Consider the following 109255-nt stretch of genomic DNA (forward strand, 5'->3'; position numbering starts at 1 on the left):
TTGTTCCGCCGCACAAAAATGGATCTAAGATCTCACTTCATACTTGAGGGGCACTTGATTTGGCTTCGGGTGCTACGAGGATCCCACTTGCTGAGAGATGTTGCATCGCATGGTAATGACGTTGGAAGACTGTCCGTTCGCATCAGTTTGTACTTAACAAATGTTCGAGCCGGTAATCATTTCCACCATTAGAGTTCATGATATGCTCCATGGGCGCTGGCAGCGGGAAGCGCGAGTCCTCCGTCTAAGCGTCGCTCTCAGCCTTCGCCTCACGCTCATCGTCAGCAACCGAGCCCTCCATCGTCGTCGGATCCCGCATCGCTTCCAGCACACGACGCGCACCACGTCGAGCGCGGGGCACGTAGCGCATGTACATGAGAGACACGGGGGGAATCGGTCCGGGCACGAAAGGCGGGCGCTCCTCGTCCATCCAGGAGAACTCCAGCGGCAGCCTCAGGTTCAGCTCCATCGTCTCTGTCGAATCCGTCGAATCAGGCCTCGGCGCAGCAGCGTCAGCGCGTGGCGTCGGCGAGATTGGGGGGGGGGGGGGGGGGCGAGAGTCCTCCGGGCGGTTGGCAGGGGCAGCGGGGCGGCGGTCCATCTTGCACTCATTCTTGACTTGACCACAGCTGCTACTCGATCTCCCATCGAGTTGATTCCACGCTTCCAATGCGCTCGACAACTTGGCGGCTCACGTGGAAGTACATTGCAACCCGGACGATCTCCCCACGTGTAAGCACGCCTCCTACGCTGCGAAGCAGTAGGGTTTTCCAGACGGCCTGGCGTTCACTATCCGTAATCTCCCCCATCCGCCAACTTTCGAAATGAATCCAGAAGCCAGTGTGCGGGGGCCAGCAGTGTGTGGTGGCCAGTGAGCGGGGAAAGCGCGGGAGATTCAGAATTCAAACTCGATTGGTTTAGAAGGGGAATTATGTTGGAGAGGCTGAAATATGATTGGAAATGGTCATCTATTTCCGAACGGAGGTAGTAGTAAGTCCGATGTAAATTCAACTCTGATTTATTATTAGACCGGGGCGCGAGCCCTTAGGACTCATGTGAACCACTCAAATAAAGGTCGACAGCTGATTGGCTGAAAGTGGGGTCTGGCTTCCCCACCTTTCAGCCAATCAGAGGATGACGAGTCAGCACACGCTAGTCGTGTGCCGACCATGCCTACTTATGCAATATCAGAAAGATGTCTAGCTACTTATGTAAATGGAGGGCCCATTACAGATGGTTTCCGACATCCATTTCTCTCGCTGGACACGAACAACTTTTGTGAAGCGCCCGAGCTGGTGGTTATGTCCATTTGCTTGTGCAGACTCCTGAACCGCTAGGAGTCAACCCGAACTGCCGGCCAGAAGAAGAATCGACACGCGCATTTGACCGCTGTCAGTTGAAAGTTATAGATCACGATATCGTCGTTCAGCAATATCGGAAAGATGTCTAGCTACTTATGTAAATGTAGGGCTCATTACATCACCCTCCTCTCAAGGCAGCACTCACGAGGCGTGAGTCCAAGCGAGGGAATTCTTGGAAATTGAGACGTCAGTTGGCGCGGCGTTAACTGCGAGATCACGATGCGTGCGGACCACAGCTCCTGCGCACCGCAGGAGCACAACCAGACTCGCGCGGCGAGGGGCAGGACGCGGCGAAGTGCGAGTGAGACAGTGGAAAGATCGGGGATGACGCCTGCGGAGACGGCGATGACAACGGAGACGACACCAGACACGCGGACGAGCGCCGCGAGGACGACAGCGACGACACAAGCTTCGACAGCGGTGATCAGCGCGGGCACGCCCGCGCTGCGGGCTCCATCATCGTTGCGCGTGATAGATCGAGAGCTGAAACCGTGGTACTTGTATAACTTGTCCGGCGCGGAGTCGTCAGAGTCGCTGGCGACGATGCAAGATTACTTCCGTCGATTTCGAGCGCTGCGTGGGAAAGGTATTGATGACGTCGCGCATGATTCGTTCCAGCGCTCGTGGTGTGCCATGATCGTCCGATGGAATCGGATGCTTCGGGAGGGCGACAACTTCGTGGCGTGGCTCGCGGGTCGCGAGGAAGTGGTTGGTGAACATTCGCTGCGGGAGCTTCGTACGCGCGTGTGTACCAACGCGTGGACTTAGGATCGGGTCTGTTACGTGCAAGTCCGCGAGGGTTGTGCCGCCTGCGGCAGCTCGGAACATTACTCCGAGGCGGACTGGACGTGCGAGGTCGCCGAGCGGCCGCTCGGTGAAGCGGAGCAGTCGTGGATCGCCAAGTATCGGAGCGCGCTCAATGCGGTCTCGGTGGCTTCTATTCGCGGCGGAGGCCGCCGCGCTCGTTCTCGGTGGAGTGCATCCCCGTCGACGCGTGGTCGTTCGTGGTCTTGGTCACCGCAGGGTCGGCGTCGATGGCGTTCTCGGTCGCGATCTTGGTCGCCGCGTGGTCGGCGATAGCGGCGCTCTCGTTCGCGATCTCGCTCTCGTACTCGAGGACCACGTCCGGGACATCCTTGAGGAGAGATGAACGTGGTTCCCATGTATCCTCGTCAGGCGGATAACCAAGCCAGCGGACTCGATAGCACCGCGCGGGGGGAATCACGCGGGTGGATGTTCTACTCGTACGAGCGCGGGAACGAGGTGTCACACGAGGAGGGTCCTCGTGCGCCACAAGGTGATCCACGATCCAGCACTTCTGGCCAGCCGAGTCAACAATCGGCGGAGGGGGTTCGCGGCGATAGGGCGTACGCCTGGGTGTTCCAGGGGGATGTGGAGGCTGCAGCGAATCGTGCTCTGGACGCTCAGGCGGAGGCTGAGGAGGCGACCGCGCAGATCGCGAAGGCAGGGAGGGAGCTTGAAGGCGCGCCGGTCGAACCGGGAGTTACTGGCGCGGACTCGAGATGCACGTCTTTGGAGCGCCACGGACGGGGGCACAGCCGCGGCAGTCGGCGGCGCGGACGGCGCACCGAGAGGGGCGTTCGCTCTACGCTCCGGCGCCGGAGGATCCAGCGTCGACGGGATAGCTGCGGGGTGGTGCTTCGTGAGCCGCCCGACGTAGAACGTCGGGTGTAATCGTAATGACGTAGGAATATCCAACGTGCAGACTTCACCGTTAACCTTCACGACTCTGAGGGGTCCAATAAAACGAGGCGCGAGTTTGCTCGCGCCGAGATTGGTAACTGCAGAAGAGCGAATACCGTCGGTTGACAGGAGGACTTGCTCTCCTATCCGGAAGGTAGCCAGATTCTTCCGTCCGCGCTTGTCCGCGTTCTCTTTTTGTTTATCCACTGCTTCTTGAAGTGCATCGCGCACAAAACGGGCGATTAACGCGCGTCGCTGGACGAACGCCGAAACGGCGGCGTTATCGACTTGGCGCGCCGGGGACATCGGCGCATAGTTGGCCGCGACTTGAGTACCGGTATTACCGGGGTCAATCAGGGTTCGCGCAGTCCATTCCGCGAGAGGAGACGCCGCGGAGCCCGGCGTCGCGAGAGCCTGTTTCGGCTTGGAGCGGGTGACCGCGTTCAGTGACTCGGGGTCGTGAGCCCCACTCGTCACAACATATTCATCATTGCTACCGTCTTTATCCCCACCCAGAGTGGAGGCACCAGACACCCTGGGATGGCCCACGGCGAGGAGAGCTGGGACGCGCGGGTGCCGAGCGTTGTTCGCGAAGAACGGGGTCAGCCCCGTCGAGGCGTGCTCAGCGTTGTTGAGTACAAACTCGGCAAGGGGTAAGAACTTGCTCCAACTCGCGAAAGAAGTTGCGTAACTCCGAAGAACATCTTCGAGGACCCTGTTGACCCGCTCTGTCTGGCCATCCGTCTCCGGATGGGCCGCCGTCGATATCGACAGCTTCGTCCCCAGAAGCTGGAAGAGGGCGGTCCAGAACGCGGGCGTGAACCGCGGGTCATGACCGGAGATGATCGGCTCCGTAAACCGTGGTGGCGAAATACGCAATCGACGAAATGCGCCGCGGTCTCAACCGCGGTGACCCGTATCACTCACGGTGGTGAGATGCACCATCTTCGTGAATCGATCCACGAAAACCAAGACGCCGTTACGACCGTCGGCATCGGGAGGGAGCCGGAAGACAAAGTCCATGGAAACTGAGCACCAGGCCTCAGTTGCGATCGGCAGTGGGTGCAGGGGCGCTTGTGACGACTTGGACGGCTTCACTCGTTGGCAGGTCTCACAAGTGCGGACCCACTTACGCACCCATTTGTACATGCGGGGCCAGTAAAAGTCGCTAGATACTGCCGCGAAGGTCTTCTCGCGGCCCAAGTGTGCGCCCACGGGGCTATCATGGAACTCGTGAATGATGCGAGCTCGCAGATCGTCGTCGTTGGGCACGACGACTCGCGGAGCATCGAAACGATCGATGTTGTAGTACAGCATATCACGGTCAAGATGGTAGCGGTCGATCTGGTTGCGCGTATTGCGCGAGAGGGCTCCCAGTGTCTCGTCACTGGGAGAGCGGAGGTACGCCAAGATGTTGGCGTAGACCGCATCGTCTGTATACGCCGCGACGATCTCATCGCGCAAATCCATCTCGGGGGACACAGACGTCAGGTTGATACCTGGCGCTGCGCACACTGCGCAGTGATCACCTTCATCCTCGTCGTCAATCACTTGACGACCCAACACGACACGACGATCGTAATCGGGTCGCCGTGACAGCGCGTCGGCGAGGATATTGTTCTTGCCCGGCTTGTAGTGCACGACGAAGTTGTACTCGGCGAAGAACGACAACCAGCGCGCCATACGCTGGGATAGATGAGGAGACTTCATCGCTGTCCGCAGCGATGCATGATCTGTGTACACGGCGAATGCCCGCGCGCCCAGCAGATACACTCTGAATTTTATTAGAGCATACCGCATCGCAAGGAGTTCCTTGTCATGTACGGAGTAGTTGCGCTCAGCCAGCTTCATCTGTCGTGACTGGTAACTCACGACTCGCTCATGATCTTCATTGTCGAACTTCATGAGCGCGCACCCAATAGCGATTTCGCTAGCGTCGCACACAACGTGAAAAGGCTTCGAACCGTCCGGGAGCATCAGTATTGGCGCAGACGCCAAGCTCTTCTTCACCGAGTCGAATGCGGCTTGGTGCTCGGGACGCCAAGACCACGTGGCGTCTTCCTTCAACAGGGACGATAGAGGCTGGATCAGTCCGGCGTAGGCTTTCGTGTATTTGTGCAGATAGTTCGCGAGACCCAGCCACAGACGGAGCTCAGTGGGACTTGTGGGCGTAGGCCATGAGCAAATGGACGAAACCTTCGCCGGGTCAGCTCGTACTCCCTTCTTGCTCACGTAACAGCCGCGCACCGGATTTTCCGGTGCACAAAATACACACTTCTTGAGGTTGGCGTACAGTTTGTTCTCTCTCATCACTTGAAAGACTTGCCTCCAGTGCCGGATATGGACTTCGACCACGCTGAGACCGTCCTCAGCGCTACTGTGGACGAAGATATCGTCGAAGTAACTCGGCGCGAAGTCGCCGAGTGGGCGAAGCACATGGGAAACCATGCAATTGAACGTGACGGGCGCGTTCTTCACACCTTGGGGCATGACGAGCCACTCCCAGAGCATTCTGCTGAGGGTACGGACGGCCGTGAGGGGGATGTCACTCTCGCGCATCAGTATCTGATAAAAGCCATCGGTCATGTCGATGGCACTGAAGATGACGTTGCCCGACATGGAGTCCAGTACCATGTCCTTGCGGGGGATCGGGGTCTGTGCCGAGATGGTGGCTCGTTGAGCTTGTTGAAAGCGTGGACGATGTGCCAACCACCCGTGGTCTCCTTCACACAAAAGGTCGGACTCGAACGTGGGGAGGTGCTCTCGAGGACGTGACCGGCTTGCCGGCGACCTTCGAAGAAGTCGTCGATGGCCTTGACTTGATCGCGCGGCAGTGGCCACTGCCGTGTCACGCAATACTTCACGCCGGATGCGAAGTCTATCTCGTGGTGAACCCCACGACCCGTTGGCAGAGCCGCAGGGACCTTGTCTGGGAAAACGTCGGCAAACTCGCAGGCTGTCTCCTATACCGGGTTACCAGACGCCTTCAGTGTTTACCAAGACTGCGCGGCGAAGCGCTCCTCGCGCGCCGACTTTGGCTCAGCGCTCTTTGGTCTTGACGACGCGTCGTCGAGCTCAACAGAGTTAATCTCGTGAGGCACTGAGTCAGCGTCGGTGATCAGACAGACTTGCTCGATGTCCCCGGCCTTAAGGTCTCGGAGGAACTTCTTCCTGGAGAGGCCTGGGAGGCCGGTGATTGACTTGGCCTCGTGAGGTGGGCTCGCGACTTCGATGACGCGCGTCTGGTTAGGAGCGCCGTCCACATACTCGATTGTGCAGATCGATTCAGACGGTCCTGGAGGTGGGTCAGCTAAACTCCGGCGAGGCTTCAATGGTCACCGCGACCTGCGGGAGGTCTTTGTGCGTCTCGAGCCCCTTCTCGAGACTGAGGTGTCACTCCAGCTGGACGGTTGTGCACCCTCCTCTAGGCGCGAGAGCTCGTCCTCGACTGCGCCGGTCGCGCGCGGTGGTAACTGCGGACCAACCGCGGCATCGTCGTGCGGGAGCTGCTGCTCGACCGCCTCAGTAGCATGCGGGAGCCGCTGCTCAACCGCCACGTTCTTCATCCGCGAGAAGCGCGGATGCTCGCTTGATTGTCTCTCACGCGCGCCCTCCCGCGTGTGTTCTTTTTCGTCTTCGCCAGTCAACAGCACTGCGCAGGTCGTACAGAAAGGACCATCGCTCGCTCTGTGTACAATGTGCGTCGTGGACGCCCCGTCCACGACTGTGACGTGGGGTTAGTCTCTTGGTGCAACCACGAGATGTGTGAATACCTCGCTCACGTCGAAGTCTTGGGGACGCTTGACTGAACGAGCCAGCCAGTCGATCTGGGGCTGATACCGGGCCAACCACGGGATGACCAGGATACAGTCAAACGCGTAATCATCTCGATCACGAGAAAGTCATCATTGCTGTGAAAGCCGTCGAACGTGTAAGGAAACGAGACCTTGCGCCACGCAACGCGGCGAGCCTTGCCGTCAGCAAACTTGATTTCCACCTCGCCCGGACCATTCCGAACGCGAACACTATCGGGGAGTACCGACAGGCACGACGCGCGGAAGAAGTTGTTCGTCGCACCTAAATCCAGGAATGCGCGGAGAGGTCGCCGGGCGCCGGCGACAAGCAGACTGACGATGATGCGCGGCACACCGCCGCGCGATGTCCAGGCTTCCGGCACCGGAAGCAAACCATCGGGCGGTCGTCTCGGCTGCTTCGACCTCGCCTCGAGGACGGCCATTGCTGACGCTGCGACGCGTCAACGGCGGCGATCTCCATTGGTTCAGGATCCGGCTGTCTCTGTAGGGGTTGTCCTTGCATACGACGATGTCACCACGTAGTCCTCGCGTAACGCGAGTGCGAAAGCTTCTTCCAGGGTCGCGGGTTCAGCCCGCGTAAGACAGTATCGCGTCATACCTTCGCGCATCCCGCATACGAAGACATGGACTTGGGATGCCATGTCGATCGGCTTCGTGATGATGCACGAAGCGAGATGGCGCGTCTTCTGGACATAGTCGCGCATTGACAACCTTGCCTTGCTCGAGGGCGAAGAACGTCGTCCGAACACGTGACTCGTCTTGTGGTGGTTCAAATGCGAGTCCGAGGTCACTCTGGAGTGTCTCCAGAGTCGGGAACGCGTGTTGGTCGACGACGAGCTTGCAGAGGGTCCATTCCTTAGAGGCGGGATAGTAGGAAGTTCAATTTGGCCGAGGACGCCTCGATTAACCTCGAGGCGATCGCGATATCAATCACTCGGAACCAGCGGTTCACAGGAAGACAATCTGGGCCCGTCCCAGAATATGAAGAGGTCTCCATCTTTACGCGTCGTTCCTTGAGGGTTGCGAGGGAGTTGGTGCTCGCCGCTTTGCTTCGGCGAGCTCGCGGACCTTGAACTCTTGGATGGCTTGGCGCTGCTGGTCGGGGGTCGCTGAGCTCAGCAGCGACGTGACGGCCACTTCTCCTGACACCGCCGCAAGGCGGTGGAGCGTCTTCCACCCGATCGACGTGAGATGGGTGAAGGCTGCATGCTCCAGCGTCATGGCTGGAGGTCCCGCGGGCTGATTCTCACTCATCTCGAACTTGGTCATGGGAAGGACTACAAAGTGCTACCAGGTGTGACGGGCCTGGTGTATGCCCGTCACTGGCTTACACCTAGCTGTCGAGGAAGCATCTTGTTCTCAGGAAGACTGAGAACTAAGTAGTAAGTCCGATGTAAATTCAACTCTGATTTATTATTAGACCGGGGCGCGAGCCCTTAGGACTCATGTGAACCACTCAAATAAAGGTCGACAGCTGATTGGCTGAAAGTGGGGTCTGGCTTCCCCACCTTTCAGCCAATCAGAGGATGACGAGTCAGCACACGCTAGTCGTGTGCCGACCATGCCTACTTATGCAATATCAGAAAGATGTCTAGCTACTTATGTAAATGGAGGGCCCATTACAGATGGTTTCCGACATCCATTTCTCTCGCTGGACACGAACAACTTTTGTGAAGCGCCCGAGCTGGTGGTTATGTCCATTTGCTTGTGCAGACTCCTGAACCGCTAGGAGTCAACCCGAACTGCCGGCCAGAAGAAGAATCGACACGCGCATTTGACCGCTGTCAGTTGAAAGTTATAGATCACGATATCGTCGTTCAGCAACAACTCGGTATGCATTTTCCCACTGCCAAGGCAGAAACTGTTGTTGCCGGGGCTTGAAGAGGCAGATTATTGGCTAATTGTGTCAAGCTCTCGACGGTAGTGACAAACAGCGGCGGTTCAGGAGTGCATAGGCCAATGGCCGTGGCGGCGAGATGCCTCTGACCAGTGGGGACTTCGCAAGTGTGCACTCTAAAGGTCATTCGCCTCGAGGCACGCAGCCCACGTTCGCAGTGGGCGCTGGCATGCGCCCACAACTACATGAAGGACACTACGACAGAAGAGTGAGCAGAGAACTTTGGGAGTAGTTTGTATCGTTTCAATTTGTCTCATTAATCAACTTACCTCTTCGGAAACACCCCGGGTTTCGCGACAAGCTAGCTTTGCGCTCGTATAAGCGTTGAGTGCATTGATCCCGGACATCACTGGTCTGATTCTTCGTCGGCTTGGTGCTCGTGTTGACCGAAGTCGTCGTTGGGTTCAAGACAATACCGAGTCACGTCGACTAAGTACGACCTCGGCTAAGTTCATATTAAGTTCGGTTGAAGTGCTCTCGTTGCAGCATACCGACGCGCTACGCAGCGGACTCCGATGGGGACGTCGAAATGTCGATTCCCCAGCGCATCTTCGAGGTCGTCCGTCCACCTGAGCTATCAAGCTGGGAGCACGCTGCCCTGATCGAATGGCATCGTGAATGGGAGCGCTACGTGGAGAAGATTCGCCACCGCTGTACGACAACTGGTGAAACGTTTGAGAACGTTGTGGCCACCGTCAAGGGCTCGGTGAAGCCTAAGACGCTGCATCATGGCTACATATGTGCTCAAGAAGCCGGTGGCCTCGGTGACTGACGCGGACATCATGGAGGCCGTGCAGGCGCGCTGCCGCACGCTCAAGAACGAGTTTGTGCCTGATGTCACGTCTCTGTTTCGTCAAAAACTTAAGATGGACCTCTCTATTGATGACTGTGATGCGCGGATCTTCCGCTACTATGAGAACTTCAACGGAATTGTAGAAGACAACGGTCTCCAAGGGCTGATCGGTACTGGTAACGAAACTGAGAATGGCTACAAGAGCAGGATGAAGGCACGCTGGCCGACAACCTGCAGCCCTAGTGCTCAAGGCTCAAATCAGCCGACTTATCTATTTAGGGAGGCGAGACTGCAAATCTGATGATGTCGCCCTCTTTGACCTGATACTGGAGCATCCAAAGGTCCAACAACAATTTCATCGAATGTCGCAGGATTATGCTGCAAGAGGGGATTCCAAACTGGCAAAGCCAGAACAAAAACCCCAGCGGGCCGACACCAGCAAGGGTGGGCCGACGCGCTCAACGCCACCTGCTGCCTCGACGCCGCCAGCATCTCCGCGATCCCCGCAGCCTCCGCGAGCTGCCAGCTCCCCGCCGCACGACGGCTGTCTGGTATGCAAGGGGCCGCACTGGCCTAGGGACTGCCCTGTTACCATAGAGCAGCAGCGTGAGGTGGCGCGGAGGAAGTTCCTTGAAGCCAAGGAACAGCGCTCGAGTACCCTCTGTTCCAAGGTTGCGCGGTATGTAACGCCTACATGGTCTGTTCGGATTAATGGTCTCCTCGAGGTGCCCTACACACCGGACACTGGCGCTGCCAAAAGTGTTGCCCCCGAAGGAATTGTGAAATCACTGCTTGCTGTACAACCTACGCTAGTGGCTACTCCGTTAAGAACGGCTGTGGAGGCGGAAATGGCTGACGGACGGCGCGTGGTGTGCGACATGGAGTTGCTTCTGGACTTGGAGTTATCTACAATTGCTGGGCTAGTCTCTATGCGATCGGTACCTTACTTGATTCTACCAGGTGAGGGCGACGAGTTCTTGCTGGGTCGCGACGCTCTGAAGGCACTAGAGATCGATATCGAGAACCAGTTAACTCAACTTGTTGGCCAACCATTTCTTGCTGCCGAAGAAGATGAGTTCCCGGTGGGCGATGACATTCCAGATGGCCAGCGCGCGCCTGGCACCGATGGTGGTGTCGAGCAGTTAGTGGCGCGCGCGGTAGCCAATGGGATCCCTGCAGAATATGTGAATGTCGTGCGTGAAATGTTGTCTGGCGCGAGACCATTGGATCCGACCCTCCTGCGCGCGTAGAGCCCCTCCACGTGACCCTGCAGAGCGGCGCGGTGCCACACCGATGACCCCCGCCCAAGTATGCCCCACTGCAGGCACAGTTTATCCGAGAGTACGTCAGGGCTTTGGTTGACAACGGCCTGGTCAAGAAAAATAACTCTTCCCGCTGGGCAAGCTGTAACGGGGTTACACGTACAAGTGGCTGCAAGCCACTTGTGAATTTAACAGATAGGTTATCTGTTAAACGTTTTGGATACTTCCTCACATTGGTGTAAGACACACCGATGGATACATTGAAGTGGACCACCACAGTGAGTGGTCCACACATACCCAAAAGATCCTATTGGTAGAAAGCAGCATCTTTCTACCAATCAGAGACATGCATATTAGCGGGGCTCTGACAGCCAGCCGCTGCCAACCCTTTCACAGATGATAAACAGTTTTTAGCAGCTTTTAGAGGAAGATCAATTTACAAACAATACAGTTCTCATTTTACCTAATCTAAGTCACTTGGAATCCTTTTGTTACTTAACTTATATTTGTGTATTCAAATATAATTAACCTAAATAATTACTAAGTACTTACGCTTCCTCATACACGTTGCGCAACGTGTAAGCTAAAGTAGTGAGTCAAGTTAGACCCACTACACCTGGTAGCACTTTGTAGTCCGTCCAACGACCGACTACGTGACGTTCGTACGCGGTGTACGAACGCGGAGCCGAGAACCACATGAGCACGGAGGTGCCCATGGAGAGCTCCAACACGCCTGCAACGCATGTTGCACGTGTAACGGGGTTACACGTACAAGTGGCTGCAAGCCACTTGTGAATTTAACAGATAGGTTATCTGTTAAAGGTTTTAGATACTTCCTCACATTGGTGTAAGACACACCAATGGATACATTGAAGTGGACCACCACAGTGAGTGGTCCACACATACCCAAAGATCCTATTGGTAGAAAGCAGCATCTTTCTACCAATCAGAGACATGCATATTAGCGGGGCTCTGACAGCCAGCCGCTGCCAACCCTTTCATAGATGATAAACAGTTTTTAGCAGATTTTAGAGGAAGATCAATTTACAAACAATACAGTTCTCATTTTACCTTAAACTAGCTACTTGGAGTCTTGTCTAAAGTTAACTTATATTTGTGTACTCAAATATAATTAACCTAAGTAATTACTAAGTACTTACGCTTCCTCATACACGTTGCGCAACGTGTAAGCTAAAGTAGTGAGTCAAGTTAGACCCACTATACCTGGTAGCACTTTGTAGTCCGTCCAACGACCGACTGCTTGACGTTCGTACGCGGTGTACGAACGCGGAGCCGAGAACCACATGAGCACGGAGGTGCCCATGGAGAGCTCCAACACGCCTGCAACGCATGTTGCACGCGCTGACTGCCCCACCTGTCTGACCCAGAGTGGAGGCCCTCCAACGACTGTCAACAGTCATTGGAGAAGCGGCGATAGCTACAATGCTGCGTACGCTATCGCCGACGGAGCAACATGGTGTTGCTCTGGGATTCATCATGAAGGAGCAGCGTGACGCTGCTTCCTCAGTGACGGCGTCGTCAGGGACGACACCGCGTGCTCAACCATTAAAGTTGAGCGTAAGCAATTACGTGGGAAGAGAGGGCGAGCCTCTCCTCCGATGGCTTGTCGAACTCGACACAGCCATAGCGGCTCGACGCATCGTCGACCCGCTGTCGAAGGTCGCGTTCGCCATGTCCTGCCTTGGCGGACGCGCAAGGAGTTGGGCGTATGGACGCCGACTCTCCGATCCTACGTGCTTCAGCACGTACGAAGTATTAAGGAGGAGCTCAAACAAGCGTTTGAGCCCCCGCAAACGAGTTCCGGTCGAGGGCGGAGTTCCTCGACCTTCAGCAGGGTAAGCATGACGTCCATGCTTACGCGCAGCGCGCACGATATTTGGTATCAAATATCGTGACTAACCCGATTGACGAAGCGACCAAGGTCGTCACGTTCATGAAAGGACTTAGAGATGGGCCTGTGAAGACCTATCTCTTCCGAGAGTACCCGAGTACTCTCGAAGCTGCGATCACTCTTGCCATGCAAGAGGAGTTTAGCCTGCGGCAGGCTAAACTGCATGTGAACGTTCCGAGGCCGCAACCACGCCCGGTAGCGAGGACGGGAGGTCCGGAACCAATGGACCTCTCGAGCGCAACAACTGCTGGTTATCAGCAGCAGGGAGGTAACGTGCGATGCTTCCGTTGCGGAAGGATCGGTCACTTTGCACGGGAGTGCACAGCTCCCATGCCCCCTGGAGGTGGCCGTCGTGGCGATGCTAGGCATCGCCGCGGACCAACAAAAAACGCGAACATCCAGTAGGCGCGGGGCGCCCTACTGGTAATGCAGTCGCGCGTGCCGACATCGGGCACGCGACACTAAGGACTGCAGCCCCAGTGAGACCAGCTCTCACTGCAAGAAACAAGATGACAGGCCGAACCTAGTCATCTTGAGGTTTACTCGAAGAGAGCGAGTGACTCTCTTCGAGCTTTGGTAGACTCAGGCGCGTCGAACAACTTTGTTCGACTACGAAGCCTGTCGAGACTTGACTTCGAGGAGGTAGATACACCTCGAAGTCTTCTGGAGGTACGACTGGCAACAGGTGCCATCGTGAAGACCGAGAAGCGCGTCGTGAACGTGCGCTTCTCGTACAAACAACGAGTGTTTGTCGAACACTTTATCGTCCTGGACCTGGACGATAAGTTCGACGTAGTAATGGGCATGCCGTGGCTTGCACGGCATGATCCGGTGATAGACTGGAAGAAGCGCACGCTCGTGCGCTTCGGACGCGATAGCGGAACAGAGAGCGATGGCCCTGTTACCGCAGCGCGCGCACCAGCAGGTGCGCGCGGCTCACCAGTCGAGACAGCGCTTCATGCTGCTGTCCCGGAGTGCCAGGAAGTGCGCGAGGGCGCGCACAAGTAGACCCACGTCGGCAATGCTGCCGACGTCGGAAGAAAAAGATGTGTTGGTTCCGGGAACCAACACCCACGTTCAAGCGTGTAAGGGACAGTCCCTGACCCGAAGCGGTCAGGTCGACAACGACGCGTCAGCTCCGGGAGCCGACGCACCCTCGGTCATGAGGGGCTCCGCCAATGATTGGCGTCGAGGTGACGAAGGCGTGTCAACTCCGGGAGTTGACGCTGCAAACAGTGCGGACGGTTGCAAACGTACCGCACTGACGCAATTTGCATGCTGTCGTGCAGCCGGGCTGCACGACGAAGCGCCATGCGATCAAGCCGGGCTTGATATCGCGCGCCCGCAGACAGGGTCTGCCGGCGAAGGGACACTTTACCGTGCAGCCGGGCTGCACGAAGGAACATGCGGTCAAGCCGGGCTTGATACCGCGCGCCCGCGGACAGGGTCCGCCGGCGAACAACTGTCCACGACCGGGCCTGGACCAGAAGAACAACTGTGCGGAGCCGGGCTCCGCACAACAAGAAGACGGCGGAAGCGGAAAACGCTACGCAAGTCTCGGTCCGGGACCGAGACGCAACAAGAGCAGTCTGCTGGGCAGACTGCGGCGGTGACGCCGAATGTCAAGACGCTAAGCGTCTTGACGCGCACCGATACTGGATTCCAGTATCGTGAAATGGAATTCGCTAACCTTCCGACGACGGCGTCGGAGTTGACTTCGCTTCCAGCTCATGGCTGGAAGCGCTTCACGCGCGACTTGCACGATGGACGCATCGAGCAAGTCTGCGTTCTTTCGGACAGCGAAAGAACGGCGAGCGAGAGCGAAGAGCTGAGGCAGCTCTTCATGGGAAGTACCACTGAGAGTGAAGACACTCTCAGTGCGAAGACGAAGCGAGAGCGCTTCGAGGAACAAGGTTGGGACTCGCTGAAGTCGAGTCCCTATTACGAATTGTTGAGGGAGTACAAAGACGTACTCCCGGAAGACATTCCTGCGGAGCTTCCGCAGGATAAGGGCATTCAGCACGAGATTGATCTCGTGCCGGGCACGAAGTACTGTGTCACGCGGCAGTGGCCACTGCCGCGAGAGCAAGTGAAAGCGATCGACGACTTCTTTGAAAGTCGTCGTAAAGCAGGACAAGTGCGGGAATCAAAGTCCCCGCACAGTGCTCCGACGTTCTGTGTCAAGAAGCCACAGGGCGGATGGCGCATCGTTCATGCCTACAACAAGCTGAACGATGCGACGGTACCGGCGCAGACGCCGATACCACGAAAAGATGTTATCATCGATTCGATGGCCGGGAGCACCGTTTACAGTGCTCTCGACTTGCGAGATGGATTTTATCAAATCCTAATGCGTGAGAGCGATATCCCTCTCACGGCCGTGAGCACGCCAAGCGGCATGCTCTGGGAATGGCTAGTAATGCCACAGGGGCTTAAAAATGCCCCTGCGACTTTCAACAGGTGCGTGACGCACTTGTTGCGCTCGGTGCGCGACTTCGCACCGAGCTACTTCGATGATGTATTCATCCACAGCCGGGCTGTGGACGGGAAGACCGACGTAGAGATGCACAGGGTGCATCTCCGACAGCTACTTGAGCTTATGCGAAAGCATAAGCTCTACGCGAACCTGAAGAAGTGTATCTTCGGGGCGAGCGAGATACCCGTCCTCGGGTGTCTCGTAGGAAGAATGGTGTCCGCCCTGACCCAGAAAAGGTCAGAGTGATTAACGAATGGCCAACGCCTTCAAGTGTCAAGGAACTGAGGCAGTTCCTTGGCCACGTACTTGTGCAAGTACGTGGAGGACTATGCGGGCAAGATCCGCCCGCTGTCACAGCTTCTTAAGAAAGAAGCTGTGTGGAATTGACACCCGATTGCCAAAGGCATTCGATACAGTCAAGCGGGGCTTGACTGAGGCGCCGATCTTGGCAGTGGCTGACCAAGATCGCCCATTTCACGTAGTGTGTGACGCATCCGATTTCGCGATCGGATGCGCGTTGATGCAGCACGATCACGAGGGCCGTGATCGTGTCGTCTACCAATCGCGTCAGCTGAAGCCAGCTGAGCGCAACTATCCGGTGCATGACAAGGAACTCCTTGCCATGAAGTACGCACTCGCAAAGTTCCGAGTGTACTTGCTTGGGAGTAGACCATTTGTGGTCTACACCGACCATGCTTCACTGCGCACCGCAGTGAAGTCACATTTCACAAAGAATGGCGAGATGGCTCTCATTCTTTGCGGAGTATAACTTCCGGGTCGAATACAAACCCGGAAGATTGAACGTGGTGGCCGACGCGTTATCACGTCGGCCGGACTATGCAGAAGCTGTTGACGTCAATGCCATTGACGCCATGCGATCGAGCAAAGCCACATCATCTCTGTTGGATGATGTGAAGGCCGCGTACGCGCACGACGCGGACGCGAAGCTCTTGCTGGCCTATGGCACAGCTCCTTCTGACAAGTCCCGTCAGAAGCTGCCCAAGCACCTTCGAGCGCGTGCACACCGCTTTCGTGTGCACGACGGACTGCTACTCTACAACGCAGTCGACGACAACGCGGATCGCGTTGTCGTGCCAAATGACCATGACCTGCGACTCAGGATCATGTACGAGTATCATGATGCCCCGACTGCGGGACATCTCGGACGTGAGAAGACATACGTCCTTCTCACGCGCGACTTCTACTGGCACCACCAGTATAGTGGGTGCGCAAGTACATCCGTGCTTGCGAGGTATGCTAACGCGTGAAGCCTGCGCCGTTTGCGCAGGCTCCATTAATCACTACCGACTCCGTCGGAGTGTTGGAAGTCCATGTCTTTGGACTTCATCTTTGGTCTTCCCCGGATAGCGGAGGGAACACCGGTGTTGTGGTCTTTGTAGACCGTTTCAGCAAGATGGTACATCTTGCTGCGGTGCCAGCAGAGGTGACCGCGAAGCAGACAGCCCGTCTGCTCGTCGACATGGTGTTCAAACACCATGGCATGCCGTCCGACATCGTGTCGGACAGAGACCCGCGCTTCACAGCGCATCTGTGGCAAGAAGTGTTTACACTTCTTGGGAGCCAGCTTTCCATGTCGACTGCGGATCATCCGCAGACGGACGGTCAAACCGAGCGCGTGAATCGCGTGCTCGTCGATATGTTGAAGAGCTACGCTCACTCGTTCCAATACTGGAGCGAGTGCTTATCGATGGCAGAGTTTGCCATCAATAACTCAGTGCATGCCTCGACCGGGCATACACCGTTCTACGTGAATGCCATGCGGCATCCACGTCTACCGAGTTTACTCGAGTGATGGCTCCCACTTTAAGTGGGGAGGATCTACGACTGCGATACAGCAGCCGCAGAAAACCGCTGACACTTGCACAGTGTCAGCTGCAACAATGGACAAACCACATGAGTCTGCGCAGGGCGCAGACTCCCCAACAACAAGGACAAGGCCACGGGTCTGCGCAGGGCGCAGACACCGCAAAGAACCACGCAGAGGCCGGGCCTCTAGCGGAGAGCGAGCTGAATGACTTCAGCTCGGATGCAATCAGTTTCATCACCAAAAGACAAGCCGTGATTCGGTTTGTCCAAGACATATAGCAGCTTCTGTTGATCAACAGAAGCTGAACGCAGACAATGCGGGCAGAGGCAACACAAATGAATTTAAAGTTGGTTCATTAGTTTTGTTAGCTACACAAAACCTGCCTAGACATGCAGTTTCGGATTTCGGAGCAAGCAAGCTTGCTCCGCGCTTCATCGGGCCGTTCACTGTGTTGACACGGCACGGCAACGCATACACGCTAGACATACCGTCTAGCATGCGCCTCCATCCGACCTTTTACGTCGGACGGCTGAAGCCATACCGGCAGCACGAGCCATCTAGCTCGGCTGACCCGAAGCCTCGGCAGGAGCCGAGGCAGAAGCGGAGGACTTGGCCTCGGCGACGAGCAACCTCTCCTCCAGCGCGCGGACGCGCTGGAGCAACACCTTCATCTGGGTCCCCAGCTCGACCTGGATATTCGAGGCGGTCTGCGAGACCGCCGCGACTTGGGCCTTCTGGTTCGCCAGCTCCTGTTTTAGGGCGGCGAACTCAGCACCCTGCAGACGCTCCACGACGGTCACCCGGTCGTGGAGAGGCGCATACTGATCAGCCCGGGGCTGATCATAGCCGGGCGTGTTCCCACCCCCCGCCCCCGCCGATCCGTGACGCCCACGGCTCAACCCGCTGGATTGTTGAGCGGATTGTTGACCATAGTATCCCGAAAACGAACCCTCAAGGGGCTCGTTTTCGTATTCGTTGGAGAGGATTTCCTCCCCATCGAGATACATAGAGCCGCGGAACGTCTTGCTGGAGGACGTTCCGGAAATGGTGAGGGCGTACGAGGAGCAGTACGCACTGGCACAGCGGAAGTAGAGCGAGCGCTGCGATCATCGCCAGCGCCCGAACCCTCACGTGCTAAGAACTTAGCACGGAGCTCTTTGAGACTTTCGGGCACACGGAACGACGTGTACCCGTTCAGGTCGCGGTCGCTCAAGCGGACCGCACCTGGGAAGCACTTCGTGCACTGAAAGCCCTCGGGCACAGCGCACGGCACATTTGCCTCCTCAGCAGCAACATGAAGTTGCTCCAGCTTTCCACGCTTCGAGTACGTCTCGAAGCGATCACGCGCTTGCTTAATCCGATCACGGTAAGCACTCGGCCTCTTGTTGAAGTTCTCAACAAAGGCGTTCCAGCCTTGACAAAGTGCCTGCCATTCGGGCACTTTGCTGCGAGAAGAGGTCTTCTTGCTTTGAAACCATCGGAGCTCATGAAAGAGTCCGATGTAGTAATCGCGCCTTTGATGCGTATCCGCATCAAAGTGCAGCTCGGCAGCCACAGCGTCATCTTTGATGGCGCTGCATACAGCGGTACCTCATTCGGAGGTACCGAGTTCCCAAATCGGTCCGCAATCTCGGATGCGGACGGCATCCACGGATCGCGCGCTGCAGGCGCAGCGCGCGGAGAGCCTTGAGCTTTGACATCACGCGTTGCAGCAGCAGCGCGCGGAGTACTGAGAGCCCCAGCTGAAGCGAGTGGGGTATCACTCTCAGTACGCGAACGCTTCGAGCTCGAAGCGTCCGATTCGTCCCCCTTCACGCGGGCGAACGTTCTTGGCGTGAGGGTCGAGCGATTCGCTCGACACTGAGTCTTTACGCTTTGAGGGCGAGTCCTCCTCGCCCTCCATGTCTTCATCGTCGTCGTCGAAGTCGACGACGTCACCGTACTTCGCCTTCTGGCGTTCGAGTAGTCGTCGATGGAGAGATGACTCCCCATCGACTTTGCGGACTTCTTCTGAGGCGCGCTCATCGTTGAATGAGCGCGGATTTCTTCTCCAAACGCGGAGAATTGACGAATGGTCAATTCCAAAGATTGACGTGCGGGGACCCCGCGCGTCTAACCTTAAGGGGGGATGGTGTAACGGGGTTACACGTACAAGTGGCTGCGAGCCACTTGTGAATTTAACAGATACATATCTGTTAAAGGTTTTAGATACTTCCTCACATTGGTGTAAGACACACCAATGGATACATTGAAGTGGACCACCACAGTGAGTGGTCCACACATACCCAAAGATCCTATTGGTAGAAAGCAGCATCTTTCTACCAATCAGAGACATGCATATTAGCGGGGCTCTGACAGCCAGCCGCTGCCAACCCTTTCATAGATGATAAACAGTTTTTAGCAGATTTTAGAGGAAGATCAATTTACAAACAATACAGTTCTCATTTTACCTTAAACTAGCTACTTGGAGTCTTGTCTAAAGTTAACTTATATTTGTGTACTCAAATATAATTAACCTAAGTAATTACTAAGTACTTACGCTTCCTCATACACGTTGCGCAACGTGTAAGCTAAAGTAGTGAGTCAAGTTAGACCCACTACACGCCTGCAACGCATGTTGCACGCGCTGACTGCCCCCACCTGTCTGACCCAGAGTGGGAGGCCCTCCAACGACTGTCAACAGTCATTGGAGAAGCGGCGATAGCTACAATGCTGCGTACGCTATCGCCGACGGAGCAACATGGTGTTGCTCTGGGCTTCATCATGAAGGAGCAGCGTGATGCTGCTTCCTCAGTGACGGCGTCGTCAGGGACGACACCGCGCGCTCAACCATTAAAGTTGAGCGTAAGCAATTATGTGGGAAGAGAGGGCGAGCCTCTCCTCCGATGGCTTGTCGAACTCGACACAGCCATAGCGGCTCGACGCATCGTCGACCCGCTGTCGAAGGTCGCGTTCGCCATGTCCTGCCTTGGCGGACGCGCAAGGAGTTGGGCGTATGGACGCCGACTCTCCGATCCTACGTGCTTCAGCACGTACGAAGTATTCAAGGAGGAGCTCAAACAAGCGTTTGAGCCCCCGCAAAACGAGTTCCGGTCGAGGGCGGAGTTCCTCGACCTTCAGCAGGATAAGCATGACGTCCATGCTTACGCGCAGCGCGCACGATATTTGGTATCAAATATCGTGACTAACCCGATTGACGAGGCGACCAAGGTCGTCACGTTCATGAAGGGGCTTAGAGATGGGCCTGTGAAGACCTATCTCTTCCGAGAGTACCCGAGTACTCTCGAAGCTGCAATCACTCTTGCCATGCAAGAAGAGTTTAGCCTGCGGCAGGCTAAACTCCATGTAAATGTACCGAGGCCGCAACCGCGCCCGGTAGCGAGGACGGGAGGTCCGGAGCCAATGGACCTCTCGAGCGCAACAACTGCTGGTTACCAGCAGCAGGGAGGTAACGTGCGATGCTTCCGCTGCGGAAGGATCGGTCACTTTGCACGGGAGTGTACAGCTCCCATGCCCCTGGAGGTGGCCGTCGTGGCGATGCTAGGCATCGCCGCCGACCAACAAAAACGCGAACATCCAGTAGGCGCGGGGCGCCCTACTGGTAATGCAGTCGCGCGTGCCGACATCGGGCACGCGACACTAAGGACTGCAGCCCCAGTGAGACCAGCTCTCACTGCAAGAAACAAGATGACAGGCCGAACCTAGTCATCTTGAGGTTTACTCGAAGAGAGCGAGTGACTCTCTTCGAGCTTTGGTAGACTCAGGCGCGTCGAACAACTTTGTTCGACTACGAAGCCTGTCGAGACTTGACTTCGAGGAGGTAGATACACCTCGAAGTCTTCTGGAGGTACGACTGGCAACAGGTGCCATCGTGAAGACCGAGAAGCGCGTCGTGAACGTGCGCTTCTCGTACAAACAACGAGTGTTTGTCGAACACTTTATCGTCCTGGACCTGGACGATAAGTTCGACGTGGTAATGGGCATGCCGTGGCTTGCACGGCATGATCCGGTGATAGACTGGAAGAAGCGCACGCTCGTGCGCTTCGGACGCGATAGCGGAACAGAGAGCGATGGCCCTGTTACCGCAGCGCGCGCACCAGCAGGTGTGCGCGGCTCACCAGTCGAGACAGCGCTTCATGCTGCTGTCCCGGAGTGCCCAGGAAGTGCGCGAGGGCGCGCACAAGTGAGACCCACGTCGGCAATGCTGCCGACGTCGGAAGAAAAAGATGTGTTGGTTCCGGGAACCAACACCCACGTTCAAGTGTGTAAGGGACAGTCCCTGACCCGAAGCGGTCAGGTCGACAACGACGTGTCGGCTCCGGGAGCCGACGCACCCTCGGTCATGAGGGGCTCCGCCAATGATTGGCGTCGAGGTGACGAAGGCGTGTCAACTCCGGGAGTTGACGCTGCAAACAGTGCGGACGGTTGCAAACGTACCGCACTGACGCAATTTACATGCTGTCGTGCAGCCGGGCTGCACGACGAAGCGTCATGCGATCAAGCCGGGCTTGATATCGCGCGCCCGCAGACAGGGTCTGCCGGCGAAGGACACATTACCGTGCAGCCGGGCTGCACGAAGGAAAATGCGGTCAAGCCGGGCTTGATACCGCGCGCCCGCGGACAGGGTCCGCCGGCGAACGACTGTCCACGGCCGGGCCTGGACAAGAAGAACAACTGTGCGGAGCCGGGCTCCGCACAACAGGAAAGACGGCGCAAGCGAAAACGCTGCGCAAGTCTCGGTCCGGGACCGAGACGCAACAAGAACAGTCTGCTGGGCAGACTGCGGCGGTGACGCCGAATGTCAAGACGCTAAGCGTCTTGACGCGCACCGATACTGGATTCCAGTATCGTGACATGGAACTCGCTAGTCCTCCGACGACGGCGTCGGAGTTGACTTCGCTTCCAGCCATGAGCTGGAAGCGCTTCACGCGCGACTTGCACGATGGACGCATCGAGCAAGTCTGCGTTCTTTCGGACAGCGAAAGAACGGCGAGCGAGAGCGAAGAGCTGAGGCAGCTCTTCATGGGAAGTACCACTGAGAGTGAAGACACTCTCAGTGCGAAGACGAAGCGAGAGCGCTTCGAGGAACAAGGTTGGGACTCGCTGAAGTCGAGTCCCTATTGCAAATTGTTGAGGGAGTACAAAGACGTACTCCCGGAAGAGATTCCTGCGGAGCTTCCGCAGGATAAGGGCATTCAGCACGAGATTGATCTCGTGCCGGGCACGAAGTACTGTGTCACGCGGCAGTGGCCACTGCCGCGAGAGCAAGTGAAAGCGATCGACGACTTCTTTGAAAGTCGTCGTAAAGCAGGACAAGTGCGGGAATCAAAGTCCCCGCACAGTGCTCCGACGTTCTGTGTCAAGAAGCCACAGGGCGGATGGCGCATCGTTCATGCTTACAACAAGCTGAACGATGCGACGGTACCGGCGCAGACGCCGATACCGCGAAAAGATGTTATCATCGATTCGATGGCCGGGAGCACCGTTTACAGTGCTCTCGACTTGCGAGATGGATCTTATCAAATCCTAATGCGTGAGAGCGATACCCCTCTCACGGCAGTGAGCACGCCAAGCGGCATGCTCTGGGAATGGCTAGTAATGCCGCAGGGGCTTAAGAATGCCCCTGCGACTTTCAACAGGTGCGTGACGCACTTGTTGCGCTCGGTGCGCGACTTCGCACCGAGCTACTTCGATGATGTATTCATCCACAGCCGAGCTGTGGACGGGAAGACCGACGTAGAGATGCACAGGGTGCATCTCCGGAGGCTACTTGAGCTTATGCGAAAGCATAAGCTCTACGCGAACCTGAAGAAGTGTATCTTCGGGGCGAGCGAGATACCCGTCCTCGGGTGTCTCGTAGGGAAGAATGGTGTCCGCCCTGACCCAGAAAAGGTCAGAGTGATTAACGAATGGCCAACGCCTTCAAGTGTCAAGGAACTGAGGCAGTTCCTTGGCCACGTACTTGTGCAAGTACGTGGAGGACTATGCGGGCAAGATCCGCCCGCTGTCACAGCTTCTTAAGAAAGAAGCTGTGTGGAATTGGACACCCGATTGCCAAAAGGCATTCGATGCAGTCAAGCGGGGCTTGACTGAGGCGCCGATCTTGGCAGTGGCTGACCAAGATCGCCCATTTCACGTAGTGTGTGACGCATCCGATTTCGCGATCGGATGCGCGTTAATGCAGCACGATCACGAGGGCCGTGATCGTGTCGTCTACTAATCACGTCAGCTGAAGCCAGCTGAGCGCAACTATCCGGTGCATGACAAGGAACTCCTTGCCATGAAGTATGCACTCGCAAAGTTCCGAGTGTACTTGCTTGGGAGTAGACCATTTGTGGTCTACACCGACCATGCTTCACTGCGCACCGCAGTGAAGTCGCCACATTTCACAAAGAATGGCGAGATGGCTCTCATTCTTTGCGGAGTATAACTTCCGGGTCGAATACAAACCCGGAAGATTGAACGTGGTGGCCGACGCGTTATCACGTCGGCCGGACTATGCAGAAGCTGTTGACGTCAATGCCATTGACGCCATGCGATCGAGCAAACCCACATCATCTCTGTTGGATGATGTGAAGGCCGCGTACGCGCACGACGCGGACGCGAAGCTCTGCTGGCCTATGGCACAGCTCCTTCTGACAAGTCCCGTCAGAAGCTGCCCAAGCACCTTCGAGCGCGTGCACACCGCTTTCGTGTGCACGACGGACTGCTACTCTACAACGCAGTCGACGACAACGCGGATCGCGTTGTCGTACCAAATGACCATGACCTGCGACTCAGGATCATGTACGAGTATCATGATGCCCCGACTGCGGGACATCTCGGACGTGAGAAGACTTACGTCCTTCTCACGCGCGACTTCTACTGGCACCACCAGTATAAGTGGGTGCGCAAGTACATCCGTGCTTGCGAGGTATGCCAACGCGTGAAGCCTGCGCCGTTTGCGCAGGCTCCATTACAATCACTACCGACTCCGTCGGAGTGTTGGAAGTCCATGTCTTTGGACTTCATCTTTGGTCTTCCCCCGGATAGCAGAGGGAACACCGGTGTTGTGGTCTTTGTAGACCGCTTCAGCAAGATGGTACATCTTGCTGCGGTGCCAGCAGAGGTGACCGCGAAGCAGACAGCCCGTCTGCTCGTCGACATGGTGTTCAAACACCATGGCATGCCGACCGACATTGTGTCGGACAGAGACCCGCGCTTCACAGCGCATCTGTGGCAAGAAGTGTTTACACTTCTTGGGAGCCAGCTTTCCATGTCGACTGCGGATCATCCGCAGACGGACGGTCAAACCGAGCGCGTGAATCGCGTGCTCGTCGATATGTTGAAGAGCTACGCTCACTCGTTCCAATACTGGAGCGAGTGCTTATCGATGGCAGAGTTTGCCATCAATAACTCAGTGCATGCCTCGACCGGGCATACACCGTTCTACGTGAATGCCATGCGGCATCCACGTCTACCGAGTTTACTCGGAGTGATGGCTCCCACTTTAAGTGGGGGAGGATCTACGACTGCGATACAGCAGCCGCAGAAAACCGCTGACACTTGCACAGTGTCAGCTGCAACAATGGACAAACCACATGAGTCTGCGCAGGGCGCAGACTCCCCCAACAACAAGGACAAAGGCCACGGGTCTGCGCAGGGCGCAGACACCGCAAAGAACCACGCAGAGGCCGGGCCTCTAGCGGAGAGCGAGCTGAATGACTTCAGCTCGGATGCAATCAGTTTCATCACCAAAAGACAAGCCGTGATTCGGTTTGTCCAAGACACTATAGCAGCTTCTGTTGATCAACAGAAGCTGAACGCAGACAATGCGGGCAGAGGCAACACAAATGAATTTAAAGTTGGTTCATTAGTTTTGTTAGCTACACAAAACCTGCCTAGACATGCAGTTTCGGATTTCGGAGCAAGCAAGCTTGCTCCGCGCTTCATCGGGCCGTTCACTGTGTTGACACGGCACGGCAACGCATACACGCTAGACATACCGTCTAGCATGCGCCTCCATCCGACCTTTTACGTCGGACGGCTGAAGCCATACCGGCAGCACGAGCCATCTAGCTCGGCTGACCCGAAGCCTCGGCAGGAGCCGAGGCAGAAGCGGAGGACTTGGCCTCGGCGACGAGCAACCTCTCCTCCAGCGCGCGGACGCGCTGGAGCAACCCTTCATCTGGGTCCCCAGCTCGACCTGGATATTCGAGGCGGTCTGCGAGACCGCCGCGACTTGGGCCTTCTGGTTCGCCAGCTCCTGTTTTAGGGCGGCGAACTCAGCGCCTAAACGCTCCACGACGGTCACCCGGTCGTGGAGAGGCGCATACTGATCAGCCCGGGGCTGATCATACCCGGGCGTGTTCCCACCCCGCCACCGCCGATCCGTGACGCCCACGGCTCAACCCGCTGGATTGTTGAGCGGATTGTTGACCATAGTATCCCGAAAACGAACCCTCAAGGGGCTCGTTTTCGTATTCGTTGGAGAGGATTTCCTCCCCATCGAGATACATAGAGCCGCGGAACGTCTTGCTGGAGGACGTTCCGGAAATGGTGAGGGCGTACGAGGAGCAGTACGCACTGGCACAGCGGAAGTAGAGCGAGCGCTGCGATCATCGCCAGCGCCCGAACCCTCACGTGCTAAGAACTTAGCACGGAGCTCTTGAGACTTTCGGGCACACGGAACGACGTGTACCCGTTCAGGTCGCGGTCGCTCAAGCGGACCGCACCTGGGAAGCACTTCGTGCACTGAAAGCCCTCGGGCACAGCGCACGGCACATTTGCCTCCTCAGCAGCAACATGAAGTTGCTCCAGCTTTCCACGCTTCGAGTACGTCTCGAAGCGATCACGCGCTTGCTTAATCCGATCACGGTAAGCACTCGGCCTCTTGTTGAAGTTCTCAACAAAGGCGTTCCAGCTTTGACAAAGTGCCTGCCATTCGGGCACTTTGCTGCGAGAAGAGGTCTTCTTGCTTTGAAACCATCGGAGCTCATGAAAGAGTCCGATGTAGTAATCGCGCCTTTGATGCGTATCCGCATCAAAGTGCAGCTCGGCAGCCACAGCGTCATCTTTGATGGCGCTGCATACGTACAGCGGTACCTCATTCGGAGGTACCGAGTTCCCAAACCGGTCCGCAATTTCGGATGCGGACGGCATCCACGGATCGCGCGCTGCAGACGCAGCGCGCGGGGAGCCTTGAGCTTTAGAATCACGCGCTGCAGCAGCAGCGCGCGGAGTACTGAGAGCCCCAGCAGAAGCGAGTGGGGTATCGCTCTCAGTACGCGAACGCTTCGAACTCGAAGCGTCCGATTCGTCCCCTTCACGCGGGCGAAAGTTCTTGACATGAGGGTCGAGCGATTCGCTCGACACTGAGTCTTTACGCTTTGAGGGCGAGTCCTCCTCGCCCTCCATGTCTTCATCGTCGTCGTCGAAGTCGACGACGTCACCGTACTTCGCCTTCTGGCGTTCGAAGTAGTCGTCGATGGAGAGATGACTCCCCATCGACTTTGCGGACTTCTTCTGAGGCGCGCTCATCGTTGAATGAGCGCGGATTTCTTCTCCAAACGCGGAGAATTGACGAATGGTCAATTCCAAAGATTGACGTGCGGGGACCCCGCGCGTCTAACCTTAAGGGGGGGATGGTGTAACGGGGTTACACGTACAAGTGGCTGCAAGCCACTTGTGAATTTAACAGATAGGTTATCTGTTAAACGTTTTGGATACTTCCTCACATTGGTGTAAGACACACCGATGGATACATTGAAGTGGACCACCACAGTGAGTGGTCCACACATACCCAAAAGATCTTATTGGTAGAAAGCAGCATCTTTCTACCAATCAGAGACATGCATATTAGCGGGGCTCTGGCAGCCAGCCGCTGCCAACCCTTTCACAGATGATAAACAGTTTTTAGCAGCTTTTAGAGGAAGATCAATTTACAAACAATACAGTTCTCATTTTACCTAATCTAAGTCACTTGGAATCCTTTTGTTACTTAACTTATATTTGTGTATTCAAATATAATTAACCTAAGTAATTACTAAGTACTTACGCTTCCTCATACACGTTGCGCAACGTGTAAGCTAAAGTAGTGAGTCAAGTTAGACCCACTACACAAGCGCTGTGGTTCCCGTGCGCAAGCCAGGCTCGCGAGATGAGTTTCGCCTGACTATTGACTACAGGCCGGTCAACCGTCTAACTATTCCTATTGCTGGTGGCATGCCTACAGCCGCGGTGATGATGGACGCGTTCGCAGGCAAGAAAGTGTTCGCGACGTTTGACTTTCCCAAGGGTTCTGGCAGCTTCCTCTGAGCGAAGAGTGCCGAGCGATATTCTCCTTCATCACTGAGGAGGGCGTATTTATGCGCAATCGAGTGCCACAAGGCGCAACGGACTCGGCGCTCCATTTCCAGGGAGAGATGCAGCGTGTACTGGCCCCGATGATCCCCCACTCGGCTCTAGTATGGGTGGATGACGTCATTCTTTTCGCGCCTGCGTTCATGAGTTTGTTGGTGTGATCCGACAGTTTTTTTCCGCTTGTGGGTGAGGCCATGCTTAAGTTAAACATGGCAAAGTGCTCGCTATACACCACGGAAGTGAAGTGGTGTGGTCGCCTTATATCCGGATCGGGTATCCGGCATGATCATGCTCGCGTGGATGCGCTGTCTACGCTTTCTGTGCCAGCAACAATTGCGGAATTACAGTATTTTGTGTGCGCCACCAATTGGCTGCAGGGCTCGCTGCCCGGCTACGGCCGTATGGTTGTTCCCCCACAAACGAAATTGGCGGCTGAGAAGAAGCGTGTCAGTGGTCGTAGTCTTAACGCTCTTAGCGCTGCACCAGCGTGGACGGCTGAAGAACAAGATGCGTTCAACGCCATGCTGGCGCTGGTCCGTGACTCGGCTCTGATGACGTCGCCAAGTCCTGACGCGGAGCTCCTGGTCTTCACAGATGCCAGCACCTCCGGCTACTCTATCGTAGTTACGCAGGTCGTCGACTGGGATCCCTCTCTTCCCGTCGCCCAACAAAAGCACGGGATGATCATCTGCAAGGGCGGCACCTTCAAGCACAATGAACTGAACTGGACAGTTGTGGAAAGGAGGCGTATCCCATCGTCAAGGCGTGCCATAACCTGGAATATTTGCTGCTTCGCCTTAAGGGATTTCGTCTATACGGTGACCATGCGAATTTAATTTACATTTTTGCGCCGCACGAAGGGTTCAAGACTCATGTCTGCGATCGACTTCAACGGTGGGGAATGCGGCAATGCGGACTGCATTATGTGATTGAGCACTTCGCGGGAGAAGCGAATGTCTGGGCGGAAATTGTCTCTCGCTGGCACACGCGGGCAAAGAGACCGATGTACAAACGCACAGCCATCGCGCGCTTCCTCAGATACCCCTCTCCCAATTGAGGCCCCTATCAGACGATAATTCTGTTTTGTCTGCGCTAACCGACATATGCGAGGCCCAACAAGCCGCTGGACGCGAGCGTGCACGGCTGCGAGTCGCTCAGGGAGTTGGATGGAGTGGTGATGATTGGTGGACGCCCCTGGCCGAATGGAGCGAAAGAGCTCGTTCTCGCTCGCCTATTTGTGGTAGCACATGCCGGGGCACAAGGCCACCGTGGCCAAGAACCTATGACGATCGTGCTATAGCAGAGCTTTTGGATTGCCTGCTTGGCTGAGAAAGTGGTGAAATTTATTAGTGAATGCCTGCTTTGCAAGCATGTCAAGGGCCCCCGGCTAATTCCTCGACCGTACGGTCCTCTACGTTCAGCAACGCGACGCAATGAAGTCGTGCATTGGGACTTTCCGTACCTTGGCGAAGGTTTCGGTGACTCCGTCTATCTTCTGGTGCTCAAAGATGGCCTCTCACACTTTTGCGAATTGGTGCCGTGTGCCACACCGACAGCCTATGTGGCAGCAGAGGCGCTGATGTTATGGCACTCGCGTTACGGTACACCTGACACCCTCCTCTCGGACCAAGGGAAGCCACTTTCGCAACGAGGTGGTGCAACATCTGTCTGCACGACTTAAAGCAGAGCAAAATTTTACTCCTGTGAATTCACCGTGGTTGAACGGAACCGTAGAACGTCTTAACGAGGACGTCCTCCAGGTTATCCGCGCGCTCCTAATGAAGTATGCATTGGACCAACACGAGTGGCCATATTTGTTGCCTGCAGTGCAAGCGAATCTGAACAACCACACTCCTGTGCAGTCACTTGGTGGTCACGCTGCGATTGAGGTTTTTACGGGGTTACCTGCATCGTCCGCTAGATGCTATCGTGGTGCCAGCCAATACCTCTGCAAACGAGAGAGTGATCGAACTTGACAATGTCGATGTCCTACTGGATCGTCTCTGCAAGTCGCTGCACGAAATTCATCGCGAGGATGCTGATGTCAAGGAGCGCAAACGGCTCCAAGACATGAGATCGCACAAGGGCAGACCTGTTAATTTCGACGTTGGCGACTTTGTACTAAGGTCAAGGATCAACCAGCGACTGCTAAACAACAAGCTATTGGGCCAATGGGTTGGTCCCGTCAAAGTCTCGAGCGCCCTGCCTCACTCCTTCACTATCGAACACTTGGTGACAGGGCGTGTGTACAATGTGCACGCGTCCCGCTTGAAATTCTTCGCGGACGCGGACCTAGACACCAGTGAGGAGCTGCTAGAATTAGTATCTAGTCAAGGGATGGTGTTAGGTGTCGAAGGTTTTCGCGAGCATCGCTTCAACCAACTGCTCGGTCGGTGGGAACTACTGGTGTCGTGGGTCGGCCTTCACGCCACCGAGAATTCGTGGGAGCCTCTGGACACAATGCTCCAAGGCGTGCCCGAGCAGGTTCGTAACTACGCAGCTGCCAGCGGAGACGACAATCTCCTCCGTTAACTTGAGTAGCTCACGAAGCACCTGCGAGCTTTGAGGGCAGTATCGGCTAATTGTGTCAAATTCTCGATGGTAGTGACAAACAGCGGCGGCTCAGCAGTGCATAGGCCAATGGCCGTGGCAGCGAGATGCCTCTGACCAGCGGGGACTTCGCAAGTGTGCACTCTAAAGGTCATTCGCCTCGAGGCACGCAGCCCTCGTTGGCAGTGGGCGCTGGCATGCGCCCACAACTACATGAAGGACACTACGACAGAAGAGTGAGCAGAGAACTTTGGGAGTAGTTTGTATCGTTTCAATTTGTCTCATTAATCAACTTACCTCTTCGGAAACACCCCGGGTTTCGCGATACAGTTTCAATACTGGATGCTGAATTCTAGTATGGACATTACTCAACAAGCATTTGTCAAGGAGCCGGATCGATGTGCGTCACGATGCCTTCGTCGATCAGGGGCCACACTGCAACATGATCATTGATCTATTGGTAGTGGGCTGACCAATGAGATAATTGTGGACGCATTTATTCGGCATCTCGATCCTGACACCATCAAGCCAGTTATCCTGACTCCGAAATTGAGAGCGGCATATCGATGCCATTTGTACAGCGCCTCGCGCTGAAGCCGTGGGGCATCTATTCATTGTACTGGATGAGGCAGACCGAGGTTTCGAAGACCCCCGTGGAGAAGCAGAGTCGCGAACGCTATTCAAGGATTTCACTGCTGGGGCGTTGGCGTATCGACTCCGATGATCTACTTTGTGGTTTGGACCACTCACCTAAAGTGCGAGCGACAGGGGAACATTATTAGGATCTTCCTTCCGAGTTTGTTCGCCCGCCGCGAAATATAATTCATCCGGACAAAATCAAGGTGATCCTTAAACTACCCATGGAAGCAGTAAGACTGCAGGAACTTTGGAAGCTATCGGATGGGGATCTCGAGAAGGCAGCTAACCTTCTATTTAGTGCGTCGACTGCCCCTCCCCCCCCCGCATGATATATCGACGGCAGAGTATTTCACTACCCGTATACCACCCTGACCGGAACTTTTACCCGGCCTTTTTCCCGGGTAAAAGCCCAAGCATCCGGGGAACGGAGAAAACGTGTCATGAGCAAGTAGTATTAGCGCGTTTAATGCAAATTTTGTTGTATTAAGGTATACATGCCGCGCTACGTGTTCACGTGTGCATACCGACTAGAATGACCACTCTTCCACGTCGCTATCGTCGTCGAAATCGGCATCACCCTCCCAATTAAGGGAAAAGTCATCCATATTCGTGATATCCTCAATTTCCTTGCGCACGTCTTCAGCAGTCTGCGCGTTTTCTGAGGGATCTTCATCTTTCGAAGAGAGGTGACCATCGCCACCGCGATCAGATTCAATAGAGTTGTCAGAATGTACGGCTTCTTCACCAGCATCGACTTCGTCTTCCGAACCAGGAGGGACTCCAAACAATGTCAAGTCGGGGACAGTCGGTAGATTAACACGGGGAGAACGCAGCTTCTTTTTGCGGAGACCGCGTGTGATACTGGCTTGACGCTGTGCATGCGCCGTGGTTATTTCGCGATTGTTGAAACAAATTGTCGTAGTTTGGGGTGAGGCTTCTTGAATGCCGCGTTCATCTCTCCGTTGGACTTCTATATGGGTTGTACGTGCCACTAGAGTGTTTGTTAGGCCAGGCACGTTCCACTCATTGACGAAACACCGCTCGATCCAGGATCTTTTTTGTTTGAGTAGGCTTGGGCCTACTTAACAAAAACATCCCACCGCTTTGGTTTTCGGGTACCAAGTTTGTACAGGCGGGTGAGCCTAAACTCAAAATCGCACGCAGGATTCAGTTTTTTGCCAGTGTGCAGTACATAGTCATACATTCCCTCAGTCTGAGATGCCTACAGCACGAAGTACACCGACGTGAATTGGTTGCGGGCTAGATTATCGAGCGCCATAATATTGGCGCCGGACGCAACGGATACGCCTGACTGCTCCTATGTTAATCCATCCACCAGCTTATCGCTTTCAGCCATAAAAATCAATTCACACTTTCTCCGAGATCTCACTCTCCGGTACAGCGGGGAGCTCTGTAGGTAGCCGATCGGTAGTTCATTTCATCGCGTCGGTCTCGTCAGTCAAATGGCAATTCACAACCAGACCTCGACGGCAACTATGCTCAGCCTGTATACGCCATTCAGCACTTAGGCTTATCTTGAGCGTAGCTTTACACATAATAGACGTGGAAGTACTGCTGCGATAGAAAATGTTCTTGGTGAGGACTATGACCAGCAGTGTCGCACTTTTCCAACTCACTATTAGTGAGCTGGAAGAGTGTAAGGTAGCACTTGAACAGAGGAAGTCGTTTGTTGTTGTTTGTAGAGATGCCCGAGCTCACGTCTTGAAAGCACTCCGATGTTTGCTGCTAAGGTGTCCGAGATTTGCTATCGAGATCACCAAGATGAGAGCCCACCTTACTTGGCCAGAGCAGGTTGACTTTATTCTCTGTTGATTTCGGAATGAGCCTACCGATCATTCACTGCTCCATACTCTAACTCTGTTTTTACATGCATTCCTAGGTTTCGATGGGTTCACTGCGCTGGTTGCTCGTAAAGAGCACCGACCCTTCGGCTGACTGCGGCTAATGTTGCTGAAACTGCACCATCTTGACGCTACTGCAATATTTACAGTAACAAGCCTTGTGTGGTATTTCGATCAGCTCGCGAGATTCCACGAGAATATCGTGACAAGCAGTACCTAAAGCCTTTGCAACTCTTGGTCGTTGCGGACCCTGTAGTTTGTAGTGCTCAAGGAATGGAGTTTGGGCGATATGAGATGTCATTGCGCCGTCACTGGTAACTTTGAGGTTGCTCGCACGATATGGAAGCACCAGAAACTCAAGTTGGACAGCAACCTCATGCGGGTCGACCACCGCCTTGCGGCGCACGGTGCGCTTCTTCTTGGTCTGCATGCGAGTGCTCTCCCGAGTCACCCTTTGCAAGATAGGGTGGCTTGAGGTCGCCCTGGCCGACAACGAAGGTGGAGGGAATCGTGTTCTTGGGGAGGATGAAGGAAATTGATGTGTGACTTGTGTCGTGTTCGTACTGCGGCCAGGAGACTGTGTCATGGGCAAGAATAGCTTTACAAAAATAGTTTTGCGATAACGAAGATGATATCCGTGTTGTACTTGATATATGTATAAAGTCCGGGTACTCTTCCGGTCAATAAAAACATCGCCAAAACATGCTCAAAATTTGTCCGGGTAAAAGTTCTGGTCAGGGTGGTATACGGGTAGTGAAAAGGCTTACCATATCGACTGTTAGTGGATTATCCAACTTATTCTGGCTTTGTCGAGTGTCCGAACGCTGGAGGTGATGTCCCCTCGTACCACAGGGAGTGGGAAGAACTGTCGCAACGTGCTGATGTGGCAACCGATGCTTGTGGAGTGGATCGGGGAGGACCCTGGTCAGCGCCCGCTAGTTAACCACTTAGACCCCGTAGAGGAGTCGAGAAGTGTCGGCAACTTTCGTTTTGGGCGGTTGTGTATTGACCTGACCACACAGAGATTTTGGAATGTTTCTCAAGAGGTTGCTGGAGGCAAAATGACACGAAAGACCAAACCGCCGCGTTTTTTCGGCGGCGCTACTTGGTTAGACGAGTTTCCTAGTAATTACTTTTCGAAGCGTGTTAGATCTTTGCCAAGATCACAGTAAGCGACAAAAGTGCTTCACGGGCTGTATCATTGGAGTCAGCAATAACCAATCCACGTGCTTGGCCGAGGTTGATCAAGCTCAATCTCGACTGTCGGGTTGAAATGCCAAGTGATGTGTGTCTGTACTTCCAGCCACTGCCGCATTCCTCGTCCGCTGATGCAATCTTTGTTGCACAGCGTGGGTGTTTCGTTTCAAATTCCGCCAAAAAGAAGAAGACACGTCGTGTTGAACAGACTGGGCGAACCTTGATTCCGGGCCTTGTGGTCAAAAACTGCAAGGAATCTGCTTTTTAACAGACCCAACATCATCGAAGAGTGTAAAAAGTTTGCGTTAGTTTTCAAGGGATTCGACGAACGGAAAGATAGATTCGGTTCCGTGACTGGTGTGCGTCACTCGTTATACACAGGAGATCCAGGACAGCTTCGGAGTCAATGGGTCGATCCGTTTGGCCTCACCAAAAACACCGTGCATCAAGCATGTCTTGTTGCTGAACGTGGAAACACCTGATATGCGTGCACTTTTTTTCGGTTTCGAGGAGCAGCCAGCACTGAAGCAAGTAAATAGTTAGTCGAAGACGTTGTCGCGAAACCTGAGAAAGATTCACCGCCGTTATGAGTGCTCGACGAAAGCATCAGCGAGCTATTGACAAGCTAAAGAAAGCAGCCAATTTGTCAGCGGTCAAACAATGATTTTCTGAGTCGCGTTATTCAGGTTGGTTACTTGAACTGTTTGTTGCCTAAGGGCGTGCTCGCGATTGCCCAATATCGCGGTTTAGGGATATCAGCGATGGTAACACCGTGAACACGAGAAGTGCAATCAATGGTATTTTCTTACCAAAACGGCGGCTAAATACTGTAACGTTAGGATTGATTTTGCCTGAGAAATTCGGTTTTGGCAAAATTGCGACGGTCGTGATGCCTTCGATCAGCTTTACATACTCTAAACAGTACGTGTAGCTGGATTTCGGCAATCCCTTCTTATAGGAACGAAAGGTACAATACACTATTAGATACTTGATCCAGTAGTGGCGTCGAGATCAACACATGTGTTAGTGATTGAAGACAATGGTATTCAAACTCAAACGCCTCGAATCACACTTACACATTAACGGTCTTGCCTCAAATCATCCACATCATCATTCCGTCTGGAGAAAGTGCTGTGTCTCCCATTGTAAAATCTGGCAGCGTGTTGTTCTGCACCTCGCCGCTTACGCGATTACCCGAGAACTGCGAGTCGTTGATGCAGATGAATGCCAGTCGCCGCATGTCGTCAAAACTGAGCTTGTTTCGCCGGCTTGACTGGGTCAGTGTGGTCTTGCACAGCGCCTTCTCTGACGCAACGCTGCTGGGTGCTAATGAAAAGAGGGTGAGAGCCAACGACTTGAGGTGCGGCCAGTCATCCGCATCCATCTGCCAGAACTGCAGCGGCGACCGGTTACCCTTCTCAAGCATCTCCCACTTGTACGTCCGGTTATTGCGCTGGTTCTTGGCGTAGATAACGTAGTCCATGTATTCCGCTGTCATCGCCCGCTTGCGGTCTTCGTTTACCCCCACATCCTGATCTGTTTCTGGAAAGTTGAAAATCAGTTCCTCGATCTGCTCACGATAGTCCCGTGTCATTGATTTGCCTATATATCGCGGGTCGAGTAAGAATGCCAGTCCGTGTGCCTCGCTCAGTACATACTGCCATCGCTCTGTGACCACCTTCTTGATGTACTCGAGCTCAACTGTCGTAAGCCCGAAAACAGCATCAAAGTCTGTTAGCAGATGCTTGGACTCGAAGTAAACCTCTGAAATCGGGGCCCGATCGTCCTGAAACTTGTACAAGATGAGCTCAATTGGGGTCAAGATGGTGATTGCCTTCTCCAGTGTCAGCTTCCAGTTCAGGTTGAGTACAAACTCCTTGATGCTTTGTCGGGTTGCGCGCTGGTGCTCAGGAGAGTTCGGGCCAACGAATTCCGGGTCACTCACGATCGACTGCAGCACGTCTTCAGACTGCATCAGTACTCGAAAGCGTGCGGCAAGTGTGCCCCACGACATTGTAGATGTCGCGTTTGCAAACCCCTTCATCGTGTGGAGCAACTGGGCGTCGAACATTTTGAACTTCTGCGTATACTGATAGCTGCTGAAAAACGCCAGCAGCTCGTTGCAGTTATTGGTGAGTTCCACGAGGTCCTGGAACGGGAAATCCATCGGAACCTGTGGGGTCAGTCGCCTGGGGTCATTTTCCACCGATTTCTCGGGGCCGAAGATGTCCATGATTGCCAAGTGCAGAGCGTGACAAATGCAGCCATAGAAGAACTTGGTCGGGTATTCTGCCTTGAGCATATCCCACGCTCGCGAGTGATACTCTGTGCTACCCGTGACCACGCCGCTCACATTGCTCACCATCGGTTGCATCATGCGTTTAATATCTTGTGCCATCATGATCGAGTTGTACTGCGATTCGTCCCCAGGGGCCTTCTCCGACTCCAAGAAGAAGCGCTTCTCGTTATTCACCGCCATGTACGTCACGTACAGCTCCTCGGGGTTGTTGGTGTTGTACAAGTTCAAATTCGACCACGCGTCTCGCTTCAAGCACACGCGTCCAGGGTTGGTCGTCAGACACCCCCACACCTGCTTGTTCATCTTGTCAAAGCATCGAGTGAGCAGATCCGTCTCCAGTCTCTTCTTGTCGGGGAGCTTCACATTAGGCTTGAGGATGGTCATCGCCCTGCCCAAATGGGACTCCTCCACGGCTTCAAACGCCATGCCCGTGACGTAGGCGTGCATGGCGATGGCCTCCTCGAAGCGCTCGCTCTGGGTCTTGGACAGCGGGCCGTTTTTCTTCCTCTCCTTGGCTCCGGCGCCCATCTTGTCCTTGCCGTCGTCCTTCAGCGCCATGCCCATGGTCGCAGGGTCCATGAGGCTCTCGGGCATGCTCTGCTGCATGGCCATCTGGTTCATGACCTGCGCGTGCTGCACGGCGGCCTGGTCCAGCGCGCTGCTGGTGATGACCGAGGCCTGCTGCGCCTGAGCCTGGAGCTGCTGCATCTGCGCCTGCAGCTGAGCTTCAGCCTGGGCCTGAGCCTGCTGCGCCTGGGCCTGAGCCTGAGCCCGTTGGGCCTGCGCCTGAGTCGGGTCCACCTTGGCGCGCTTCTTGGCGGGGCCCTTGGCGTTGATCTTCTGGTTGTAGAGCGGCAGCACGTCCGAGAACTGGTGCACGAAGGCGTACTGGTGCTGCAGCTCCTGGAACTGCGCGCACTTCTTGAGGTGGCGGATGGCCTGCTCCGACTTCTTGTAGTACAGCACCTGCTGCTTGCAGTGCTTGCAGGCCGACGCGTTGCGCCGCTGCGGGTCCGGCTCGTCGGTCAGCAGCTGCCAGATGAGGCTGGGCGTGCGCCCGGGCTTCTTCTTCTTGGCGGCGGGCGCGCCCAGAGCCACGGCGGCCGCGCCCACGTCCGGCGCCAGCGGCAGCATGTTGCCCAGTGCGGGCGGCGTCGAGCTCATGCGGCAAGTTGAAGTGAAGCGCGCCGGGATGTGATTGGCGACGCGCCTTGGGCTGCAGGCTCCAGAGGTTTTTCTCGGCCGAGTGGGCTTGGCGCGGGGTTTATTTGGGCGGTGGCGCTCTCGTTGGACGGCGCGACGGGATTGGACGGAAAAAGACCAATGAAGGGATGGCAGGGAAGTGTACCCATGTACCAGTGGATTGGGTACATAAGTACACACTACAGCACTCAGATGTATGAAAGGGTCATGGATGGCTACAGTTCATGTAGCTCTAGGCCACGACGATCGCCGTGGTGGACGCTGTAAGGTGCTGATGTGTGGGGAACTCGATTGCCAGTGCGAGCCATGAGAAATGTTCATGCTCCCATAGAGAACACCGTACACCTTACACCACGACATCACACAGGTAATTATCGGTATCGTCTTCCACGTCGCATCCCCAGCTCGAAGGTTTATCCTGGCATACGGAAATGCGGATGACATGGGGATTTGCGTTGAGATTGGCATTGCCCGATGCTACATCGGTTTCCAAAATTGGCGCAATCTTGTTTGCCCGGTTGGCCTTCAGCTCGCGAGGCCGCACGCAGTCTGACGCTGTGCTTCATGACTGGCGCAGAAGTCACTGCTCGTTTAAAGCCTATAAAACGAGGACGACACGTTCTTCTCACTGCTGCAGGTTAGCAACAGAGCTTTTATCCTCGGTAGCACATGGTGGCGGGATAAGACATGCAAAGCAAGAATTCATCCACTCATGTGAGATACATTATCACAATCAGGAGGATCACTATCTGGATCTCCACATTTCCAAGTGCAGTAACAAGCCAGGAGTACTATAATAATCATTATTAATAGGTATTCACTCAATTTCCCTCCATCCGCAGTTCTAGCGTTGTATAACTTTGTCATAAAATGTTGTGTATGTATTTGCATCTAGTACTGTACCATGTATTAGTATTTCCCTAGGTACTGTTCTGTTACTTAGTAGCGTACATGTGGTGCCGTACTACTGGTGTACTTCGAAGTACTATGGCCAGTGGATCGATTTATTTTATCAACCTTTTTCGTTTTGTGCATTTTTGGTTGCTCTAGCACGATCCAACGAAATACACGCTGCGTCAAAACTAATTTAGCCCTTCAACGAATAGTGCATGGACCAGCATTGTGCAATTGTCACAAATCCACGACATATTATAGTTCGCTTGTGACCTCATGTAACAGTGAAGAGGTCACCAGTAGGCTATTCTATTTAAAATGTGACAGTGAACAATTCGAGGTTTAGGTTAATTTTTGTCACTTAGCTCTCTCACTGTAAAAATGACAGTTTCTTTCACAAGGACCTTTAAGAGGTTACATACACTCTGTGAGTTAAACTGTACAGTGGTGAACAGAGTACCATCCACTTGGTTATTATTATAGGCATGGACAAAACGGATTGACTGTTGAATATAAAAGGAACTTAGGCATCGACGTTGACGGCATGAAAACCACGGTTCAATTGTGCAGGAAGCAGGCGAGTATCACCGTGCAACCGTTCTTATGAGAGAGAAATTCAACGGTTCACCTGATTTTTCAATTGACATTTTCCGGTTACTTCCCGCCTTTCACGCGAGCCCCCCCCCCCTTTCACTTCTCTCCCTCATTGGGCTCGCGCTTGCCCAAGCATGGACCTGGGTAGCGATGCTGAAGCAGATGAGCAGACGCTCTTTGATGGTGACAGTGACCTCGTCGACGAGCGCTGTGGCGACAGCGCTTCGGAAGACGAACTCTTTGCCTGGAGTGACAGCGCTTCGGAAGAGGAGCTCAAGCTAGATAGGGCGTGAAATGATGGCGGTACTGGGATACGCATCGAGGAAATTCAACGACAATATTCCGGCTTTGCCTCGGTGATACCGTGAACCAGGCAAAGGTTCACGATTTTCATATGATACCTTTCGCGCAATACCTCATGCCTGGCTATGCTATTCTGTGCTTGGCTCTGTCAGCAACGATTGTCCTCGCAAAACAGGTGTCCCCGCCGAATCTGCAAAGGTGGGACTAAATAAAACTGCGAGGTTACAATATCTGCACAGGTTGCGCATAGACGCTAATGTACTGCTTTTATAGACGCAAATGTACTGTTTTTAATGAAGAATGTTACGGATCAACATAGCTGAGTTTGCGCTAGATACGATGCCAGAATGCATCCAGCAGTTCCTGATAGTGGTCGGAGTTACAGCATTCCAAGCCTGTGACGCCCAACTTAAGGCTGTGTAGATTGAATTCTTCTCCTGCGGTAACCCTACTATATACCGATCAATGCTATCCCCGACGTTAATGCGCGTGAAGAGACTCTTGACGCACGCAATGATGCCCTGATCTAAGGTATAACGTTTATTGTGGGCCTTTCATTTTCTACCGTAATCTAGGCACTCGATGTTTCCCGCAGAGGACATTTTCCCGCAATGATCTTACTAATGCAGTACTAGTACATCTCACCAGACAGCTATGGCAAATCTTGTGCACTAGCAGACTCTGTGTTCGCGGTAGATAGCCGATGGCGGTTGCAGATTCAGCGGGGACACCTGAACTACCAAACTCAATCTGTTTTAACACTTGAACAGAAACTCTCACTTCGCAATCTGCCTTTGCAGCAGCACCTCTCCAGACCCTAGCTGACGGACTCAGCGAGCTCCATGCGTCTGAGCTGCGTGTTGTTCGTGGCAGTGGCCGCTTTCTTCGCCATCAGCGATGCTGCCTCGACTGCTGACGAAAAAAGAGTTCCCAGCACGGCAACGGACACCGCGAACCAGGCGCGGATCACGCGACGGCGCCACTTGAGAAGCTACAACATGAACGACTTGGAGGGCGAGGACAAGAATGAGGAGCGGTTCCAAATAAGTCGGACCCGCCTTGAAGAATTCGCTCAACGCTTGCGAGCTGAACGCGCGCAAGCTCAAGCTCACACTATCAACATCGATGCAATTTTGCGGGCTGCACCCACCAGAGCGGAGGAAACTGAAATCGTCGCCGCGTACTTTGCGCGCCGTGAAAACATTCTCGGTGGGTGGCTTAAGAAGAGCACGCTCGACACCCTGCGCACTGCGCATCCCAGCGATATGAAAGTAACGTTCGAGAAGTGGAAGGTGCAAGGCAAAACTTTGGAGAATCTAACCGAGTTGCTGAACGCTGAACCCTATGTGAAGAAGGAGTATGCAAAAGTGACCCTGATGTATCGTCTGTTCCTGCAGAGTTTGCCTTAGTTGCTTGATAATTGCCGCCGAGCAGTGTCTAATACTCACACTAACGATGCAATACACGATGCAAGGCTTCTGAAACGTGTTTGTCCCTTGCATCCACCCGATACTTCCCAAGCGGCTCCCTGCCATTTACGATGACGCGGCTTGTTCTTGCTGCAGTGCAGATTCAACTCGCAGCATGAGCGGGTTCTTCATGCCAATGGTGAGGTCCAAAATGGGTCGGGCTTCTTGTCCAGGCTCTTCGATCAACTTGAAGCGACCAACAACCGTCGCCACCACAACTTTTAGCTCCAGCATGGCCAAGCTGCGACCGAGGCAAATGCGAGGCCCGTCACTGAACGCCGAGTACTTCGCCGGCGGGTCCTTGAGCAACTCGCACGTCTTCTCGTCGAGGAATCTCTCAGGAGAAAACTTTGTGGCATCCTTGCCCCAGACGCTTGCTAGCCTTCCAGCGCTGTAGAGAGTCAGGAGGATGTCCGTGTTGGCAGGGATGAATGTGCCGTCCGCAAACACTGTGTCTCGGGCACAGTGGTAAGGAATGCTCGGGACGGGTGGATACAAACGGAGGAGTTCCAGGATGGTGGCTTCGAGGTACGGGAGCTCCTGGACGTCCTCGTGCGAAGGCACGTAGGTTTCTGATTCTCCGAGTTTCGGTAACTTGGCACGGATTTCAGCGCGAAGCTTCGCCTGCACGCGCGGATTGTGACTCAACGCGTGGAATAACCACCTCATACCATCTGCAGTCGTGTTCCTCCCGGCCTCAAGGCCCGCGAGAGAAATATCGCGCACTTCGGTGGGCGTGATCTCCTGGCCACTGTTCTTCATCCTGTTCACGATCAGCGAAACAATGTTGTTCTTCGCCGCTTCGCCATTGTTGGCCCGTTCCATGGCGCTAGAAATGAGTTTCATTAGCAAGTCGTTCGTCTCGTCGATAGCCTCGCGAAGACGCCGCTCGCTCCCGACATTCAGCCAGCGCTTGAGTTTCCAGATCCAAGTGGGTATTGTGAACCGTTCGGTTGAGATGCGATTCGCGTCGTCGAACGCGGCCTCGAACGGATGTACTTTACCCGCTGTGAGGCTCCCCAGTTTGTAGCCAAATCCGATCTCCGCGATGGTGTCCATGGTGAAGTGCTGCAAGAGCTTGCTCGCATCGAAGCTCTCGTGGGTTTTGCTCGCCTTCGTCAAGATCTGTTGCAGGAGCAGCACGTTTTCCTGGACAATCGGCGTCATGTACTCGCGCAGCGCTCGAGTGGTGAACAGGCCCGCCAGAATCTTGCGGTGGAACTGCCAGCGCTTGCCGTAGATGAGGACGATGTCTTCGCCCAAGAAGTCGTCGAAGATTTCTCGCGTGCTGTCGCTCTTGTTGAAGTTACTGCTCTGCGTCTTGAGCACCTCTTCGAAGTGCTCCGGTCTCGCGAGGTACACCACGTCGTTCTTGCCCAGCAGCCGCAGCGCGAAGGGTTTGCCATCGCGCTGCAGACTTCGCTCGGCCACCCACTCCTGGAATCGCTCGACGTTCGTCGCCAACTCGACGGTGTTCCCGACCACCGGAAGCCACGACGGCAAGTACGGCACTCGAGCAGCTCCGTCCGGAGAATCGAACCGCGTACCTGCGTAGCTAGCCGCAACGAAGACCGAGACCAACCCACCGGCGAGCAACGCCCACGCAATGGAGCTGTCTCCGGACAGTTGAAGGGGAGGCAGCATGGATGAGAGATATCAGCCGAAACCAACTTGCTGCTCGACGTCGAGTTGGAATGTGCGGCCGCCATTTGAGTGGGGCGAGGCCGTTGCCAGTTCTTCCCGGGGCAGTGCTGGTCCGATCACCCGGTGCGCGGAGCTACTCACCGGGACCAGTTCCGCGGAATCGAGGTGGAGGAGTAGAGTAGCCCGCTTGACTTCAAGTTCGACTGCAGTACCCTCGGACTCCACTGTAGCCATATCTCGTCCGACGTGGCGGATGCTCGCTCACCCTGGTGGAGGAGACGATGGGCGGGAAGAGATGGTGCGATCGCGGATATGATATCTGTACATAGTTACCTATCGACACCTGGTGGCTCCATGGCAAAGGTAATGGCACCGCTCGCGCACTCGGGGCCAACCGCCTCGGTCTCAGTTCGGAACTTGCTAGGATTGTGACACCAATAATGCTGATGCTGTCGTCCAAGTCGTCGGAGATCGCCGCGCGCTACCAGTGCGACGGCAAGGAGGTGCCCAGGGTGCTGTGGCGCGTGCGCTACACGGGCCAGTCCCTCAAGGCGCGGGCCAAGCCGGCGTTCAAGACCAAGCAGCAGTTCAAGCGCGCGGTGGAGCTGCACCTCAACTGGTCCAACCGCGTGCCGACGCCCTTCATGTCCTTGTTCGGCACCCGCGAGCTTGCGGTCAAGTGGGCGCGCAGGCATTTCGAGCTCGGCTACGACGACGCGTTCCTGCTCAAGGTCGACGCGGCCAAGCTGGGCCCCGTGTTCCGCGTCCGGTACCTGGTGCAGGACAGCGACATCCACACGCTGCTGCCCGAGAGCATGTACAACGACGAGTTCCTGGTGCTGCGGAAGATCACGCGACGGAGCATCATTCGAGAGACGTACTTGTCCTGCAATGATGAATATTCGAGTGAGGACACCGGTAGTTTTGGGAGGAGCAGCCACGAGTCAAATGAGGACGACGATGTCTTCCTTGGCTAAAGTTACAAGTAGTTAGTTGAAGAAAGTATTAGTAAAGGTCTATCACATGTTCGTGCACGTACAACGAGGTTCCATGCAGTTAGTCCATGCTCAACCAACGTTTCTTCAGCTCACATAGCCTTAACTGGATACCAGTAGATTCCGCGACAGTTTTGCACGGGCATTTGCTGGTTCAGCGTTTTATCTCATTCTCCGCGTCTAGATTCTCCGCCATGACGGCCTGTGCGTTGTGGTGATATGTGATCAGTGGCTTCACACACGAGCGAGCGCAGGTCGTTCGTTTTCTTCTACTACGACCCATTTCTCAATTCGTTCAGACTGTCAGAGACCGATGCCTTCTACGACGTCCAAGATCGTGGCTCAATATGAGTGTAGAGAGGACCAAATACCCGCTAGGCTGTACCGAGTTCGATACAGTGGCAATCCGTCGCTGAAAGCCCGAGCCAAGCCTTCATTCAAGAGCCCGAACGACTTCAAGGCGACAGTCGAGGCGCATCTCACGTGGTGCAGCTGCGAGCCAACTCCGTTCGTGTCGTTATTCGCAAGCAAAGATCATGCGATGACCTGGGCCCAGCATCTCCTTGAGCACGGCTACCGCGACGTGATTCTGTTGGACGTCGATTCTGGCCGGCTGGGGCCTCTGTTCCGCGTTCGGGACTTGGTGGAGAACCGAGAGATTCGCACGACGCTGCCTGAGCATTTGTACGAGGACGAGTACTTGGTGCTACGTAAGATCCCGAAACGAAGTGTGGTCTCTGGAGCAGGAGTGCTTCGAGTCAGCACGGTCGAGCACAATAAGCCTGATAGCGTAAGCGACAGCGATGAAGAGGGCCCCAATAATGAATTCTATCGGGGCTTGCGTGGCAGTGGGCCGGAAAAGTGACTAGGTTTTAGCGAGGACAAGGAGGCATTAGACTCGTGGTGCACTCTGGGAAGTAAGCCTCGCTGCAGTATATGACTGCACAACGCTTTGAACAACCAAATGTGTCAGTTTTCCGAATCGTATCCCGGTAAAACGATTTTGCACTTCATTAAGTCATGATCTTAGGAACGTTATCTGTCTCACAAGGTTGTCGAGACGAGCCTGCAGACAATCCAAGGGTATCTATCGTATGAGCTGGTTCCTGCCAAGCACATTGCTCAATCGATTTTTCATGGCACTCAACTGCTGGTCGTCCGTGATCATCGATGCATTGCCGTATCGCGAAAACGAAGCCCGCCGACGCATTGCAGTGCTCGCTACTGACTGCGCAATAGGCCTCATCTCAAGTGTGGGTATAATACTTATTATCGTGTTGAACAGTACGATCCCAGCGTAACCGGGTTCGATCGGGTAAAATGGTGCATGTACAACGACGAATGGACAGCTCGGCTTCTGAACGAGTTCGAGACAGTCCTGGTTGTGTCGTGGCCAGACTTGGTTGGCCGGATAATCTTTTTCTCTGGGTTCTGGGCTTGCTTGGGACAGCTACCAGCATGAAGGAATTGCTGTATCGCCGTCAAAACCAAATCGGGGCGGTTGCAACTACTATGAAGATTCAACAAGTCGCAGTTAAGGCAGCTAATGCAGCCACGACACTCATACAGGTCGCGCCATCACCCTGGTTGAGATGGTCAAGAAGGAAAAGGCGTCTGTTATGCCTCGACCCCGCACGCAGTGCGTTCTGAATCGCTTAGTGCAGATAACGTTTTTGTTCTGGGAGTTCTTGGCTTTACATATTCACGCTTCAGCGCTACGTGAACTACGCAGTGCTTGCTACAAGTGCGCCTCTGGGCTGTATCAACTCCATCGTGCTACCTCGCGGGGCCTGACTGCCACCGCCTGAAGATTTCGGGCGAGCGACATGAAATTGACGCACTGTGGCGCGACTTTGTCGGATCTTGTTGTGATGATGTTGACAAGACATTGCATCTTGTTCGACAGACCCGACACCTCCGATACGTTCCACCAAATCCACGACTACAACTTGACAATGGCGAGCGTCTCCAGCTATCACCAACACAAAACACCCACTCTTATCCTCCGTGCTGCTGATCCGAGTTAAACATGAGCGACGGGTTGCTGCCGGCGGGCTTCCAATCGAGCGACTCCCCCCCCCCCCTCCACCTCTACGACTTTGAAATACCTGCACCAATGAAGAGATGTATGGATAAGGTGGATAGATGAACATGTAGTCTTGCCTTGTCTTGTCTCTGGTCTCACACTGCAGAAACGGATGGCGGAGGCTCTGTATCACCTCGGGGACTCGTTGGCCTGGTCGCCGACGTCGGCGCCTCGGGGGCAGTTGGTGCTGCTTCAGGACTGCGTGGAGGCTGGCGGGGCCTTTTTGGTGCATCACTTCGCGTCGCTGTTCCTCAAGGCTGGCCACCGCGTGTGTTTCGTGGCAGGTGCCAACACCCCCGAGCACTATGCGGCGGTCGGACGCAAACTGGTGCGTTCACTGCGTCAATCCATGGAGACCATGCAGGGGCAGTATGGTTTGACGCTATTTGGTGGTAGGGGGTGAACTTTGCTGCGTGCCAGACCAAGAAGCAGCTCCAAGTGCTGGACTGGACCAAACTGGAGAGGGGGGAAGGGTGGGCCACGCTGTTTGACAAGTTGAAGAGCTTTGTCGACCAAGAGGACGGAAGCGGGGTGTCCATTGTGCTGGACGACGTTAGTGCACTTAAGTGGACGTTTGGAGACGCGGCGGTGCTCGACTTTGTCCGCTGCTGCAAGACGCTCACACAGGAGAAGAACGTGGGTGGCGACGCTATTTTGTTTTGTGTTGTTGTTTGCTGACACTTTGTTGTTGTGTCGTGTAGGGAGCTGCGAATGTGGTGCTGTTAAGCCACGCAGACACGGATCTGCCGGGATCGAGGCCTCTGGTACGATAATGAGGAAGACGAAGGTTGGCACAGCCATGGACTAATGAGATTTGGTGTCGCTGTGCTACAGAGTCTTGCACTCGCTGACATGGCGACGGTCGTATTGACCACGAAGCCCCTTACTACGGGTTACTCGAAGGACATCCACGGAACGGTAAGCTGGCGGAATCTGAAGCTTCCTTCCTGATCCTTGAGCTGTGAGGTCTGATGAATGCTCGTACAGCTCTCTGTGTCTCGCCAGAGCCAAGGTTTGAGTGGGAGCTGGGTACACGAAGAACCGACAGCAATCCCGTACAAAATTCTGGAGAGCACGGTGAAGTGTTTCCACTCGGGCGGAGAAGCTCTGCGGTGGAATTGAATCCAAGCAGCACAAATATAGCGAAGATAAGAACCGTGTTGGGTTCATAGTTTGTCGCGATCGACTCAACTAGCCAAGACACCAGCAGGATGGAGATGGTAAAGCTGCCCGTGAAGTCCCGTGATGAATACAGGCGACTGGCACTCATCGGTCGGGGAACTTACGGAGATGTGAGTGCGTTAGTCTCGATCTGAAAAATAATTTTGCCTGAAAAGAGCTCGCCTCTCTCCTTTTGCTTGTGTTCTATATCTCGACCAGGTATTCCATTGTGAACATGTTGAGACTGGAGCGCGTGTCTGCATGAAAGAGATCGATCTGACTTTCCGCACTTCCGACGAGCGGTAGGATGAGCTCACCACGTGAAAAAAAAAAATGACTTACTGCTGATAATAGTGGTGCTTGGTAGAATGAGATGTCTGAACGAGGTAGCGTTGCTCCAGCAACTCCCCGCTCACCCTAATATTGTGAGGTTCCACGAAGCCTTCTGGGCCGAATGTGCCGAAGCGAACGAGCAGGCCCTTGTCCTTATCCTCGAGCACGCGGACGGAGGGGACCTTGAGCAATATTTGCAAACTCTCGCCGGGCCAATCCTAGAAGACGAAGCACGCCGAGTATTTGTCCAGCTCGTACACGGAGTTCACCACCTGCACGCCCATCGCGTTGTACACCGTGATTTAAAGTGCGGTAATGTTTTTCTCTTCCAATCTGGGCAAATTGTGCTCGGCGATTTCGGCACTTCAAAGCTGCTTCTACCTAGCAGCGCATCCGATCAAGAGCTTGAAGGACACGGTTTGACTTCCACAGTGGTTGGGTCCCCGCTTTATATGAGTCCGGAGCTGTTGGAAGGCGAGCCTCATGGCTTTGCTACTGACATTTGGTCGCTTGGCTGCGTGCTGTATGAACTGCTTTCGGGAGGGAAACCTGCGTTTGCCGCACTGTCGTATCCTGCCGTCGTATTCCGAATCACGCAAGGTGGTTACGATCCATTGAGCTCTGCCGTGGTTTCTTCACAAGCCCGCGACCTGGTAACCAGCATGCTTATGAAAACACCCCAAGAGCGACCGAGCATCGCAGACGTGCTTCAATCGTCCTGGGTACAGATGCATAGCAACACGGGGAACACAAACGCCAAGGCACAAACCTCCTCAGAAACCATAACAAAGGAGAGTGACGAGGCCCCAGCAGCGGCGTTGCGGGGTGACCTCGAACCACCCATGACAGTCGGCCATCCAACAGCTCTCTATCTCCCTCCAGCTCCACTACACGCCAGTCGTCGGAACACGATTGCAGCAAAGTCCGCGCCTGAGGAACCATCCCTCCCACCCCCTCCTGCTCCTGCACTTCGGTCAGCGAAACTTGGCCATCGACCACAACGCCATCGCACCGAAGCATCTTCTCCTCTTCAAGACCGACTGGTCTCGCCGCTGATACGGGTAAGCCGCTAGAAGAAGAAAAAAAAAAATATTTGTCAAGTCTGACCTTACCTCGTCCCCCTTTCAGTTCGACGTCCAGCCGCCACCTCCGCCTGTACTTCCATCCAAAATGCACTTGTCTAAATCTCCATTCAAGCAGCATCAGCAGCAACTCCACAGCAATCGGTTACCAACCGAACCGCTAGTGCTGGAAGTGCGTGGCATTCACATGGCACGATCTGCTCGAAGGAAGCTGTAGAGGTGGTGTAGGTGGGTGGAGGCAATGGATTGATTGGCTGTGCTACGCTACGCCTAGTCGTTCCACTGCTTCTTGCACTGCACGCACTTGTAGAAGGTGGTGGACGGCTCGTCGGCCGAGCGGATCTGGATCTGCATGAAGTAGGCCTTGGTGAACTCGCAGTGCGGGCAGCGGGTCTCGGTCTGGTCCACGTTCTCCCAGGCCTCGTCGCCGCCCAGCACGTCGTCCACCTGCTTGCGCTGCAGCGGCACCTTCTTCTCCAGCTTGTCGTTGATCTGGAACAGGTACGGGCACGTCTGGCAGAAGAAGCGCATGCCGTCGGACTGCACGCAGCACAATAATGGCACACACACCGTGTCAGCAACATGGCTACATTTTTGTTTTTTATTCTCATTGTGGAAGCAGCATGTACGCACGTCGGGCTCCACGAGCAGGATGTTGCCGCACGACGGACAGAAGTGCATGGAGGTCTCTTGCAGGTGGTCGGTCTCGTGATCGGACGGATGGACTGGAAATGGGACTGCAAATGGCTACATCCGCCCCAGCCAATCACAAGATGGCTACAGCTGGACAGTTTTGATCATCATCATGGCTGCAGCGGCGATCGCCGTGTGCTGGACGCGCTGGCAGCGTTTCCACGAGCTGCACAGGGCCCGCGTAGAGCTGGGCGTCGCGGAGGCCGAGGCGCAGTTCGAACTGGTCGCCACGGGCCTCGCCCTTCCCCGCGAGGAGCTGCAGAAGCTCTTCCGAGATGACGCCGAGCAGTTTGTAGCCATGTTGACGCCTCTGCCATCCACCGCAGAGCACGACCGACAATTCCACTTCACGCTCGTGGCGGCGGCAGTGCTGCTGCGTCAGTATCTGCAGCCGGGAGATCAGCCGTCGACACAGCTTTTGACTGGGCCCTTGATGACCCAAGTGCTGCTGCCGGTGCTGCAGGCTCAACGCTGCTCATGGCTACATCACGCGGCGCTGGGCATGGTGCAGACGTTGCTGCAGTGTGAAGGGGACAAGCAGACGCTGGAAAACACTTTTGACAGGGTACAGGCATTGTTAATGGAGACCCAAGACGACGGGGTCAGTTATGACTCGCTGTGTGGGCTGCTGGGTGTGTTGCTGCGCCAGGAGGGCGAGTTGATCAACATGGCTACACAGGTTTGCAGACTCGCTACGACGCAGTGGAGAGTGCACCCGCAGTTTCTGAGGGCGGTGGCGCTGCATATTGTGCCGGTGCTGCTTGAGAATGACAGGGACGACGCCATGGAGCTGTATCTGGAGCTGCTGGACTTGGTGGTCACTGCGTGTGACGTGGGTGATGTGGACTCCTCCAATACGAAGATTTTCCCACAGGAGATGCTGTACTTGGTGTGCATCGTGATGCCAAAAGCCCCACGGGAGTTTATCGCAGACAGGAGACTGCAGAAACTGGTGTGCGTTGCATTGAGGCACAGTGACGCGCTGCTGAGGAAGCAGGGGCTGCATATTCTGAAGGTCGCATTCTCGCACTGTGCGATGAGCTCGGAGACTGAGGCGTCAAACAACAAGAAGATGAGTGAGAAGGTTGTGAAGCAGACGGTAGCGTGGGTGGATACATGGCAGAACTTCCTGACGGCGTCGGAGGTGATCCAGATGCACCACGAGCAGCACCTGATCGAGCAAGTGTGGCCCCAGGTGGCGGACCTATTGACGAGCTACCTGATCGTCGATACCGGTACGAAGCAGCCGCAGGATAGGGGGCAGTGGCCCGTTCAACTCACGTTTGACTGGATGCAGAGTCTGCTGGTTCGGCTGTTCGCCCACGACAACCCAGTGGTCAAACGGCTGTTCATCTCGAACTTCATGGAGACCTGTGTGCAATCGTGGCAGACTTGGCGACAGCAGCGTAGTGACGTGTCTGGAGTTGACCGCGAAGCTTCGTTTGCCTGTGCGCCCGCGTTCCAGCAATTTGTGCTCCACGAACTGCTGCGCGCGTGCAACGACCCGGTGCTTTACAAGCACGCCCACCGTGCACGCTTCCAAGCTCTGGTCGCTAACTTCCTCGCGTCATTTTTCGCTTTCCAGTTCGCAGAAGGTGACGAGGCATGTGTCCTGGATGATTTCGTTGCCGCAATTGAAGACGCAATTTTTGGTGAGGGCTCGGATAGCCACTCTCCCGAGGCTCTGCTGAGCATGCTGCAAGTGTTCCAGTCTGCGCATCTGAAGCGTGCAGCTTCCTCCGCATCAACCCAAATGTTATTGAGCCCAGCAGCAGTCGACCGCCTTCGGTTTTTGCTAGATGTGCATGCTATGCAGTCCTTCTCGCAAGCGATGCGGACAAAAATGCTCCGTGCTCTTACCTATACACTCACTGAAGGGTATGTAAACGCATCGACACTTTCTCTGTCGGCTTTGGCTCGTGTTCTTGGTGTCTTCCCTACTAGCATCTTGATTAGTGACGATGGCGAGGCGCTACTACACTTGTTGGCGTGGATCAAGACGTCTACTGCTACCGACAGTTCACCCTACCTTTCCTCAGCTCTAGCGTCTGCGCTTCAAGACTATCTGAAGCCGCAAGCGGAAGGAAACAACAAGGAAGTGCTCAGTCCTGCCCAGCTAGCGAGATTGCTGCTTTTTACGGGAGAAGTATCGGGCGATTTGGAGACCTATCGCTTTGACGAATCATCGGAGCGTCGGACTGCGTCGAACGTGCAGCTGTGTGCTCCGATTAGCGCGTTGATGCCCAATATTTCAGCTCAAGACGTGGATATTTCGCGTCTGGTGCTAGTGATTGCCAAGATTGAAGAGCAAGTCCAGGAACTCGTGAGCCATTGCTCGTCGTTACCTTCGAATTCTGCGTTCAAGTTTTCGTTTCAGCGCGAGAGCTTCTACGACGGTCAACTTAACTGCTCGTACCTGTTCGCTTCTGCTATGGTACTAGTGCGACGATGGCTGGACAAGGTATCCTCTGGAATTGACGCTGGCGAGGTGGTATCCGATGATCATGAGAAGGAAAACGTGATGGAATCCGTGACGTCCGCCGTGTTTGTGCTTGCTCAAACAAGCACGCACAAGATGAATTTTACGGGTGAGCTGGACGAAATGGTGGCGCTTGATGATCTTTGTGACGAACTGATACGCATTCTGGCAGCCACAGCCGACCGAACAGTCTTCGACTTGGCGTTGGCTGCAAATGTTTGGCCATTATCGGAGCTAATGGCGCTGCACTCGACTCTTTGCGAGCGTTTGAAACTGAGCGAATTCTCCCGCTTCTTCTCGGTATTGACACTGGTCAGCGCTATAGCGGAAGGCTTGATGCACGATGTGCTATTAGCCTGGCTGCTGACAAGTGGGTATTGATCCACCACGTCGTTGAGGCCATGTCGTATATTGATACGAAGGTCATGCAAGCTACGTACGACGCCTGTGTCAAGGCACTTCCCACGGCAGGCATGGATCCGTCGGCATTGATTCAAATGATGAACGTGTTGTCGCTTACGCTGTCACAAATGGCTAGCCCTCTAGCAAGTGCTGCGGGCATCAAACATCTCGACAACTTACTCGAGGAGATCTGGAGCGCTTACAGCGACAGCAAGTCGAAACCCGACGCGCTTACTCGAGCTGTCGTAGTCTGTATGTTTCAGCCTGTGTTCCTGCTCCGGACTAGGTCTACTGCTGCGATGAAGTACTGGATCGCCGAGTTTATCCGCTTTGGCTCCCGCCACAGACCCAACGTGATTTTCCACCTAGCTTGCCGGTTGTGCCAGACGTGGCGCGCGCACCCGAAAGCCGCACTTCTCTTCGCCGATGAACTTGTTGAACTGCTGCTTTACAAGGAACCGCTGATCGACGAGAAGGAACAGCTAACAACGGATGCTAGTGCTCCATTCCAAGGGTTTCAAGGTTTCTCCCCGTTTGGTGACAGCCAGGTTGAAGCCATCAAGAGCCACGCCAAGGACAGATTCGTTCGACTGGTGGTGCTGAGCTTCCTCGATGACGTCGCTGTCGATAGCAGCAGTTCAATGTCCGGCACTCAGCGGCTCATGGATGCTCTGCTCGCTCGACTGCTCGCGCTCAACGTGACGCCCGACTGGCAGAAGCAGCACATGCTCAACAGTGATGGCTTCGGCAAGAAGCTGCGATCGTGGCAAGCGCTCTGCATCGTCAGCGCGCACACTACCAAACCACAGCTGGGTGAACTGCTGCCTACGCTACAAACCGCCTTCGCCGTTCCTCAGTTGCCCAGCGTGCGCTACTACATGGAGCTATTCGGCATGCGCATGGCCACGAAGTTCCCTGGAGAGATCTGCTCGGGGCTGTTGCTCCCCATGCTTCGCGACGCGAACTTGATGCCACAAGTGGGCGCCTCTCTTCTGCTTGTAGCTGCATATCTCGCGAACTACAAGCTGGATGACGACAGTAATGATATCGACTGTGGAGAACTGATCGAGACGATGCTGCCGTGGTTGAACACCTCGCACGGATACACCAGAGTGTTGGCGCAGTTCCTGCTGGCCAAGGTTCTTCCTCGCCATATCCACCAGCTCCAGCTCAACTCGAGTGATACCCCGGGTCTTCGTTTTCTGGAGGGCACGGCTCGCTATTTGAGCAACAACAAGGAGTGCAAGCGCATGCTGCGTCGCCAAGTTCGTCAGCTGGAGGAGTTCCATCCCGACTACGAGAGCTCGTTGCTCGGCATGCTCTCTTCGGGCTTCATCAGCGAGTTCGGAGAGCTCTTGCCGCGTGACGAGGCTCTGCGGTTCAGCGAGCAGCTAAAGACTGCAATGAACGAGCTCTACGCGCAGTACCAGCTCGAGAACTTCACCCCAGCACTATCCTCGGCTGTCAAGACTAGTGATACATTGGCTTCACCTGTTGCTGCGGCTCTCACTGTCCAGCGCAAAATCGACACAACGGCGCTGTTGCTTGAAGACAGCTCGCTGCCCTCAGCGATGCGTGCCGACTTCGACGCTGCTCGTCGTGGTGATACACTCAACGCGCGTCAACGGCCTCGCCAGCCTCTCATCATGTGTGCGAGCTTGGTGGACAAGATCCCCAACTTGGCAGGACTGGCGCGAACCTGCGAGATTTTCAACGCGCAGAAGCTCATTGTGCCTAACGTGCGTCTGGCTCAGCAGGACGTTACGTTCGCCACCGTGAGTGCTACGGCGCACAAGTGGATGCCGCTGGAAGAAGTGCGCCCACAGGGCGACGACCTTCGTCAGGCGCTGCTTCGCTGGAAGAACGAGGGGTACACCATCGTGGCTGTGGAGCAGACGGCTAACAGTGTGAGTCTTGCGAACTACACACTACCACGCAAGATGGTGCTGGTCTTGGGTCGCGAGAAGGAGGGAATCCCGGTAGACGTCTTGCAGCTTGTCGATGTCTGCGTCGAAATCCCCCAGTTTGGTCTTGTGCGTTCGCTGAATGTGCATGTGAGCGGAGCTTTGATGCTGTGGGAGTACACGCAGCAACAAATCATGTCAGGAGCGATCGACTCAACGGTCTAGTGGGCAGGATAAGTGGCGAAATAGAGTCCAGAGAAGCTGAATCATCTATAGTTGACAGGGTCGTTTCATGCAAAAGGACAATGTTATAATATTACAACTACTTTGTTTTCGCTCAACCCTCCTTGAGGCCAAATCTGTGTAACAAATACGGTGTGCCTCGCACCGTAGATAACGAGACGAGTGAGAGGACGGGCCTGCTTCGATGACGGCTGGAGCAGAGCATTCGTCACCGTGGGCGTTGTGCAGCCACTGCGCGATGTCAAGGTGGCCGTTCGCAACAGCCCTGCTCAACGGACTACCGTGTCTGCTGGCCGTATCTGATCGAGCACCGTGGAGCCACTGCACGACAGCGAAATGACCATTTGCTGCCGCAACTTGTTGTCCCTTCGATACGTTGAGTTTATACGACCAGACCTTGGCGTAGTAACCTTGCGTGGATTTATCCAGCATCAACACGGTGTATCTGTCAGTTCCGCGCTCAAATAACCACTTGACCACTTCTAGATGCCCGTGAGACGCAGCAACTTCAAGCATATTATCAAAGTCTGCTTTCCACGGGCATCGACCATCTCGCCGACTCGTCATCCAACGAAGTACATGAAGGTGACCACCTTGAATTGCAGCACGCAACGCTTCGTTCCATTTCGGTGTCGTACGGGAGAGGAAATATTCGAGTGTGGATTCCAGCGCTCCTGCTTGGCATGCCGCATTCAACGCTTTCCGGGGAGAAAGGGGTCCCAAGAATGCGTCAATAGTGGCTACCGCTTGGAGAAGGCAGCGTTCTTTGGCTGAGAACCAGTGCTGACACACAAACAAAGCGGCAGCGTAATGGGGCGATCTCGAGTTCATCGTGGCTACAATTTTCGCAAACTGGTAGAGCTTGGTTTGATCATTCTAGTCTTTTCTGCTGCGATTGATGTCTACCGATATGGAATGCTGAGGCCATGGAAGAACTAAAATGTTGTCGTCATAGAGAATACGAGTGTCATGCCGATGAATGTTGACACGTACTGTCATCAATACTTGAGTGTACTTTTGCCTAAAAGTATAAGCGTTTGTGGTATGAATTTCAATCAGTGTTCTCTTTATGCGAGCGAGCAACGACGTAGATCCAATTTCGAACCAAACGCTGAAAATTCACGTCTTGTACTACAAACCTTCATCTCTAGTATCAGTTTCAAGCAGTGCTCTCTCGGAACGTGACTGGCAAAAAGTGAAGGCTAATTTCCCATTTAGGATTGCAATGCAGTTCTGTTTTATCTCCGACTACTGTACTATATCCGTTGGGGCAGTAGTGCGGTGGAAACTACCTAGTTTCTGTTATTAAAGAAAGATGAGAGCAGTATTATAGTACAGCAAGAATATATCAATTGTTATGCTGTGCGGTCCGCAAATTGAAATCCAGAGCTGTTTCGGGCGAAGCACGGCTTTTGTTAGAGCTTGCCTGTGACCACGTCCACGCCGCGTAGGCTACGAGAAATAAACAAATCGAGGCAGGGCGTAGCTTAATTTCTTCTGCTTCTTCAAATTTAGGCACCGAAATTTAGAGCTTCTCTTCGTGTGGCACACGACTTTGTCTTAATGAACGTAGGCGACCTCCACGAGGACTGCATGTTGCCTGAACGCGCGAAAAATCCGCGGATGTCGCTCGAGCGATCAGATAAATTACCTGTCACAGGCATTATACTCGAGTACAAGTTACTTGAAATAACAGGTTTTTTTATTTAATAAAAACTGGATGGGTCAACACACCAGCATTATTTGATTTGAGCTCAGGTAATTGAATATCACAGTCCCCTAAAGCGCCTGTTAAACCGAACCGAACGAATCATATTCGGCAGGTATTTCGATTGGAGAATAATGGCACCTGAGTGGCATCCGCCTAAGGACTCTGGATAAAATCCAGAGAACTAGCAGTTAGCGATGGCTTAGGACATGTCAGGCCTGAAATTCAGGCCGCCTGATCATCATCATCACGTAAAATAAACAATGAACCGAATACCATACTACGTAGTACATGTACAAAAACTTGGCCCTAAATTCTGTACGTTTTAATAGCTCTAGCGACTCCATGCAATTGGACGCATTACCAGCATTCCTCAAAGTACGTGCAAGCATTCGTTTTCCTCTTACATGTAGACTTGCACCTCATTCACCACAACATCACTTCTATTTTTTCCTCTCACCTAGAACTGCCATCACTATTCTGCCATGACCAAGGTTTACATTCGGCCTCGCCCGTTAACCATCTCGGAGCAAGGGAGACGACTTGGTCGAGTATAAAGTCGATGAAAGCGGGGCATGCTAGTTACCAACGTCGACAAGACGTTTCAAGACTTTGCCGGAGCTCTTTCGCCGGAGAACAGCGAGGCTTATGCTCAAGCTGTCGGTCCGATGGTGGGTGGAATGCTGAGCGGCACCACTTCGTGCTGCTTCGCCTATGGTCACACAAACAGCGGCAAGACTCATACCATCTTTGGTTATGATGTTGAGTTGGGCATGTGCCAGCGTCTAGTGCAAGACCTGTTCGCTCGGAGCAATGGCCAACTGCTGGTGCAGGTTCGCTTCTACGAACTGTACAATGGCAAAGTCTTTGACCTGCTGAACGACCGCCAACCGGGATTTGTGCGTGAAGACGCTGATGGAACTATCCACGTGCGAAGTGCCACGACCATGGGGCCGAATGGGGAGGTGCTAACGCAGTCTCTGCAAGCTGCGTATGGAGATTCGGCTGCTGCTACCGTCGACATCATCCGCAAAGGAAGGAGTCTTCGAGCCGAGGGGACATCGGAGCTGCACCATCAGAGTAGTCGCTCGCACGCGGTTCTCGAGCTAGAGATTGTGACTTCTGCGCTGGCTGAAGCCCGCAAGCAAGTTGTGCTGGCGCAGTCACGTGTCGTTCCTCTCGGCAAAGCTCGCGATGACTTGTTCATCGCGATCCAGTCGCAAATGTATACAGTCGTCGATGGGAAATACGCATTATCCGGCGTTCAACCACCTCAAGAGGATCAAGACCGACTCGAGGTGCTGCGTGGACAAGTCGATGCAGCTGAGGCGGAAGTAGCGAACTTGAAAGCGCGTGTCGATGCCGAGAAAGCGAAATGCTCTGGAGGGATGTTCGTGCTGGTTGACCTCGCGGGAGCTGAATACACTGGGGAAGGTTTAACTCGCAATTCCAAAGAGCAGAAGGAGGCGCGAGAGATCAACTCGAGTTTGCTTGCGCTCAAGGAGTGCATCCGCATCCAGGCTCGTCAGGGAACAGGCCACATCCCGTACCGAAACTCGAAGCTCACCATGTTGCTTAAGTGCTACCTTGAGACGGACAATCCGTCGTCGACCATCATGATCACGAATGTCTCGTCGGCTGCAACTCACCTGCGCAAGGCTCTGGACTCGATCAGATACGCTGCGTTGGTCGCTTCTGCGTTCAAGACGACTGAGAACATGAAGGCGGCGAAGCGCATTCGACACGCGAAGTGAAGAGGCTAGGATTACACAGCTTGGATCAAATGGCGTACATTGCGGACCTACAAATGACAAGGATGCTATTTGGTTAGAAAAAAAAATAATGGTTGTTGGTAGAGGATCAGCGGTTCATGCGGGCGGCACGCTGCGTGCGGCGGCAGTTGTCGCAGGTTCGGTTGCAGTCCGAGCGCTGGAACTTCTGGCCGAAGTACGAGATGAGCTGCTGCCGCCGGCACGTCGTGTCGTCCTCGCAGTACTCGGCCATCGCCCGCAGCTTCTCCATGTGTACGGCACGCGTCTGCTTGGTCATGCCCTTCTGCGGCATGAACAGGATGCTGCGCATCCTGGAGATGTCTCGCGGGCTGTAGAAGATGATGCATTGCGACGGCTTGCCGTCTCGCCCGGCGCGACCCGCTCTCCTGGTAGTAGCCTTCGATGGACTTGGCTACCGAGAAGTGGATCACGTACCGGACGTCGGGCTTGTTGATGCCCATGCCGTACGCGATCGTGGCGCACACGATGCTGAGCTGGCCGTTCTGCCAAGCTTCTTGCACCATGTGCCGGTCCGTTGCGGATTGCCCTGCGTGGTAGAAGTCGGCGCTCAGCCCGCGGTCGAACAGGTAGTTGGCGACGTCCTCGCTGTCCTGCTTGGTCATGCAGTAGACAATGCCCACTGCGTCACGTGGATACGTCTTGGAGATGAGCTCGTAGAGCGCCTCCATGGCTCTTCTTGTCGCCGCCCAGCGGCTTGTCGCGCACCTCGAACGTGAGGTTCTGTCGGTTGAAACTCATGGAGAACACGGGTCCTTTCGTGATCTTGAGGGAGCGCTGCACACCTGCAATGACCTTGGGCGGCGCCGTGGCCGTCAGCGCCATGAGCGGCACGTCCGGGAAGGTTTTCTTGAGCATGCCGAGCTGGCTGTACTCCGGCCGGAAGTCGTGCCCCCACTGGCTGACGCAGTGGGCCTCGTCCACCACGAACCTGGCCAGCATCTTGTTGCGGTGCAGGGTCTGCAGCAGCTCGGCCATCTCGTCCGACTTGACGATCTTCTCGGGGGTCAGGTACAGCAGCTTGAGGCTGGGCACGGGGCGCCGCAGCTCGGCCGTGATGGCTCTCTTGAGCGTCAGCGCCGTCTGGCTCGTGAGGAAGGCGGCCGGCACGCCGCAGCGCCGGTTCTGCAGCAGCGCCGTGACCTGGTCCTGGATGAGCGACAGCAGCGGCGACACCACGACGGTCACGCCGGCGCTCAGCACGGCCGGCAGCTGGTAGCACAGGCTCTTGCCGCCGCCCGTGGGCATGAGCACGAAGCAGTCCTGGCCGCGCATGGTGGCCTCCATCACCTGGCGCTGGTTCTGCCGGAAGCCTGCGTTGCCGAAGACCTTGCGGTTGGCGCTGGCCAGCTGGTCCTCCTGTATATTCCCACTGCTGTTATTATTGTTATTGCTGCTACTGCTGTTGCTGTTGCTGTTGCGCTTCTTGGCGCTGGGCCGTCGGCTCTGGCGGACGAGGCCCAGCGCCGTGTTGGGCTCGCGGTTCTCGGCCTCGTCGTCCGAGGACTCGTAGAAGGCGCGCGGCCGCTTCTGCCGCGAGAGGCTGCGCGCCAGCGGCTGCGTGTCCAGGTCTCCGTCCAGCGTGAGGTCGATGGCGGCTTGGGGCGCCTGCAGCGGCCGGAAGTGCGCGTCGATGGGCACGAAGGCCGCCGCCTTGCCCGCCTTCATGCTTGAATGCCTTGTGTAGTGAGTGTAGTTGTGTATAGTTGTCGGAGTGATGGTTTATCGTCGTGGTAAGTACGAGTCAGCCCGTATTCGATGTGGTGCACGTCATTTCCCTTTTCCACCAATCGCTGCCCACTGCGCAATAAGTCATGAGCGGCGCCACGTACGACAGCTGGGGCAGCGCCGCGGAGCGCTTCGCGGACGGCTCCATCTGCCTGGGCGTGGACCTGGGCACGACGAACTCATGTGCGTTAGCTGCGTCTCTCTCTCCTCTGCATTCTCATGTCTGATTCGCCCCCTGCTTCCCCCGCAGGCGTGGGCATGTGGCACGTGGAGCGCAACCACGTCAAGATTCTCAAGAACCGCGCGGACCGCGGCCGTACGACGCCCTCCGTGGTGCGTTTCGACCCGGCGTCGCAGCGTGTGGACGTGGGCAACGCCGCCGTGCAGCTGGAGACGCAGCAGCCCGTGGGCAACACCGTCCGCGCCGTCAAGCGCCTCATGGGGCACAAGTTCCAGAGCAAAGCGGCCGACGTGGCGCGCATCTACGCCGCGTACCAGGTGGCGCCCACGGCCCAGGGCAACGTGGCCGTGCAGGTGGCGCGCGGCGGCCTGAAGCACGTGCTGGTGCAGCCGGAGGAGGTTTCGGCCTGCATCTTGGCGGAGCTCAAGGCCTCGGCCGAGGCCTACTTCGACGGCGTCAAGCTCAATAACGTCGTCATCACGGTGCCGGCCTACTTCAGCGACTCGCAGAGGAAGGCTACTATTACTAGCGCCTCGATGGCGGGGTTTAAGGCTGTGAGGCTGCTGAACGAGCCCACGGCGGCGGCGATGGCCTACGGGCTCTTCCTGTCGGGCACGAAGACGGTGACGGTGTTTGACTTTGGAGGAGGCACGTTGGACGTGTCGCTGCTGAGCATCGAGGATGGGAAGTTCGAGGTGCTAGGGATTGGAGGAGACACGACTTTGGGAGGAGAGGACATCAACAATATCCTCGTGGACCATTTGCTGGAGGTGCTGTACAAGCACAACGATGTGACGAGAACGCAGGTCGGAGAGCAGGATATGGTGAGGCTGAGGAGGGAGGTGGAGAAGGCCAAGCTTGAACTGTCGGAAGAGGAGTCCGCGGAGATTTCGCTGCAGAATATTGCCGGGGTGAAGACGTTCTCGTACACGCTGATGCGACGCAAGTTCGAGCAGCTCTGCGACCCGATCTGGAAGAAGTGCGTGGGAATGGTCTTGAGAGTAATGATAACATTCATTGGTGCTAACAAGGTGGTTTGTCGATGTTGACGCAGGTGTCTTCGGATCGTGTCGAGTGTTTTGAAGGAAGCAGAAGTGGAGGCTGCCGACATCGACGAAGTAATCCTTGTGGGAGGTTCCACGCGGATTCCGATCTTGCGCACGAAGATCTCGGAGGCGTTCGATGGCAAGGTATGGTGCCCTATATTGCTGTGGTACTGTGTGCACCGCTGTTAACTAATGCCTCTCGGTCATTGGTGACTCAGGAACTCTGCATGTCTGTCAACGCCGACGAAGTTGTTTGCGAGGGAGCCGCTATCCAGGCTGCTATCTTGAGTGGCATAGACCAGCGCGTCTTCCGTGACGTACTCATGATGGACGTGCTCCCACTGCCCATCGGGCTTGAGACGGCGGATGGGAGCATGGAGGTTATCCTACCTAGAAACGCACGCATCCCAACGACAGTGACGAAGTACTTCCAAACGTTTGAGGACGATCAGCGTGGACTGACTGTCGAGGTTTATGAAGGCGAGAAGGAAATCGCCAAGGAAAACGATCACATCTGCTACTTCAACTTCGCCCTGCCACGGGAGAAGATCGGCAAAGCCGGCGAGTTCGCACACCCGGTCACGTTTACTATGAACGCCAGTGGAATCCTGCAGGTGCAGGCCGGTGTGCACCACGACGCGGAGGAAGCGCCGATGTCAAAGACTGCCATATTCCTCATGGCAGCGTACATCCTTGCGCTTTTTGGGTTCTATGTGTTTTTCCGCCTCTACTTCGCTGACGAACGGGACATCACCGCATAATAGATAGGCACCACTCGCTGGGGCACCTTAGCAGCTTTTAGATAGACTTGTTTGCCGATAAAAGTTTCACTTTTTGATTTGCAGTTGTCATGATACTTGAAAGCGCGCAAGGTGAACCGAGCTAGACGATGCCAAGTACGCGTCAATAAGCTCCCAGCGTTTGGTTTCGGAACTCTCCGCCGTTTCTCCGTCGCATGACCCAGCAGCATCATGTGGTGGAGCTGCCGTGGGGTGATACTCGTAATAGAGTTGCACTGCGGTCAAAGCCATCTCCATTCGCTTATCCTCTAACCTGCAACAAAGAACGCATTAGCAACCTCATCATGACACAAACAGCTCACTCAAGTAGTAAACTTACAGCTGAGACAGCAGGTAGTCAATGTTAGCAGTAGCGGCCAGATATTCCACGAAGCCTTGCTCGAATGGACTACCCAAGATCCCCGAGTAATCCTCTCGTTTAGCGGCTTCAGAAAAACTTTCCTGAACAAGGCGGAAGTTATCCGCAAATTCCCCGCTATCGACTTCTGTAGTCTGCTCGCCATCGAGAAAGCACGACATGTCCAGCAACTCGTGCAACACTGATTCGTATGCACCAGCTTGAATGATCCTCACCAAAGCCTCAAAGCGAGCAATTGGCTTTGGAATGATCATCGCGCACTTCACCGCAAAACCAAACAAATCCAGTTGTCTTATGATCTCCGCCCCGTTAGGCTTCTCCTCGCACATCTCAGCCATATCTCGCAGATAAATAACGAACACAGGTACGTCGATTTGGTCAAGGAATGGGCATTTTTGCAGCAAGGCGACGACACGTTCGAGCGCAGACCGTACGTTTGGCACCGCGATCCCAGCAAAGCACAAGGTGCTAGCGCCTTCAGCTCTTTCCTTAGCCAATAAATCTTGACCTTCAGAAGAAAATATGGGCTGGTTGTTGTTTCTCTGCTTGAGTTGAATCAGTGGCAGAGTCAACACGCCTTCCCAAACTTGTCGGCCGCATTCTAGTGACCTCACGAATGACTTTCGACTAAGCGGTCCCATGATACTAGCCAGTGATCGGACCATGCCCAATTGCAACATGCGTGACAGGATATCCTCCCACAAATCGGAAGCTTCAACTCTAAAATCGAGCATCAGTTGGCTCGCACACCGCAGTACCCAAGGTTCGTTCGGCGGAAATCGACGAAGAAAACTGCGCGTTAATACTTCTTTGTCGCTTTGCAATACATATGACATTTCATAAGGCACCCGATGCTCTTCAAAGACCATCATGTGCGCACAATGCTTGGTGTAGTCCAGTAGCTCTTTGAAGAATGCGGCCGAGCTCGCGATGCCATATTTTGCGATCACATATCTTTCGACGGTTGCATGGTATAGTACACCAAACTTCAAAATCACGCGTAGTGCTCTCATTTTAGCTCGAAACGTAACACCAGCGCGAGGTCGCACATCTTTCGCGAACTCAATGAGATAGCTGAAAACCTGTTCGCCAAATAAGTCACCACGCTTGATGTAAGCAGTCGCCACGTACAATATTCTTTTCCCAAACGTTTCGTCGACCCGATGCAGTTTTTCCGGATCAAGAAGCTTAAAGGGATCCTCCTTGGTTTCTTGGTTTGATACACCTTTGCTGATGTGGACAGCGTCTTTGACAAGCCATTCACGGATCAAGTCGAGACGAAGTTGCGCTTGTGGAAGCTGAAGCAGTTCAGCTATGCTATCAGCAACCGTGTGAAGCAAATTATTGCTATGTGTGTAGAACCACAAGGCATATCGTCGGTACAATTCCTGGAAAAGCTTCTTCGGCTCTGACACAAGACCTAGCAATTCGTTAGTCTGCTCCTTGTCGTCAATAACGTCAGCCAGACTTGACGTCTGCGAGCCTGCATTTCGAAGAAGTAGCTCAACCTTGACCCGCAAAAGTTTGGTTTCCAGCCTTGTTAGTGCTTCATGTCCAGTGAAAGAGGTGTTCGAAGGATCGTCGGATTCATTTCCGCCGGAAACCGCAGCTTTGAGAGCAAACTCAAGCGCCTTCAATTTGTCTTCTCCAAGCGGAAAATTCTCGGCCAACCACTCAGCAGCAGTCACCCGGCTTTCAGTATCACTCAAACATCGTAGGATACCTTCAAAGGCACTAAACTGGGCCAAGCTGGAGTCAGTGTTGTTCTGTTCAGATGCCCTCGGTCGGAGGTTTGTAGTGATCATGTTTTTAAGAAGCAGCATCTGCAACTCGTCTGGCTCCAGTCGAAGAGGTTCGGCGAGACCAATCAAAGCGCTGAAATTTTCCTTCGTCACTAGCTGCGCCAGAACATCGCTGGGGTCTGCGATCAGCTCGTGAAATGAAATCCTCGTCTCAGTTATCTTGCCACCTTGCATCGGCACGACGGACCCAGTGGTTATACCGTAATCCATTGCCACGTGTTGACTATAGTTCTTGGCAATGTTTACGTTTCTTTTTTCTTGAAACGCAGCGAAGACTTTCAGGTTGCGCAAAACCTCCATGCGCCGCTCCACCTCTTCTCGCTCGCGGTAGGACGTATTTTCGAGCAGCAGCCGAAAAATAAATAAGAGTCGATCGTAGTCATGGCCCGAAATCTTAGGAATGCTCTTGAGCAACAGCTTTACTAAGTGCTGTTCGTGGATATCTTCGATCACACCGACAATTTTGTCTTGGTACTCGAGATTGGTTGTAGCGGCCTCTTTCAACAACAGAGTTTCCGCGTAAACCAGTGAGGGAAAGCTATCATCAATTTGGTAGTGCCGAGTGAACTCCAAAACGGTATAGAAGTCGTAATTACTCCGAGTGATCAGCGCTGGAACGAGGCGGCGAATGTACTGCAAATCACGACGCTCGCTTTGAAAGGCCTTGTGGTCGCATTCGATACCAAGCAGGTTGAGGTAATGCCACCATCTCGCGTTACCTTCCAGCTCAACACACTGATGCAAAAATGCGATCTGTTGCCAAGCCCGAGCAGCATCTGCACCGATGAATGCTAGTTGTTGAAAACGGTTGAAGTCCTTCGCAACATTTTCTCGAGAAATTTGCCTTCGGAACGCGTGGAAGGCATCTTCTTGCTCCATAGACAGCATCAACCTGATCAACAAACACAAATGTTAGTGCTCATATTTTACGAGATCGTCGGGTGTGGTGACATGACGTACCCCAGGGCCAAATAGTTGTCGATCTCCTGGGATTGGAAGACAATCGACAAAAGTTTCCCCATTTGTGTATTAACTACACTTGCCGCGTTTTCAGGCAGCTCTTGCATCGACAGCAAAGCCTGAAGACTAAGCAGGTCTGCCCTTTGTTCAACGAGAAACGATACATATCGCTTTGAAGCAATCGTATCTCTGGCCGCCAAGTCCCGTCGAAGGTTTTTGTGCTCGGCAATTGCAAATCGTGTTGCAAGCTTCATGGATTCGTAGCTACGTAAAACGCACGCATCTCCTCGATACCACCGAGGGTACAACGACCAGTGTGCTCCATCAGCCTTCATTGCCATGGTATTGTACTGGGTAAACTGGAGAACCTCGGATATCAACATTGTGTTTTTGAGAAGAATTAGTGTTTCATCAAAGGATTCCTTGTTGCAAATGCAGAGCGCGTATTTCAAAAGTTCCAGAGTGTAGATCGGGGCGTGTATACGTGCAACTTGAGCCGGAGGTAGCTGCTGATTCCGAGTGAAAGATACATCATAAATATCTTTCACGTGTGTTGAGGTGTACAGCGAAAGTGATATCGCTATCTTCTTGAGTGCTTCAGCAGGGTGGAAAGTGCCTTGGGGATCAAGCTGTGGCGCATTGGCTAAGCTTGAGTTGTTGATGCCTGCGTTTCCTTCGCGAGAAAATAAGCCTCTGGAGAAGCGGAGAGCTTCCAAAACGCAGCCACTATTAGCCGCAGTCTCAGCGATAAGGGACTGGCATATCTTGGACCCCAAACCAGCTGCTGACGCAAAGCGATTGAAGTCGAAAATGAGTCGAGTCCTATCGTCGTCCTGTTGAAGCCCCCGTCTTGCATTGTTCGACGATTGAGGGGCAACGTCCTCGTTGGTACGCTGTCTTTTTAAGTCTACCGATGAGCTTTGTCCATTTGACGCTACTGCGCGCTTTTTACCCTTTCCTTTTCCAACGTATGTAATAGACTCGGTCGATAATTCTCCATTAGGCTCACCATAATCATCGCTGCATTCAGCAAATATTAATTCCGGCTTCATCAGCTGCTTTAACTTCATTTTACATCTTGCAGGGTCACGCAGCAACGATAACGAAAGCAAAATTCCATGATGGGCCTCGATATGGCAGATCCGCTTCAAATCTGCCACAAGTGCATCCGATAATAAATATGTCGGATTGTCCGTGTATACAGTGAGCGAGTCCCTTTGGGTCGGATCAGCTAAATCCACAGTTGCCTTCAGTTCGGGTAAGTAGGCTTCTGCAAGTGCCACTAGCATCCGTAGAACAAATGGCGACGGTTTCTTCTCGCCTCGGAACTCTGAAGGGCAAAAACAATCCTTCTCTTTCAACTCTTCAGCTTCCATCTCCAACAGCATAACGCCGAACTCAATAATTTCTTCCATCAGCGACACGAACAGCATCACATGAGACTTGGGGTCTTTCCGCTCTTTCACCTCGGCTAGCGCATCCATTGCCAGCCTCACTCGAATCTCAACTTCAGTCAAATCCGCGTTTGTTGCGAGCATTGCATCATAATTGGATAGCATGTTCTCCGTAAACCGAACAGCTGCCCGATCACAGTGAAGATCACGGTATGCATCGACCAAAATCATCGCATCTGCAAAAGCTGATGGTCTTGGAATTTGATTTAGAATATGCGAAACCATTCGTGAAGCACTTCTTGCATCTGCAATATCGAACTTCGTTATTCCATACGTCGTCAGCATATCTTGGATCTTCATCAAACGCAAGTGTTCTTCGATCTCTACAAGACGCTCCGTCTTCCATGACTTAGTACAGCTTGCGTAACTCTTTAATGCTTGAGAATACGGAGGAAGAACAGACCGCAGTAATGCTAATGTTGCATCTGCGCGGACGTTAACATCAGCGATCTCATCAAGTAACACCAGTGCTCGAGTTTCTTCAGCTGACTGAGAAGTCTGAATAGACTCTGCCAGCTCCGTGACGTAGTCGTGGAGGACGGGGTCAATACAAACATCACAGTATCGAAGATACTTTTTCACATGGTCTTCGACTTCTTTTTTCAGCTCTTCAGGGGTGAAAACGCGGTCTAGCATGCTCATCGCGATTGTTGCCGGCGTCTCACCTTCGAACACCGAAAGCGAAACCACAAAATGATGCTCCACAGCCAAACGCTTGACGTGCTGAAGCTTCTGACCCAGCAATTCAATACGCTTGAATGGATCCGGCTCCTGTGATGGGTTTTTGTTGTGCTCTCCGACATCTAAAGATGACGATAAGCTTGTTGAAGGCAAACTTTGAAGTTTAAACTCGTAAAACGAAGTAGCCTCACCTCCGTTTCCATCACTGCTCTCATCAATTTTCAACAAGTTACATATCCGGATAGCGGTGTCTAGGTTGCCTTTAGCTGCTGCAGCCTCTGATCTCTCTCGAATCCACAACGCAAGCTCGATTAACAATGGTTGACTGCCGGGCTCAGTTGCGATGTCTGAGTAAGCAGCGTGTTCGGCTGGTTGCTCACCATGACGAATTAAAGTGGGTATTACTTCGTTCTGGATCCAATCTGCATATGCTGAGACTGGCAAAGAATCTGGAAGACAGCGTAGTAACTTGCTGATATTTCGGATGGCCTCATTATCCAAGTGCCGGCTCCACAATATCATGACTGCCCTCATAGATCCCAGTGTCACGTATTTTTCTAGCATATCCAGCACTGGTATCGTTCGAAAGAGGTTCCACTTCTCACGTAGCGTTTTCCCTTGAACTCCTGCGTCACTTGATGATGAGTTACGCAGTAGCTGAAATGTTGTCCATTTATACGATAACTCGCTGATCTCATCGCACCACCGCAATAAATTAGTCGGAAAAGAGGATTGCCTTGGTGATAAACTCGCAAACTCTCGGATGCCTGCGGCTACTTGAATCAACTCCTTCAAAACAGCGCGGGAGTCATCTTCATCCTCCCCTATACTTTTCGTACACAAGTCAAGTTTTGCTTGGTATATTTTCATGACTCGCTTGCGCATGAGCGATGAAATGTGGACACCAGCCAAAGATTGTGCAACTGTGACAACATCATCATCACAGCTCAATTCGCCATCATCCTCATCACAACTTTCATCGTTACTGTCACCACAATCAGCGTAATTTGACAGAAGCAGGATCGAGACACCAACGTCGGTTCGATAAACTGCAATCCCTCGGGGTTTGTTTGTGTCTTTTACATCAGCGAATACCGCAACATTCATACACCGCGATTGAGGTCGACAGTCTCCGACCACATCCACTTCAGATACCACGCTTACATAGTTATTATCTCCTGATTCAGAGTGCATGATTTGAACCTGCTCCAGCGATGGTGCTGAACTGTTCTTTTCCGAGAAGCATGTAACCAGCACCAGCGCCACGTTTTGCTGATTCTTTTGCTCGCTGGTAGATGCACCGAAAACCGCAAAGCTCCCAATCCCAGTAACACCTGCTTCAAACAATTTCTCCATGCTCTGCCATTCCCACCTATCGTGCAATCAAAAGTCAGTTTCATGAGCAGGATAAGCAATAAGCAAGTACATGCAGGTACCATGATAGTTTTCCCTCAGAAAGTACGACCAGCCTTTTAAATTCGCTGTCAAATCTAATACAGTCGACAGGAGCCGAAGTGGATTCGCATACTGATACATTCTGCGCAAAACGTACCAACTCATTAGTTATACTCGCCCCAACTAAGCTGCACCACACCAGCATACGTACCTCAATTCCACTATGACCTTCCTTGTCGATTGACGAAGTTCTCCAGACACTCAAATGTGACCCGTGATTTCCTAGGATTATAAACACTTCTTGTCGAAAGCGATGGACCTGCAGAAATACAAAACCCAGCCTACCAGGTAGCACCAGAACTAAAACACGACACCACCAAAAACACATAAATAAAGCACACATACCTGCATGCACGACCTCGCGCCCTCATTCAACCTGCCGACCTTTGCCCTCTCGAAGCGTATGTTCCTCATGATCACTCGCAAAGCACCCTGCGGTTTGTCCATCAGCAGCTGCTCGAACTCTGCCAGCCTTAAATCCCCGAGTCTCAGCAACGTTCCCGACGCCGTCACCACCACCAAATCCTGCGCGTCACTGCTCGTCACACCTCCTTGCGCCGTCGCAAACTCGACTGCAACGACGCTGTGTGCAGTCACAGCCCATCACACCCCAATTGCGTCAGCATTTCCCCTCTCAGCAGCTCAAAACGGCAGTCTTTCTACCTGTCGGAGTCTCCCGGTCGAGCCACACGGTGGCCGAACAGCAGCTCCCCGTTGCTCTTGTAGAGAGACAGCGTCCCGGAGTCGTCTGCAATGGCCAAAAACCCTCCACAGCCGCTGAAGGCCATGGCGGTGACCTGGTTCTGCAGAGAAATGGTCTTCTGGCCCACGTTCCCGCCGTCTGCGGCCTCCCCAGCGTCCACAACCTCCACCACTTGTCGGTCACCCACTATGACTGCAGTTTTAGAGCCGCGGACGGCGATCCACGGCGCGTTTGGGTCTGGAATCGAGGGATTTGGGCATCCGGCGTCCGAATTTTGGGGACTTTTTAGCGGGAGCTGGCAGAGCAGAGACGCCACCATTTTGAGCGCTCTCTTCGGCTGGGCATCATCCGACGCTTCGTCTTCGTCCTGGTGCAGAGAAGAAGGGGTTAGCATTGCGAGAAGACAGCCAGAGCCACGTGGAGAGTAAGGCAGCGTACCGCCATGATGCCCAAGGCTCGGCGCACTTTTCGCGATTGAATAATGTGGTGTGGTGGACATATTATCGGTCTGTGAAAGAGAATAAACCTCCTAAATAACATATGGAGCACTTCACCGTGGACCAGATGTCCTCCATCTTTAGCCTTGTAGGTTCTAGAATTTGTACTCATGGTGGTTGGAATTAAGCGAATTTTATCGCCGTCTGTTTAACCGCTATCATGGTCTCGAGGCCGAGCAGTGCCGATGGGACGGAATTTGGGGGGGGGGGTCACGTTGCGCGTTCGCCTTCTGGTGGCTTGTGGTCCTGTTGATTCACCTGATCTGATCACGTTCGTGTTCAACGCGTGCTACGCGAAATTCTACTGGGCATTTTCTTGAGTGAATCGTTGGAGATGGACGATGTTGGCATGATTTCATCCAATTTCGTACGTCCACATGGTGTTGGCCTCGGCTCACGGTGGTTGTTTGCTGATGATGGTTACCGGATCAGTGCATCGTTGCAGTTTAGTTTTCTCCCCGTGGTCGAACTCAATCGATCACAGTGCAGGGCGGTCCAGAAGATCTTCTGGTAAAGGGTCGAACAGCAACGTGGTTGTGGTGAGTCGTCGTGCCGGCTCGTCGAATACGAAAGGAACAAGAGTTAACAGGCTTTGTTTGAAGCGCGTCATAAAACCTATGCAAATATTGCTGATCGACGCGGAGCACTTGGCGGTATTTCTACGTGACTCTCATTTGTCGTGAGATTTTTGAGACTGCATTCCAAACTGTGCAAGCCTTTCGAATAAGTAAATTCCTATCTAGCACTCTTCTCAACCGCTTTTACGTCATTCTGCTCGTGATCACTTGTTGGTCGTCTGTGCTTATCCATACAAAACTTCTTGGGAAGGACGAAGCGCGACACAAGTTTGCAGCAATTGTATTCGGCTGTGCGCTAGATTTGATTTCGTCCATGGGGTCATCAATGTGGGCCAATATGACACTGAATTCATGGATTCAGCTCCGACTTAATTGGTCACATCCTTTTGTCGTTGGGCGTGTTCGCCGCCACCTACAACATTAAAGACTTCCCCTAGACGTGGCCTACGTGTTGCACATGATAGTGGGTCAACTAAGGATGTTGTTGTTGAGGTGTATTGTTGCTGGCTCGCGCCGAACTCCTAATACCCCTTCCGCCTCAAAGTGAAGAGGACTGGGAAACGCTACTTGACATCGTGCGCAACGGCTAGCATACTGTGAACGAAAGTTATCGCGTGAAAGTATCTCATGGCATGCCGACGTTGTTCCCTTCTAGCGTGTAGCTAAAAAAGGTGTCACCAAAGCGCCAGTAGAAGCAGGCCGCGTACAGGCATGAGATTAAATGAACAAAAGCGACAATCAGCCACCAAATCCCAAAAGCACCAGAATAGATGTACAAACTCGGTTGGACGAGAGGCAGAGGATGTGGTAGGTTCGATCATCGTATTCACGTTGGTTTAAATGGTCGCGCACACCAGTGGTTTGTTGTAAAATACTAATTGCATAGTATGCAACGCATACATATATTTGAATAGGTATTCCCCCGGGGGGCGAACCATTGCTACTCAAGGAGGTTGGGCGTGGTAAGTTTGCTTTTGATCGATACTTGTTTTTACTACGTACTAATGGTACTACAACAACATGTAGTATATTGTACTGACTTGTAATGACGCTGTAAAGTACAAGACACTGAGTGGATATCTAAACTATTTTGAATTATGCGCACGAAAGGTAAGCTGCCCACTTAAGCATGCCGTTTAGCAGCAGCCTTTGCAATATCCGTGACGTATTCGAGATAGCCGTCACCGATATACGTCCACTTGGCACCAGTGTACTTGCCGGACTCCGCAATGGTAGTAAACACCGTCTGGGGCTCAATCCTGATGTCGTGCCACCCTTTGAATACGTCGGATCTGTAGGCGACGTTTTTCACCATCTTCTCGACAGTAGTATCGTCCAAAAACTTCGCCACGGCCTCTATTTGCTTGGCTTTCACTGCTGCTTGGACCGCTGCTTTCACTTGTGTTTTCGCGATCGACAGTGCCTCCTCGAGCTCCTTAAGACGTACACTTGTGCGAATCTTCTTCCACTTGAGCGCCGCACTGGAGAGGCCATTTCCGCCACGTTCTTCTTCACTATCGTCGCCCTCATCGACAGCGTGTACCTTGATATCATGCAGCTCCTCGGAGGAACTCACAGATCTCAATCCTCGGTGAGAACCTTTGTCTGCGGACTCGGCAGTGCCACTCGCGAGCAGAGTGAGCGCGGCAGTCACGACGGATAGAAGAGACAAACGCATACTTGATCTTGAGCGGGAATAAAGTGGAATGAATAGTTGGTGGCGGAGTAGAAATGACCAATACAGTATTCGTTTCGAAGAGACGCAGCCATCCCGCCACTCTACCACTTCAAAGATACAGTACTATAGTAGACGCAGCAATGTTTTGCTGTGCATAATCGCAGTACGTAGCTTGCCTACTACCGGTATATAACTACCATTTATAGTGGTTTGCAGATATTTTGTCGCTCGGATTTAGGGCTTAGATCGATCTCTGAGATAAAATAATTCGAAGACATAAAAATGCGAGACGGTAGTAAATCGACCTCCAGGCGTAGGTAAGTCGCACCACCTCTTCCTACTTAACATAACGAGCGCATCGTTGGTTCTGAGGACACCGAGGTAACGTCGCCGGCTACTGCTGCTCCGGTACGGCTCTGTTGGACGTGTTTAACGGCTCGTTAGCTTCGTCTGTGAGTGCACTAGCGGCTCCTGTATCGCTGGGCTTTCCGCTTGTCTGTCGCGCGAGCTGCACTCCGCCATGTAAGACCGCATGTCGATACTACGCTACCATACTGAAACTTAGTGTGTCTCCGGCCCTTGCGACTCTAATACTAATCTGTTGAACGTGTTTGATGGCTGGTTAGCTTCGTTTGTGAGTGCACGAGCGGCTCCTGCAACACTGGGCTTTCCGCTTCTCTGTGGCGCGAGCAGCTCCCCGCCATGTAAGACCACATGTTGATACTACGCTACCATTTTACTTTAGGAAAAGCGTTTCGTATGAACTGCTGTAGCTCCTCTAAATAAAATGTAGGGTGGGCTTTCACGTACTTTCGAACACGAGTTACCACGTCGTTCGGCCAACGCGACGAGCGGTTAGTTCGATCTCCTTCATCAACCACACCATCGGTCAAAAACAACTTGTACCAACGTTGCAGTGTTCGCACGTTAGGCCCAAATATATCACTAACATACTGCATACATATTCCATACACATGCATAAGAAAAACAGCTCGCCAACGGTAGTCGAGAGAGTACATGCTGCACTTGTGCAAGGTGAAGGTTTTCGGAAGCTGCGGTGCTTCGACAGATCAGCAGCGCGATCTGCCGACCACTCGTCAAGTGTCCAGATGTACGTGTCCAATTGCATATTATGTATATATAAAGCGCGGCATTATAATCCGTACACAGCCATCACGATTTAAAATAAATCGGCCCGAATTTCGTTTTTGGATCGGCAATTCGACCACAGATAGCGTAAATCGATATCGATATCGAGGCTGGCGATTATAACTTGGAGGATTTAATGGCCATCTGTTTTTATATCGGGCGCCAGATATTATAACTCGGGCAAATCACTAGGTGAAAACGACAAACGCATTGCAAAGCATAATAACAGGCGATCCAGTTAAGAAGAGGGAAAAAAGGGCCCAAAATGGGGACAATCGTCGAGCCAAGTAATTGCGGTCTTTATTTTCAGGTCGTGAAACTAGCATCATCAGCTAGATCGATATTTCAAACCTATAAATATGCTGTCTTTATTCACTTGAACGCAGCTCACATCTTAGCAAGAGCGCTCGAAAACAGCGCCTCCGCCTGATTACCCTTGGTGTGAATGCGATGCATGTCTAAATTCGGAAAACGAGGAGGTAGAGTGGTCTGCATTGCCCCATCTCTCCACAATGTGTCCCCATCTCTCCACAATGTGTAGCCTTGACTCCACAAGGACGGCAAGACGGCGGTGGGCTCGTGGGAGGGTGAGAACAATTTGTCCATCGCGCAGTTCGGCAGGGAGAGCGCGCAGTAAACACCGCCTTCGGTCCTTGCACTCGGTCTCTGTGGCTCAGGTAATGAGCGGATAGATTCCGCCACCAGAGTCTTCTCGCCCCCCCCTCCATTTGGAATTCTGCGCCACTGAGAAATCCCCCCCCTCCAACGCATCGAGACGTGCACGTGGCCGAGCCGTCTGTACCACTATCAAATGTCTCATACCTCCAAATCCCTACAAATGCTTCAAACAGCGCTAGTATCGGCATGTTGCTTGCATGCCTTGCCATGGCACAACCAGTGCAGCTACGAAAGTCGGGCTTGATTCATTCGTCATTAGAAATTCTAGTTATGTTCCGACTAAAATTTCATTGAAATAGGACAATTTCCGCATTTAATTTTGTTTTAGTTCCCCCCCAAAAAAACCCTCTTAACTGGATCGCCTGTTAAAACAGGCGATGCCTGTAAGAAGGGGCATAACAGGAGGAAAGTGACGGAGCAGGTATTATAATAATTCCGGCACTGATCGGTTTATGCTATAGCAGATGTAGATCGAAAGCTCAATATTTCAAACCAAACAAACTAGCATTCGTAAAATGCAGCGAAGGCTATAGATCGTGTCACTGCCGCCGCAACAACGCGCCTCCACTGTGTGCTTGCTGGGACGTTTCACTTTTTTTTACAACACTCGCGGTACTTGTCTGCCAGCTGTTCATTAGCTGAGATACTTGTCGAGGACGGCAGCTTCAAACAGACCGATAACCAGGGGAGGATACAGTGCACGTCAAAACTATAGGACCACCGTGCTCCCTCATAACTCAATCCATTTTTATCATTTTGAGGTGGGGTTTCAACAGTAGTTGTGAAAGACGCTGAGAAAGACCTGCTATACGCCAACACTCGCGTTTTTGCACTTTAACGGGTGGCTCGTATACAAGAAATTGTTGTGCAAGGTCGACACAAATTAGGACCACCCCCATCCCAATACAACATCCAATATTAACCGGAACCCCGTACAAGGCGATATGACTAGAGATTTGTAGTGGACATGCTTTCGGGTGCTCGCTGTGACAGTATCCTAGCATTGTAAATAGTGTTAGCTGTAACAGTGGAGCACGACATAGCCTCATAAGCGATATTGAGCCTGAAGCGATCGCCAACGTAGGTCTCAGTGGTAAGTCAGCAGTATCCCTATAATTTGATATAGAACGACCAGTGAATGGGAGCTTCAGTCGATAGCTACTCGTACCTTACAATCTACGCCTCAGTCAGACACCGCGGTTCGCATCCGAGTGCACTTAATAGATTGCTTGTAGGATCGCGAGTAATTGTCGTGTTCTGCACGAGCGAACGCGTCTAACTAACTGCCGAAAGTATGCCCACTACAAATCTCTAGTCATATCGCCTTGTACGGGGTTTCGGTTAATATTGGATTTTGTATTGGGATGGGGGTGGTCCTAATTTGTGTCGACCTTGCACAAACAGTTTCTTGTATACGAGCCTCCCGTTAAAGTACAAAAATGCGAGTGTTAGCGCATAGCAGGTCTTTCTCAGCGTCTTTCACAACTACTGTCGAACCCCCACCTCAAAATGATAAAAAATGATTGAGTTATGAGGGAGCACAGGGGTGGTCCTATAGTTTTGACGCGCACTGTACTACCGATACATGCAGTGCAGTACCGGCTCCGCTAGTTAATCATTATGCTTCTCTACAGAGCTGTCAACTCCATTAAAAAAAATCCGGAATTATCATTTTTCGGCATCCCACTCGATCGTTGCCCCTTCTTACAGGCAACGCCTGTTAATGGCTGCCAACAACACTACAATGCAAACTGGCGCAAGGGTTCTCGATTGTGTAAGCCATGGTATGGTCCCGGTGTAGGGGGAGCCATCCATACTCCACGCAAGCTTCATGTTGCAATTAGGCGAGTCAGTTCGTTGTCCCTGAAAATTATTACCAGTTGCTCACAAGCGTAGTCGAGTAGAGACGGTTCAAATACGGTACCGATACAAGTACTTGCAGGGTGCAAGCACCTGCGGCATATTTTTCGGAAAGAATACTTGACATGTTTCACCATGTTTGGGATTTCTTATTTGTTATCAGTATATACCTTCCCCTAACCCATTTCGAAAACATTGGCTGTACAATGGCCTAGCTTTTCTTTTTTAAGTTTAAAATAAAAAAGTGGCATGGGAATGATATGTGAGCCTGGGCCATGAGAGACTGATTTACACGTAATGAAGGGAGCGTGTCAGTTATGGCAACTTGTGAGCATATATGCTTAACATGTTGAGAACTACTACGAAGTACAATACTTCTACATGATACTGTATGGAATATCCATCGAAGTGAAAATCTGTGCCAATACAATAAATGTGCTTACAGGTAATATATTAATACAAGTACAGTATCATAGATGTGTACACAACCTTGTCGCGCGCAATTTCTGGTCTATTGGACAGGAGGACCAATCATTTCATGTGTCCGTTCATTCAGCGTGTACCAAAATCATCTGGTGCTATCTTCAGCTTTGACGGATACGATTGTGTTCTGGATCGCAAAAAGGAAATGTCTGATATCATATCAGTGATACACAGACACGTTGGCGCAGCGTCGAGACCTGAAAGTCACAAACAAAACGGACAGGGTGGAGGCTGGTCATGTTATGGCATCACGCTTTGACTGGGCTGGCGCTTTTCATTTATTTCTCTGGGCGATAAGGTTTTATGTATGTACGTACGATAATTATCGTGGACCAGCGAAGTAAATGAAAAGTGCATAACTCATATTATGAATGCGAATTTCACGCGTGTCAGAAAAACCCTCGATTTTATTCGTGTCTCTCTAGCTATCACAAATGGCAAAAATGCTGTCTCGACGACCTCAAGGCAGATTAAAATCGCATACGGTATCTCCCGTTTACACCTACAACACAGTTTTAGGACTGGTAAGAGAGGATCTTCATATATAAATGCACATTACGTACTCTTAACTACATTAGTCAGTCCTGACTCCTAGAATCTCCAGACTTTCCGATGACCTCGCAGAACTTTATCAGGACGAGGCCCAATGCATTAGGTCAATTATGGGTGTCGTAATCGATTATGACAGTGTATTTTGTAATTGCATCGTGGCCACGGATTGAGTAGATAGTCTAGGTTATAAAAGAGAGTACGGACTTTAAGTTACATATACTTTTTTTGGCAATTTGATTCGTTTTGAGGATCTGGCAAGGAATGCAAACAACTCGGAAAGGGTGATTGGCAAAGTGTAACTGGAAAGCAGACAGTGGAGCAAACAAAAAAAGACGGCGAAAGACACGAAAAAAGCGCAAAAAATGAGGGAAAGGGGATCGAACCATACCTTTTTTTTGGTAATTTGACTCGTTTTGGGGATCTGGCGGTTTTGCAGTAGGGTAAGGCATACTGCTGAAACTCAAATTTTGAGTACCATTTAGTGGTACTCAGCAAAATGCGGTCCTAAGGTGGCTCGTTCGCTCGATTTGGATGCTGGAACCTTGGTGCACACTCCGTTACCGAGGAAGGTCCTTCCCCTTCAATTTACATATTCACAACAGCCGTCAGAGAGTTTTATCACCTCCGATTCCATTAAGAAAGGGCTTGTACGCAATCTCAGTGCTGGATTCACCAACAGATAAAAGAAAATTCGGATTTTTTCGTGTTCTTGCCATGGTATAACTGAAAGAGTAAGGGATTTAGCATTTATTCCTATCGCTGCTCGGTTATTTTAACTCGGTTCGCCTCGATGACTGTGCTGCTTTCTCCCACCACATACATGTATATGGATTCGTTGCATCAGCGATACCCGCTAAGTTTGAGGACTGAGGAAGCTTTCCAGTATACTTGGCACGATTTCCTGCGCGTGGCACTTGTACTTCCCAGTCTTCTTGACACGACGCTTCCCCATGGCCAGGACGTCTCGGATGAACGCAGCTAGAAGTTTTTTGCGCTTTCGAACACCAGTTGTGATCTTGACAACGCCCCGTGGTTGGCCCCACTTGTATCGCGTGTATAGCACAAATTCCACGCAGTACTGACACGTGCACTGCGGCAAAATACCCAGCGCTTCAACAATTTTCCCGCGCAGGACTTCAAAGTCGAAAAAGGACCGCACGACCGAGTACGATGCTTGGGCTTCAAAGTTCGAGTTTTGGTTTGACGGTGTCGTATCATTTGGATCAGACTGGAGTGCCACTTGTCGTGGCGATGTCGGGTTGCGATGAATCTCCAGTTCATAGAGCACCACGTTGTCCCATTGACAGTGTGTCTTGTGGATATCAATGCGGCTGACACTGTTGAGGAAGTCGATCGAAATGCTTGTCCTCCATCGTCGGTGTGCCTCCGAGTCCAGCTGCGACCGTTGATTGGGTCCCGAATCAGTCTTCACCTCCTCTGGAGGGATGGATTCTGTTGGTTTGCTGGAGTGAGTTATCACTGCGGCACCGTTATCGGTGACCAGCGGTTGGAGTTGGGGTAGATTCGTGCTCGTCTTGTAGTCACTTGCTTCCATTTGTATGTTTGCAACTGCTGCGATTGCGCTACGTGAAAAAGAAAAAAATAAACGAATCTATGGATTACGTGTCGACAGGTATTATAGTAGTGTAATGATTACACGACAAAACCCGTTGCTTACATAGCGATTGCGTCCACAGGTGTGCAGAGATGGGCATCCGCGTAAGTGTTTGCGTCGAACTCGAGCTACCGCAGCCTAAAATCTCCCGTCGACAGTGAAGAGTGCGTGAACATCCTATACTTGGTTGACTGGGGGGATCAAAACAAACAATGAATCCAGATGAGGCCTCGGCCGTTGCGTGACGTGACCAGATAACTAGTACTTAAGTACATGAGATTATACCTATTGTGGACAATGAGTTGCCTATTTCGATGCTAAGCACCAGGACAATACCTTTCAGTCTGCAATTTGCATCATCGAGTACAAGTTCCGAGTCCAGTTCAAGTTCCAAGTCTATGCAATGAGGTCGCCCACGAAATCCGATACCTTAATCGAGGTGTCTTGTGCGTGCGGCCGTGACCGCGACGGCATGCCCGAAGACGTCTACCAAGATTTCATCACCCACCAGCAGTTCATTTTCTTCGCATTGATGTATCTCAACGGTACTGCTCTCTGGGCGTACTTTTCCTTCCTGAGCACTCAAGATTACTTCTCCCAGCGCTTTGCGAACTCGGGGATGGATTTTTCATTCTTGACGACACTCTGCCAGAGTTGGCCCATGGTGATTTCCCAGACTACTCTGACGCTGACAGGCCTTGACAAGAAACTTGGCCAGCGCACGCGCATGAACGCAGGCTACTGGGGATTTTTCGCTTCCTCCGCTCTCGTCATCATTTTGTGCGGCATCGAGTTCATGAGCGAGAAAACAACGGCTATATTGGTGCTGGTTTGCATCGGATTGACGGGCATTTGCAGTGCGCTCACTGAATCGACTTACTACTCCATGGCGGCCCTCCTCCCGGACCCAAAGTTCACGACATCTGTCCAAATTGGGAATGGAGCAGCTGGAATCGTCAATGTCACGCTCCTTACGGTCTTGCGGCTTGCAGTCGGCGGCATCCAAGAGAGCAGTGACTCGGTCAAACTATCGTTTTATTTGTTCTTCGGCCTACTGCTGCTCATCGTCCTCTCGGCTATCCTGCTCTATCGCAGATTGATGTCGATGCCGTGCATCAAGTTCGTCATGAATCGAGATGAAGAATTTATTGCGACCAGTTCGTTATGTCTTTCGTCGTCTCCGCCAGTTTTCGGCACACTTTTTCACGTCTTCAAGATCATTTGGGTTCCACTCGTTGCGGAATTTCTGGTCTTCTTTGTGTCGTTCACCATTTACCCAGGCGTTGGATGCGCAGCCGCTCGGAATCTGGCAGAGCCATACATGGAAGGCGATCACGACATTACCAAGAACTGGTTCTGTTCACCAGGTATCATTGGCAGTTTTCAGTACGGCGACTTCTTCGGCCGAGCGCTTCCCATGTTCTTCTTCAAAGACAGTGTCAACACAAATTCGGCGCTTACGCTATCAATTTTGCGCGTAGTGTTCGTCCCGTTATTGCTGATGGGCATTGCTGGTACGCCACTGTATGTGTTTGGGTTCGGCAACATTGCCACTGTTCCATACACCGTCGTACTCAACTTGGTGTTGGGTCTTTCTAATGGACTCCTCACAACAGTAACAATGCGCCAGGCCCCGACGATGCTTGATACTCCCGATCGCGAGTCAGGTGGTTCGTTGGTCGCGATGTTTTTCTTCTGGGGTGTAACCCTCGGGTCGACGCTCGGGTTCTTTGTGGACGGATTCAACATCCTAGGTGTGTAAATGTTGTGATCCTTTAGGAAACATACATTGGTTACCAGATCGGCCTAACAACACTGGTTTTGAGGACAATAACTCGTTTTGTACAAGGCCAAAAAAATAATCGTTACAAAACACATTGAGTTCGTTCGAAATACCTACAAGATACAACAGATGAAGGTGTACAAGGCAATCGATGATGTAAATAGACAAATACTGAGCATATTTTCGAGCAGACTGTAGTCGCTAGTTCAAAATCGCAAGTAAATTCGGATTTGTGGCCATTGGTGGAGGTAAGGTTCGGCACGCATAGATCAATTAGGTAGTGTCGTCAGTCCTGCATAGGGACGAGTTAGTAACACTCGTACCATACCTTGTAGATCGGAGCCCGGTGACTGTGCTACATTCTCCCACCACATACATGTATATGGATTCGTTGCATCAGCGATACCCGCTAAGTTTGAGGACTGAGGAAGCTTTCCAGTATACTTGGCACGATTTCCTGCGCGTGGCACTTGTACTTCCCAGTCTTCTTGACACGACGCTTTCCCATGGCCAGGACGTCTCGGATGAACGCAGCTAGAAGTTTTTTGCGCTTTCGAACACCAGTTGTGATCTTGACAACGCCCCGTGGTTGGCCCCACTTGTATCGCGTGTATAGCACAAATTCCACGCAGTACTGACACGTGCACTGCGGCAAAATACCCAGCGCTTCAACAATTTTCCCGCGCAGGACTTCAAAGTCGAAAAAGGACCGCACGACCGAGTACGATGCTTGGGCTTCAAAGTTCGAGTTTTGGTTTGACGGTGTCGTATCATTTGGATCAGACTGGAGTGCCACTTGTCGTGGCGATGTCGGGTTGCGATGAATCTCCAGTTCATAGAGCACCACGTTGTCCCATTGACAGTGTGTCTTGTGGATATCAATGCGGCTGACACTGTTGAGGAAGTCGATCGAAATGCTTGTCCTCCATCGTCGGTGTGCCTCCGAGTCCAGCTGCGGCCGTTGATTGGGTCCCGAATCAGTCTTCACCTCCTCTGGAGGGATGGATTCTGTTGGTTTGCTGGAGTGAGTTATCACTGCGGCACCGTTATCGGTGACCAGCGGTTGGAGTTGGGGTAGATTCGTGCTCGTCTTGTAGTCACTTGCTTCCATTTGTCCAAATTGGCGTTTGAGCGGTTGACTGCGAGCTACGAAGGTATTCCAGTGGCCGTTGCCCCATCCCTGAACAGCATGCTCGTGTATAAAGGACGCCTTTAGTCGGCAAGCAATGGTGACGTGGGTATTTTGACTGCAGTAGAGAACTCTATTGTTTAGTCTCTATATCTGTGAAGTGCTGGATTGCAATGCGGCACACGGCACCATTGTTGACAGTTGAAGTTGGTCCACCAATCAGCGTTCAAAATTCGTCCGTTACTAAAGTCACGGTTCAAGTTGCGCAACGTAAGCCGCACCGTAAGCCCTGCCACGTCAGACTGCGCAACGCAACGACCATGAGCTCCGCTGGCGGCGTGCTGTCCCGGGCTGTGCGTGGCGGCTCCTACCGCTTCCTGCAGCGCGTGTTAACCTTTGCCGCCAACTCGTTGGTGCTGCGTAAGTTGCACCTCAGCGTGACAGGCGCCGTGACCGTGCGGCTGGAGCTGGCGCTGGCCTCCATCTTCCTTCTGCGCGATGGCTTCCGCTTGGCGTTCCTGCGCATGCCGTCGCTCGACTCCTCGAGTTCCAAGGGTGGGGACAATGGGAAAGCTCATTTGCAACAGTTGGTGAACGTTGCGTGGCTGTCCACCGCCATCAGTTGGGCGGTGGCGGCGTTCGTGCTGGCGTACTCGGCGGTCTCGGGCTCAACGGAGACCGTGAAGGAGGACGAGGCGCTGGACGGATATTCGGCGGTGCTGGCAATGTACTGCGGCGCTGCAATGATCGAGGCCCTGGCAGAGCCCATGTTCGTGTTGGCACATGCAAGTGTGCTGGTCAGTTGGCAGGTGGCGGCTCAAAGCGCCGCCTTTTTGGTCCGTGCGGCGGTGCAGTACGTCGGTGTCGTGGTGCTGGAGCTGAGTTTGACGGCGTACGGCATTGCTGAGCTGTCGTATGCGTTGACGCTGCTGGTGATGTTTGCGGTGTTTTTCTGGAGGAGAATCTATGACGGTTCGTCGGAAGGAGGCAAGTTCGCCTTGACCAGTATGGGCCAGTTGCTGCCGGGCAAGCCCGAGGGAGACGCGGACTGGTGTCATGGAGAGCTGATGACGCTGCTGGTGCCGCTGAGTGTGCAGAGCGGAGTGAAATATTTGCTGGCGGAAGGGGATAAGTGGGTGCTCACGGGCTTCGCGTCACTGCAGCACATGGGAGTTTACGGACTGGTGTCGAATCTGGGCTCGCTCGTGCCGAGGATTGTGTTCCTGCCGATTGAGGAGGCGACGAAGACCATCTTCAGCAAGCTTGCGCTTGCTCAGAAGCGGAAGAGCGAAAAGAAGGATGAAATGGATGAAAAAGAGACCAAGAAGAAAAGCTTGGCGGATGGACAGACGTTGCTGCTCGTGCTACTCAAAATGATGAACCTGGTGGGGCTACTGTTCGTCTGCTTCGGTACTACCTACGCGTACACGTTGGTGCTGTTGCTCTATGGAGCCGAGAAGGCAAGGCAGGGTGTGGGTGCAGCCTTGGCTGTCTACTGTGCTTACATTCCGTTCCTCGGTGTGAATGGCGTTTGCGAGGCGGTGGTGCACGCCATTGGAGACGATCACGAGCTTATGCGACTGAACAAGTTGCTCGGCGTGTTCTTTGCCATCTATGCGTTCAGTGCGCTCGTGTTCATGCAAGTGCTCGACTGGGGGACGCTTGGACTCATTCTGGCCAACTGCGTGAACATGGCCTGCCGCATCCTCTACTGCTTGACGTTCTTGGCTTCGTACTTCCGTCGGGTGACCCCACCAGCTCAAAGCAGGAACCGCTTCGTCAATGGACTTGCGTTTTGGTGTCGATCGCTGCCTCACCGACTTGTCCTGCTCACCTTCATGGCGTCTTTGACGGTGACGGCGATTTCACAACATGTCCTGCTGAGTTCCGAAGCGGATGGCCAGATATCGCTGGTACGACACGCTGTTCACATTGCTGTGGGGGCGACATGCTTCGGTGGAACGGTGCTTACACTCTACATCAAGGAACGACACCTTCTAGGTGCTCAGGTGGCAGCGCTGCGGGGACAGAGCAAGTCTCACGAAGATTAGGTAGCGAAAGCAGATAAATAGAGGTTACCGAAACTTCATGCGTTTCCTACTTTGGTGCGGCCTTGAAGCGTCGTTGTAGTATCGTACGTGCAAACTACCTTGGCAACATGAGCAGGCCTCAAGTGTTTGGAGGCACCCTGCGTGCCAAGCAGCAACAGACCGAAATCGTGCAATCAACCAGCAATGTTCAGACGGAGAAACCATCGACGGGATTTTTGGCGACGCTATCGGCCGAGCAGGAGCGCCAGCAAGCACGAGAACAACTGAAACAGGTGACGAGTAAAATCTATTCCACTGAACGTTAGCAGGACGACTAATTTGTATACGAAGATGCCTCTGCTGTCGCCCTGGACAAGTTACAAGGCTTACGAACCTTCATTCACCGATGAGCTTAACCGGTAAGGAAGTACTCCTCGTGGAATCCTCAGTTTAGTTGAACTGAGTTCGTTCTGCACGTAGAGAGCTTGCTAAACGTGTTGAGGATATAGTGTTGGATAAGTTAACATCCCTCCAAGAACGGCTGGAAAAACTTCAAGCGAAACGAGAAAACTCGGGGGTCCTTCCGATCTCCACGCTCGATACTTTGCTGCAAAGCCGCTTGGTCGTTGAGGCCAAACGCAAGGTGGTCCCAGCACAGATCGCCGAAAACGTGAGCATTTTCGCGCTTGTCCTTAGTTTGTCATCGTCTGCTACATGCATTTGATTCACGGATTGTATACTGAACAGACCATTGCAGCAATGCGAGCAGCCAGCTTGCACGTGACATTTCAAAAAGAAACCCCCCTATCGCCTGCCACGACAGTGAGTAAACGCCGTGAGCATCGCTCAAACTCTGTGTTTGCCCCCAGCACGAGTAACAGCATCTCCAGAAATTCGCGGGTTAAACCCAGCAGCATTATCTCACCTCGAACACGGGCTGTAGTCGACGATATCGACATATCCAGAAGACGACACCGATCCAGCTCAGCAGCCGACTATTGTCTCGACGGCGATAACGACAAAGATGGCGATGACAATTCATCACAATCGCTGTTGTGCGTCCAATTCCCGAAGTATAGCGAAGTCGCAGCGGCGATGGGAAGTAATGAAGCCAGCCAAGAAAATGATGAAGAACAGCAGGCTACACATTTTCGTTCTCGCCCAGTAGCACCATCAGCAGTAGAAGATGCTGCGGATGTTGCTACAAAACGCGAGCCGCACGAGCCACGGGTGCGCTACATCATGTCTACTCGACTTGGAGCCGTACCACCCACGAAGGGAATCTTGGACGAGTATCCGATTCCGAAAGAAGTGCTTGACGCACTGGAGCGGCATCGCCACTTTCACGTCGACGAGTCTTCTCCTTTGACTGCGTTTGAGCCGATTCGACTCCCCCCTCCTGCCCCAACAGAGCTGAACGACAACACTCAACCACGCAACGCAGCAGCAAATGCCGAGTGGGAATGCTTCTACAGGCGTTCAGTTCCGCTAGAGAGATCTCCAGTCTCTTTTGTGCTGGCATCGCTGGCTATTGCCCCCGAGAAGCCTCTTCCAGCACCTAGCGACCTTTTCCACCAGCAAAAACTCGTCGCTGCAGCATCCGATGAAACTATTCTTCTCCACGAAGTGCGTCAACTGTATGACAGTACCCACGATGCACATCAAGAATTTCGAGCAGAACTTCATCGGCACCTTGATCTCCAGTACCTCGTGGATTTATCTTTTCGCAGTTCCCTCACCTCAGCAAGCTACTTTGTCGACGACGAAGATGCCAGCGAAGAACCAGGCGGTGGAAACGTCCAACCGAGCGTTCAGATTCCGTCTCATTTACGCCGACAACGCATGATCAGTACAGCCGAGAGCGACGCCGCCGGAGCGTCCGCCAAATGGAAGTTCTTGCTGAACGGCGTGCACCGAATGGCAAACCGGCGTGGGGCGATTTCTCTTGTTGCAAAGAGCGAAACCGCGATGCGAGCACAACGCAATGATCTCCTCGCTCAGCTGTGCATGCTGTCACCGCAAGACGTCGAGTTCCTCACGTTGTGGTATGGTTACAGTCCCGACGCAGAAGCCGAAGCGATCGCCACTGCAGACACTGACGATGGCGAAGGTGGAGTGGTGCGCTTGGATCCGGTGCCTATGAGTCCGTACTGGAGCACGCGTTTCGAGCTGGCGTGGAAGCAGTTGGCGCTGTCCACGACTGAGCGTCTGGACCTAGCCATCAAGTATTCGTCGCTCGGGTATTCAACTAAGCTGCCGGACGCAGTCACACTCTGGGAGACGGCAGGAGCGCTCGTCACGGAACACGAAGACTTGCTGCGTCTGATGCGCTCAACCCTCACAGGCCCTCGCAGACACTCCACCGCCAGCCTCTCGGAGGATACAGCCATGCTTCACGCACTCATCGCTAGTGCCGCACACGTCCGCGAAATTCTCCTGCTCACCTACGTCGAGGTCGGCGACTTTGTCACGTACCAGGGCAACTTCTACTTAGCTAGGATGGAGCGCGACGCTACCGAGATCCGACGACTAATGGAGGAGGACGGCGAGTCCGAGTCTAACCAGGTGCAGCCGCCCACGACAACAAAATGACATTCTTCAACTCCTCCTTCCGCCATCCAGGATACAGAAACATTCACCGAGCTGTATCCAAACGTATAAATTCATTAAATCCACGTGGACCAGCACTCCGAATCATGCCGAGTCGCCGTCGTCCTTCTTGTCTTTCTTCTCCTTTTTGTTCTTCTTCTTCAGTTTCCTAGCCTCTTTCTTCTTCTTCTTTCTCATCTTCTCCTTGTCCTCCTCCTCCTCCGAGTCGCTGCCGGTGGTCACGGGCGTCTCCTCCTCGCTGTCCTTCTCCTCCTTCCTGGCCTTCTTGAGCTGCATCTCGTCGCGCTTCAACTTGCCCTTGCACGAGCCGTACGCCCGGCGCCCGAAGAGCTTGCCGCCAGTGGCCGCGAACAGCTCTTCATCTGTAGGGATGCGAAACTTCTGATTGGGCGACTCATTTTCGTCCAATCGCTTGCGCTTTTTGTCCTTCTTCTTATCTTTCTTCTTTTTCTTCTTCTGCTTCTCGCTGCTTCCTTCTCCTTCCTCGTCCGACGACGCGTCCACCACGATCTTGCTGGCCATGCGGTCGTACACGTTGTACCACCACTGGTTGCCCTGCTCCTGCACCGCCTTCTTCTCGGCGCCCACGCCTTGCAGCTCTTCGCGCCGCTTCACCTTGACGTGCGACTTGACGCCCTGCTCGTTCTTGCCCAGGCCCTTGCCGGCCGACCAGCCCATCTTCTCCATCTGCCGCCGCGCGAAGTCCGACACCTCGGCGGCCGCGCTCTCGTTGGCCATGCCGCCCAGCCGGCTCATGAGCTTCTTGCCCACGAGGGGCAGCGCCGCCGCGGAGCCTGCGTCGCCGGCCATGCTCAAGTGTCGTCTGCGCCGGTCGGTCCAGTGCAAGAGTGAGTTGATTGGCGGCGGAGAGAGCTGAGAGACGACTGCGGATTGGACGAAAATGGGCTAAGCGCGGATTGGCGGAAACAACTGTAATGTTGAAGCTTCGATTTCCGATGATGGCTACATTCTCGAATTCTATGAGGCATATAAGGTTATATGATGTTGCAGTACAAGTGAAATACGGAAAAGAGAGCCATGTGCATGATGTTGAACAGGATATGTAACAAGCTCGTGTGACGAGTACCGCAACACACACCACGGTTGCAGTGTATCACCCCAGAGCCTTCTCTCACACGCTACGGTAAGCCGCAAACCGATTGCTGCCCCCCCCCCTTTCGCTGTTTAAAGCCAAGTTCAGCCCCGCCCTGTTCGGTCTGTTGGCGGCGTCTGCAGCGCTGCTGCGCTCCTAGTTGCTAGCAGTTCAAAGCCTTCGAGGAAGAACATCCCGGACGATGCAGTGTCTGTGGCATTTCTCCCGTCCGGGCAACACGCTGCAATTGGCTGCCAACTCGGCGCGACGGGCGGCAGCTAATTGGCAAGAGCAACCTCGTCTACATGTCCAGGCCCGAGCACTTCGAGCAGGTGCTCAAGCTGCAGGCGGGCAACTTTAGCTAGGGCGTCGCCATGCACGACGTGTACTCTGACTTCATGGGGGACAGCATCCTGCTGGTGAACGGGGACCGCTGGAAGTTCCACCATCGAGTGCTCGTGAACCTCTTCAGCGCACGGGCACTGCGAGACTTCATGATGCCAATTATCCAGAAGAATGTCCATGCGGTGATGGACATTCTGTCGCGGGCTAGCGAGACCTTGACAACCACAAGCTGATGAACAAGTTCACGCTCGAGACGTTCAGGGAGATCGGCTTCGGGCAAATGCTGGGAAATCTCGTATCCACCCGTTCGAGCGCGTATTCGATGAAGTTGTGGGTACAGGCTGACTACACCGACTTGCTATGGGAGATGAAAAGATGACGTCTTGGAGATGCCATGGAGGTGGTTAACCAATTCTTGCTGGACACGATTTCTCGTATGATGGACCAACATATATAGTCTGGAAAGGAGCAGCAGCCGCTCAATAAGGCCCTTGTTCAGGTAGGCCGCGCGTTCCACAACGAAAAATGGCTAGGGGTCGAGTTGACTGGAAGCGCAAACTCCAAAGAACGTTGTGTTGGGCTTGTTCAAGTAGCGCCCTGCGCTCAGAGCTACGTCCGGGCACTCAGCGTGCACCAGCTCGTAGATGCGTAGGAATGACTTCTTGTCACAGCGCAGCTTTTTGCGGAACCAGCCCGTTCCAGGGGTGCGTAGCGCTCGCTCGAAGGTGTAAGTTGGAAATGTCATGGTAGCCGTGGGCGGCTGGCGTAGGCCGCGTTGATCGTCCATTGCTACGACCGAACTTACGCAAGCTGCCAATACTACCGCCAACACTACTGCTGTGGTATCGTCCAACACTGCTGCTGTGATATCGTCCATAGCACAAATGTGCCGAGGCTGGAACACCTGCAGGAAGTATTCCCAGAACAAGTGGTTCGGAACATGCCCTACTGCTTTGGTTTAGCCAATAGAAATGCGAGTTGGGAGGTGGCTCAGAACGTTCGTATTATAATAGGCTTTTGAGATATGTAAAGCACGTTGTATTGAGCTGGGCACAGCAAGCGCTTTCGATTCCGGTAGCGTTTCTGGCTGGTGTATATCCCTAGCTTTGCTCTTAGCTCCGTATGTACAGTACACTACCGTACTGAAGTACTATAATTGTATTGTAGGATTGTAGTATTGGTATTAGTCAGTGAAGCTGACAAGAGCTGCCAACATCTGTATTTACGATACTTCTGCGGCATGTCTCAAAATGGACACCATCCTAGCTCAAAATCTCGCTTCCAAGGCTTGGAGGAGTCGGACGGAACAGGAAACACTTGTGGTGGTGTATCCTCGCATCCGGTCCGAACTAACTCAAGGGCATCTCTCTTTCTCCGTTCTATCGTAAGCAGTGCTTACGAAGTAGCGCTTCACATGTGAAATTTACTCCTCTGAGGTACATTTATACAATACGATGCCACGGCTGCAGTTTTCGGCTGGTGTCTATCCCTAGTTTTGCTCTTGGCTACGTACGGTATGGCACTGTACTGTCTCACATGGCCTTACGTTGAGCCCAAACCTCGACAACGTCACGACATTGCGAGGAATCATCATCATTACGTACTTCATCATGTACATCATCATCATGTACATCATCATCATGTACATCATCATCATGTACATCATCATCATGCATTTACAATGCATTTACAAAATTAATAATAGCAAGTTATCGATATACCGTGTTGTACACATAAAATCAACCTCGACAATCTATAGGTACATGTAAAAGTTGCTATTCCAGCGCAAATGCGCATATTTCTTATGGAACCCTAAATCCAGCTTTTCAGGGTCACCCTACGCCTTCGAAGTCGTCGCTCTTGGGCCCCACAGCGTTCTTTTTCACAGTTCAGACACCATTTAGCGATTTTACAATGGATTGTAACGGCCACTGTTGACCTAGTGAGTTCCTAGACTGTTTCCGGCTGGTGCATATCCCTAGCTTTGCTCTTGGCTCCGTACAGTACGGTACCAGTGGTACTGTATGGTACTGTACTGTCTCACATTGCCTCACGTTGAGACCAAACCTCGACAATATCACGACATTGCGAGGAATCATCATCTTTATGTACTTTATCATGTACATCATCATCATGTACATCATCATCATGTACATCATCATCATGTACATCATCATCATGCATTTACAATGCATTTACAAAATTAATAATAGCAAGTTATCGATATACCGTGTTGTACACATAAAATCAACCTCGACAATCTATAGGTACATGTAAAAGTTGCTATTCCAGCGCAAATGCGCATATTTCTTATGGAACCCTAAATCCAGCTTTTCAGGGTCACCCTACGCCTTCGAAGTCGTCGCTCTTGGGCCCCACAGCGTTCTTTTTCACAGTTCAGACACCATTTAGCGATTTTACAATGGATTGTAACGGCCACTGTTGACCTAGTGAGTTCCGAGACTAACCCGTCATTTGCTTGCGGACATCTGGAGGCAACTTCAAACATGATGCGACGACCCTCTTTAGTATCTTATCCTGTGAGCTGGCTCCCATCTCAATCTAAAATCACAGCTGTGTACATGTAAGTTACATATTACGACCAACAGCGTCACTGTGGACTTACTATGCTATACAGTCTTTTGCCTGAATAAAGAACAGGTAGAAGCTGATAACCTTCTGTTTCTGATGTTACTGAAGTTGTAGCCACTTGCACTGCTACAAGAAGGGTTGAACTTGGGATTCCGTTAATTAGATGGTATCTACAACGATTTCGCCAATCACAGACCGCAAACAGATTACATCGACGAAAAGCTGGTATCCATGCATTGCACGCGTAAATGACCTTGAAAGGCGCCAAGATTGATTCACTTCCACACATTCTCCAGCAACCATGCCTGTGATACCCACACGAAAACGGGCGTTCAAGAAGCGTGTTAGATTATCGAAGCAGCAAGACCTGGCTGTCTGCAAGAGACTTACTAGTCAATTGCCGCTTGGGCCGAGGCCCAGTTCGGTCTAATTGACACGCCATCGAAGCAGATGATTTGCCTGTATAGTCCGATGACCTTGGGCCTTGAATATATATCAGGTGTTCTTTATTCAGGCAAAAGACTGTAATTAATTGTGAGTGCCCACGTTGAGGCCAAAGCATGGGAGAGCATGTGGTCCCCAGTTGCTAATATGCTCTTTGTTAGCCACAGTTGCTAACATGCTCTTTGTACCCTCCGACTTTTTGGTCTCAACTCACTATAAAAGGTTCACAGTGACGCTGTTGATCGATCGACAACAGTACCTGTTTTTACTTATAGAATATCCAAATCAATGGTTTTCCTAGATTATAATATAACCTATGAAAAACCATTGATTTGGCTATATTAGATCGGACGGATGTCATGAGCGTCAAATCCAACAATGACAGAGTTGTCGCCTTCACAACAACGATTAAACTTCACATGTGAAGCGTTCATCACGGTAGAACGTGCCCTTGGGCAAATTCGGACCTTATTAATAAACCGGATGTGTTGCCTGTTCCGTCCGACTCCTCTTTGCCTTGGAACCGAGATTTTGAGTTCATTTTGAGACATGCTGCAGAAATATCTTAGATACAGCTGTTTGCAGCTCTTGTCAGCTACTGTAGTTCTAGTCTAATACTGCAGTACCAGTACAGAGGCACCGTACGGAGACAAGAGCACAGCTAGGGATATCCACCAGCTCGAAACTTTACCGGAAGCGAGAGCGGTTGCTGTCCCCAGTTTCCCTCACTCTGCAATTTGCTTTCCTGCGCTCAGATCCCCAAGCCCAACAACGAACGAACGCCATGCGTCTCTCTCATGTTTTGGTTATTGCCGCAGCCTCCTTCCTCTTCGCAAGCGAGGCGATCGCTGTGACCATGGATTCCGAGATCACCGTGGCGCGCGACGGCTTGAGCCAGCGACGTCTGAGAAGTTACAACAAGCCTGCCAAGGACGATGACTCCGATGACTCTGCGAAACGCGGTTTCACTGCTGAGGAAGATGATGAGTCTGATGAGGAACGCGGTTTCTCTGACCGTTTCACCCCGGAGCAACTCGAACGTCTTCGTGAAAAGGCTGAAAAATTGGGATATAATTTCAAGCACATAGAGAGTGGTACCGCAAAGTTCGCAGCGGAAGATCTAAAAGCCTGGCAAACGCACCTCAACATTATCATCAAGGAAAACAAAAGAGCTGAGACTGCCGCGCACAACGCGAATTGGCGTAGGAAGAATGGCATCACCGATTAACATTCTGCTGTCAAAGTGTGGAGTCCTGAACAAGCAACATGTTTTTTTCTCTCGTTACCAGCGAATAATAGAGGGCCTCGAATTGTTCGTTACTCACTGTTTTGGCTTCGATTTTGTTTTGTATGTTTTTGATGATGGCGACCATTCCTCCTTTACTATTCATTATGCTGACTCCCGCGTCCCTATTTCGTATGTACCACGAGTAGTAGTGCTGTGCATCCCCCTTTAACCGACTGACTATGGCACTAATAGCGGAGGAATAGAGTTTCCACACTGATACGATTCAAGTTGTATCAGCGAGTATTTCGTAACCCCTGTAGCTGTAGGGTCAGGAAATGGTTAATATCTTTATTCAACGATTAGGCTTTGCCTCACCCCGACCACTACTACGATTTCAACTTCTTGAGAGGCAATTTCAGGTCCGGCTGTCGTTGAAGTCGCACTTCATCTATCGACACTGTATCAATGTCAAAACCCGTCCCAAACATGTCGGCTACAAAAACCCTTCATATCGCCAACGGGGTTCCATCTCCGATCAGTGAAATCGGTCGAGAGCGCTCACACGTGTACGAGTCGATAGGCGTCTACTCGGCGTAGTCTGTCGCGATCTGCCTGAGCCGCCAGAGCGCCGTTGCACAGGCTGCAGGGGGGTCTGCCGTAGTTCTGCCAAATGGAGATATGATAGTTGCACGTCAGACCTGGATAAAATAATACTGGGAGGACAGCTTTAGCTGGCTGAACAGCCTAACCAATATTATTTCGTTGGCGTTGAGTCCATAGGTCACAGATTGTAGCTAACGCAACACAAACTTACGTGTGTATGTGGTGGCCGATGGCTACCTGAATGTTACCTGTCTTCACACTTCGAAATTCTCAACCAACTGCTGGAACCTTCACCACCGAAAATGTAGCTATTCCTGGGCCTGCTTCCAGGAGCAGGCCCAGCAGCGGCGGAACAGCTACGCTTTCAAGGAACCACTCGCGATGGCTTTCGGAGAGAGAGGACCATGCCTCGCCAACCTTGCCTCATGCCTCGCGATCGTGCGACCCTCCAACGTCGGGGTGTTCTCTCACTAATCTAACTGCAATGTATGATGTGTAGAAGACGAGTTTTGAAGACTTGGGTAGGAGAGCGTGACGGACCGCTTGGGGCCGTCCTATCATGCGACTTCAATGTATACACGAGTACGCTTTCTGCTCCAACTTGGTGAAGGTCAAGACATGATTGCTCTTGCTACGCTTCGAGGTCAGACAGGGATACTCTTCTGCTCTAATTTACTTCTCTTGCTACTCTTTAAGTCTACGCTTTCTGCTTTAATTTGTATGCATTCATGAAGCTGGGCTAGCAAATGCTCCACATCTCCATGCACCGAAGAAGCTTGCATCTTCAGCGCCAACGCACTGGCGCTTCTCACGATGCGCATGCAACAGCCGACGTCTCGCCAATTTACGCTTATTTCCAACCATTTTGATACCGGGTACACAGAGAAATTAACGGATAGTCCTACCAAGTATCTTCTTACATTGTTTTACAGAGAATTTGCAAATGTAAATTGTGAAGAAAGTGATGAAGTAATACGAATGTTGCAGGTTACAAATCGCGGCCACGGCAGGACCACTCGTCACCTCCATCCTCAGCTTCACGCCATTTTGACGAGCAAAACCATCTCTGTAGTTAGAGCCCTTGTTCGATTCTGGAGCGGCATCGCATGGGTTAACCTTCGTGCAACATCGGATTAATGCGATTGGCTAATAGATTTCAAGAATACGAGCTTATTGGATAATATATTTCGCACTTAGCTGAGGTGGACGACACAAGTAACATTCAGGTAATTTATGGTTTTGTGCAAGTTATTACATGTATATCCAGCAGAAAAATGTGGTAATCACTATATGACCAATATTCGATGGGTATTTGTCTTGGCAAATTCACACACTCCCTGGCGCCGCCTCTTAGCTCTGAAATAAATGTCAGAAATACACCGTCTACCCTTATTAGTCGAACCCTCATCTGGGGCTGTTTCATTTGAGAATAACTGGAATAGGAATATCAAGAGATATTCCCCGTGACGAAGTACGAGGACATGCAATATGATCATATTGTCACGGTTGTAACGGGCCAGCGGGGAACTGCGAGCGAGAAGGCGTCCGTTTTGGAAGATGAACAGTCACAAGCAGTGAGAAGCCCCGCTAACCTTAAAAATGTATCACTTCGTTAGTTTCCTCCAAGCCGCAAGAACCTCCCCAGCCTCCTATCCTGGAGCAGCGCAAGTTCGAAGTCCGCTGCTCTCCAACACTTCGTTTCCTCGCCTAAAAGAAACCGTGAATGTCAACATCTACGAGGGATCGTCCTATCCGGTGTAGGTGCCACCATATTTGTAACATTGTAGAGCTTCACGAGTGAGAGGACAGGATGGACACAGAAGGCGTCAACATCGACGAATTTAACGCGGAATATGGAGATACAACTTCTACCAGTCTTTATCCGAGCGAGGTGGAAGAGGTCCGTGACCTGTTGACTAATCTGTCCCGGCTGGAGGAAACTCTCCACACGTTGCAACGGGACCAGACAACTCTGACCGATACGGTGGCGGCATTTGCCACCCGTGTTGAGCGACGGCACCACGAGAGCGTGGAGCAAGCAATCGGACGAATCAGCTTCTGCAAGAAGTGATAGAACAAATGCAGCAGTTTTCAAATCGGAGCTATGCTACAATGCGAGATCACTCAGAGCAGTTGACTGAAATACGAGGAGGAACGGAGCAGATGCGCGCTGAGATACAAGCTCAACGCGAGGAACTCACTGACCTTCGTGCTACTGTTTCTACTATGCAGGTTGGGGGTAATGAAACCGGAGCGAATGTAGCCAATAACTCCGAGCTGTATCCCGAGTGGGACGTGCTGGGCCGGATGCCTGCAAACACCCCAACTTACTCGGTGGATGAGCTCGAGCTTCGGCTCTCCAAGATTTTGAAACCGAATGAGACTCCAACATTTGGCGGAACAGACGTGGTGTAGCGAGATCTGCCAAAATCTGGTTAAGGCAAGATCGGGCTTCCCACCAATGCCCAGACACCGACTAACGGAGGGGTCCCCCAACGATCCATGATCGGCTGAACTTGGTCTCACCTTGTGTACCCGTCGGAGGGCTGGATCTACTCTCTCGGGGCTCCGAAGATGCAGCGCTTGGTGAAGATCGACTGTCTTGGCGTGACGCGGGGAAATGGGGTGGAGCAGCGTGGTGATCTTCGCTCTGCGTCCGGTTGTGTGCCTCGATCGAGTGTCTTCGACTCCGATCGAGTGACCCGGAGTTGATCCGGGACTTGTTGCTGCCTGTTTGTAGGCGTTTCTTTCCTTCTTCCTTTCCTTGAGTTGCTTGCCGCTTCCTATAGCGAAATCGAGTTCGGTTGGGAGGTGAAACGATCGCCGGCCAAGCAAATAACTCCGGTCGATCGAGGGCTTGCACACAAATAGTAGATCACTAGAGTGGGGAAAGCTGGCCAATGTATTACTCCAGACTTAGCCCACACTTCTAGATCAACTACCTTCTCCTTGTAGGCCAATGCGATTCCCCGAGATATGAAGACTTGTGCTCTTGGATGCAAATTCAGCTCTGATTTACGTTTAGCCTGTGTCACCCTACAGCCTACCATCCTTACTCTGACCCTACAACTGGACGCTAACCGGATCCTTGCCCTGGCTGTGCCTTCTGATGCTTCCCATCTTTCGTCGATCGGCGATCGGCCTGAAACTGTATGCCGATCGCGAAACTTCCCAAACCTGTATGCCGATCGGTAATCTTTCCCGAACCCGTATGCTCGATCGGTAATCTGTATCGATCGGCCGTCGATCCCGCCCCGTCACGGTCCCACTCCGCCGATCCTGCCGTTTCCCACGTCCACGCGTGTGTCCCTCCGGCTCTAATCCCTCCGGGGGGGGGCAGGGCTCCAGATCCGGTGGCTTCTACTTATTCTGATCGATAGTGACCACATCCGATCGGATTCCTTCATCCGCCTGACGCCCGGTCGTCACTGAGCCAGACCATGTGTGCCTTCCTTCTTCGTCATCTTTCCTAGATCCGGGTCCGTCCTGGTCCGGGCCGGCGATTGATGTGCGTTGTCCCCTTCGGGAACCTTTTTTGATTGACGCTTTACCACAGTCGCCCCCCGTCCGCAAGTCGTGTCGCACGGCGGCTCACTGCAGGCGTCTCTGCTTTTCTTCCTCACTCTTGGGTCTTCTACTTCCGGCTCAGACGGGTCTTCGATGAGCTCCCATCAGCCCGGCGGATCGCCTGCTCGACCCTCCACCCCACCTGGGGGCGAGGGATCGCCTCCAGTTTCGCCTCGATCGGCACACTCCGTCGCCTCTCGACACTCCACTCGAAGTTCCCGCAATGGACCACGCCGGATCGCCCTCCTGGAGCAAGAGCTGCAGGCTGCGTATGCTTCGCGAGCCACACTGATCGACGATCGGTCCCGGTTGAACGCCATCGTAAACCAGCTGACCGCGGAATTCCGACGTCTGGAGCGATACCGCTGGGCCCAAGACGAAGAAATGCGCCGCCTGCATGCCGAGATCGACGATCTCCAGCAAGTAATCAGTGTCACCGGTTCCTCGTCTACATCGCAACTGCGGTCTCAAATCGACCAGCAGGCAGCGGAGATCCAGGACCTTGATCGGCGCCTCGCACGCGCCCGACAGGAACTGGAAGGGGCGTTGTCCTCCAACCGGAGCACGGAACACAACCTCGATCTGGCCACATCGGAGATCGCTGACCTGCGATCGCTGATCACGGTTCAAGAACATGACCTGGATCTCACCCGCCACGATCTGGATGTCACCTCGCGTACCCTAGATCGGGTCCAAGCAGATCTGACGGCGACCGAATCCGCCGCCCGATCGACCTCCCCAACACAGATCGTCCCCCATCCCGGGGCTCTGACTAGGGCTTCTCTTCAGCAAGATGTCGATCGTCTGGAAGCCGACTTGCGCCAGGCTCGCGGAGCCCTCAGTCCGATCCGATCTGCTCGCGATGCCGCCCAAGCCCGCGTTGTTTCCCTCGAAGCCGAGACCCAGCGTACCCGACGCCAGCTGGATCAGTCGCAGGACGACCTCGACGCGGCCCTCACCGAAGACACCCGTCTGCGTAAGTACTCGATCACGCTCTGGTTGATCGGCCCGCTAATAATCTCACGATATGCGTTATTCCACTGGATCCGACCTTGCGGCCGTCCGCCGTAGTTCTGAACGGGCTCAGCAGGCGCACGACTCCGAAATCACCAACCTCCGTGAGTACTGTTCTCCGATCTGGGTCCGATCTAGCCTGCTACTAACCCATATTCTCCGTTTCTTCCAGGATCGCAGCTCGACGACGCTCTCCGAGACGTCCGCTTGGCAGATGCGCACTTCGCGGATGTCCAGCAAGCATACGGCATCCTTCGCCGCGCTCAGGAGCACTGGGAGGAAGCGCTGGACGACGTGTCGGAGATGTTGACTCGGGTGCTCGGCTGTGACGTGGACGTCCGTCTGCCAATGAGATGGCAGAGGACTCCCACGTCAATTGCTAATGCATACCTTTCTGTTTACGCTGTACAGCGTAATAAAACATTGCATGGTTTATATTCGTTACATGCTATCCTACTGGTCAATATCAAGAATAATCATGATTATGGGAGACATAAACATGGAGTTTTATGCGACCTCATTGGCTAAAAATCCTTGAGATGTGCAAGAATCAAGTTTTCGAGCCGAACTTTTGATTATGGGACGCGAGTCGCATATTTGGATCAAGCTACGTTTTGGATTAGTAGATTCTCATTGGTAGATCAGGATAGAATTAGGATCTGAGATTGATAGACGTTAGGATGGGACCTGGATACTGTTTGCGTGTCCAGGTCGCCAAGAACTACTGGTTGTGCGGCGGCAATGAGCCGACGCCAAACTAACGATTCAATCAATCACTTTTCAACTTCCAATCTTCCTCTCAAGTGTTCGACGGGCGCCCGCCACTGCGCCCTCAAGCTTCGGGTCTTCGCATCGGTTTGTGTGACATAGTAGCACTTGCCGTGTCAAGCTTCGGTTCAAGTTCAAGAAAGGTTTTCTCGTGGCCACATCGTGGGAAGCGAGTTTTACCTGTGACTATTGGAGCCAGCCACATCGTGGGGAAGCTCTAGGTTGCGAACGTGCAGCTTTTGAGGAGCACACTTCGAAGAAGTGGGTACATTATCACTCCGTTTGGCCGGTGGAAATACCACGTAGGGGCTTTGCCTCCGCCTATATCGGATTGTACCTAACCTTCGCTGTGTGCTGGGCTTTCACTAGAAGCCGGTTTAGCACCAGGGCGCCTGCATTGTGTCTGCGAAAGCGGAACTTTGTAGAAGTATAACGGTCCTTGGTTACCCGGTGGTAGTCCCTTGCCTCTTTTTCGATCTTTGGAGTCGGTCTATGGCCCGCTACAAGAAGGGTCACAACCAAAGCAGTAAGAGGAAGCATCAGAAAGTGAGTGAAGTCAAAGTATCATCGATGTCCACTCCTGCTCCTCCACCTGTTACGGCGATTGACACCAGTCTTTTCTTCTCGCCAGCCGAGGCGGAGAGTTTCGCTAAACTTCAAGTGGATCTCCTCCGCCAGGTCAAAACGGCTAAGCGGGTTTTGGGCAAGTTTCGCAAAGAGACTTTCTGGATCAAGGACGAGAGCATCGAGGACCAGGTTGATCGCCAACTTAACCTGGCGTTTCTGAACCTTTTGGAGTGCCAAGACAACCTTGCTGCGAAGCTTAACAGCCTTACTCGCCAGAAACCACAGCAACACTAAGTTGTAAAACACTTTTTGAGCTTTTAATTCCTTTTCCGTTTTATTTCGCCGTATTTTACGGATCACTCACCGAAAAGTCCATCTGTCCTACCCCTAATGACTATGACAAGGAGTAGGGCAGCTGAGAGTGAATCGCCTAACCCGCGGCAACGCCAAGTGCCACGGACGGCTCAAACGGAGGCGGCAACGCCGCAGGAAGCTCACCACGAAGTCCCACCCGCCGGAACGGCAAACGTTGCACCTGACGTAATGTCAATGCAACAGTTAATGATCTGGTTAACGCAACAACAGCAAATGTATCAGACGCAGATGCAAACGCAATTTCAGATGCAAATGCAGCAAGCCAATAACCGTTTTGAACACTTGCTCGCATCGCAAGGTGAACGACGGAAGAAGGATCCTCCCATGTATGAAGGGAAATTCGGTGAAGATTTGGACCTATGGATCTTTGCCATGGAGGAATATTACGCTAACAAGCGCGGATTGATGGAGGCCGATACGTCCGATTTTGTGACCATGATATCCAGCAGTTTAGGTAAATCTGTGCTAAACTGGTATCGCGCTTTTTCGTCAGATTGTGAAGCGGCAGGAGTTCCCAAAACATGGCAATTGTTTAAGGCGAAGCTACGTGAACGCTTTCGTCCCAAAGACTTTGAATACAATTTACGTGAGCGATTGTTTCAGCTGAAACAACACGGGACCATCCATGAATATGTGTCATCGTTTCAGGATCTGATGTCTCAATCCGAGTTGGAGATTTCGGAGATGGAGAAGCGGTTCTACTTTCAGAACGGACTTCGGCCGGAGACAGCGAAAAAGGTGAAGGAGCTCAGTCCAAGATTCTTGCATGAAGTAATTGAGATTGCAACGAATTTCGAGTTTGCTCACTATGGAGGACTCTCGGTAAAGACCGCGGCGAATCACCAGCCTTCTTCGAAAGCGGCATCATCCGTGAAACCAGCGGCTAATAATACAAGCAAGCCGCCGGAGCGAAAGCTGTCACCGAAGAGTGGACCAAAAGAGGATTGGCGAAAGTCAGCCACTTGTCATAATTGTGGACAAGTCAGTCATATCAAGCCGCAATGCAAGTCCACCAAGGAAAGCAATCACTATGTTGGCGGATCATTCTACGCCATTTTGGAAGTGAAAGCTTTAGCCTACAATCAGGAGGAGGCAGCGACTGACGTCTCAATATTCGTCGACAATGGAAGCAGCCTCAACGGTGTCACTGAAGATCTAGTTGTACGGCATCAGCTGGACATCAAGGAGCATCCTGACGACATGATGACAGTTCGTCTAGGATACAAACAAACAGTGCAAATACCAAGACGTACCGTCGAAATGATGTTGCAGATTCCGGATTTCCCGATGACGTGTGAAACGTTTACGGTCATGCCTGTCCCGGAGGATAAGGATGTGCTTCTCGGAATGAAGTGACTTCGGGAGAATAACCCGGACATCGATTGGGAACGTTTACTATTGCGCCCGCGTACAAGGACTGAGGAACCCCAGGCTCTTCAATTGGTGGTACCTAACAGACCTCGAACGCGTATGATCGGAGGCCGTCGTTTCAAGAACGCAAACCAGAACCGCGAAATCTTCCATTACTACCGTCGGCATGGGCACAAGGGTGCGTTCGGTGAAACGAAACTGATCACAACGAAGCAATTTCTGAAGGAACTCCGCAAAGAGAAGGATATCGAAGCTGTGTTTGTTGTCAATCCACACGACTCAGAAAAGGCTGAGCGCTTTAAACAACAAGGATGGGAGGCACTGGTGAACAACCCCGCATATGAAGTCTTGCTCAAGTATCGCGATACTGTGTTTCGCACTGAGCTGCCAAGTACCACACCCCCTGTCCGCGAAGGGATTGAACACGAAATTCAACTTCAGCCGGGAACACAACCGATTTCGGTAAAACAATGGCGCCAAAGCCCGGAGCAGCGAACGGTGATCCAGGATTGGACGAAAGAGATGGCGCAGGCAGGTATTATTCGACCTAGCACCTCTGCATTCAGCGCTCCGACGTTCTGCGTCAAGAAGCCCGTGGGTTGGCGCATTGTGCACGATTATCGTCAACTCAATAGTGCCACCATTTTGCCAGCGATACCGATGCCGAGAAAGGAGGACACATTTGATGCGATGGGCGGTAGTTACTGGTTCTCCTGCATGGACCTCTTGTGGGGATACTATCAGGTTAAACTTCGTGAAGCTGATATTCCATTTACTGCTTTCTCGACGCCCGATGGGCTGTTTGAGTATCTTGTAACCCCGATGGGTTTGAGCGGTAGTCCGGGCACATTTAACAGGCTGTTGCAGTTCAGTGACTTGCGCGATGTGATGCGCATCTATTTTGACGACATCTACGTTTTTACTCAAGACAAGGACGTGCAGGTGCATGTCGACGCGTTGGACAGAGTGCTTCAACGGTGTCAAGAACAGCAATTGTACGTAAAATTGTCGAAGTGTCAGTTCTGCGTCGAAGAAATCCCCTGTCTCGGTGACTTTGTGGGTCGTCATGGTGTTCGAATGGACCCTGACAAAGTGCGCGTAATCAGCGACTGGCCGATTCCACGTACCAAGAAACAAATGGAAAGCTTCTTAGGTACGACGGTCTACGTCTCGCGTTTTTGCGCCGACTTCGCACAATTTGCAGGCCCACTGCACGAAAGTACTAAGGGTTAACGCCCAAAGGAAACGTTACACTTGTCTGAGCATCAGTTGGAATGCTTCCATGAACTCAAACGCCGTCTCTCCACCCCTCCTGTACTACAACTTCCTGATTTCGACAAACCGTTCAGTATTCGTATGGATGCCTCGAATTTTGCCATAGGGGGAGTCTTATTTCAAAACGAGGGAGGGTTGGAGCATCCGATTGCATACACAGGACACAAAATGAAACCAGCGGAACTCAACTACCCTGTTCGTGAGCAGGAATTACTGGCTATCATGCATGCCCTTCGTGTGTGGAGAGTTTACCTTCTCGATCGCCCATTTACCGTGGAGACAGACCACAAGAGCATCGAGACTATATTGACACAAAAGACAACCAATCGTCGTGTTGCGCGCTGGTTTAACGAGCTAGCTGAATTCCAACCGCAGTTCAAGTGGATTCCAGGAGAAAGTAACCAAGTGTCGGATGCAATGTCCCGAAACCCACTCTTTGAGCATAAAGCTGCTCAGGTTAGTCTCAGTGAGCTCATCGAAGCTGCTCGAAACCGTGAAATTGTTACTAGTATCCAAACGCCAAGTGCGACTGTGACGCACTCGGCCAAACAACTGTACTCTACCGACCGGAGAGTTCAGGAGTTGTTGCAGAGTATTTCTAGTGGTAAAGAGGTACCACGCTACTCTGTGAAGAATGGATTGTTATTTTACCAAACGAGAGATGATGAAAATGCCCGACTGGTAATTCCGGATAATGAAGATCTGAAGAACCGTGTTATTTGTGAAAACCACGATGTGGTCACGGCAGGTCACCCCGGATACTTTAAGACATACTTGGGTGTCCAGAAAAAGTATTACTGGCCCAAGATGTCGAAATACATTCAACGCTATGTCAACACGTGTGAACGTTGTCAGCGGAATAAGGCACGCCAAACGAAGCCGCCCGGACTACTACAGCCTTTGGAGATTCCAGGAGGTAGATGGGTTGATGTGTCGATGGACTTTATGATTGCACTGCCGAGCACGGAAACCGGAAAAGATGCCATTATGGTTATTGTGGACCGGTTGATGAAGCGTGCGAAGTTCATCGCAACCAATACGAATGCGACAGCAGAAGAGACTGCTGCGCTATTCATGGTCAATTATGTGAAAGACCATGGCATGCCGAAATCGATCACTTCAGACAGAGACTCCAAATTTACGTCCAAGTTCTGGCAAGAAGTGATCAAGACTTTGGAGACGACCCACAATCTGTCGTCTGCCTTTCGCCCACAGACTGATGGTCAGACCGAACGTACTAATCGGTTTATTGAAGACTATCTTCGGGGTGTTGTGAACCCATTCCAAAATGACTGGGATGAATATTTGCATCTCGCTGAATTCGCGTATAATAGACGTGTTCATTCCTCAATCGGTATGTCACCGTTTGAGGCTGATCTGGGTTATGTGCCCTATATGCCAGATGATGTGGCTAGGGACCCGGAATTTGAACAGTTGCACAAATCGGCGCAAGAATTTCTGCTCAAGCAAGATGCAATTTTGAAGATGGCACAAGATGCAATGAGTGAAGCCCAAACTCGTATGAAGTCTTACTACGACAAGAACAGGCTTGCTCAAGACTTCAAACCTGGAGATATGGTACTCCTAGATGGACGAAACTTGGACATTCGTCATAAAGGCTTCGCACAGTCAAAGAAGCTCGCACCGCGGTTTATTGGACCTTACTCGGTTATGAAACAAATTCATCGTGACTCATACGAGCTGAAGTTATCGAAGGGTCTCAAGTTGCATCCCGTATTTCACACCTCATTGCTCAAGCCGTATCGCAGTGATGAATCACGGAGCCAAAGTGTGAACAAAGTGATTTTGAAGGACGGTACGGAAGGTCAACTTGTGCGCGAAGTAATTGGTCATCGTAACAACAAGAAGAAACTCCTATACCAGATTTGGTGGCTTGGTGAATCACGCGAAGAAGCAACGTGGGAACCAGTAGAGAACCTGAATCAGATTCCAGGTCTCATTGACAAGTACTGGGAAACGAAGAAGAAGAGAAAGACAGCTTCGAAATAGCGGGGTCTTCTTGGAAGGGAGGTCATGTGACGTGGACGTCCGTCTGCCAATGAGATGGCAGAGGACTCCCACGTCAATTGCTAATGCATACCTTTCTGTTTACGCTGTACAGCGTAATAAAACATTGCATGGTTTATATTCGTTACATGCTATCCTACTGGTCAATATCAAGAATAATCATGATTATGGGAGACATAAACATGGAGTTTTATGCGACCTCATTGGCTAAAAATCCTTGAGATGTGCAAGAATCAAGTTTTCGAGCCGAACTTTTGATTATGGGACGCGAGTCGCATATTTGGATCAAGCTACGTTTTGGATTAGTAGATTCTCATTGGTAGATCAGGATAGAATTAGGATCTGAGATTGATAGACGTTAGGATGGGACCTGGATACTGTTTGCGTGTCCAGGTCGCCAAGAACTACTGGTTGTGCGGCGGCAATGAGCCGACGCCAAACTAACGATTCAATCAATCACTTTTCAACTTCCAATCTTCCTCTCAAGTGTTCGACGGGCGCCCGCCACTGCGCCCTCAAGCTTCGGGTCTTCGCATCGGTTTGTGTGACATCGGCTGGGTGGATCGCCGTTGGACCGAGTTCCGTCGTGGGAAATCTCCTCGGCCCAAGAAGCGGACAGAAGCGATCGGCCTCGCCAGCCAGCCACCTGCCAAGCGGGTGGCGTCCAGTCCTCCTTCGGGCCGGCCTCCATCGCCAAGTCGGTCGCCCGCTACCGGATCTGCTGGGGGGCCCTCAGATAGCCAGCCGGCCCCTGGTGGCTCCCCCGCCGGGCGATCCGCCACTGATCGCCAAGAAGTCATCGAGATCGACGACGATGGCGAGGAGATCGGCGACGACGGTGATCGCGCAGAGGACGGCCAGACCAACGGGGATATCGAGCCGGGGGAGTCTGGTGGCGAGTCCGGGCCACTCTCCACTGACGAGACGGACCAGGAGGTGTTGGCCGCTCTGGCCCGCTCTCGATCCGATGCTCGTCGCCGTCGATCGGCTTCGCCGGCCCACGCTGTGCCTGATCCTCCCGCACCCTCCGATCGGCAACCGGCGCCTTGTTCTCCTGGTAGATCGCGATCGCCATCTGCTCCTGTCCAGCATCCCCGTGGATCGCCTTCACCTGACGGCGGCTCGCCCCCTCGATCCCCTCCGAGGTCTCCTCCTCGATCTCCTCCTCGTTTCCCGGGGAGATCACCACTGACACCTACACTGTTCGCGATCGGCACCTCTATCCCCAGGTTCAACGCCCCTCGAGTGATCAACCCTGCCGACGCGCAACCATGGCCATCTACTGTCGTGAGCTCTCTCCAGTTTACCGGATTGATCCCGACTTCGTTCACCAGGGCGCTGGCGTTGCCCCTCGACTGGCTGTTTCCGCGACGAGTTCGGGGCGTAACCCCGCCATCCCCTGGCGTTGGTTATCGGGCCGACTTGATTACGGGCGCGAACATCACGGCTCTACTGGCCGATCGTCCGTGGTGGCGTATGGCCAACCCAGAGGCGCCTCTGACCTTCAACTTGGATCTGCATCAGCTCGCCAACACGGGATTGGGACGGATCACAACGGCTTACCTGACCTTCGAGCGGCAGAATCTCCAGGCCATCTGGGAAATCACCCACTACCTCCCGATCACCGGGCGCCAGCGACAACGGGATACCGTGATCGATCGATATCACCATGATCGACGTCAACGGCGGATCAACGTGGGCGAGAGATGGCGTCGTCTGCTGGCTGACATCCTGCCCATGATGCGAGAGCATGGGCCGAATCGATTTGCTACTCGATCCGTTCTTCCTTCATCTCCCAACTCCCCACGATTCGGTGACCTGGTATCCCGGCGCGGCTTCACGTGCGGCAAACGCCGGTCGATCCGGTCAACACCAAGGCGAGCCGGCGGACCTGCGAGAAGCTTTGATCGAGGCCGATACTCGGGACCCCTGGCGCATCCAGTACTAGGACTCTCCTCTAGATCACCCGGCTCGTCGGATTCCCCGGCTCGATCAGAAGTTCAATCCCCAAGCCCGTGCACCCTGATCGCGCCTCACCTGCTACAGCTCCGATCTCTTCTGGATTTTGCATCTTCGGCGGCCGACTATTCGAGATCGATCGGCGAGCTAGCCACATCTAGTCATTCCATTTCGTAACGTAAGCCACTCACTTCTTCCTTGTTCTCCTATTCCCTTCTTTTCGCGAGTTTTCTTGGCTTTAGCTCCACTTCATCATCACTTCTTCGCTCCTCTCTTATCCATACATGCAGTCATACAAGACTCTGTCCTCCGATCTGCGACCTCCTCGCAGATCCTCCACCTCCTTCGCTCACCTGAGTGGCCAACCCACCCGGGTGGTTTGATCTCACTCCTCCTGGTGAGATTGCATCGCCTCGAAACGGTTCCGATTCGCTCTATCGCGGAGGAACTCATGCAACAATGCTCCGCAGTTCGGATCGGCCTCATCTACCCAGTCTGGGTCGCCGTAGCCCTTCCAATGCACCAAAAATTCCCGATAAGTCCGGCCGTACCGCGTTCTTCGACCAATCCTCATATCCACGATCTTCTCCACCCGACACTCATACTCGTTTCTATCTGGGGCCCAACTATCCTCCGGCAGTAAGGCCTCATCAAAGTCAAATCGATTGGTTTCACTAACGGTAAGCTCGATCTGAGGTCGATCGGGGAAGCTGCGGACCGGTTTCAGCTTCGACACATGCACGATCGGGAACAAGTGGTAACCTGTCCCGTTGATTTGGAGTTTCATCGTAAACTCGTTGACCTTTTCCGCCACCCGGAACGGCCGTGCCACAATTGAGCCAACTTCGAGCGTAACCTTCCTTCACTCGATCCAAGTGGAGCCACACCTGAGATCCGATATCGATCGCGTGAGGTCGTACTTCGTCATTGTGTCGATCGACTCGATCCGCTATCGCTTCCCTCAATCGGACGTCCACCTAGCTCCTGGCCTCGTTGTAGTGCTTCTGAATTTGATATGGCCATATCCGCGGTTCTCGATCGTGGATCCGGGTACTTCCCATCGGTATGGTCGCTTCGAGGGTCGATCGCGGATCCCATCCATGTACCAAATAGAATGGGGGTGTCCCCGCGAACCCGATCTTGTGCCGTGTTGATCGCGAACGTCAATCGCTCCGCGTAGTCGTCCCAGTCTCGTTGATCGCGATCTGCCACAAACATCTTCAACGATCTGGTGGCGGTCTGCACCATTCGCTCGGCGGTTCCATTAGCCTGAGGTCGTTAGGCCATTGTCGCCCGCTGACGTTGTCCCAGGATCTTGTTAAACGCACGGAAGAAGTCTGCCATGAAGCCTGGTTCACGATCGTGCCTAATCACCTCGCTAGCACCGAATCTCCGGAAAACGCATTCTTCATAGGATTCGGCGATCGTCTGGGCCGTCCGGGAAGGGCTAGCCTTCGCGTTCACATATCCCGTGAACAGATCGACCCAGATCAGCAACTCGGTGTTACCCTTATATGATTTAGGTAGCGAGGGTATGTGATCCATAGCTATAATCTGGAATGGGTAGGTCGCCTGGATATTCCCGGGCGATTCGCCTCTGATCGTAGGCCTTCCTTTACCAGTCTCGCAGTCCACACATTCACCCACGTACTTTTGTACACTATTGAACAGACCTCTCCAGTGGAAATGATCGCGGATCCGTTGATAAGTGCGCCCGATACCTTGATGTCCCCCTTCCAAGGTTGCGTGATAATGATGTAGTACGTCTTGATACAACGTTTCCGGCACCACTAACCTCATCAGCCCATCCCGATCTGCCTCCGATCGCGTTGAAGGTGCGCAGTAGAAGAGCAGATCGTTACCGTCCAACTCGTAGTCGGCCGCTATTGTAGTGGGTCTAACTTGACTCACTACTTTTGCTTACACGTTGCGCTACGTGTATGAGGAAGCGTAAGTACTTCGTAATTACTTAGGTTAATTATATTTGAATACACAAATATAATTTAAATCCGATAAGACTCCAGGTGACTTAGATGAGGTAAAATGAGAACTGTATTGTTTGTAAATTGATCTTCCTCCTAAATCTGCTAAAACTGTTTATCATCTATGAAAGGGGTTGACAGCGGCTGGCTGTCAGAGCCCCGCCAATATGCACGTCTGTAATTGGTAGAAATACGCTGCTTTCTACCAATAGGATCTTTGGGTAGGTGTGGACCACTCATTGTGGTGGCCCACTTCAATGTATCCATTGGTGTGACTTACACCAAGGTGAGGAAGTATCTAAAACATTTAACAGATATCCTATCTGTTAAATTCACAAGTGGCTTGTAGCCACTTGTGCGTGTAACCCCGTTACACCATCCCCCCCTTAAGGTTAGACGCGCGGGGTCCCCGCACGTCAATCTTTGGAATTGACCATTCGTCAATTCTCCGCGTTTGGAGAAGAAATCCGCGCTCATTCAACGATGAGCGCGCCTCAGAAGAAGTCCGCAAAGTCGATGGGGAGTCATCTCTCCATCGATGACTACTTCGAACGCCAGAAGGCGAAGCATGGCGACGTCGTCGACTTCGACGACGACGATGAAGACATGGAGGACGAGGAGGACTCGTCCTCAAAGCGCAAGGACTCAGTGTCGAGCGAATCGCTCGACCCTCATGCCAAGAACATTCGCTCGCGTGAAGGGGACGAATCGGACGCTTCGAGTTCGAAGCGTTCGCGAACTGAGAGTGATACCCCACTCGCTTCCGCTGGGGCTCTAAGTTCTCCGCGCGCTGCTGCTGCAGCGCGTGATTTCAAAGCTCAAGGCTCTCCGTGCGCTGCAGGCGCAGGGCGCGATCCGTGGATGCCGTCCGCGCCCGAGATCACGGACCGGTATGGGAACTCGGTACCTCCGAATGAGGTGCCGCGGTACGTATGCAGCGCCATCAAAGATGACGCTGTGGCTGCCGAGCTGCACTTTGATGCGGAAACGCATCAAAGGCGCGATTATTACATCGGACTCTTTCATGAGCTCCGATGGTTTCAAAGCAAGAAGACATCTTCTCGCAGCAAAGTGCCCGAGTGACAGGCACTTTGTCAAAGTTGGAACGCCTTTGTTGAAAACTTCAACAAGAAGCCGAGTGCTTACCGTGATCGGATTAAGCACGCGCGTGATCGCTTCGAGACGTACTCGAAGCGTGGAAAGCTGGAGCAACTCCACGTTGCTGCGGAGGAGACTAATGTGCCGTGCGCTGTGCCCGAGGGCTTTCAGTGCACGAAGTGCTTCCCAGGCGCGGTCCGCTTGAGCGACCGCGACCTGAACGGGTACACGTCGTTCCGTGTGCCCGAGAGGCTCAAAGAGCTCCGTGCTAAGTTCTTAGCACGTGAAGGTTCGGGCGCTAGCGATGATCGCAGCGCTCGTATTACTTCCTCTGCGCCAGCGCATACTGCTCCTCGTACGCCCTCACCATTTCCGGAACGTCCTCCAGCAGGACGTTCCGCGGCTCCCATGTGTCTCGATGGGGAGCAAATCCTCTCCAACGAATACGAAAACGAGCCCCTTGAGGGTTCGTTTTCGGGATACTATGGTCAACAATCCGCTAAACAATCCAGCGGGTTGAGCCGCGGGCGTCACGGATCGGCGGTGGCGGGGGTGGGAACACGCCCCGGGTATGATCAGCCACGGGATGATCAGTATGCGCCTCTCTACGACCGGGTGACCGCCGTGGAGCGTCTGCAGGGCGCTGAGTTCGCCGCCCTGAAACAGGAGCTGGCGAACCAGAAGGCCCAAGTCGCGGCGGTCTCGCAGACCGCCTCGAATATCCAGGTCGAGCTGGGGACCCAGATGAAGGGGTTGCTCCAGCGCGCGGACGCGCTGGAGGAGAGGCTGCTCGTCGCCGAGGCCAAGGTTTCCGCTTCTGCCTCGGTTCTTGCCGAGGCTTCGGGTCAGCCGAGCTAGATGGCTCGTGCTGCAGGTATGGCTTCAGCCGTCCGACATAAAATGTCAGGTGGAGGCGCATGCTAGACGGTATGTCTAGCGTGTAAGCGTTGCCGTGCCAACACAGTGAACGGCACAATGAAGCGCGGAGCAAGTTTTCTTGCTCCGAAATCCGAAACTGCATGTTTAGGCAGGTTTTGATTAGCTAACAAAACCAATGAATCCACTTTGAATTCATTTGTGTTGCCTCTGCCCGCATTGTCTGCGTTCAGCTTCTGTTGATCAACAGAAGCTGCTATAGTGTCTTGGACAAACCGAATCACGGCTTGTCTTTTGGTGATGAAACTGATTGCATCCGAGCTGAAGTCATTCAGCTCGCTCTCCGCTAGAGGCCCGGCCTCTGCGTGGTTCTTTGCGGTGTCTGCGCCCTGCGCAGACCCGTGGTCGTTGGCTTTGTTGTTGGGGGAGTCTGCTCCCTGCGCAGACTCATGTGGTTTGTCCATTGTTGCAGCTGACACTGTGCAAGTGTCAGCGGTTTTCTGCGGCTGCTGTATTGCAGGCGTAGATCCTCCCCCACTTAAAGTGGGAGCCATCACTCCGAGTAAACTCGGTAGACGTGGATGCCGCATGGCATTCACGTAGAACGGTGTATGCCCGGTCGAGGCATGCACTGAGTTATTGATGGCAAACTCTGCCATCGATAAGCACTCGCTCCAGTATTGGAACGAGTGAGCGTAGCTCTTCAACATATCGACGAGCACGCGATTCACGCGCTCGGTTTGACCGTCCGTCTGCGGATGATCCGCAGTCGACATGGAAAGCTGGCTCCCAAGAAGTGTAAACACTTCTTGCCACAGATGCGCTGTGAAGCGCGGGTCTCTGTCCGACACAATGTCGGTCGGCATGCCATGGTGTTTGAACACCATGTCGACGAGCAGACGGGCTGTCTGCTTCGCGGTCACCTCTGCTGGCACCGCAGCAAGATGTACCATCTTGCTGAAGCGGTCTACGAAGACCACAATACCGGTGTTCCCTCCGCTATCCGGGGGAAGACCAAAGATGAAGTCCAAAGACATGGACTTCCAACACTCCGACGGAGTCAGTAGTGATTGCGGTGGAGCCTGCGCGAATGGCGCAAGCTTTACGCGTTGACATACCTCGCAAGCACGGATGTACTTGCGCACCCACTTATACTGGTGGTGCCAGTAGAAGTCGCGCGTGAGAAGGACGTAAGTCTTCTCACGTCCGAGATGTCCCGCAGTCGGGGCATCATGATACTCGTACATGATCCTGAGTCGCAGGTCATGGTCATTTGGCACGACAACGCGATCCGCGTTGTCGTCGACTGCATTATAAAGAAGCAGTCCGTCGTGCACCCGA

The 109255-nt window shown here is 53.0% G+C and overlaps 21 protein-coding genes across 21 annotated transcripts; 11 read left to right on the forward strand and 10 right to left on the reverse strand.

Moving 5' to 3' along the window:
• Positions 1 to 34730: 34730 nt before the first annotated feature.
• On the reverse strand, positions 34731 to 37100 carry IUM83_17823 (putative transposase; the record flags this gene model as incomplete). The annotated part of the gene is made up of 1 exon (XM_067942791.1): positions 34731 to 37100. The coding sequence occupies one exon, from the start codon at positions 37098 to 37100 to the stop codon at positions 34731 to 34733; it is 2370 nt and encodes a 789-aa protein (XP_067785729.1).
• Positions 37101 to 39772: 2672 nt separating this feature from the next.
• IUM83_17824 (putative secreted RxLR effector protein) lies at positions 39773 to 40339 on the forward strand (the record flags this gene model as incomplete). Its single annotated transcript, XM_067942792.1, has 1 exon — positions 39773 to 40339. One exon carries the CDS (start codon positions 39773 to 39775, stop codon positions 40337 to 40339), a length of 567 nt encoding a protein of 188 aa, XP_067785731.1.
• A 126-nt stretch (positions 40340 to 40465) lies between these two features.
• IUM83_17825 (Cytochrome P450 86A2) lies at positions 40466 to 42043 on the reverse strand (the record flags this gene model as incomplete). Its single annotated transcript, XM_067942793.1, has 1 exon — positions 40466 to 42043. The coding sequence occupies one exon, from the start codon at positions 42041 to 42043 to the stop codon at positions 40466 to 40468; it is 1578 nt and encodes a 525-aa protein (XP_067785739.1).
• A 354-nt stretch (positions 42044 to 42397) lies between these two features.
• IUM83_17826 (uncharacterized protein) lies at positions 42398 to 43020 on the forward strand (the record flags this gene model as incomplete). The annotated part of the gene is made up of 2 exons (XM_067942794.1): positions 42398 to 42406; positions 42505 to 43020. The coding sequence occupies 2 exons, from the start codon at positions 42398 to 42400 to the stop codon at positions 43018 to 43020; spliced, it is 525 nt and encodes a 174-aa protein (XP_067785732.1).
• A 331-nt stretch (positions 43021 to 43351) lies between these two features.
• On the forward strand, positions 43352 to 46246 carry IUM83_17827 (elongator complex protein 6; the record flags this gene model as incomplete). The annotated part of the gene is made up of 6 exons (XM_067942795.1): positions 43352 to 43828; positions 45231 to 45452; positions 45521 to 45760; positions 45826 to 45888; positions 45959 to 46042; positions 46112 to 46246. The coding sequence occupies 6 exons, from the start codon at positions 43352 to 43354 to the stop codon at positions 46244 to 46246; spliced, it is 1221 nt and encodes a 406-aa protein (XP_067785733.1).
• Positions 46247 to 47970: 1724 nt separating this feature from the next.
• Positions 47971 to 48381, reverse strand: IUM83_17828 (transcription factor s; the record flags this gene model as incomplete). Its single annotated transcript, XM_067942796.1, has 2 exons — positions 47971 to 48240; positions 48334 to 48381. The coding sequence occupies 2 exons, from the start codon at positions 48379 to 48381 to the stop codon at positions 47971 to 47973; spliced, it is 318 nt and encodes a 105-aa protein (XP_067785727.1).
• Positions 48382 to 48505: 124 nt separating this feature from the next.
• Positions 48506 to 53403, forward strand: IUM83_17829 (SpoU rRNA Methylase family; the record flags this gene model as incomplete). The annotated part of the gene is made up of 2 exons (XM_067942797.1): positions 48506 to 51242; positions 51305 to 53403. 2 exons carry the CDS (start codon positions 48506 to 48508, stop codon positions 53401 to 53403), a joined length of 4836 nt encoding a protein of 1611 aa, XP_067785730.1.
• Positions 53404 to 55704: 2301 nt separating this feature from the next.
• IUM83_17830 (kinesin family protein) lies at positions 55705 to 56883 on the forward strand (the record flags this gene model as incomplete). The annotated part of the gene is made up of 1 exon (XM_067942798.1): positions 55705 to 56883. One exon carries the CDS (start codon positions 55705 to 55707, stop codon positions 56881 to 56883), a length of 1179 nt encoding a protein of 392 aa, XP_067785746.1.
• A 106-nt stretch (positions 56884 to 56989) lies between these two features.
• IUM83_17831 (Bloom syndrome protein, DEAD/DEAH box helicase) lies at positions 56990 to 57524 on the reverse strand (the record flags this gene model as incomplete). The annotated part of the gene is made up of 2 exons (XM_067942799.1): positions 56990 to 57230; positions 57337 to 57524. The coding sequence occupies 2 exons, from the start codon at positions 57522 to 57524 to the stop codon at positions 56990 to 56992; spliced, it is 429 nt and encodes a 142-aa protein (XP_067785780.1).
• A 22-nt stretch (positions 57525 to 57546) lies between these two features.
• On the reverse strand, positions 57547 to 58587 carry IUM83_17832 (Bloom syndrome protein, DEAD/DEAH box helicase; the record flags this gene model as incomplete). Its single annotated transcript, XM_067942800.1, has 1 exon — positions 57547 to 58587. The coding sequence occupies one exon, from the start codon at positions 58585 to 58587 to the stop codon at positions 57547 to 57549; it is 1041 nt and encodes a 346-aa protein (XP_067785781.1).
• A 146-nt stretch (positions 58588 to 58733) lies between these two features.
• IUM83_17833 (Hsp70-like protein) lies at positions 58734 to 60635 on the forward strand (the record flags this gene model as incomplete). The annotated part of the gene is made up of 4 exons (XM_067942801.1): positions 58734 to 58830; positions 58898 to 59807; positions 59883 to 60018; positions 60093 to 60635. 4 exons carry the CDS (start codon positions 58734 to 58736, stop codon positions 60633 to 60635), a joined length of 1686 nt encoding a protein of 561 aa, XP_067785779.1.
• Positions 60636 to 60722: 87 nt separating this feature from the next.
• IUM83_17834 (uncharacterized protein) lies at positions 60723 to 68531 on the reverse strand (the record flags this gene model as incomplete). Its single annotated transcript, XM_067942802.1, has 10 exons — positions 60723 to 60927; positions 60994 to 61062; positions 63022 to 63726; positions 63795 to 63820; positions 67094 to 67301; positions 67366 to 67466; positions 67536 to 67643; positions 67730 to 67967; positions 68048 to 68454; positions 68526 to 68531. 10 exons carry the CDS (start codon positions 68529 to 68531, stop codon positions 60723 to 60725), a joined length of 2073 nt encoding a protein of 690 aa, XP_067785745.1.
• A 1754-nt stretch (positions 68532 to 70285) lies between these two features.
• Positions 70286 to 70840, reverse strand: IUM83_17835 (putative secreted RxLR effector protein; the record flags this gene model as incomplete). The annotated part of the gene is made up of 1 exon (XM_067942803.1): positions 70286 to 70840. The coding sequence occupies one exon, from the start codon at positions 70838 to 70840 to the stop codon at positions 70286 to 70288; it is 555 nt and encodes a 184-aa protein (XP_067785778.1).
• A 5575-nt stretch (positions 70841 to 76415) lies between these two features.
• On the reverse strand, positions 76416 to 77117 carry IUM83_17836 (Phox homologous domain; the record flags this gene model as incomplete). The annotated part of the gene is made up of 1 exon (XM_067942804.1): positions 76416 to 77117. One exon carries the CDS (start codon positions 77115 to 77117, stop codon positions 76416 to 76418), a length of 702 nt encoding a protein of 233 aa, XP_067785777.1.
• A 532-nt stretch (positions 77118 to 77649) lies between these two features.
• IUM83_17837 (Equilibrative Nucleoside Transporter (ENT) Family) lies at positions 77650 to 78939 on the forward strand (the record flags this gene model as incomplete). The annotated part of the gene is made up of 2 exons (XM_067942805.1): positions 77650 to 78691; positions 78794 to 78939. 2 exons carry the CDS (start codon positions 77650 to 77652, stop codon positions 78937 to 78939), a joined length of 1188 nt encoding a protein of 395 aa, XP_067785744.1.
• Positions 78940 to 79369: 430 nt separating this feature from the next.
• On the reverse strand, positions 79370 to 80071 carry IUM83_17838 (Phox homologous domain; the record flags this gene model as incomplete). The annotated part of the gene is made up of 1 exon (XM_067942806.1): positions 79370 to 80071. One exon carries the CDS (start codon positions 80069 to 80071, stop codon positions 79370 to 79372), a length of 702 nt encoding a protein of 233 aa, XP_067785776.1.
• A 338-nt stretch (positions 80072 to 80409) lies between these two features.
• Positions 80410 to 82140, forward strand: IUM83_17839 (uncharacterized protein; the record flags this gene model as incomplete). The annotated part of the gene is made up of 1 exon (XM_067942807.1): positions 80410 to 82140. The coding sequence occupies one exon, from the start codon at positions 80410 to 80412 to the stop codon at positions 82138 to 82140; it is 1731 nt and encodes a 576-aa protein (XP_067785789.1).
• Positions 82141 to 83361: 1221 nt separating this feature from the next.
• On the forward strand, positions 83362 to 84711 carry IUM83_17840 (TD and POZ domain-containing protein 4; the record flags this gene model as incomplete). The annotated part of the gene is made up of 1 exon (XM_067942808.1): positions 83362 to 84711. The coding sequence occupies one exon, from the start codon at positions 83362 to 83364 to the stop codon at positions 84709 to 84711; it is 1350 nt and encodes a 449-aa protein (XP_067785722.1).
• Positions 84712 to 84813: 102 nt separating this feature from the next.
• IUM83_17841 (uncharacterized protein) lies at positions 84814 to 85539 on the reverse strand (the record flags this gene model as incomplete). Its single annotated transcript, XM_067942809.1, has 1 exon — positions 84814 to 85539. One exon carries the CDS (start codon positions 85537 to 85539, stop codon positions 84814 to 84816), a length of 726 nt encoding a protein of 241 aa, XP_067785723.1.
• Positions 85540 to 89987: 4448 nt separating this feature from the next.
• IUM83_17842 (putative secreted RxLR effector protein) lies at positions 89988 to 90431 on the forward strand (the record flags this gene model as incomplete). The annotated part of the gene is made up of 1 exon (XM_067942810.1): positions 89988 to 90431. The coding sequence occupies one exon, from the start codon at positions 89988 to 89990 to the stop codon at positions 90429 to 90431; it is 444 nt and encodes a 147-aa protein (XP_067785720.1).
• Positions 90432 to 94985: 4554 nt separating this feature from the next.
• IUM83_17843 (uncharacterized protein) lies at positions 94986 to 96031 on the forward strand (the record flags this gene model as incomplete). The annotated part of the gene is made up of 4 exons (XM_067942811.1): positions 94986 to 95599; positions 95673 to 95719; positions 95788 to 95955; positions 96027 to 96031. 4 exons carry the CDS (start codon positions 94986 to 94988, stop codon positions 96029 to 96031), a joined length of 834 nt encoding a protein of 277 aa, XP_067785721.1.
• Positions 96032 to 109255: the final 13224 nt, after the last annotated feature.

Source organism: Phytophthora cinnamomi, assembly GCF_018691715.1.
Source record: "Phytophthora cinnamomi strain GKB4 chromosome Unknown Contig76, whole genome shotgun sequence".
Lineage (NCBI taxonomy): Eukaryota > Oomycota > Peronosporomycetes > Peronosporales > Peronosporaceae > Phytophthora > Phytophthora cinnamomi.